This window comes from Plectropomus leopardus, chromosome 4 (assembly GCF_008729295.1).
Source record: "Plectropomus leopardus isolate mb chromosome 4, YSFRI_Pleo_2.0, whole genome shotgun sequence".
Taxonomy (NCBI): Eukaryota; Metazoa; Chordata; class Actinopteri; order Perciformes; family Serranidae; genus Plectropomus; species Plectropomus leopardus.
In genome coordinates this window covers 5880227-6002122 of record NC_056466.1, presented here as the reverse complement: position 1 = coordinate 6002122, position 121896 = coordinate 5880227, and the positions used below count along the sequence as shown (strand labels likewise).

The 121896-nt window shown below is 40.0% G+C and overlaps 4 protein-coding genes and 1 pseudogene across 4 annotated transcripts; 4 read left to right on the top strand and 1 right to left on the bottom strand.

Moving 5' to 3' along the window:
• Positions 1-742: 742 nt before the first annotated feature.
• On the bottom strand, positions 743-61611 carry grk4 (G protein-coupled receptor kinase 4). The gene is made up of 16 exons (XM_042484798.1): positions 61297-61611; positions 40052-40147; positions 31749-31861; positions 30590-30667; positions 29433-29533; positions 20332-20424; positions 18962-19025; positions 18536-18676; positions 12401-12591; positions 10161-10198; positions 9658-9747; positions 8308-8516; positions 5777-5914; positions 4060-4197; positions 3557-3688; positions 743-1966 (listed from the first exon to the last, which is right to left on the bottom strand). Exons 1-16 carry the CDS (start codon positions 61346-61348, stop codon positions 1910-1912), a joined length of 1731 nt encoding a protein of 576 aa, XP_042340732.1. The 5' UTR covers positions 61349-61611; the 3' UTR covers positions 743-1909.
• A 4363-nt stretch (positions 61612-65974) lies between these two features.
• On the top strand, positions 65975-77066 carry LOC121942332 (target of Myb protein 1-like). Its single transcript, XM_042485508.1, is given in 16 exon segments — positions 65975-66172; positions 68302-68386; positions 69369-69447; positions 69912-70061; positions 71665-71799; positions 71891-72040; positions 72573-72689; positions 73174-73307; positions 73411-73453; positions 74176-74230; positions 74233-74307; positions 75026-75092; positions 75889-75964; positions 76085-76144; positions 76249-76288; positions 76449-77066. Coding segments are annotated over 16 exon segments (1521 nt in total). The 5' UTR covers positions 65975-66099; the 3' UTR covers positions 76631-77066.
• Positions 77067-77296: 230 nt separating this feature from the next.
• On the top strand, positions 77297-79056 carry LOC121942331 (annotated as a pseudogene).
• A 621-nt stretch (positions 79057-79677) lies between these two features.
• Positions 79678-87400, top strand: get3 (guided entry of tail-anchored proteins factor 3, ATPase). The gene is made up of 8 exons (XM_042484429.1): positions 79678-79690; positions 80907-81111; positions 82708-82855; positions 83839-83987; positions 84067-84217; positions 84337-84444; positions 85567-85764; positions 85852-87400. The coding sequence occupies exons 1-8, from the start codon at positions 79678-79680 to the stop codon at positions 85978-85980; spliced, it is 1101 nt and encodes a 366-aa protein (XP_042340363.1). The 3' UTR covers positions 85981-87400.
• A 3237-nt stretch (positions 87401-90637) lies between these two features.
• best2 (bestrophin 2) lies at positions 90638-97024 on the top strand. The gene is made up of 9 exons (XM_042485743.1): positions 90638-90789; positions 90880-90974; positions 92248-92481; positions 93225-93379; positions 93582-93659; positions 94678-94830; positions 94932-95012; positions 95867-96021; positions 96238-97024. The coding sequence occupies exons 1-9, from the start codon at positions 90638-90640 to the stop codon at positions 97022-97024; spliced, it is 1890 nt and encodes a 629-aa protein (XP_042341677.1).
• The last annotated feature ends 24872 nt before the right edge of the window (positions 97025-121896 follow it).

The following is a 121896-nucleotide window of genomic DNA, read 5'->3' as shown; positions in this document are numbered from 1 at the left end:
CAGCGCCATCGTCATCTGTCTCTATGCTCATTCTCCGGTTGACCTGTCCTACGCTTTCAGGTAAACTAGAAATATGGGGGAAAATTAGCAGAATATTCACGGGAAAGGATTAGTTAAAAAAAACTAGAACGTGGAGGCTTATGCACATCATAAAAAAGCTGTAGACAGATGTGCAGGAGGACAATGTCCAAAGGTAAGAGAGGGGAATTCCCTTGGACTGTCCGGTTACTTGCAACAAAATTTGTTTCAGTACTTTTAACTTCTAAAATCTTTAAACTTTTAAAATCTAGTTTTCTTGTGCTGCATTCAGATTTAAAAATGTGTTTGATTTCTTTCAAAAACATGGGGGAAAAGGTAATGACCAACTTGACAATAAATGTCCCATAAAAATGGGGGGGGGGTTATAAGACTGTTACTAAAAAACTTGGAAAAAAATGTCAAAAAATGAAACCTTTAAGATTATTTTAAAGAAAAAAATGTAAACATATATTTTTAATTTTCTGCATTGTTGGGGTCATTTATTGTTTGTTTGTTTGCTTATTTTTTTAGGTCATTTTCTTGTAACATGTTACTAATAACATTAGTTCTAAAAAGGGGGGACAATTATTAGAAAATGATCAAAAAATTACGTTATGTTACAGAAAAAAATATATATATAATGTTAACATCTGAAAAAAATTCAAATTTTCTTATAACTGTAAAACTAATTTCCTGCTATTTTTTTTGGGACGTGAGCTGTTAAGTTGCTCATTGCCTTTCTCCCCATGACTTCGACACAAATCAAACCAAACTGCTCAGGTTTCAAAGGGTTAAAGTAGCTCTTAAAGGTTATTGTTAGTAACAGGACAGTGAAGAGGAAAGGATTTCTGCTCGGCACATCAAACAGGTTTATAATTACCGGACTAATGAAAGATAGGTGGAACAACAAAAGAAAGAGGAGTAAAGATAAAAAACAGTTTTGCCTGAGTGAAAAATGTAACAGACATTTACTTAACAGCTGTGCTCCCGAAGGAAACTCACTCTGGCGTCGCAAATAAAGGATCTGAGCCTTTCGCAGTTCAAGAGAGATTTCTGAAGAGGTCCAGGAATAATAATTATCAGGCTTTATTTTACCAAAAAAGCCTCCTTTAAATATACTAATTGTTGCACATGCTGATTGAAAAATTGTCAGAAATAATTTCATGTCATCTGTACTAGAATTGAGTCGATACAGGCACCTCGAACACGGTTTAAAACACGTTGTTTAGTCCAGAGCGACCTGCCTGACTGGGCTGGAGGAAGGATTATCACCTCCGAAAATTAAAACTAAAGGGGAAGGTGGAGATCTGGGAAACATTTGGGAAGGCTAAAGCAGCATAGCATCAACACAGCAACGTTAGACTGGATTTATTTTCCCCCATATCGTTCACATCTACCTGAACTTCGAGGGGTGCAGAGGGTTAATTTGGGAACCGGGTGGATCTGATGTGCTAACAACACGTCACCAAATCAATGACAAACATACAGCACATATAAAAACAAAAAAAGGCTTTATGCTACATTGAAAAAAAACAACAAACTACTGGTACTGTGCTTCTTAAAAAAAAAACCCTCCCCAATACACATTATCCATACTCACTCCAAAAGAAAATAAAAAGGAAATAAAAACGTAATGTATGCATTCAAGTGGTACTTTTATGGCTTTTTGTACAATACAACCTTTAGTGAAAATATACATCTAGACATAAATTCAAGTACAAATGTACAAAATCTTTAAACTCATACTTTTTTCTTTAATTATAATACACTTTTAATACAGCTCATAAATACAGGTCAACATTCACTGAGTTCCTAAGATTTGCGCTCGGTTGGAGTTTGTGGTGAAGTTCAGCGGCGAGGGGGGGGGAGGGGGGCAGGTGGAGGGAGTGGTTTAAAGTCGCGAGGGCTCTTCGATCTCGTCGTCACTGTAACCGCTCTTAAAACAGACCTGGGAGGAACCAGAAGTGAGGATGTGTCACTAAAATTAGCAACTTTCACCATCTCACATGTGCGAGATGATGTGACATTCTCCCGAAACACCGACCTTGACACCAACCGCATCCGAGGCTGGCGTACAGACGTTAAAAAATAACTTAAGACATGCAGCTGAAGCAAAGGTAGCAGTTAACAAACTGGGATTATAATGTGCCTCCTGTAAAACTGTACTTTAAACTGGAAGGCTTTATTTGGGTATTTTATAGAGTGTCTGTAACATTTCAACAGCTTATTCGTTAAGATTCAACAATTAAACTGTCGCTTTGTCTCTAAATGTTTCAGGGCAAGAAATGTCCACAAAGCACTAACTGCTTCCTTAAAACGTATTATTTAACTTGTCTTACATTTTCCCAGTAAGATGTCTCTATTCAGAGTGATTTTAAGAAGAAAATCAAACTGAAAGTATAAAAGTCGGGTCTTAAGAAGTGAGCGGGACATGTCATTTTTTTCATTGGTATACACCCTTGAAACCCAAATACTGAACAAAATTAAAAGTCTCTGCGATAAATGACAGCTGAAAGTTAGTGGAGACAACCTGTTGGCTGAGTAGCCCCCCTGCAACCAATTAAAGATGTGAGAATATTTTTTTCACTACTGACAAACATTATGTGATATTAAAGGTCAAGTGTGTAAAATTCAGGGTGATAAATTGGCAGAAATGGACTATAATATAATAATTGTGTTTTCTTTAGTATATAATCACTGGATCTGGATTGGGCCATTTGCATTTTCACATCAGCCACAGCACAGACACTAATGGACAGTAGTGCCTTTGCAACAAGCAGTAGAAAAACACATATTTCTTTAATGGTGAAACTGCTTTATTCTGTGTTTTTTACTGGTTTTAACCACTAGCTCAGAGACCTCTGCAGATATTTGGCTCCTGTTGAGAACCTCCTGAGCGTCTGGATCTTAGGTTATCAGAGAAAAAAGGTGAGCTCACATTATCAGGTGCTGGGCTAGCAGCCCATCTGCGACATGCCAAACAGCATTAGAGAAACACTGATTTTTAACTTGAAACTGCTTTATTCAGTGTTTCAAACCGTTTTAAACACCCGATCTGTTTGTTTTGGAAGCTAAGAGACCTCTTTGAATAATTCGGCTCCCAAAAAAAACAAAGGAAATCAAACTGGGAGGAGTTTCAACTGGTTGTAATCTGCAGCCCTCACTGCTGGATCCTACTAAATGCCCCCAAATTTTACACACTGGACATTTAAAAGCAAAGCTAAGCTTGATACCAATACCCCCCCAAAAAACCCTTCTGTTAGAACTTCTGAGACAAAGTAGCACAGCAACAAATACAGAAAAGAAGACGCAAAGGAAAAGAAAAGTAAAAAGAGAGGCCTTATCCTAACCAACTTCAACTAGGGCTGATTTAACTGTAAACAAATTGAACATTCAAATGTCATGGAGGTTCGGGGGTAACGTTTTTAAACGTTGAGTTTGAACAAGGCCTGGAAGGAAAAGAAAAAAGGAAAGAAGGAAGAGAAGAAGTACCTTAGCCCCCACCCCCTCGGACAGTTGCCGGAGCACTAGCACTTGCCTCTCTTCTGAACAGGCGGTAGAAGAAGCCTCTCTTTGGTGGAGGATTAGGCCGGTTCACGTCCAGATCTGAGCACAGCGTCCCGTCAGTCTCGTAGACGTTGATTTCTTTGAAGCACTCCATCTCGATCATCTACAAAGAACGAGAGGTCGAGTTATCAACCCCGCTAACAAAAAGGTCCGTGCGTCAGCGTCAGGGCGGGTGCCGATTATTTATAACGCGAGGCTCTCTACAGGTGGCTGTTTGAGTTTCCATCTGGTTTAGGCATTTGGGATGTAAATGAACACCTCCACACCTCGTCTCATACATATTCAGGAACTTGAGTCATTCACTGGCATTTTTTACATTTAAAAGCATCTCTGTTAACTGAGTCTTTACCGTAGTGAAAAAAGGCAGGTGTTCTTCATTAATACAGGTATTTCTATGTCACACTGCTGTACTGCGTTTGTATGTGCTGTGAGACTGAACGATGACATCATCTCAGCAGTCTGTGCCCGCAGTACCTCGTTCTGCCACGGGATGGAGACACTGCCTGTGACAAACTTGTGGTAGAAGTCGTCATCTGTGGGGTCAAGGTTCACGCCTTTTACAGTGGAGAACTGCTCGATGTCCAGGACGTCTTTACAGTACACGGCCCGCGGCTGAGACAGAGACAGAAAAGAGACAAGCGTGAAAAGTGAATTTGCTCTGGATCAAAGGGAGAATCCTAAAATACTTGAAGTCAGATGATTATTTTGCTGGAAGTCGTCACGCGCCTGAGGACTCTCTGCTGCTCTGTTTTCCTCAGCGAGGCTCTACTGACCCGAATAGCCCAAAATAGAAACACAGATAGCACTATCTACTTTCAACTATTGATTTAACCTCTCCGGTCAGTCACTCTCCCTTACCCGGGGATATTTATGACACTGAAAATGTACCGACTCTCTGTGTGAACAGCTTTGTTCTCGTAGGCAAAAATCTATGCATGCGGCAAACAATAAAAGCTAACAGTGTTTTTGACACATTTATTGAGGGAAGGTAGTGATCTGTGTTACACATACTCACACTTGAGAGTTTCCTAACATCACAACAGCCTTCTGCTGTTCACAAGCACTCTGGGGGTAGGGGAGACCGGGGCAAGTTGGCACACTTTTCATTCTCTGCCACCTTTCTCTGACAAAATTTATGTCAGACTGCTCTTTTTTTGGACAATTTATTTCTGATGTTTTTTTGCACAACAGTCAACATGTCATCTAAACTTACTTCACAACAGATCAAATACCCCCATCCCACCCTCACCTCCCAACATAAAAGAAAGAGAATAAATAAATAAAATGAGACAGAATGAAAGGTTTCAGGTATTAGCTATGAATAAATATTTTTATATACACAGATGTTTTCTAAAATTAGGAAATTGTGATTGAAGTCAAGTTGTAAAATCATGGCAACTAGCCCCATGACAGGGCAAATTCTATAAGCCCCTTTCACACTGCCTGTTCAAGGCGGGAAAATCGTGTCGTTATTCCATCATGCCGATCTGTTTTAAAGGTACGATTGCAGAATGGGGGACGAGAGTTGTCTGGCCTTTTAGCCATTCAGCTGATCGACAGAAAACTATGGCAACTATTTTTTTTCTTTTCTAATACATTTGGTGTTTTCTGCAATAGCTACCTTAATTTTTCATACTTTTAGTCCTCTTTCCTGTCTATGCTTACTTTTACATGAGTAACATTCTCAATGCCGGACTTCTACTTATAACAGAGTATTTATACAGTGTGGTTTTAGTACTTATATAAAGGAACTGAACACTTCCTCCACCATTGCAAAAAAGTTAGTTATTATCAGATGTTTCAACACAGTAGATGAGTGGTGAAGAAAGCAAATTTTTTGTGCGTTACATATTGTTTCTGTGACCTTCAAAGGATCGGAGCTGTGTGCCAGCCAACCCCAGTTTCCCACATTAGTGATGATAACCATAAGACGGGGAACCCCGTGTAAGTTGCTATAAGTTTTCCACTCCGTCAGTTTGGGAATTCAAACGACAACACTGAAATCACACGCCTGCCTCTCACCACCCCCACTAGCTAGCATGATAACTAGCTTATACTGGAAGTGTTTGTTTACTTGTGACAATGGTATTTCCTGTATGCTGATTTTCAGCTCGCAGAAGTTTCAGGCTGCAAGCTGTGAATCGAGCCTGTATGCACCGAGTGTGTGTGTGAGTGTGTGTGTTGTACGTACATCGGGGCTGAAGGGGGGGTCCAGCATGTTGGCCTCCAGCCGTTTGAAGTTGATGTTTCTGAAGATGGGGTGCTGCTTCACCTCGATGGCCCCTCGGCCCTGACAACCCAGCCGCTCCTTGGGGTCTTTAGCCAGGAGCTGACACGCAGCGGGAGGAAGAGGAAGAGAAGGAGATGATTAAACATTGCAACTCTCTTAAGATGTGTGTGTTTGTCAAAGTGGCTTTGGAAGATAAATTATAGCTTAATGTATTTTAAATTTCTCCCAAAAAACACAAACCAAGCTGCCTTTTAAGCCAGCTTCTTAATCATAAATCCCACAGAAGGGGAGGGAGGGCTCCTGTGATGTCGGCTCGACAGTTTGACTAATCCCTCTCGTGCAATATATACAAAACATGCACATGGTCGTAGTTTGCATATAATCCTCTTGCCTTTATGAATCTGACCCAATGTAATCTAATAAAGACCAACACAAATCCACGCACTCAGGGGTTAATGCAACACCATCATGGATAGAAATTAGAGAGCGCCATCGCCGTCTCTACGAGAGCTCCTGGATAATATTACCAGCACACCACCTACAGTACGGCAGGCTGATGAAGTGGATGAGTGCTGTTTAGTGTTTCGGCTACCAGTGGACACTTTCACTGGTCCTGTTGTCACCCAAAAGCTGGCAGATTTCACAATCAACACAATAGCTTCTCGCTTTCTCACCACTTTCACTCTAGTTCCTCATTGTTTCTCATTTTTGCGCAACTCTTGCCCAACATGCACCCGAGTTCAAAGCAGACTGTCACTTTTTGCTCCTGACGACTTGGATCGCTTGTCTATTTTGAGCTGCGGTAATAGACATCTCATGGCAGAGACTGTTCTCCCCTTTCCTTATTATCTTTCTCCCGTTTCTTGCTGAAACCTTTCTTCTCCCTGCCCCTCCTCTCCTCCTCTGCTCCCCGGGGATTCTTTGATTTTGCTGAACCTCGGGTCAGAATGTTCCACCGCGTCACACAAATAAACGTCCGGTCCCCTCCTGCTCAGAGGAAAAGCAGCTCACTGGCTCCCTCTTGCAAAACGGTGATATTGTGAAACACAGGAGGGGGAAGACAGATGGGAAGATTTCATATCCAGTTATAATAAAGATCTCATCTCCTTAAAGGGAAAGTTCACCACAGACAAAAATCTTTAGTCTTTCCTGTAGTGCTATTTATCAATCCAGATTGTCTTTGTGTGATTTTTCGAGTGTTGGAGATATCGGCTGTAGACATGTCTGAATAATGCTGAATGTGTAATTAACTGTTTGCCAACAACTTTGCTAACTTTAAAAGATTGTAGTTTGTCAGTTTGTTCCAGGTTTTTACTAAATGTGTTCAGAAATACGGTGTATTCTTCAACAAAACATCCAGTGGAGAGATAGTTAAATTTTTCTGCATTAACACTAACAACCAAAACAGAATAATGATGTCTACAGGTATCAGATACTTAAATTTAATGTTGTTTTGAAGGCCATTTTAAGATAATTTGACAGATTTTTGGACAAATTGTCTTTTTCTTATTCAACCATTTCAGCTAAGTATACAGGTAAGTAGCAGCGAGTTAGGTTCGTCTACATTTTGCCAACAGGTAAGTGCAAGTATAACATAAATATAAGAGTCAGTGTAGTTAAAAGATTTACGAAATCAGAAATGTGACTTTCACACAAAAGAGTTGACTCATTTTGATGCAAAGGAATGAAAAGATAGATAAATGAAACTAGATTAAATGGCAATTAACACCTAAAAAAATCAAATTTAGGAATGTTTAATGACTTTAAAGGCCTAATATTTCTATTTTAAGACAATTTAAGACTTTTTGAGGGCTTACAGACACCCTGAGAAAACGAGGCAATAACTAGGAATCTGCCGATATAAAATAATGGTATGTAGGGATTAACAACTCTGAACAGGACAAGAGGACATACTAAAAAAAAGATGGGTGGATCTTGAGCAAAATTATTATATAACATTAGAACATTTTGTTCTTCTGTGAAATTGCAAAACATGTCCAGTAAAAAATGTCTTATTCTAAAAATCTGCACTTTTCAGCAAGGTAAAAACTATGTATACATTTTTTTAATCATTATTCTTATTTTAAACGAACCTGAAACAGGAAATATATGTTTTTTCTAATATCTCACTGTGAAACTTCCTCTTTTCATGTGTCGCAGAGTCGACTCATTGAGTGGCAGATCATAAACAGTGCTCACCTATTAAGACAGCTACTTATTACACTAATAAAGGCTGTTATTGCAGTGATATTTAACCTCCTCATGTAATTTATGAAGACATCAGCTTTAAGTTTATGCTTATATTGACCTGAAATCATCACCAGGTGGTTTGACAGTGTGTACCTGAACACTCATTCCACCGTCTCCTCAGCCTCATCCGTCCATGTCCTCGTGTCACACGAGTCTCAAAGAATGTTGTTAATGTGCTCTCCTCCCTTTGTCCCTTTTTCTAATCCCAGCCATCTGTCACCTCTGTCTCCTCGCTCTCTCACCTGTCTGCAGATGTCCTTCGCCTCCTCCGCGAACTTATCAGAGTACTCCTCCTGGTCCTCGCGCACTCGTCTGTCCACCTCCTCCCGCTTGACACGCTCCTTGCGCTTGCGGAAGGGCGACTGGCCCTGAATCATCTCAAAGATCAGGCAGCCCAGTCCCCACCAGTCCGGGCTGAAGGTGTAGCTCTCGTTCTGGATCACCTCGGGAGCTGAGGGAGGAGAAAGGCGGCAGGGAGCAAAGAGGTCAGTTCAGGTGACAACACAGGAAATCTGAGAGCGAGGGTTACAATCTGAATCAAGTGGAATGGAGACGGTGAAAGGGACAGTTCACCCCAAAATAAGAAATACATATTTTTACTCTTAGCTGTAGTGCTATTTATCAGTCTACATTGTTTTGGTGTGAGTGGCCGAGTGTTGGAGAAATCAGCTGTAGAGATGTCTGCCTTCTCTCCAAAATAATGGCACTAGATGGCACTCGACTTTTGGTGCTCAAAGAACCAAAAAATATGTTAAAAAAAATCAACATTACTCAGTTACTCAAGATATTCTGCAGACCTTGTTGTGAGCAGTTTCATGCAGGAACTACTTTCTTTATACAGAACTACACCTGCCAACCACCACGAAGCTGCATCTACACATGGATGAGAGGCTCATGCTCAAAATTAGTTTTTGGCACTGTGAGCACCACAAGCAGTGTCCTTTTTACTCAATAAGTCATAAACAACAACAAAAAAAATGAGCCACACTGCTTGGCAAAAGCTAAAAAGCCTTTAATAGAAGTTGTTAGCGACCAGGCGTTTCGACTCTCAGTCTTGATCGGGGCAGTTTGAGCTGAACCGCACAGATGCTACTTCTGTCTATTAAAGGCTATTTAACCTCGCCATCCTTTTTTGGTCACGTATGTCCTCGAATCCAAAGAGCACCTGTTTACATTTATGAAGTAGCACTCCTCAGCCAACCCACTTTTTAGGGAAAAATATGTATCTTTGATTTGGGGGTCAGCTGTCCCTTAACTGAAGTTCATATGTGTAAATGTCTACATGGATGGAAGTGTGTGTATATATATATGTGTGTGTGTGTGTGTGTGTGTGTGTGTGTGTGTGTGTGTGTGTGTGTGTATGTATGCATATGTATATGTACATGTATATGTGTGTGTATATATTAGATTTTAAGTGCTGTGGGAATTACTTTTTTATAATAATATTATTATTATTATTATTATTATTATTATTATGATTATTATTATTATTAGAATAAGAAGGGTTGAGAGCTGATATTGTACAGATAAGATGAGGGAAAGGTTGCAGGACTGAAGGAGGAGGTAGAGATCAGAGTTAGCCAAACTCTTACCCATGTATCCAACAGTGCCCACTCTCCCTCGTATCGTCTCTCCTTCAGGGATTTGAACTGCAAGGCCCAGGTCTGAAATTCGGATGTGCCCTGAAAAAAAAACCCAAAAATAATAACTGAGATCATACTGAGTGGATATACTTGAATCAAATGTACGCAACATATATCAAAATCAATTGAAGTGCAAAGGTCAAAGGCATAGTGTCCTTACAATAGTCATGTTACACTAAAACGATCTCTTGTGAATACGAGCGTGAGAGAGAGACACGAAGGAGATTCCTCTATTTCAAGATAAGACTGTGTTACAGAGAAAAGATAATATGGGAGTCTGACTCAGAGGGAGAGGAGAGAGCGTGATGTGAAGAACTTTTAAGCCCGTGAAAGACTCGCAGACGTTCTGCTGCTTACGCATTATAAAGCAGACTAGTAACAAACTGTTAGTGTGTCTTGTACCCTGTGAAATATGGGTTATATCAGAAGAAGAAGAAAAACAAGGAACATACCACGATCATCCAGAAGGATGTTTTCAGGTTTCAAATCCCTGCAGAGGGAAAAAAAGAGAGTTGATACAGTGCTTTATAAAAATAGAACTTACATTTGAGGATATAATAATAAAATCCTGGATAAATATTTGTAGTCTTCATTAACTTGTCATTTTGTTGACATTTCATTGTCTTTTATTGCCCGTGTGCTTCTCCAATCTTTCATGTGGATTAATAAATGGCTTATCTGCACGGATATCTTTATTTGCTCTATTTGTAATCATGCCTCACAGTTCACTGAGCTGTATTCCTATTCTCTGAGTGACTGAGGATTTAAGGCTCCTAAATTCAGTGTCATACGTAGACCTCATCTCAAATTTAAAATTAATTTTTTTAAATTAACATACCACATCTTCATTTAACTTTATTTATTATCTTATCTAACTTTTGAAACGCAAAACAAAAAAAGTGGATTTTTTAAAATAGCTATAAAATAAAATTTTAAAAAACTGCGACGCTCTGCTAACCAATGCCAAGCTCAACCACGGTGCCATCTGTGAAGTTTACTGTAACACACGCAGAGATCAGGGAACACTGTGTGTTTATATGACTGCGTGGGCCATGTGCATGTGGGTGCGAGTGTCCACTAAGAACATCAGTGTTTATGTTAGCATTACTCCGAGGCTCCACTGAGTGTGACAGGTGCATGACACCTCAGTGAAGTCAGTACACCATTAATCCAGTGACACTTCATCATCCAGGACTTTCCATTTGCACTCATCCCAATCTTACTCTACTGCAAACACTCTCACTCCTCATAACGCCAGAGCTGGAATAAATAGTCTGACATGTACTTCTTTTATGGATTGTTTTGGACCTCTTACATTGTTGGGCTTTGTCTATTGTCTTTGGGCTAAAGGGGTATTTCACCGATTTACGAATGCACTTTCATAAAGTTTGAGCACTTGTGAGAGTTTTTTTTTTAAAGATAATGGTCAAAATCGAAGGCCGAGATATTCTGACTTTGAGTTTTGGGTCGAGCATCAAAATCTCCAATCCTACACTTCCCATGATGCAATTGAGTAGCATCTTTCATTTAATCCTCACATCACCTTTCCACAAGATCCGGGATGGACACTTGAAGACGTGCTGCTCCGCTCAACACTAAACTACTGTGAAGTACCAAAACACAAAATTATTAAATGAACTACAGTTATACATAAAGTAGCTCCTGCCGTCAAATAAAGTTACATGAATAACTGTTAGAATTACGTTGCATAAAATGCTGTTATAATGTTAAATTGAGTAAAGTATTAAGTCAAATAAAGTACTGTTATAGTAACGTTAAATACAGTATTGTTTTAATTAAATAAATCAAAGTAGAACCCATGTTTGGTGCTTTTGTTTTGAAGGACCTGGCTTTTGTTTTTGCTGCTGCTTTTTGTGTGTGTATGTTTGAGTGGCAAAGAAACTGTATGAGAGAGAGGGAGAAACTTAACGCTGAAGGAAGTCTCACGAACAGCAAGACAATTAATACTCGATGTTTACGATAAAGTCATTTTATATGACGCACGTGGAGCATGCCCTGATGCATTAAGTATTTTCCTATATTCACCGATTTTTAGTTGTGTCTGACTTTTCATACCCAAACCACATTCAAATGCAGAGGAAACCTCTCTTTTGGGTATGAGCTCCTCTGCGTTTTGAGTCGGTGTCAGTGTCTTGTGCTGAATCTCCACATTCAGTATCGCTTGTTTGTTTTGGTGCCACGCTTTGTGTAGACGCCCCCTCGGCCACGCAGACAGACGTGAAATGATAGACGTTTTTTATTCAGCAGACGATACATTTCGTCATATCGCACAGTCGCCTTTAGAGCCACAAAAAACATCATACAACTGTTTTAACTGGTTGAGCGGTGCTTCTTTGAATGTCCCGTGTGAAATCGGTGGAGCGTCCCTTTAAAGGCTGAACATCTAGCCAGTTGTAGGCAACGTCTTTTGTACAACAACAAGCTTATATAATGTTGTTCTGGGTCTGCAAACTCACGACACTGGTCCTCAGAGACAGAGATCCTTAAAAATATCACTGGAAATTTTCCTAAAGCCTCGATGCTTACTGTCGTCTTAATATGTGATGGCACCAGGGTTTCGGACAGGAAACATGACCCGCCCACGGTAATCTTATCATCTTCTAAACAGGAATACTATGATGAGAATAACTCTTATTTTTTGGCTTGATTACCCATCTACCCCAAAACTGACCTGTAGACTATCCTCTCACGGTGCAGGTCCTCAAGGCCACAGCAGATCTCAGCAGCGTAGAAGATGGCCCTCTGCTCGTCGAAGCCCGAGTTGCCCATGTTGTAGATGTGGAACTTTAAGTCGCCGCCATTCATTATGGTCAACACCAGACACAGCGCATCCTTGGTCTCATAGGCATATGCTAGACTAACCTGGAGAGGGAGGCAAATTTTGGGAGAACGAGGGAGATGAGGGAACAAGTGTAGAAGAGGGCATGAAGAGAGACAGAGGGGGGAGGAGGAAGAGGGAAGAGCAGTGGTAAGAGACGGGATGGCTAGAGGAACATGATTGTTTGATTTTAGTTTATTTAATGCCACAAATAATCATCCATTATCCCAGATGGAATGTCAGGAATGTACACAAAGAAAAACGAGAGATATATCACAGATACGGAAAAACAGAAACTTCTTTTCCACTTCTTACTCCACTGCCTCATGTCCTACCCCTCTAATCCCACCATCTATCTCTCTTCTCTCCCCTCATTCCCACCGGCCTCCCCCTTCCTCTCTCCCCTGTGGGTCAGTGACACGCAGGGTACAGTGTGTGTGCATGTTGTGTACAAGCAGGATGTTGCTGCCATCGGGAGGAATCCCATCTGCTGCGGAGTCCGTAGTCAGCGACTGACCACAAGAGGGGATGGGAAAAATTCTTATGGGCCAGCACACACACGTATATATGCTGTACCTAAACAAACACGCAAATATGAACTACAAGCCAAAGCAAACGGTCTTGTGCACACTTCCAAAAATCATGTTTATTCATTAGCAATGGACAAATGTATTGAACTTGGCACCGCGAAACAATGGTTCTCACACTGGGCTCAGAGTCAGATTAAAAAAAGACGATAAAAGGATCCAAAAAGCCTCCAAATAATGAAAGGAGCTCTATATGTTTTGACCGTGCAGTCAAAATTTCCACTAATCTAAGCTAGTGCAATAAAATCACAGAAATACTCAACTTTTCCAGGTGTATAATAATTATCGTATTTGTACGGTAAAAAAGTGTCATGATTTGACCATTTTCGGAAGCTTACAGTTGGTAGTTGGTTGTAATCTGTGATGGTCTTTTAAGGGTCCAGTGTGTAGTATTTAGGAGGATAAATTTAGAACACAGAGTATAATATATAATAAGTATGCTTTCTTTAGTGTATAATCACCTGAAATTAACAATCTTGGTGTTTTCACTACCTTAAAATGAGCCTTTATATCTACATGTTTGCCTGCATCATCTGCTGTTTGGATTTTACCCTCTCATGCTGTTAAATAGTGTTGTATATTCTTAACTTGTACATGTTAACCTATATCGTGTGCCCTTTTATCTAAATGTTGTTTATCTTAACGATTGTACATACTGTTATTTTTAGGATGCCTTTCAGCATCAGGCAAGGGACTATCGATGAAAGTTAGCTCCCAAGCTAACTCGGGTGCATTTAAATTTGTTTAAATGTGGATTAATGTCCCTTTTTTAAATGGATGAATTGCAAATTACCAATTACATAGGGAATGGATCGTCGTCCATGTTGCCCGCCGTCTTTCTACAGCAGCCGAGAACGGACGAACCAAAATAAGTGCTACGATACAGGTGCTACGCTAACGGCCCGTCTGCGACAAACTAACACTGTCGCAGAAACACTAATTTGTAACGTGAAACTGATTTATTAAGTGTTTTTAACGCTTTAAATCACCGTGTCTGTTTGTTTTGGAGGAGGAGACCTCAACACTGAAGGAGTTCAAACCGGGAGAAGTTTCAGCTGGTACCAATCTGCAACGCTCACCGCTAGATGCAACTAAATCCCCTTAAATCTTACACCCTGCTCCATTAAATCTGATTAAAAATCAAATTATGTGTTATTTGGTGATCAAATGTTAACATGTTTTCATTTTATATTTTAGGAAACATGTATGAAGAAAACATTAAAAAAGAAGCCTGACTTGTGTAGGAGAAAAAAGGGTTTCAGTTTTTTTAAACAATTTTTTCATATTTGCACCATCATCAATACATTTCAGATGATCGCATCAGTACGAAGCAGCGTTACTGACTTCAGAACAGGGTCACCCTGCCCTGTGTCTCACATACACATAATATACACACCCACACACTGAATATGTGGATGGGTTATTGGATAAAACATACAGTAAGCCAGCAGTATATATTGACTAATAGTATGATGCAGTGATCAAAAAGAGGTAAAGAAGAACAGCGCGAGCAAGAGAGAGAGAGAGAGAGAGAGAGAAATGAGGGGTTTGAGAGAGCACTTGACTCTTCTCCTTGCTACTGCTGTTTGGTCAGTGTTGCTAGGCAACAGAGCTGCTCTCGTAGGTAGAGAGGCACATGAAGAGTCATCAGTTCTGCCTGCAGCACAGAGAACGAACGAACGAACGAACGAACAAGCGCGCACACGCACGCGCATGCGCACACACACACACACACACACACACACACACACACACACACACACACACACACACACACACACACACACACACAGAGAGAGAGGCTGGAGTGGGCTTGTTACAGAACCTCAGACTTGCTGCTCTTGTCACCTGGGATTGGCACATGATTCTGTGTGTGTGTGTGTGTGTGTGTGTGTGTGTGTGTGTGTGTGTGTGTGTGTGTGTGTGTGTGTGTGTGTGTGTGTTCCCGTGCGTGCATGCCCATACACATGCTCCTACCATGACTCACTCAAAACAAGGACGTGCAACATAGCTCATGCTGCATCAGAAACCGACTAATCCAAAACGTAGTACAACTCAAACACAACCATGAGCTCTAAAAGGAGAACACGGAGAGACTCTGCTCCCCTCCAGTGCGGCTTACAGTACTACGGATCAATAACTGCGTTCTGTACAATCAAACAGTGGAACACCGTGTTCTACAGTAAGTACACACATGCAAAGTACACACAGACAAGAAATTAACATGCTCATCCCTTTAGCCGCTCCTGTGTCAAGAGTGTTGCACAAGCGCCGGCTGTAATTTTCTTGTCTTTGGAACAATAATTTTTTTTTTATAGAAACTCTGAGCCAAAACTAAGTTTTCTTTTCCCCCCGGAGCACCTGAGAGGTTTTTGTGAGTAAAGTTGGACGAAATGGAAAGAGAGGCACACATTACTAGTTTTCCAGCTGCGTTTGACTCCCGATGTCAACATGCATTAAAATTCAGATTAAAATTCAGGCACTTTCATATACGAGAAGTGGTGATGGCAGAATATAAAAAAAATAGACATACACATCATACACACAGTGAGACGTATAAGAGGTGAAGATATTTTAGAATTTGTAAGCTGACAAATTGCTTCTCCTCCTACTTGTATTACATTTAAGCAAATATCCGCTAATGAAGTCAACCTTTCTTATTACAGGCGTATTTTATGCACTGCCATCATAGATATTAAATAAAACTAACTCTTTTATATTCAATCTATCACCCATAGAAGTTACTGCCATCTCATTTCATAGGTCTTTAACTGTTCCTATAATGTATCGTCTTACATGTTAATGGACTGTCAGCTGTAAATTTCTGCCCTTCAGTGCTTTGGTGTAGCATGGAAGAAATGAAAAGCTAGGTGACTCCCTAAAAAGCGTCCAGGCTTGGCATTACAGCGCCAGCCAAAAACCACCGCTTACTCATGACTATGGCTCAATTTATAAAAATCCTCCATAGGAAAATCAGCCAAGAGCTACGCCACCATTAAGAGCTTGAGGCATGATGGTACAGTGGCAGGGTAATGATTTCTTTTTATTTTTTGTGCTGGCTCACACGCTCGGAGCAGGACACTGCACGGCTTTCTGGTTCTATTATGAAGCTAAAACAACAACAAAATTACACAAAACTCAACGCAGTTGGTCTGCAAGAGACAAGACAATGAGACATGTGTCTTTTAGAAAGTGTTGCCCCCCCGGACTTTTTCTGCATTTTGTGCTGTTTTAGCCATATGTAGTGATCGTAAAGACAAGCTTTGACGAAGCGAGTTTTTTTCATATTCTTTATCTGATTGGTGCTTCCTAAGAATTGTCTTTGAAATCTGAAACGTCCGTAAAGGTATGCTATGCAGGACTTTTAGTTACTGTTTATAAACACACTCCCTAGCCAAAGTGAAGGTAATAGCCAACCCCAGATTCACTCTGATTTGGCATTTTGCCTTATTTTATTTGCATTTTTGGGTGCTATGTTTCTTGGATACGTACTGCTTACAGTCTGGGTTCCGGTCACTACCTTTTTATAAAGCCCCGACATCACCTGTGCGCTCTGTGGGTACACGCCCGTAAATGTCCCAAGAGCAGAAGACAAAAAAAAACTACAGGCAGAGGTCAGTGTCTCTGCAGAAAAATATACCACCACACACCTCCAGTCAATGATGTTTGAGAGGGATTATATTTGTAATTCTGTTGAGACTCTATGCATTGTTTGGTGGAAAAACCTGCTTAGTATTGTTGTAAAGCTACAGTTGGTTACTTTTATAAAAAAATACTTTTTGTCATATTTGCTGAAATTGTCACTATATCCACACAGTATTATATGAGACAGATAGTATGAACAAAAAAAAACAGGTTCATCTGTTTTGCTTCCAACGTCATTTGCCAGAATCTACCGCTGCTTGCGAATTTCCAAAGGAAATGTAAAATGTAAAGGAAAACTGTAAAGGGAAAGTACAATAAGCAAATATCTACTATATATATGTATTTATATACATGTTGCTTCTGATTGGGTAACACCTCTGACATACCCATTAAAAGAAGAGAAAATGTATTTACAGCTCTTTGCACACGGTTCAATACAAACGTGTTGTTCACTCTGGAAACCGCAGCAAAACACTGATTTGAGATTGAACGTGTCCCTGGTCTTACAGCTAAACAGTACACTAAAATATGTTTCTGCAAACATTTGAGGTGAAAAAAAGGCAATGCAGTGACAGAATGCCTAATTTGACTGTTTGACTGCAGTGATTGAAAAGTGCGTTAGAGAATCAGTTGGGGTTATGCCGTTTTAATCACTACATGCAGACAAAGGAACATGAACAAGGGACATCTTGTGCACTATTGTGTAGATATAGTAACCAGTTTCAGCAAATATGACAAAAAACTAAGTTACCAACCAGAGTTTTAACAGTCAGGCTCGGGTTACTGCTTTGAAATGTACATTTCAGCTGATTAAAGATGTGTTTTGTTCTAAATCGTGTCTACTAATTGATTGAACTCAACCTGTTAGGATGTCTGGACATTTAAAGGAATTTAGATGAACTTTGACTCAGTTTCGAAGGTCACTGCAAATAACACTGATGGAGCGGACATCCTTAGCATGGCCTCAGTTGAGTTTCAGCTGAGTGTGTGTAGGGTCCATGATTGTATTTAGGCTTTAGCCCAAAGTTAAACTCATACAGTTAAAACATGTGTGACTAAAGTAAGAGCAGAGAAATGTGGGTTATTTTTTCTCAAAATCTATGCACATGTAAACAAATAGCTAACCATCACTCTGTATATCTGAGTCTCAAACACTGCATCAAGAACAAAAATAGAAACAGTTCAAAAATCACATTGCTGCAAAACAGATTTCAATCAAACCAGAATACATTCACAGGTGATAACAGGCTGACAGTAGGCTCCAAATGAAATCTAATTTGGCATGTTTGCACAGGCAAAATAACAGGTTTGCTACCAAAAAGAAATTTGCATTTGGTTTTGATTGTTTCTATTTAAGCTCTCTTATCTGCTCTTTACATCCTCGCAGTATGCAGTTACCTGCAACTGGTCAACAATCACAATATCATGTCATTCTTTTCTTCCCTCTTTTGTACTTTTAGCCAATCACGTCTCTCTCCTCAGAGACTCACGAGCTCGTCCACCTGGTGCAGACGTCATTAAACAAACAGAGCTGGAGTCACAGCGACTGTCTTTAACAGCTGATCGACAGCCTTTGCAAACAGACCATTCAATTTCATTTGCAGGATCCTGGAGCCACAACAAACAACGCTCTCACATACTGCACACACACACACATTCACTCACACATACACACTCACACACACACACACTCACTCACAGACAAAAACAAGTACAATTCTGTTGAAAGGTTGAATAAGAAAAAGGTAGTACTTACTACAAAACTACTGTTAACTTTTTCTAAAATGCGTTTTTCGTTTAGTGCCATTGCTTCACCTTTTCTTTTCTTCACTCTTTTCTTTTCCAGCTTTTTACAGGCGTACATCTTACCGGTGGCACGTACTTGGCAGGCACAAACCTGGAAAAGAAGCAGCGAGGAAACGTGATCACACACACATGCACATAAAAAAACCCCAAAAAACACACTTTAAAAAGTGTAACTAATGGAAGTTAATATGTCACAACATCCATTTCTCCACCCAACATGAAGAGAGTGGAGACATAAACAAACTATTAAAGGTTTCTTGTTGCAACTTTTCATTCCCAAACTTGCTATGCAAGGAACCATAACACTGGCTCAGTATCCATCACAGAAACTTTATTAACAAGTCATTTATTACTTCCTGATTGCAGTGACACTCACCTCGCCAAATCCACCTTTTCCTAGTACTCTGTAATGTCTGAAGGTATTTTTGGTTACTGGTTGCCTGCAGGGAGGAAAAGAAGAGAAAAGAGAGAAATGATAAAGAGAGAGAGGCATAAAGAGGCATAAAATAACTGATCGGTTTTGTCATTCTCTCAGACCATGTGATGTCGCAGACAGACTAATGCTCTAATATATTATTAATCCTCCCTGATGACTGCTGTTTCCACCCTGCTTCTGTTACCCAGCCATTATGCAAAGCATCATCAATTATTAACAAACTCAAACAGAAACGCTGATTGGCAGCACCACCTTTGTGTTTTAGTGCAAACATTGTCTAGTCTCTATATACAGTACATACAGTATACGGTAATATTTAACTTCTCTTTATTGTGAACATGTATTCTGCTATTTATTAAGATAAGGTTATCATCAGGGCTGCACAAAATGAGATATGCATGGCATGTTGAATACTGCGACAACAATATAAATTGCAATAAATAAACATATTAAAGTGAACTCAGTTCTTGACTCACATTTGCTTGTACCACATGGTCTCTCCTTCTTATCTAAAATATTGCCAAACAGCAGACGTGCTGACACTGGCACTATTGTCTCCACCCATCTCGTCACACTTTTTTCCTTCAACCATGCAGAGTGAAACAGCAGCACTAGTCTAATGGTGTGTTCACACCAAACATGAAGCAAGTGTTTTGCGCAATGAGATTACATACAAAGTCACTGCAAAGACAGATCTGCAGGATTGGAAACTCTTGCGCAATAAATTTGCATGACACTATCTTAGGAAAGCCTTTCAATGTTGAGATCTAGTTGAGTTTCTCCTGATGTCACCAACATTCAGATATGGATCTCAGTAACATCATTAACATTTACAGAATTTTTTAAAATAGGTTTTTTTTTTTTCATTTCACAAAAAGTTGTCCATTTTGTGTAGGTTCATGACAAAAAAATCCCAATAAAATCCATTTAAATTACAGGTTGTGATGCAACAAAACAGGAAAAACACTTTTGCCAGGCATTGTAATACAAACTGACTACATTAAAGGGCAACATCAGAGTCTTTTGCAACATGCTGATATGATACGATAAAAAAACATGCTGTGCAGCCCAGGTTATCGTCATTATTTTTATGATATTCATTAATAATTTGCTTAATGATCTGTAGTTTTTTCCACTATATGGTCAGTATGTGCTGAATGTTTCAATGAAACAACGTGCTGCTCTTACAAACAAACGAAGGGGGAATGGATGATGCAACTATCTGTTACATCAAAGGTGTCATTTTTATGTAGAAAAAGTAGCGCTTTGCATGTGTGCTTCTAAGTGCGTAATCTGCAGTGACTACCCACCTCTCCAACCATTTCCACTGCAGGAAGCGAGAGAAGTACATGGACTCCTGGTAGGAGGAAAATGGAGCTCCACTCAGATAATCACGAACTATTCTGTAGAGAGGGAGGGAGAGAGGGTTGGTGATCATTTAATAATAAAATAAAGATGCAACAATGTACATGTCAACAGCAAAAAAAAAAAAAAAAAAAAGAAAAGAAAAAAAAGCACATGTTAAATTTCTTGCCAAATCTTCCAGACAGATGAACAGACATCTGGTCTGCGTTCCCCAGAGAACGCCTTTTAACCTTTACAACGACTACGAGCACACACATCCTCTTTATCTGACTACCCCCTGAATCACATACGTGTGCATGTGTGTGTAGATCTGTGTGTGTGTGTGTGTGTGGCTGTATGACGGTTCAAAGCCGTTCTCAGTGGAAAGACTGAAAAAACTCAGGGCCGGTACACCACCGTGAAAAATGAAAAATGCCTTTGAACGGAGACATTCCACTCAACTCAAGCAGGAAACGGGGGATTTTGGGGATACCGGTTTTCACTGAGCGGAACATGTAATCTCACTTTCCCTCGCACGTGAATGCGGGTGTGAGTCTGTCTGAATCTATGCGATTATGTCATACATTCAGACAAAATCACCCCAAACCCACGTAACAGTCCTGCTATGACCCACCAGGACACAAAGTTAAAGTTCTTGGTGGAGAGAAGGGGTCATGAGAGGTCACGGCCTCTTCGTCTCCTGACCGTACGTCAAGCGTCACTCCCCTGAGAGTTGTTAGAACATGACTCTTTGACACGACCCTGCCAGCCTCTCATATTAGTGTCTTTTTTCACTGCTTTGACTACAGATGTTGTTTGACTTAAACACCACGTCCTCTTTGACACTGTTGTACCAAACAGACATGACCTGAACAGAACGACACAGTGACTTCAAGGCTTGTGGCGAGAAATAATTCGGGTCAGAAGCAATTTTTTCGTGACTACAGCGCATCAAATCTACTGTCCTTGCTGTCAGTGACATTGATAGATAACATATTTAAAGGGACAGTTCATCCCAAAAATCCAAAACACATATTTTTCCTCTTGCCTGAAGTGCTTTTTATCAGTCGAGATAGTTTCAGTTTGAGTTGCCAAGTGCCGGAGATATCGGCCCTCGAGATGTTTGCCTTCTGTCCAATAACATGCAACTAGATGGCACTCAGCTTATGGTGCTCAAAGCAGAAAAAAAACTGGGAAAAAAATGTGTGAAAAAAGAGAAAATTAAAAAAAAAGAAGAAACAATTAAAAATTCATAAATGACTATCATGGCAGATGAAAATGTAAGACTCACTTGAAAAGCTTTTGTAAACACAGAAGGGCTATTTTAGAGTGGGTTTTTTGTGTTTCTTTATATATATATACACAAGTTATTTGTAATTTGTACCCTAATTTACGATGGTGCAAGTGTGTACGTGTAACTGTTGTATTCTTACTATATAATATAATACAAAAAAACCCACAATAAATATATTTTGGGGGAAAAAAAATCTTTTAGAACTCAACAATAATGTGTCTTTCTGCCAAACTACAACCACACACTCTCGTGGACGAGGATCGTGCTCGTGACTGAGCAAGATGGAAACATTACCGGCGTCTTCTTTGGCTGAGCTGTGATGTTAGCGAGCTCAGTCGTGCAAGGTGAGCTAGCAGTAGATACACGCTTCAGTCTAGCTTCGAAGAAGGAAAGTCTTTCGTTCAGCAGCTAGAAATATTCCCATTACTTTGATTTTGTCGGGATAAAAGATGAAAAGAACATAATTGTTCCAGGTAATGACACCAAGACACTTTCCACAGTGAAAAAAACAACCTCAAACCTCCTCAAACACCTACTGAGACCAACAGGACAACAACATAAAGCTCGTGGAAATACAGCCGACCAAAGATGAGCCCTCTGTGGCTGCGGACGATGGCTGCAGCCCTACACTGGCTAAACAACCAAAACTGGGATTTTATTTGTGAGCAGCAGGCAACGAGTGATAAAGAACGAAAGAAAGAAGCTTGTGGCTCAATAAAGATCATTTGCAAACTATCTAACCTCATCTGCGATTACCGGAGATTACACTGACATTCAGTCTTAATTTTGAGGAGGAAGGACAATTACCGACTTTGTGGGATGAAACGGAAGATATAACAAAGAACCATTTAACGAATAACTGTTGGCTGGCAGTAATGGGTTAAGTAATACCGTTACTTTTGAGCCACAAGCCCAACACTATTCATGGCACAACTTATAGAGTTTCAAACAATTATATGTCTCATTTTTTCTGAAATATGGTCCCATGTGGGATTTCAACTCCCTATTGTATACCATTGTATTTTCACAATAAAAGCGAGTAATTCAGCCAATTTCATTATAATGGAAACATCTAGTAAAGAGGCATACAGTATCATGATGTTAAAAAAACCCCTCATAATTTCCCTTTTGTGGTTACCTTAGATTTAATATAGCCTTAAAAATGAAATTAATTCTTAAGAACCTAAAAATCTGGCCAAACAATTGTCTAATCGTTGGTATTAATGAACAATCCCTTCACATTCACACATACTTATTATAATACACCTATGGCTTGATTATATTTCTCTAAATGAAAAAAAAAAGATTTGAGACCTGAAATCAATATTATTGTTACATTGGGGTACTTCAAATATATAAAAAATTACCACCACAACAGTGTGGATATTCATCCACTACAGGACCACAGAAAGGTTTGGTGCAGCGTTTCGGAGGTGAGCTGTACTCCTCCTGAACCATAGTAGTTACATCAGCAGCACGTTCTCTCCTGCTGACCAGTGTGCTAAAATATCTCTCCTGCCAGCCTCCAACACATGACTGAAAACCAAAGTTACAGCAGATATCCGTCCTCTACCACCCAAATGCTGAAGAGATGCTCATATTTGGCAGGCATATTTTCCTTGACCATATTTTAAAATTACTTCATCACTAAGGAGGATGAGGAAAGCTGCCTGTGGTTACCAACAGCGCTGGGGTGGCTGTTCTTGGCAAAACGCTCGAGAGTAGAGAGTTTCCACAAGGGAAGCACCCTCTGCCGTGTAAAAGAAAACTGAATTATGTCATCATGGGACCAAACAGCTTTGTACATGAGATTCCAGGAAGAGTGCAGCTTCTACTGGATTTATCAGTCTTTCTTCTACTGTTCCTGTGCTCACACTGGTTTGTAATCAAAGCATGTACATCAAAGCTCAATTAAAAAGCATTAAAATCCCCTGCACAGTGCCGGTCTGCCCTGTAATCTCGACCGATACAATAACATGCTTTCAACAGAGTCTTAAAGGAGCAGCGTGCAGGATTTAGTGGCATCTTCCAGAGAGGATTGCAGATTGCAACCAGTTAAAACTTCTCCCATGTGCTAAATGTGAATTCCTGGTTAAAATTCCTACAGTGTTTATTGCCGAATTGACTGCAGAGGTTTCTTCCTCTCCAAAACAAATTAATCCAGTCATTTAAACCAGGGTTCCCACACATTTTTACCAATTACTTTCCAAAAAAGTTAAGTACATGTAACAATTCATCTTAATTTCTGTTTATTTTTATATCTAATTGTAACGTTTAGTTAGAATTTAGCTGTATTTACTTAATTTTGTGAAGTTGCTGCTAAGTAAATGTAACTAAATGTAACTAAATTTTAAGTACACTTAACAATTAGATGTGATTATAACCTAAGAGTAATAGTTATTATTTTCTTACATTTTTCAAGGCAATTGGTTTTCTAGATCTTTTTAAGTTAAATCAACTTGCCAGATTTTACAGTGTAGTATTTCAATAAAACAGACCCATGTATTTTTGGTTGGAAAAATGTTTGACTGTAAATCTAAAAAAATCAATAAATTAATTAAAATTAATATTTGTAAAAAAGACTCCCTTTAGACAATAGCCAAAATAAAGGCCAGTTGCTGTTTTTTCAATACTGCCAATAAGTCGTACCTTGAAACCAATATGTCGCTGCAACCCTAGTTTGGATGATAATTTTGACAAGTTTGTTTTTGTTAAACAAAAGTTTGTTTTAAGGACATTTCTAATGATTGTTCGGTCATGCAGCGCAGCACCAGATTTTAATTAGTAATACAATGAACATTTTTGGCACAGATATGTTTTGTTTTTTTAAGATCATATTTAAATTAATAGCCAAAATAATGTATATAACTTTATTACCATTTCCAAGTCTACAAAACATTTCATGACCGTGAGAACCATATAAAATGGTAAAAACACAGAATAAAGCAGCTTCATATTAAAAATTGGCGCTTTCTGATGCTGTTTGACTCATTGTGGAGGGGCTGCTAACTCAGGTGGCCAACGCAAAAATATAAAACTCTAATAGCTCTATAGAGCCAGTGTTGAATTGGCCATTCTGGGCCACTGTAGACAGATGGTGTTAGATGGTGGATGTAGTTATAAACAGCTCATTCTAAGGTAACAAAAACACAATCATTCTATTTTTTCAGGTGATTATACAGTAAAGAAAACATACTTATTATATGATATTCCACTGCTGCCATATAACCCCCTAAAACCTGAACACTGGACCCTTAAAGACAGGAAACATTTTTATTCCAGCATCAAGTTCTGTCTTAAATCTCAAACTACGGCCTGAAAAACTAAAGTTCCTCAGCTCAGACTCTCATTAATGTTCGCTTATCACGTCCACTGGCCTCACTCCGTCTTACAAGACAAAACCGGTCCCAGACACTTAAAGAAAGGGGCTCCAGAAAGGCAGGAGCCTAGCAGTGCCTGGCTTGGAGTCCAGCCTCAGACAGACACCACTGGGAGTAGAAATAAACACAGCTACAATATGGCTTTTGTTACTCGAAGAGACTGGCAGAAGAAAAGAAAAAGCGGAGAAACATCAGCACACAGAACTTTGTCAAGACCAGCGAAATACAAAACACCGAGATGCACATGTACTGAAGGGCCACACTTTACTCTCGGTATGACATAACCGTATGTTCCACTGCAGCAGAAGAAAATCCATGAGTGAGCTAATACATTTCTGCTAGTGGGTGTGTGGCTCTGCCAAAGTCACATTTCCACGTGCAGCACCATGCTTTCCTACAGGCTTTCCCTGTGAGAAAAAGACTGAATAAGCCCCGGGTCAGGATTACATATCGGAATAAGAAAATTAAAGAAAATAAGAATTCCACAACCGGGTACAAATAATAATGATAGTGGAAGGAGTGATGACCGAACTTGAACAGGAATCCCATTCAAAAACATCTGAACTGCTGCCGCCGCGAGGCTTTCGGCAACACAAACATGTGCCTGTGTTGTTCTGTGTTTGTACACGGTGCTGTTTTGCCCCGCTCTCCTTAACACTTTCTTTCCATTTCTCCTCAATTTTCCCAAGTTCTCCTTTTTGCTCTTCTGTCATAACTCTCTGTGGGACTTTCTAACTCTAGTCCCTCGTACTGCGCTCTCTGCCAAATAATCACTTCCTCGCTCGCTCAATCCGGTCAACAAGTTTAATGGAGTCGATGCTTCCCACAGCACAAAGTTTGAAACTTCAGTGTTTTAAATCTGTAGCTTATTCTTCCGTGCACCCTTTCTTTGCCCTCCCCGGTGCTTTTCCGATGAATAAAAACGGAGACGCATGCAGAAGGGAAGGAAACATGGCCAAAAGACTGTGACCTTAGATGCTAAAGAGAGAGGACAGGTGTGTTCATCTTCACTTTAAACAATGGCTACGGTTACATCCACACCAACATTCTTCCGAATATGACAATATTCTGAATTTGATGCTCGTCATATAAACGACATACTCCGTTTTAATATTCTAAATTAGGCTGTTTTCTAAATTTGGCATTTTCCAATTCTGACATGTTGATGCCAGTATTATTAAATACAGCCAATTCAGAATATGCGTCTTAAATGGGGTTTTCACTGCAGTTTGCGACACAAGGCCTCTCGTCTGTTTACGATCGGCTCTGTGCGTTGTCATGGATACACTGTACACAAACCACCTCGACAACAGTTTGCAAAGCTGTGGGGTAGACACGCATGCAAAAAAAAAAATCCCAAATTTCTGGTTGGATGAAGAAACACACACGCTTTTAAACTTTATGAACAACTTGGATATCAGCGTGTTTTTGCATTTGTGCATATATTGCAAAACCGACTTTTACGCTGCTAAAAATAAACCGTGAAAAAATACTATTTTGATGCAAAAAAGCAAAATGACAAGCAGCTCCAGCTGTTCTACTCCATATTTTGACACGATAAACAACATTTTAGGGCACGTTAACCAGAGTGTGCAGAGCTGTGTGTAAACGTGTCAGAGGAATAATCATTTTCATTGGAAATGTAAACAGCTTAGTAGAAATATTGTCTTTTTCAGAATAAAGACAGAAACTAGACAATTTTGAGCATGTAAACATTCTCACTGATGTTTTTATCTTCAGTCGCACACAAGCCACCACCTCGCTCAGCTCATTCACACAAACGCATTAAGATGTTGCTTTGTTTCTGTACCGCTCAATTTCTCACCATCCGAACTCTAAAAAAAAAACCAAACAAACAAAAACCAAAAGCCTTAGCAACAGATACAGTTGATTAAGTCAAAGACAAGACTGACAAATTGATATCACACTCACAAAGGACTCGGCACCAAACTTCCAGACCTTTAAGTCACAAACCGAATTGCTTTGATAATATCATGTATCCAAGAAAAAGCCTCGTCATTCAGTATCAAATCTTTAAACCTACGGGAACTGACAAAACCAACAGTTTGCTGTCAGTCAATGTCGGGTCATCGGTGAGCATCTGTCATCCTATTTTGTTGTGGTGTGTCCCATAAAGTCGGCCCTTGCCTTTTTTCAGTTAAAATGGATTTTGTGAAATTGGTACTGAAAAAGTATCGTTCAGACACCAGTATAAAAGTCAAGGTATAACAATACCCAGTAGATAAATCCACGCCAGAGAAAAAAATTAAATCCTTCCTTTGAGTCAGCGTGACCAGCTTCTGAACCTCATGAATATTGATTTTATGAATCTAACATCTCTCCACGAGAGTTTTGCCAGAACAGGAGAGCAGGCTGAGAACATAACTGAGTGTTTTCCCAATCACTTCTCCTAAATTCCTTCCAGCAGATTCCGGTATTCCCCAGGAAAGCTCAAGTGAATCAGAGGCTGGACGCAGCATTTCCAACCCGAGTCTGTCTGCTTGTGTGGCTCAGAGTTGTGACTTCACAGAAATTCAGCTTTTGCCAAGATAGAGGGAACATGGTCTGTTTTATTGAAGCCTACTGACACATGAGGGGTGGACCGCACTGTTCTGTACATCTAATTTATTGATGCGATGTATTTATGTATGTTTTTTTATACATGGTTTTATAAAACAAAATGTGTTGTACAGCAGAAAGCCGGAGTCACGTGTCTTTTTTTTTTGCCAAGTCACTGCTTAATTGTTTACCAACCAAGCATCATTTTGGTTTAAACTGGTCTATGAAAAGCACTTTTACGTTTCCCAGTTAGAGGTGGACAATAAACAAAATTTATTGTGTTCCCAGCATTAAGAACCTCTTACAAACCTCAGTTAACTCACATCAAAAGTCTCCATAAATTGTCTAAATTCCCTTTAACCAAACTAAGAAAAGCTATAAAGAACCACCAGAACTTCAACAAACCAACCAGCACACAGTTCAGCTTAGACGTCAACAATCATTAACTGCTCTTACTGCAATAATTTATCAATACAAACACATCAGAGGGGAGCCAAAACAAGAAAGATAATATGCTGACGTATAGAATGGTACACTGTTAAAAGAAACTAGTGGTTTTAACAAAAAAAAAAATTTGTATCCTGTCGGCCTTAGAAATTAAGGTATGTTTTATTTTTTAATCATTTCAAACAAATTAACTTTTTCAGTCAAATAAACTTGATCTCAAATCAGCAGTAATCCTTTAGTAAAGTCAATAAATGTATTTTTTTTTGTCACATTTTCTGTGAAATGCAGTCTGTCAGTTCCTCCAATAAATGTTTAAAACAATAATAACAACAATAAATATAACAAAATAAAATAATTATTATTATAAAATAATAAATAATTAATATATGTATATGGGGCAGGTCTTAGGCCGTGTCTTTCAATATTAATCACAAAAAGAACATAGGTTAGTATAAATTTTGCGGCTGACTGAGAGGCGTTTAGAGAGGTCAGTAAGTACAAATGAATTAAGAGCAAGTTTACTGGACTCGTAAAGGTTTTTCTTGTTTTGAATCATTCCAAAATTGCTTCAGATTTTCTTTTCAAATTCAGTCAACTTAAAATTTTGTGGCAGTCGGGACACCAACTTTTATTTAAGTTAAAAACAACTGCTTTCTTTTTACAGTGTAACTATTACATTTATTGCTAACAAAGTTAACTTGACAGCCTATGATGATATACATTTCACACAGTGTATCACTGAGCTGATGTCCCGGGCAATGAAACTGAGACAGAGTTAAATTATTGGGCTAATACAAAGTTACGTGTGTGTGAGTGTGTGAGTGTGTGAGTCTGTGCAATGAGAAGAAAATTCTTGGTAATAATCCCCGGTCTGTTTGCTTCTCCTGGCTCTCAGAGCAGGAAGCAGAAACACCTGCAAGAGTGTGTGTGTGTGTGTGTGTGTGTGTGTGTGAGCGTATGTGTTTGTAAATCTGTGTTTGTGTGTGAGAGAGTGTATGTGCATGTGTTGTGTGTGTGTGTGTGTGTGTTCGGGGAACACTGAGGTGGCTGTTGTTTTCATGCCAGCCATCCGGATGCTCTCTCTGCCCACTGCTCTTTTTCATTCGCCTCCACTGTGTGTGTGTTTGCAAGTCTGTGTGTGTGTGTGTGTGTGTGTGTGTGTGTGTGTGTGTGTGTGTGTGTGTGTGTGTGTGTGTAAAATACTGCACTCCAGGTGCCAGCTGCCTCATCATCACTAGTGACATGGTGAAATAGTCTGCACAGTCCACAAACACACACGCTCTCTGAAGGAACAGGACTCTATTGGTGCTGCTGCACTTTGATGGCCGGACTCAATCAGAATGAATAACACACGCACACTAAATCTATATGCTGGACGGAGACTTACTTGGTGCAGTCATTGAAGAGCTCCTTACATGGACTCTGCTCCAGCCTCTCTCGACACCCAGCGACCACATCCTGGGGTACGTCTGGCAGATGGGCTGCCGACTTGAGGGTCACAAAGAGAAGACAGAGGGTGAGGCAGCAGACACAAAGAGAGGTGATGGGGTGCAATTTGGCTGCAGAGGCTGAGAAAACGGATCAAAACATCATCAGTCGGCTCGTCCCTTTTTGTTTGTGAACCTGCACAGCCTGGCTAGCAGGGCGTGTGGTCACACCTCACCTGTTTGGTCCGATTTAAAACAAACTTCATTTGATTCATTTGTCTATTTGTTCTTGTTCTTTTAGGGTGGTGAGAGTGCTGTAAACCAGGGTTCACAAAGGTGTTATTCAAAGGTCCGAATGTGATTTCTATTCAAGGCCAATCCCGCTTTGTGTCATAGTGGTGTTTAACATTTTCACTCTTCACAACTCCAACTTGTGCAAATCAAACACATGGGCTTCGTGCTGTTTTGGGGCAAAATGAACGCATTCTCGGATTTCTCATGCCCGCAGGACAGAACGTGAACGCCCGTTAGCACTTAACTAACTTGCTTATATTGAACGGATGCCTGTTAGCCGACCCTTGAACTCTGACATGAAACACCATATGCTCACCAGCTGTCAGTGTTGCCATGAAAACAGTGTCAGACAGCAAAAAACGAGACTGACACTGAATCAACGTGCCAAATCGCAAAAAAGCCAACTGTGCGGGACACACCACAAAAACTAGGCTGACAGACGCGCACTGACATTTACCATCAGCCCAACGTCGACTTGGTGTGTCAAGGCCCTGACTGCTGCAGAGACAGCTTCCAGCATACGAAGTGCCAGCAGAGTCTGGCTTCACACACCTTGGATAAAGTCCAAACTTGATACTGTTGACCGTATATCATACGTGATACATCACTGGCAAATACATGTTTAGTCAGTATTAATTATAGATGTAATGTTGACATTTTTGCAGAAGGCAATAAATCATGAGAAAATCAAAAGTAAAGTGTTTTTCAGAATTTCTCTTCTAATTAATAAAATCATGTAGCTGAATGAGAACAGCTGGAAGATTTATTATCTTGTGTCCATATCGACCAGCTCTGTCATTAAGTGAGTGTGTGTGCAGCATACCCCATTATTAAAGTATGTGTCTAAAACATTCAGTCCACAGTCCCTCCTCTTCTCGTCAGGAGCTAGCTGGTACATGGCCTGTCAGAGAAGAACAGACGTGTGAGAAACCACAACAGCACAGGAAGCCGTACTCATTCAGCCATCTTTAATTTCTCTCCAAATAAGGTCAGAGGGAGACGGGAACCAGAAGGCAGAGAGGACGGGTGAGACGGGAAAGAAGAGAGAGAGGGGGATGGAGAGGGTTAATGAAGAACAAGAGAGGGGAAGAGATTAAGATCATCACCACTGCATCAGGAGAAAACAGAAATGAGTGTGAGACAGAGAGATGTTACTGGTGACAAAACATCTCATCCAAGTCAAGACGACAAAACTGGCAACCGCATTCACGCTTTGCCCCTTACGTCTGTCACCGACCAGGACGAGGCCTCGGCTCTCACCCCATCGCACCCTCACAGATTGTGTTTTTGGTCAAATATGGCTGTAGGCAGGGAGATGGTGTGGATTTTGACTGCATGAGTCGTGTGTTTTGTTTGAAAAACAAATCGGCGGAGAGGAATGGGACAGAGTAAAACGACTTGGCATCACAGCCAAGACATGACGTCCTCAGTGGGACTGACGGTTAACCACTAAATGCTTCATTTCTTGCAGTTTTTGTCAATCTGAGTGAGTGTGTGTGTCTCCCAGCGCAGGTACACACGCGCCTGTCTACCTACCTTTAAAAAGACTAATGTAGGTTCTTATTAAATAAGCATGATTCCCCCTGTTTTCCTTTCTCGCATACCTCCAGGGGCCGAGACACAAGCTCGGGCCTGTGTTTGCCTGCTCACCCAGGGGACCTGCCTCTGACGTGGGCTTGACCTCATGGAGGAGTGCATGGAGGAAGAGGAGGGGTCTGCTCTCTGACAGCCTGTCTGAAACGCTAATCACCCCCTACGCCCACCCCACCCACCACCCTGCGCTACTGCCAAGAGCAGGCAAAGACCCAAGCCCTGACTTTCCTCTCCTTTTTGTTGCTCTGTGGGGCCCGATTCAGGCAGGTCTCGTGGGAGAAATCAAAGACAGACAAAGAAGATAAGACAAGTCGAGACAGAGAAACAAGAGACGGGAGGGAGAAAAGGGACAAGCAGAGTGATGGTATAAAGGTTATTCAAAGTCTTACCACAGCATCCATAAACTCGATGCAGCGCTTCAGCTCGGGCCTGGTGTCACAGTACTGACGGAATAACAGCCGACCAATGGGCTGCTTCTCACATAGACTGGTGTAGTCCCTCTCTGAGGGGAGGAGAAAAGGGGGAGACAGATGGAGAAACATCATTACATCTGAAAAATACACCCAAACAGTCGCTCCAAAGCTTGGGGTTGGGACCCTACGAGCAGCTCAGCAAATGTACTTGCTCCCATCTGTGCGCCGGTAGGTCTTAACATGAGGTGAGGTCAGGCGCATTATTGGCACATTGCTATTTTAAGGTAAAAGCAAGCAATTATGCTACTGACCAACAAAATCTTGGTGTAAAGACAGAATGGTGGAGTATTTTCCAGCAATTTCTTTCTTTCCTAGCTTAACATCACCTTGCGCTAAATTGGGCCTTGAGTAGGAAATACTAAAAAAACATATTCTTCTACCTTTACTCTTTTTTTTTTTTTAAAAACTGTATATTTTTAACCATTCACGCCTCAAAATAAACAATAGAACAACACATTATCCCAGGAGTTAGCCAACATAAACTAGGTTAAAACAAATATTTTATGTTTGCAAAACAGATAAGAGACTCAACTTTTATGACTCAGGAAAATAGAAAATTTCCTTGTAACTTAAACTATGTATGAGAAACTGAGAAATTACTATTCCAGATTTCCAGAGAGACTGAAAGATGAAATTCTGGCAAAATTATCAACTTTATAAACATGTACATGATTTTACAATGTGTATTTGAGATAGAGTGGACTTTATAGATATGTTCCACACCCACGAAAGGACCTATTGCATCATGCACATCTGTTAACTTGGCTAAAATAGGCTAATGTCATTGATAAACATGCTGTCAAACTGCACATATAGCCTTCTATTAGGGTGAGAGAGAAATAAGAAATGTAAAATTCACCCGCAAACAAAGCTACCCCTTACAGGTGCAGTTAATGCGTAATATTTAGGGGGATTTAGTGGCATCTAGTGGCGAGAATTGCAGATTGCAACCAGCTGAAACTTCTCCTGTGTGCCAAGCGTGTACTCCCATTTAGGACTCCTTCAGTGTTCATTGTTCAGGACATTTTTACCATCAGCTAAATTATTTGCAGGTAATTAAAACCAGTAAAAACACACACAAAAAAATCACGTAAAATAAATAAATAATAATAACAATAATGAGTGTTTTTCCGACACTGTTCAGCTCACTGCAGACTACTAGCAGACTGATAACTACAATGGCCAACACTAGAACATGAATGGGCCTTTCTAGAGCCAGTGTTTGGTCTCTTCATTCTGGCTGCTGTAGAAACATGGTGGACAAGGACTCGCTCTCTATGTAGATATAAATGCCTCTAAACGCCTCTTTATCTAAGGCGATAAAAACAGCACCATTATAAATTGAAGAAAACATACTTATTATATCATATTCCATTTCTGCCAATATATCCTCCCCCCTCCTCACCCTAAATTGGGAGTATCCAAACTTTTTGAGTGGATGCAAGATTAGAAAATGTGAAAGCACTCTAGCTGCTTTACACATTATTAAGATTATTTTAAAAAATAATCACAAAACAAATAAAATAAACACAATTGTTTCTTGTTCAAGTGAAAAGCTTGTCACTGTCAACCTCACACTTCTCTGCTGTGGACATGTCTGCTACCTTGTAGAAAAAATCTGCTGCTAGGTCCATTAGTTTGCTTTATTGTCTGCTTATGAAAACACATTATAAAACACATTACTCACGCCTGCACAGTTCCAACTTAGTGCATGTGTACAAACTGTATGATAGTCCTGTCATCGCAACGTGATCGAAAAAAAATCGCTCACAGACTTTAGAAACGCCTGCTCTAAATCCCACACACTGGACCTTTAATTAGTACATTTGCTTATGCTATAAAATGCTAAAAACAAAACACACTGCATGTCTGTGTTTTCTGTACGTGTGTTTACTATGTGTGTGTGTGTGTGTGTGTGTGTGTGTGTCTTCTGTGCAGCTGGCCCTAGCCTATTAGGACTAATGGCGTCCATTTGAGTCATATTTCCTCTGGCACCAAATGAGGAAGAAGACCCAGGACGTTTTCCATCACTGGTTGACACTGAGGACACACATACACACATACACAAGATAAACATACAAACAAAAATAGGCCACACACATTCACATACACATGTGCACTTGTGAATCGAGCAGGAGGAGGAGGGATGCATGGGATGAACATTTCTGAGTGGTGACAGCTACAGGACAACCTCCAGCAGTAAATCAAATCTTCTCAGCGGCCCTCCCAGCTGCACTGTTTATTACACAGCATTCCCTCCGCTCTGCAGCTCTGAGCTTCTCATTCAAACTCACCACTTATACGACCGCAAAACCCGAGTTATCGCTCTGGCGAGCAAACAGTAGAGTTTAGAGATATCATATTTTTTTTATTGCTTCCCCTTCCACTGTATGGCCGCTGTGTTTTAAATCTTAGGAACAAAAGCTCTTTCAGAAAAAATCTCACTGAGAGATCTTTAGCTGGATTGCGTTGCACTTGCAGTCAGACGTTGCCTTTCATCTTTGATCACCAAGTTTTTGGAGGCTTGCTTTAGTGTTTCCCTATCAGCTGTGTTCAGCTGCAGCTGGAGCCGGGAAAGCCCCTCACACTCATGCTTAATCAGAGCAATTTTAGGGCATCTGTGCAGCAATAATGTTTGGAGCAGTTTATTTTATCTTTGGAGTGTTTACTCCTTAGTTTGATTCATCTGCTCAGGTGAGAACAATGTCCTGAATACCCTCCCTGTGTCGACTTCCAACACAATCCTGTACCCTGACAATCACTGGACAGGTTGTCAATACTCTGTCCAATAAAGAAGCTTCTTGTAAGCGCACTTGACTTCTGTTTGTGAGCTGGTTTGTTTGCAAACGGGCAGTGTGAACCTAAACAGACCAAATTCAACAACGTCGACTCCGGTTCAGAAGAAAATGAACATTGAACGCTCCCTTAGTTTGAATCGTTAGCGTCTACTCTTCAACAACCGAAAAGCTAGAGATTACAGATCTTTTATTTTAGTTTCGATTTTGTCATTGGAATGGTGTTTATCCCTCTGTGTGTATCAAAACACCAAAGCTCCACTTTACAATGAGCCTCCTGATAAGGTTTCAGCGTGTTGCTCCAGAACAGGTTTTGCTGTGAGGGTTTCAGGGTGGTGTCAGTGTTTTCTGCTGAATAGCAGCACAACTGGTCACTATTTAAGATGCCGTTCTCCAATTTGCGTAACAACAAAATCACAGAAACTGTTGTGCAATGTTCTTGAAAGGATTTCCATTTTTTTAAGTAACTGCCCCATTGAGCAACGTATGTGGCGCCAATGATCCATGTGTCACTAAGTGGCAACCACTATAATCTAAACTGAAAAAGTGCACTCAGAAGAGTGCTGATCTCTGTCACACTGCTGCATCTCGCTGGTCACAACCACTCAAGACAATCCCAGCAGACGCATTGCAGCACTTTTCAAACGTGTCCCAAAAAACATGAGACTTGAGATTGTGTTATCCTAACAGGCACTGTATGTGTGATATAGATACAACATAATTATAGCAATTAATGTATTTTTAATAACTACAACACAGCCACAAATCATTAATCTGTCATTCATAACTAAACTTGTAGGTGTATTAACTTTGTCTACAGGCTACAGCACAACAAAGTAGGAAATAACAATAAACACAACTAAAATAGAAAAAAAAGAAACTGTTAAACTACAGTCTACTTATTTACTTATGGCAGAAGCACAAAAGTCAAGGAAATATGACAAAATCAATCAAATCCGCTTCAAATTGGGACAGGCGTAATGCTCCCAGTGTGGTATGACAGCAAACACACAACAAAGCTGCACACCATGAATGTATAAAGAGACCTGGATACATCATCAGAGGTAGCGGCCATTCATTTTCATGAAAGTTTCTCGGTGGCACACCAAGCCAAAAAAGTTGGACTTCCCAGGTGTAAATTGGGATCACCAGCGTTTGTTGGCCAAAAAAAGCAAGCGCAGTAGAAACTTCAGCAAACAGCTGCAAGCCAAGATGGCGCAGCTACCTGCTGTTCAGTCCTCCGCTGATTTGAATCAGGAGTTATTAATAATGTGTCTCCTCTAGAAAAAGTCCAGTAGCATCACATGACGGACCCGTAGGTTGTAGTTACATTGATCGGCCACTATGTCAAATTGGCTTCAAAGTCCAGCACACTGCCCCGGGACCAAAGCTGCACCTCACAGAATTGTCCCTCCCAGCTCCCTTACAGACAAAATGATTGGAAATATAACGAAAAATGTGGATTTATTCATCTTGTATTTTGCTAAAGTTTAGTGAGTCATAACATGACAGGTAAGAAATTTATCTGCTTATGCTCCAGTTAAAAATGAGACCAAACTTTTCTATGTATGACAGTTTTGAGCCATGACGAAGGCCAAAATGTGGCCTGCAACAGACAGTAAGGCTTATTATTATCAAGCAAGATTTCCAGAAAACATGCAGTCCCTACCGCCTGGTTAAGAAGAATGAGGAAACAGCAGTCAATGATGACATAAAACCGTCAATAAAACAGGTTTGTCAAGTATTTGAGATTCCCTCTAGACTTACACCTGGTGGAGATAATGACGAAAAGTGATGGTTTAGTGATGATAATTTTTTTATTATACAGGTTAATATAATTTAACTCTAACTCAAATTTTGACTACATTTATTTACAGGCTTACAGCAGCATCACTTACAAGCAATGAATGCCATATATTGTTATTTTCTGAATATCAATTTCAAATTATTTTAGTGTTTTACCAATTTATCAACAGGTTTCCAACATACCAAGTGTGTATATGAATACATAGAGAAATGCGTCTGTAGTCCAGAGATAAACACTTATAAATCCTGTGGATGGGACACTGAGCCTGGTGACAAAAATACACTGATTGTGTAAAGCGTCTCCTGTCTCTCCTGTCACACCACCTTTACGTGCCACTTTAAGGGGAGTAGTCTCAGCAGTTCTGTACATACTGTTTTATTTTCTGTCATAATCTGTTTGCATTTTACGGTACACAGAGAACTGGGACTTGGCAACAATCTACACCCAGGGACACAGGAACAATTTTAGTATCTATGTTTTTATAAGTTACCGGTAAACAAGTCTATTTTTCTGAAAAACATGGCACATTTCTGTTAGAGCAACAACCACTGCAGATGTATTTTATGTCAGACTAAATAGAAAAAAATGAATAAATAAATTATATAAACTATTAAGTCATGAGATGCTTGTAGTTTTTGCAGCTTTAGTGGGTTGGACAACATTGAAAGTGTCAAAACAATAATAAATCACGTGTTCGCACATTCTTTCTCCTTATATTGTCAGTTTCTTAGATGGATTTTTACAGATCGTTCACCTGCAAAACTAAAGATTTGTTACAAAATGTAGACTGTGAACATAAAAGGCCTGAAAAGAAACAGTTTCTTTGGCCTGCCTCTGGGTTGGTGTGCATGTTTGTATATCTGTGTCCAAGCTGATTCCAGGGTCTAAATCATCTGAATATGAGGATACATGCCAGCATTCCTCTGATGAAAAATGTCCTCTTTGCGTTAAGCAAACCTTGTCCTGCGTCCTGAGGTAAAACAACTATGAACTGTGGGTCCTACAATGCAACATTACATCTCGAGTCGAGCCACGTCATTTAAATCCAGTCACTGGTCCACATAAATCGATTGTCCAATAAAGTTTTTTTAATGCAGTGGAAATGCCAGCCAACAGGTATTAAACCAAGCGAAGAAGAAATCTGGTGGTTAGTTGCTTGTGAGGACGGCTGAACGTGCGAGGAGGTCTAACGTTTGGCTAAATTTTACCAAAACAAAAGGAGGAAGCCAAATGCAATTTATGCAGAATAATTTCTTACAAGAGGGAAACAAAACCTCCACGGCCAAACACATTAGGCAAAGGTAAATAAAACGTCTTCACGATGTGTGATCATCTTATAATACGTGATAAAAACTACTTTCCAGCAAATAATAGAAACATATAGATAGCGGTATCCATAAAGACTCGGATCGTTAGTCTCGATAATGGTATCAATATCAGTAAAAACCCAGGTTCCCAAAGTGTCTGCGGTCTCCTGGCCATCACCTGCAAAACGTCACTCAACTGACACAAACTGACCAGGAAGAGACTCAAAATGACCACAAAGAGATGCAAAGGAACCGAAAAGAGACACAAAATGGCTTCTAAGACACTCAAAATGACTGAAAAGAGATGAAAAACAACAACAACTACAACAAAAAAAGCCAAAATCACCACCAAACTCTGTGTCTTGCTCCTGTGTAGGAGAGGTGTTGGGGCCGTTAGCATATCTGAGCCCGGGGGCCCATTCTCTTGTTATCCGCCAATGTACCTAAGTGCAACTTTTTGGCTGAGAAGCAGGCGACAAAACAGTCGACACTAGTTCTTTGATGTCGGTTTGGCGTGTCTGAGCCTTGAGGACATACAAGACAACAAGATGTCAAAAAAAAAAAAATGAGCCAGGACAACAAAAGGACTGAAAAGGATGACACGAGAGTTGCAAAGCTTAAACTAGTCTGGACTAGTAACTGTCTGAGCCGGTGAAGAATGCTGCAATTACAACTTAATTACAACTCCAATTTAGGCCAAGACTGAGTAAGTTAGTGAGACAGTGAACATCCAGCCAAATGTGCACAAGTGCAAGTATGTGGTGTGGGCGTGCACGGTTTTACGGGAGATCAAAAGCGATAGGTGCAGGTGTACTGTATGCATTGGATAAATACCAGAAGAGAGAAAAAAAGGGAAGGGGAGCTAGAAGGAGAGGAGGAGAGAGAGGGAGAGTGGCCTCAGGCTGGCAGACAAAGTGGCTGCAGCCCACATAATGTAATCTAGGCTTCCTAGAAGTACTGCACACTTGTCAAGGCTAAGGTCAAATGCCTGACATTATCAAGACACAACAAAGACACTGCTATCAGTCGCTTTGCTGTATCCTATCCACTGTGCCCACACTGTGTGCGGGCATGCGTGAGCGTCTCTGCACACCGGTGTGTGTGTGTGTGTGAGTGCATGCCTACACGTCTGTGTGTTTAAGTAGGCAAAAGGGATTATTTTGATCCTGCGCTCGCTGTGATAGGGAAATTACGCAATGGCATCTATGTAATAGTGACGTATGTAACCCTCAACAGCTGCAGCGTGCACAAGCGTGCGCACTGACACACACACACACACACACACACACACACGTAGGCGCATAAAGCCCATTTTTAGAACGCTCTGCAAAGTTATGATCCAAATGGCAGTAAGTATGTAAAATATGACGAGCACAATGCTTCCTCACACTTTAGGTGACATTTATGTGGCAGGTTATCTATCGCGGCTGATGACGGATACGTTCAAGTTTATGATAATTAGATCTGTGAGGGATGATTTCTGATTTGAAGAGATATCGCCGTAAAGAGTGTGTTCAGCTACATCTCTTTCACTCTTTCTTGTCATTGTTTCTCTCACTCTCTCCTGTCCTTAAGAGATCTTTCCAACTGTTAGTGAAAGCCTCTCTCTCTCTCTCTGTTTCAGTTTTTCACTCGCTCTCGCCGTAACTCTCCCGTTCTACCACTCTTATGTTGCTCTGAAGTGGTGGAAAGAGGGAGGGAGAGATGCAGATAGTGGGAGGGGGAGGCATGGAGACAGAAAAGAGGGAGGGAGAGTATGTGGGGGAGGGTAGCACTGCAATCTCTGGCAGAGATAGCTGTGACGCACTATTACACACACACACACAGGCACCTACACACACACACACACACACACACACACACACACACACACACACATACATAGTGCTGTGGCATTCAGAGGACCAGAGTGGGTGCGGGGGGTGAGGAGATAATGTAGCCCAGGAGTGGAGCACTTGTCTGGGCCACAAAGAGAGAATCCTGCCCCTGGATGTGGGGAGCAGGAAGGAAGCAGGGGTGAAGACGTTTTGATTTGGTGTGTGAGCAGACAGATAGTGAGACACATATAACGTAAGGAGAGACTTTGAGATTAAGAAACAACTGTGCAAAAGGATTCCCTGAGTCACACACACTTATACACTCACTGTTTCCTGTCCCCTGCCTGTAACTGCGGGTGGAGACGGGTAGAAACAGGAAGGAAGTCCAATCTGAACTTCCTCCTGCAGTCAGACCCACCCCAACGACACAGCATGGCACGTTATCTTTCTGCCTCACACCAACACGTAGACACACACACTTCAGGTTTCTTACCGATAGTGCGGCGGAGCTCCTCACACTGACTGATGTGGGGGAGTTTTAGCATCTCCTTCCATTTCTTACTGCGACCGTTCCTCTTCCCTCCTCCACCTGAGGGACGCAGAAAGACATTTGAATCAGTCAAATCACTGTTTAAAGTTACACTTGGAGTCTTTAACCACATCCAGTGGTTGGCATTCAAAACACAAGAGAAGGAGGACATCCGGGCCTACTGTGTGCGTGTGCGTGTGTGTGTGTGTGTGTGTGTGTGTGTGTGTGGGCGCGCGCACGCGTGTGCGTGTGCATGCACAACCATGTTGACCTTGCAGCGACCAGAGGCAGGGACAGCTGGCTCATCTCACCAGTCGCCTCTATGCATCATGACAGAGCATGTGGTGAAGAATGTTGACAGCTTCAAAGATCATGAGGCAGGCACACATCTCGTCACACACACACACACACACACACACACACACACACACACACACACACACACACACACACACACAAAGTGGACTCTTTGCCTGAAGCAAACATTAGCAAAACAAAATGTTAACATTTTGCGGTGATCTCGTACACACAGTGGCGCTGGAGAGTCTTCTCGGCAGATGTAATGACCCCAGTGTTCGGGGTGAATGACCTCTAGGCACAACAACACTCTTCTGAGAATTTGGGTCACTCCATATATTTGACTGAAACACTCATTCCAACACCAGCAGGGGTGTGTGTGTGTGTGTGTGTGTGTGTGTGTATGTGTGTGTGTGCAGGGTGAAATGAGGTATTTACTTCTTGAGGTCAGACAGAGTACTGAAGATAAAGAAGTCAATAGAGTAATCCGATGAGTTGCTGCTTTGATTTGTAAACCAGCTGATTTACACCAAGTATCGGATATTTAAAGACACAAGAGGAGAGCTCATACAGCCGCGTCAACATGCATCTATGATCCAAACTGGTTTTCAGCATTTTTCTGGGTGGAAACCAAAGGAAACATAATGCTGGTTAGGGTTAATAAATAACTTCTCATTATAAGAATTTGCTTACTTTGGTGTTTTAAATTTTTTGACTTTGGTCAGGCGAAATTAGCTTTAAAGACATCAGCTTAGGCTCTGATAATGAAGGTTAGGCCTATCCCTAACCCTGGAATTTGACTTTTTTCACCTGTTTAAAAAAAATAAGAATTTCTAGTTTTAAGTCACAAATCACAGTTTGCCTCAGAGGGCTTTACAGCTTATGACATCTCTCTATCGTTGGACCCTCACAGCAACTAAGGTCAAAGTTTTACAGTTTAATAAATGTGCTAGCCTGAATAAATCAGCTGTGCAAAAAATTGCCTGAATTCTTAGAATCTGAATCAGAAATATTTTATTTCACAGTTAAATACAGTGTAAAGCTGGAAAAACTATTATACAAATTATATTATATATTTTGACAGATTATGTGATTGCAATACAATGTTAGTGATAATGCTAATTTTTGCATATCATATTTGATGAAAAAAAATGATGATGTGATTTTTAAGTATTAGCTAAACAAGCATGTTCCTTTATGTCTTGAATCACAGTACTTCGCTTATAATGGTATGAAACATCTTACCTTCATCAAAAAAAAGGAACTTCTTTGATTTGGATACTGTACTTGCAATACCATATTGCGATTTTGCTAATATTTCATTTAATTTAAAAATTAATTTATTTCAATTTTTTTAAAATGAAGATCAGAATCAAAAAACAGTGTAATTTTTTTTATAAGGTAGAAATAAGTTAGTGAAGCAGATTAAGGACAGAGAAACCTTAATGCAGAGACATCTGGTTTCAGAGTCAGCAGACTTCAACCCTTGAATATCTTTGGGCACACTTTGCTGTTTTTCCCATCGCTTTAATCCCATGTTTTAAAACACTGAGTAAATAAACTATCCCGGAGCTCGAGTTAACCACGTAGACTGTGACGGTTTGAGGATGACAGAGAGGGAAATCCTCTGCCCCGAGGTTCACCAGACAGCAGCTGGTCCGGCAGTAACACGTGTCAGCTTCAACACAAATACATACAGGGGGTCACTGTGGTCAAACACCTGCAAAACAACACCTTCCCAACACACACAGGCAAACTGCATGTACAATGTTCATGCTCTCACCTCTACAAAAACATCCCCATATCGCTTCCACGACAACAAATCACTTTTTTAAAAACACAATCTGAATTTTTAGGCATGTCCTAGTGAACAGAAGGGGGCAATAACATACTGACAAGCCTGATTTCAGCAATACAAGCCATCAAAGTCACACGTTGAACAGAGTGGTGCCGAAAAAGTCCTAAAGGCCTTAAACGATTGAGCATTTCTGCGCTTCCAGTTCCCTTTTTCAGCAGTCTGTAGGTTTTTTGAATTGGTTTCTTGTTAGATGCCTAAAATAAGGTCTGTGTTAGCACAGGATTTAGAGACTTTCAGGTTTTATTCTATGGCATAAATATGTCAGTAAATTTTAGAGATGTCCTGATCTGATCTCAAATGTTGGCTCAGGGGCTGATAGAGGCATTTTTTTTAACTGATCGGGAATATCTAGCTTCTAGAGCATCCAATACGTTATTTCATGCAGAGCAACACGGAGTGCAGCCTTTATCACCGCTGCTCTACATAGCTGTTCTTTGTAACATCTTTTCTTTAAAACTACAAAACCAATCAACTCTTTGTCTTCTTTGTGCATCGAGCACTGTGATTTGCTGTTAAACACTATGGTGTCACCGCTAAAATAAAATGTTACTCTCTCTGTCGCAGCTACACATATAAATAAAACAAACACAATAAAAACTTGCAATTTGCTTTTTGTGGTGTTTCTCCGCCCTGCTCTGAGGAGAAATGGACAGCTGTGCTATGTTTACTACAACCTCACCCTCCATTCACCACTGCAAGTGCACGAGCTTCACAAGCACAAAACCAAAATGCCTTATTCATTACTGAAGTATAATCCACCCAAAAGATGTACAAATGATGAAAATAAACAGTCAACAGAAACGGATCATTCAGGTCACTGAGACACAGGCTGCACAGCAGCAACAAACACTGGACTCTCAAAGGGCCAGAGACATTCCCTTGAGACACAGAAAAGGCCAACAAAAAAAGGAAGTTTGTCATTTTATACATTATTTTAGAAAATAAATGAATAATAATAAGCTAAAAAAACATCAAGGCACAGCTTGGATGCAGATACTTTTTACTAACTTTGAAGAAACATTCTTAAGGGCTGATCACACTGAGACGTGTCGCTAGAAAAGCATTGCCAGCAAAACCATGCGATGTGATGTATTAAGTTTTTTCAGCTCAAAGTGTGGAATTGCATCACTCATCAATATCACTTTTGGCCACGCACACGCAGTATACACAGCCCCGGTCCGTAGGCGCTCACAGCTATTTTTCCAGATGCACTTCCAAGACGTTTTTGGAGTGGTTGCGCCCTGTGCAATGCGACTGGTTGGGATTGGCCCCTTAAAGTGTGCACTACGCAGCTGTATTATCTAGTAAAATCAAAGTATTGAATGGGGACTCAGTATCAGCAGATACACAATAATAAATTACTCTGATCGGGATCAGGGGCAAAAATACATAATTGGGACAAGTAATTGTGCTTTTATTCTGACAGACTGCTAGAACACAACTCATAGATTCAACAATGCCTCCACTGAAGTAGGTCCTTGTAATATGCTTATGCTTGTAATATACTTATACAGCAATGGTTGCAATCTCCAGATAAAAGTGGATATCACATTTGAGATATAGCTACTTTTTCAGAAAGCTGAGGCTGTTTGCCTTAATTATTATTAGATAAGTTAGAGTTGCTATTGAGTCCTGCGAAACTGCAGAAGTTGAATCTTCCTGGGCCTGGATTTGATCTTTGTAGGTTTAGATGATGATCTTGCTCGCTGATACGATTAAATAGTAATAAATATCAAAGTATTTGACTTCTGGCCATTAATTATTTCTGCAGGATAATCAATAAAAGGAGAAGAGGACACAGAGGCAGACCAAAATTAATGACTTTGTCTGTATAACATTTCTTTTCTAGTGCTAAAATAATCTTTTGACATGCTGAAATCTAATGTTTTTAGCTAGCTACAGGTATTTTTAAATTTTATACTGTGCTGTGGTGCAGACTCTTTACCCCTCCAGTGGTTGTGGTTTGCAGAGTGTGACGCGTCAGCTCTGTCTCTATAGCGAGACAGGAGCGTTATGAGCAGCTACTTGTTGATTTTTTTGTTAACAGATCTTATAAGATCCCGTTGGTGTCAGGTTGTACCCGATGACAGGCATGCTGACAGACCAGTTGTGAGGCTGCAGGGCATTCACACAAACACACTAACAGATGTAGACGTATAAGCACACGCACATAAACGAACCCCCTTTGTTGCAGAAAAACAGGAAACAACATTTTGAAAGGGAAGCGCAGCAGAGATTAATGTTGGTGTTCAATGTTGGATTACACTCTCTGTCTGATGATAGCCAGTTGCACCTGGCTGGTTATTTTGCAGGAGAAATTCTCGCACACACTTGAGCCAAAAACACAGGATGATTGATGAATACAGTCAAACCGTCTAAACAAAAAGTAACAAATTGTCAAAGAATAACCTCTTCCCCGTGAGAAGCTGCTTGTTGTTAGGAGTTAAAGGTTGTTGTGCCAATAAAAGGTTGAAAGTGAACGCTTGTAAACTGTACAACAGACTCAAGGGTGAGAAATGTCACCTGAACTTGCGCTCGGATCAAAGAAAAGAGACGGAAAGTCATTGAGGAAAATGATAAAAAAAAAACAAAGATCCTGAAAAGAAAAGAAAGACGGTGATTTTAATTGCAAGCTATGGAAGAGTGTGTGTGTGTGAGTGTGTGTGTAAGTGTGCGTGTACGAGTGCGCGTGCCTGTCGGAGCTGGCTGGGCCACCCCACCCTGTTTAATGTCACTCTGACGTCAAAGCCATGTGTGCAGGCCCTTAATGCAGACAGGATGGAGCAAGTATTTATTTAACTTTGGTTCTCCCCTCGGAGAGAACGGGGCCCTCCATAAACACCGACTTCAGAGCAGTTTCGCTCATTCATGGCCGAGCTACAGCCAGCGCTGAGGTCATCACGCGGGATCTCAGGACAGGTCTGCGCATGAGCGGCAGTGACGACTTTCAGAAGTTGGAAGATGTATAGAAAGGCCGATGTCAAATCCGGAGACATGCCGCTCGACTGCGAGGATGCACATTCCTTTCCTTAAAAGATTTACAGACGGCGAGGTCATCCTGGTCGCACAGCAGTCTGAGACGAGTAACATGGTACAAACGAGTGGCCTCACATCGTCCCCCCTCTCTTTATTTCCCCATGTTTCCTGTCGCTCTCTGCTGTCAAGTTTCCAACAAAAACAAAACGCCATAAAAAATGCCATAAACAGCTCTGGCCGCAGATGAATGGATGACCCAACATCACACTCAGCTCGTTTTAAACAACTCCAGGTAACCAAAGACCTTTTCTCCCTTTTTAATAAAATCCAACAGTCGCTTATTCCTTAGAGGGGACACAAAGCGCCAAGTGGCTTTGATGCAAATCATCTGATGATGAATTTCTGAGTGTCCGGGGCAATCACTATTCATCACTTTGATCTAACTTGCAGCTAGCGTCGGGCGATATATCAAATATACTCGATGCATCACGGCTTGCTCCATGTTTTCATGTCGGATGTTTAAAATGACCGTATTGGAAACATTAAGTATAAATTGTCCCGTCGTTTTTTAAAGCCACTGGCATGAGACCTACTTCCACTTGTCGACCCTCTTGCTCTCACAGATACGAAAAGGATAAAAAACCTCAAGATCATGACCATCACATGCACGCCCCTGCACATCCAGACCACAGCAGAGCGTGTGTTTGTGATCTCCAGGGCTCCACATCGCAACTATTTAGTCACATTTTGCGACCATGGAGCACCAGTGTGACTTGCAAATATAATTAATATATGAACTGGAGAGCTGTTTGTTTGTTTCCCATCACAGTGAATAAATCCTTTAACTTTCTGCCAACTCCTAACATCTAACTGTTGACCAGAAGCTCCAAGTTTACAGTAAAAACATCATCACTTCCTGTCTGATAAACGCCAAATGCTTCAGAATAAAAGCACCGGGGTTTTGGCTTTGATTTATTTCATTATAAGAATGTCTAAGTTTAAATTTTGAGAATAGGTTACTTTATGTAACTTAAATATAACAGTACTTTCCTTAACTTTATTATAAAAGTACTTCATTTAACTTGATCATAACAATACTTTATATACTTTATTGTAACAGTACATTATTTATCTTTATGTAAATAGTAGGTTACTTTATGTAATTTTATTATAAAAGTACTTTTATGAACTTTATTACAATAGTACCTTATTTACCTTTATATTCACAGAAGGATACTTTGCTATTTTTTTCCAATTACAGTGCTTTATTTAACTTTATTATAACAGTAGGCTACTTTATTTAACTTAATTCTAACAGTTTCTAATGTATTACATCAGTATTTTATTTGACTTAACCATAACAATACTTTATTTAACTTTATCATAACTGTACTTAATTTAATTGTTTTATAACAGTACTTTATTTAACTTAATGATGAAAATACTATTAACTAACTTTACAGCACTTTATAGTTTACTATAACAGTACTTTGTTTAACTTTATTAACAGAAAGCTACTTTATTTAACTATATCTCAACAGTAACAATTTTATTTTATTTCAATATTACTTTATTTACTTTATTATAACTTTATAATAACAGTACTTTTTTGTACATTTGCTACTTTAGTTAACTTTATTGTAACTGTTATTTATTTAGCAGTTTAGTATTTTATAAGTCTACAGTAGTTTAGATGAGATCTGAAAATAACGAGCTATTTCGTATCACGATATAACCAAAAACACTGCAATATTACAGGCCACATTGCGTTGCCCTACTTTCAGCACTTTTCAGAGCAGAAATGGATACATCAATAGCAGTGTCTGATACTTTGTGTCTGAGGTTTATTTTGGTGCGTTTCCTCCATTTTGAAGTCTGACCGGTTCAATGTAATTTGGGAGTATGGGAAACAGAGAGAAATACACAAAGAGGGAGGCCGAGAGAGAGGGAGTCGAACAAGAGTGTTGTCATGCAGCTTTTGTTTGTATGTCTGTCTGTCTGGACCATTAATGAATGTTACATTCATTCTGTCTCGGCTCTTTCTCCTCCCCACTGATCAGTCGCTGTTTTCACATGCTCTTAATGCGCGCGAAGGCCAAATGCAGTCCAACACCATCCCAAATATGCTCCTCTCCCGGTCCTCCCTTTCCTCTCTCTTTCATCTCAAGTGGGAGAAGGAGCCAGACTGGAGGTCACACAGTAGACTGTGGAAGTATCATCTCAGGGCAAGCCCCCCCTCCACCCGCCCGCCGCACCATTTCAGTTCCTGCAGCTTTCACGAATTCAGAGTTGAGATTTATTTTTTTAAAGCCAGTTCAAATAGAGTTCACACAACTTATTTCATCCAAATGTTAAAAAAATAAAACAGAACTTAAAGAAGAAATTCCTGCGTGACCGATGGGTTTATGACTCGGTCGTTTCTACACTTAAACAGCATTTAAAAGCTTTCCATCTGGTGAATTTATGTGGAGAAACAGGTGAAACAAGACCGATAAATACGCCAACATCCTATCCTATCAGCAACAGGCTGATAAGTCAGAAAGAGACGCAACACATAAGTGAGAAATATGTTTGTGGTGATATAGAAACAGCGCTTTCATCACATAGTTTCACAAGTTTATATTTTAACTGTAAAATCTTCCTCTTATGCATATCTTAAAAAAAAAAACACCTTGTGAAATATGTTGTGTGTTTACCGTTATTCAGTTAACCACAGGGAATATTTCTGCACGTCTACACATGACAGGTCGAGTTAATTTCGCTTCTCTTTAGTTGACTGTACTGAGCACCACCCAGGTCTGCTGGAGCTAAACAGCAAGCAACGTGAATGTGAGAAAGATCCTCAGTTATGAGCTGCAAACCGCCTTTCGCATTGTAAAAATATGTTATCACTGTTAGCTTTGTTTGCACCATTAGCAGTGTCAGTACAGCTAGTGGTGCTGACATAGTTAATAATCTGAAAGGGCTTTCATGACTCAAAATAAAGCTGCCTGCTCACTGCAGCTACCTGAGGAGAGACTGGAGGGTAACCACCATGTTTCTGGCACAACGCTGTCCTGCAACCAGCAACTGCCGAATGAGCGGCGCCACTAGCTCGTTCCCACCAAACCCAGATGGTGTGCCATCCAGAGCAGCGACGGCGAACGTTATTTAACCAGCAGGGACCAGAGGAGACCAGTGGACAGTGTCCACTGTGCATGTTAACCCGGCCAGTCAGCTCACTGGCAGCAAAGCCAACAAAAAATACAAAAATCAATACATTTACATCGAAACATTAAAATTTTAACAATTTCACCAACTCTACACGGATGACGATTTGCAATTCAGCGTAAAAGCTCACTGAGACAATAGACTGCCGGACTGAAAGGAAAGGCGTCTTGTGTAACACGTCATTTGACATTTTTCCCCCTAAAAATTAGCCAGTTAGTTAACAGTTAATGGGTGTTTGGGTATCATAAGCAAAATAGCTTAATGTTATGTGTTAATGTGAATAATATATTGGCCAATATGTCATAATCTCCAACATCAACATTAGTGTTGGCTCAAAATGATCTTGTATGATAATAAACTGAGTATCTTTGAGTTTTGGACTGCTCCCTAGACAAAATAAAACATTTTTAAAAAGCCATTATGAGCTCTGAGAACTTTTGAGAGACATTCTTCACTCCCATTCTTTCAATTTGTGTATATATTTAAATAACAAACAACTAATTAACACATCTAGAAAATATCAGAAACTTGCATCAGTAAATTATACTTTAGTTATTCAGTGAAATGAAAAAATAAAATCTGCTCAGTATTCCCTGAAAAAAAGCCAAGTGTTATCATATGGCACATATACAAACACATGAAGCATTTATTTGCATCCATAATCGGAGAATAAATGTTGATTCTGTGAAAATTAATGATGTGATCAAATAAAAACACTTGGAAGGGGAAACAGCATCACTGGCAACTTCTTCAGCTGTGATTCCCAGCTTTTTCAGATGTTACCGTGAAGCCGTGCGGCGCTGCTGTCTTCACAACCCGTCTTTATTTTGCATCGCCATATGGGAGATGCCGCTCACCCATCTGATGAACACATGTCACATGCTGACACTCAGAATAACAGCCACAAGGCCAGAAAATCCAGCTCGTCTGTGACAGGGACAGATCGACCACGGCAACAAGCAGCCAGCATTTACATCTCAGCACGACCCACTTCGGTCAGTTCAGCTACAAATTTACACACTTAGTGACTTTTAATGAGTGCAAGAAGGTTTAATTCCTTTTAATTCCACAAGAAATGGTCTCAAAATTTGCAAAAAAATTTGTCCAAATTTCAAGAAAATTACCTGACAAACATGCAGAAAGAAAAAAAGTTAACAAAAACAAGCAAGAAAATGTCATTTAAATATATAATCATAAGAATTATTATGTAGTTTTCTGGTCATTTTCACTTTTTTTGGATAATATCTGATAACCTGTCCAAGCTAATTGTTAGGTCATTTACTTGTCACCTTTTACTATTTTTTTTGCAATTTATGGGGCATTTTTTGCCCAAGTTTTCCCCAGTGTTTTCAAAATAAATCAAACAATATTGGGGGGGGTCAGAGGTTTAAATGCTTGTGAAAGGCGTCTGAACGCAGCACAGGAAAACTGATTTCGATCCAGGTCTTAAAGGGTTAACAATCAGAGTCGTGTGCACTTAAAAAAATTCCTCTGAGCATAAAACCGAAGGAAAAGTAAACGAAAAGTAAAAAGCCAAACATGCTGCTACTACATTTTGGCACCAACGACATTTTTCTACCTTTAAAAACACAGATAACACTGTTTACCAAGATATTTTTGGCCAATGTAATCGTGCCCTGAATATTTGGTAGCAGCCCAAACACCTCGTCAGATCTGACCCCCACCCTGCCGAAGTCAAATAGGTGGAGGTTCGGATCGGGACGGCTGCAGCGCTCTCCCAAAAACATGGCTTAAATGGTAGGAAATGAGAGAGGGTCATGCATAGTTTAGGCCCATTGTAATATGAGCATGCACACGCACATGGGCACAATGGAGCCTGGCCATGATAAATGAATGGCCTGTTGCTTTCCCAGTCCTTCTCCCATACAGTGTGTGATTGGCCGGAGTAGCCCCTGATAAGGAAAACATTAGCTGCGAGTATCTGTGTTGCCTATTCAAAGCAAAGGCCCAGTGTTTGCATAAGGTAATCCGTCTGTATATTCGCACTGAAAGACACACATCAGCTGGGGGACAGAGGAAAAGAGAAACATGTGAATATCAGGCAGCACTGCTCTCCTCTAATCCTCACCTCTCTCACGTGCCCCCTTCCCTTTTCGCCTCCCCTCTCTCTCTCTGAGTTCTCGCTCCCCTCCCCCGTATAAACAGTTTTCCTCTCCTTCATTAATTCTTTATGGCCGGACTTCCCTCTCCCTGGGTCAAAAATGTGAACATTACAACATCAGGGTAAATTCCAGGACATGACAACAAAACACCAGAAAGCCTCGTGTGTGAGAGGTTGGACATGCAGTTTTTCACATGAGCGGACGCTTCACGTAAACACGCGCTCCTGCTCGCTCCGGCAGCGTGCTGCGGTGTTTTGTAAGACCTTTCGTTTCCTCTGCCCCATCTCTCCGAGATATTCCATTAAAACGAGCCGAGGCGTGCTTGAAAACTGACCCTTGTTTTCACAGCGTCTTGAGGGAGAAGGGGGAGGGAAGGACGGCGAGGGAACATGGTGAGACTAAAACTTGAGCAAGACGTGCAGCGTTGGAGTGAGTGAGAGGACAGACTGAAAGGTTAATCATCTATACGTTATCTACAGCTGTCTCTCACATGAAGGGTCCACTGGTTAATTTCACGGCCACGCCGAAAGAGCGAGAGCACACAACAGCAGCCTCTCCAGCGCAGAGCCCTTGGGTGGGGAACACACAGCACATATTAACACCTTGAAGATTATCTTTGATAAGACAACACTTTCAAGTCACACTTGAAGGCAGGGCTGACATCAAATTTAACCAAGGGCAGACGGCAAAACTGTGACTCCAGGAATGTTTCAAAAAGGCAAACTGATAAAGCACGAAGGACCTTTGATATTTAATACACTTGCTACTAGACTGAGACTCTGCCAGACCTCTAAAAACTCTTTTTAGAGAAACTAAATCTTTATTTGAACCAGAGGAACTTGTAAATACACTTAGCTGTACACATTGTTAAAATCGGGCTGACAGCTGGGTTCTCATAGGAAGAACGGCCATTTAACATTTAACAAGGCAGCCAGACAACGTCCCTATGATGTTCACAAAAAGTGCCTCTTCATGCTCAGTCCGCTTGCCAAGAAATTGTGCAAATGAACATCCCAGCTAAGTGTCGCTGCTAGTGCCATGCGGCATAGCTGCGTACGCAACACACTGCGTCTCGTTCTCCGCACAGCCCATTTGTGGGTGTAATGACTGTAAAATGAGTCCCACATCAAGGGACAGTCACAAAGCAATGTGTTTTACGAGCCTCAGCTGGAGGAAACACCCCAGAGTGATGACAACAAGTGTTAGCCCAGCTATGACCACAAAACTAATAAAGCTACGCTGGCTAACGTCACAGGAAAACCCTCACAAGTGGTCTGACAGGACCTGCGAGCCTACAGTCTGAAGGGTGGTGGACAGAGAGCAGAGAGAGGTGAGACACACCGGCAGCAGAGGTGTCCCTTCATCCATCTCTGATGTTCTACAGTAACAAAAAAAAAAAAATCAATGCTTCCAACCTGTAAGGTGGAAATAAGTTATATAAGCAGGATTAGTTTCAACAGTTTGTCAGAGGAATGTGAGCACTGGACTGTCCACATTCCTCCTTTTTCATGAAGACAGTAAGAATAGTGAGAGGAACGACGCAGAAAAAGGATCTGGTGAAATTTGATTCCAGTAAGAGGGGTGAAATGCCCTTTATCTCCTTTCACGCACTACATTTGACGACGTAAGTATGCGTGGCATTGTATTACAGGGTCCCTGCAGCCTGAGGAACGGTAGATTTAAGGCTTTTTAAGACTTTTTTAATGCCACTCAGAATCAAGTTTAAGACCAATTTTCTAATATCCAAAATTGAAGGACAATTTTATACAATTTACAATTTTAGGACAAATGTTGAAAAGAAAAAACCTTTTTTAGAGTGTCCTACAGTGGCAGACAGTGAACAAATCATAGTATCATAAAAGTATTCATTTGGTTTATCAACAGAAGTGAGAAATATCCAGCATTTATGGCCAGTTTTCTGGGTGATTTGCGTCAAAACGCTCAATCCACAGAGAAATTCATAATGCCCCTGATGACAATCATTTGCCTTTAAACAAGCCATCAGGATATACACGATAATATCAGCATGACATTGGTATTGGCGGATATTGGCTTTAAAATGAAATATCGGAATCGGCTAATGGCTGAAGTGAACATGTACAAAACATCTACCCAAAGTTGAAGTATTTTTCTTATTTTGCACAATGAATACATATTACAGACATAAATAAGCAGTGTAGTTCATGTCTCCATGATAAAGGCCATCATGATAAGAATATGTACGATACTGATTCCACAGCAGAAGAGACTTGGTGATAGTTAAAATTAGGTCATATCAATATCAGTATGTGTCATCAGCCAATATTGTGCATCCCTAATAAAGGTAGAAAATGCTGCTACGGTGCCATTACAGTCATTCTGCAGCTGCAGTGATGCACAGAGACACAGAGAGGGCATACGGGGAAGTCACATAAAGACTGAAAATGCAGCATCTCAGACAGAACGTAAATATGAGTATATTCAGGCAGACATTATGTTTTTTGAACACTAAAGTATGTAAACGTCCTGACCCAAAATAGAAGTAAAAACCTTAGAATGGGCATAATATGGGACCTATATAGTGGCATCAATACATTACCAGTGCAGCTTTATAAAAGCTTCCTTACAGTATTTTTTTAAGCCGTCAACACCTCAAATTTGCCTTTTTAGCAACTATGAGCAGAAACAAGGTTCTAAAATGACAAAGCTCATCAGACCAATATGCACTGCATTTGGTCATCCAAGTTATGGGTGCAAGAAAAAATATAAAGACACTTGTGTAACAGGATATTATGTTTTGTGACAAAGAATTGATTATCAAAAACACTATGCTGATTTCTTCCACTCCAAAGAGCAAAGGCCGGACAACAAGCAGAAGAAAAAGAGCACACCATTAGCATTGACAGTTTTCCAAAAATTAGCTAAAAAAAAAAAGCTACATATCGCTTTGCTTACAGTATTGCAATACATCACAGTATATTGAATTGTAACTCCTGTAGTGGTACACACTGCCCTAATTCCAGCATGCGTTTTGATTATCAGGTGCAACTAACTTTTCTAAACTTGAGAAGGTCTTTCTGTCCTGCTCCAACCATGCACCCTCCACTGCTCTCTACATATTTATAACTCCAACGAAATTTATAGCTCACAGCTGAACAAGTAAACATCGACACCCAGATGGAACTCTGGGAAATATAGTCACTCTCTAACTGAAGTAGAAGCAGTGGCAACTTATCCCAAATTTGCAGCTTTCCATGTTAGGGTCACCAAGCGATCTGATTTAGTCTGTACTTCCAACAGAGCTGTAACAATTAGTTGATTAATTAATTAGTCAGGAAACTTTTCTTTGTCATTTATTATAATAAATAAAGAGTCTTTGGGTTTTGGACTGTTGGTTGGACAAAAGAAGCAAAGTGAAGATATGGGAGATTGTAATGAGCAGTTTTTAGACATTTTACAGGCTAAATGATTAGTCAGCTAATTGTGAAAATAATCAGATTAATTGATAATGAAAATAATCACTAGCTGCAGCCCTTACATCCAAATTAAACATCTTCAATTGAAAACAAAGCAGTGTACAATATAATGAGCGCTAACGCTTTGACAGTTTACGACATTATCTTTCAGTAGATCCTTTAAAGAAGAAATGTTGTACAAAAGACTGAAATGTTAAGATTAAAAATAGATCATTTCTATGTTTTAAATCTTTCTCAAATTTAGTATCGACTTTAATATCGTAGCTGTCATCTGTCAAGCCCAATCAGACAGAAAAACTGCAACAAAATAACTCCTGTTATGTGCTGATATCTAAAGAAATGTCAAACTTCTGCAATGTTTTAATTATTTACAGCATCATGATTGAGATTAAGGTGAGCATCCGCAAACTTTTTAGGTCTGATAAAGTAAAATGTGTATGTTATAAATTTTCCAGTGGCCATTCAGCACAGCTTCCTTACTGAGATACATCTGTATGTTCAGCTACAAGAACACATCAGTTAGTATCAACAACTGCCTCCCCTCTTATATAAATCATCTTTTTATGTGGTATTGATCCAAAGGACCCTTTAGTTTGGTTGTTAAAGAGACCTGACAAATAAATGTAATGGATGCAGGATATTTTACAGCTGAAGAGTAAACATAATTGTTCTCTGCAGACTTCACACCACCATCTGCCCGCTATGATAGGGTGCTCTGCCAACTCAGGTGCTGCAAAGTATTGTAAACAGTGGAGTCTGCGGGACAAAGTATGATAACACTGTTTCTGAATTTACATCAAGTGCTTTTAACTGCGTTGTTTACCAAAAGTTCTCTGTGAACATCAGCCAATATATGCACTGATACGTCTGTGATAAAAAAAAAAACATTAGCCAGCAAAACAGGCCCTTCGGTGTTTCAGTCAGATTCTACAATTTATAGAAAAATACTTAATATGGGAGCTACTCAGCAAAGTGAAAACAGTTTAGACTGTCAAACTGTGGGCTGCCTCACTGCTAAAAGTTATCCTCGGTATTTTCACAAACACCATTTCCAAAACTTTGTAATATATTCTCAGGGGAGCTATCGCAATAACTTCCTCTGGCTGTACAAGACTGTCGCCCCGTGCAGCTGTCACCTCTTGCAGCATGAGCGGCGAAAATCTAAATGCAGTAAAATGTGTTGGATTTCCTTTCCACAGTCAGTACCAGATGTATGTATACGTTTCACAGAGGCGGGGGTGGGGAGTGGTGGGAGCAGTGTCATCTCTACAAACCACTTCCCTTGACGCATCATCTCAACTGTGGCAGACTGGACACACCCTGTCATAACACTTCTCACTCTGGCCACCCAGTTTCACATCAACAGGTGTGTAAAAGTGACTAAAAAGGAAAAGTTAGTTCCTTATAGGCACCAACAGACATGTGGGAGGGTGTCATTAATCGAGCATTTAATAAGTATGTCACTGGCAGCCGATGCAAAAAGATGCATATACTTTTGAAACCGGTGCCATGTGGCAAGAAAAAACAAATGGCTGTGGTTTTCTCTGTCACTCAAGAGGCAGAAAACCTTCAACTACCAGAATGCACTGCACCGCAAAGGATCAATAAAAGCGCCCGCTGGTAGGTGACATAACCTGGCTGTTTTGACGCAGGAAACAATATGGCAGCTGGCTGGTAACAAACAATCTTGAATTACAATTCAATAATAAGTTGAAATATGTTTCTGAAACATTTGACAGGAAAAAAGGGCAACACAGCAACAGAAGTTTTGATTTATACATTATCGGCTTAGTTTTACTGTTTTTTCAGCCGCTGTTTTTGCAATAACACAGTAAAGCGCCCACTTCCTGTTCACAAATGTTTGTATTACGGCTAAGTAGTGCATTAAAATATGTTTCTGAAGACATTTTTGGTGAGAAATAGGCAATACAGAGCAGAATCTTGGTTAATATTTTAATAGCATCGCCTAGTATTAACATTTGATCCGAGTTTGGTCTGTGAGAGAGAGAGAGAAAGAGAGAGGGGCATCTGTCTCTCTCTGCTCCTTTTACACCGACCGTACGAGTTGGGAGTTTCGTGCCGTTAATCCACATCGCCATTCTTTAGAAAAGGTACGACTGCAGAATGGGATAACAGAGATGTCTCGCCTAAGCTGGAGGCAGAAGTAGTAACAACGACAAACTGATTTCTGCGTACAAGGCACAGTTGGCAGGACAGGACCGTAGATGGGACGGGTGTGTCGTTTTAATGTGTTGTGTGCGACCCACTGCTGGGAGATTTAAAAAGCATTTAGCTTTATATGGGTAGATTTAGTTTTGCCTGGTTGACACGTGTGTATCACTATGATGTCTGTGTTCTTGAGAGAAAACCTAATACAAATAGTAAATAAAAAACAGCCAACAGTTATCAGCTATCTCAAAGAGGGAAAAAAACAGCAACTTAAAATGAAAAAACAAAAATTGCAAAAACAATGAGGTCCAGGAGTCCCTGACCCTCTGAACAGGGGACAAGATCAACTGCCAAAAAACAGAGATGGTAAATGATTGTTGTTGACATGTTGTGCGATTGTTATTGTTTAGAAAGCGCTGCCGACACGTGATAAATGTCACACTAGAAGAAGAAGAGTTTGGCTTCCGCGATGCCGGCCTGCTGCCTTAAATCACACACTGGAGCAAAAACGGCATAAATAAAGGCCTCCATGTCAGTCCTTTAGTGCGATCTCTGTGTAAAATGAGCTTCTCTCTCATCTCGATGTGCTTCTATACTTGTTGTTTCCGGGATGGCAGGAATACAAAAATGTGAAAGAGCAATCTGTATTTCAGGAACAGCCCTAGAGCCAAAAAATTTGATCAGGTAGATCTGGCGCTGGTTAGATGGAAGGAAGTTCACCACAGTTCATTTACACACACTACCTACATTGTTGTGATACAAAGCTGGTTAAAATTCGGCGAAGTATCCCATTAAATCTGTGATGGAAAACGCCACATATCATTAAACAAACAAAATCTAAGATTGTTTATGCTTTGTGAATACTTAATATTGTGCTGGGAAACTGTTTGCAATTTCCTGTCTCCACAGCGAGGTCAGAGCGTTACCGAACCACTGATTTAATGTCTTGCTCAAGGACACATCAGCAGGGCAAACTCTTGCTGACTCAGTAGCTTGTACGGCCTCCCTGCACCCCTCAGCTGCTCGCGGAGGCCTTGATGCCATGTAGCATGAAGGTGAGCGCGGAGACGCTGTTGAATTTTATAAAAGTCGGCTGACCTCTGATCCACAGGAGCGGTTTTCTGTCTGGATTTGTGCGTTTGAAGGTGGGGTTCACTCCACAGCTTGTGACACTGCATGTGATGACAACGGTGACATACTGAAACACTCTGACAGCTGCAAACACCCACCTCTGGAAAGCCTAATTAAAATCAAATTAGTCTCCTGTGCAACTTAAGGGGATAAATTGGGAGGCATTAGCTGTTTTAATCTGAGTGCTAATTAACACAGTGAATGGTATAGCAGGGAGAGATATTAAAAAAACAACAACACTGACTGTTTACCCAACATTTTTGATGAGGCAATGGAGAGTCCATGCTACACTGCACCAACTACATCCAAAATGCTTATTTAGGCTGCAAGTAGGACTGTTTTCTTAACTGATAAATCTTCTTAAAATAATAAGAATGTCGATTTTACGTCACTAGTTATGAGAACAAACATGGATGTATTACTGAACGGGCCTAGCAGGCACAGGCCCCGCGACCCAAAGTGCCAAGACTCTCTTTTATAGGAAAGCATTTATGAATATTTAATACGGTGCTGATGCCAGATTTTATCATCCCTCCACATCCATTGTATGCTACTTTTAATACTTAAAAAAAAAAAAACATTCTCCAGTATTAATATATGATCATTGTGTTTGCATTTTATTTCACTTTTGTTTTATTGCTGCCTTGTTTTATCTGTTGCTTTTCTGAAAAGCACTCTGTAAACTTGTTCAGAAAAGTGCTATATAAATAAAGTTTTTTATTCTTATTATTATAAGAGCCCTCCTGACCTTCACCTGCAAACTGTCACTCAAGTTAACACTTACTGACCAAGAAGAGACTCTAAAAGACCACAAATACATTGAATGAAAAGCAACTACAAAAATGGCCAAAATAGCCACAAACACCCCTTTTCCACCAAATTAGCTCTGGTTCCATTCAGGATTTTTTGGAACCTCTGTGCTATATAACCAGCCCACTTTTCCACCAGTTTTGCATGGAAGCATTGTGATAAAGGATGCGTAATCAACAAAGGCGATATTCACTGCCCAACAGAAGTAAACAGTTGTAGCAAAATTGTGGGTTACACTGATTACCTGCAAACTTTTCTTCTGTTATTACAGATATTTGTTCTAAACCCCCAAACAACCACAAACTAACTATAAATGAGACCACTGCATGCTCTTGTTTTCCAACGAACCTGTAGAATATGACGCGTCCACTGATGTCGTCACACTTCAGCGTTCTGGTAAAGAAAAAAACTGCTATTTTTTCTTCCAGCTGGGATTCAACTTTTCAGGTTCTGAATCAATTTATTTTTGGTCGAAATGCTCTACACAGCTCAATATTCGATGTAGGAAATGGAGCAGAACCAGTTCAATGTGTGCGGAAAGATTTTTTTCTTTGTTAATCATAAAATACACAGAAAACTGCTTCACCTGAAGACAGTTATCACATATTTCTACAACTGTCAGGGTAATAGACACACAAAATAACTTCAAATATACCTTTTCAACCAAATTAGCTCAGGTTCTTGAACCAGTAATGTTTAGGACTTTTGGAACATTAGTGCAATCTAGCAAACCAGCCCACTTTCCACCAGGTTTGAGCAGAACCACTGTTAATCAATAAAGTGTCATCAATGGAGGGCGTTGCAAATGCATAAGAGAAATAACTGCAGTAGCAACATGGTGGATCACACTGATAATCGGCAAGCTTTTATCACAGATATTTGTTTTGATCCAGAAACAAGCACAGGCCGACTATTGCTGAAACCACTGCACATTCTTTCTTGTCTGACGCTTTCTCACTTCACACCTCTCCATCTTCTCTTTGCAACGTGTAGAGTATGACAAGCCCACTACCGTCATCAGGGTTCACACTTCAGGTTAAAAAAAAACAAACTTACATTTTTTGTTTCCAGCTGAGAACCAACTTTTCAGGTTCTGAATCAATTTATTTTTAGTTGAAATGGACCTGGTTCCATGTTGGTGTAAAAAGAGTAATAGAGAAACAAAATGACCTTAAATACCCCTTTTCCACCAAATTAGCGCTGGTTCTTAGAACCAGTTCTGATCAGGATTCTTGGAGCTTTGATGCGATTTCGTGAACCAGCACATGTATCCACCAGTTCAACGTGGCACCATCGTAATCAACAATGTGTCAGATTACATGGATTATCTGCAAACTTTTGTGCCATTATTATTACAGATTTTTGTTTTTATCCCAGAAAACAAGCATGAAGCAATTATTAATGAGACCACCGCTCGCTCTTGTGTCCCAAAGATTTCTCATTTGACTTCTCCGTCCTCGCTTTCCAACATGTAGAGTATGACACGCCCACTGATGTTGACACGGTTTGCACTTAACGTCACCAAAAACATGCCATTATTTTGTTCCAGAGAGTCAACTTTTTGGGTTCTGAACCACGTTATTTTTGGTCAAAATGCTCCGATCGGTTCAACATTAGCCAAGGAGAACGGCAATGATTCCATGCTGATGGAATAGGAGTAACAGAGACCCAAAATGACCTTGAAGAGACACAAAACCACAAAAAGATGCATTATGACTACGAGATGCAAGAAAGAGGCAAAACAAAGTCAGTGTGTCTTGCTCCTTCGTAAGAGAGGTGGCGGGGTCTTTTTGCATACCTTGGCTCAGGGACTCATAATCCGCCCGTAAGAGCAAATAGCTGTTTGGTATTTTACTTGATAAACAAGTCAAATAATTACTGAAAATCACAATGACTTTGATATATCACCAAATGTTTCAGCACCATTGGAACTAAATAAAATATATTGAACTTGGGCCACATACAGAGACATGCTGGGCTCCTTCTACACTCTGCATGGTTTATCATCACTGAGGGCCTTTAGCCTCTGGCTGAGGACACTGACAGGTATGGAGCCTGTAGATCCGACCCCCTCGTGACAATGTCAAGCACCATTTAATAGCAGGTAAAGGGAAGCCTGGTGCCTCGTCAGGAGCAGCTGCTGCTATGAAATGGATTCACTGCTGCTGCGAATAATCCATTTCACAGCAGTGTTGGCGTTTAGTCTTGAACTGAATATAATGTGAACCAGGAGGCCTCTGCGTGCGCACACTGAACCGCGACCCCCGAGCCATGTACGCACTGTGGGCGAATAAAATGGATCAGCTTGGACAATATCCTCCGCGGCCATACACCCTTATGCTGGTGTCCAAATCCGATTGGAAGAGAGAGAGAGAGAGAGAGAGAGAGAAAGTGGAAATCGTTGAGCAGTGATAACACCTTTTCCCCTCCTCTGGCAGCTGATACAGTGTTGTACACCCACACTGCGCCCACTCACAGTAGCCTCTCTGCTCTGCCATCTCCTGGAAAACAGATGCCTCTTTTCCACCTCCAGGTGAGCTGCTGCGGGATCACCGGCCCACTGAGCAGCGTGCACACCCGGGGCTACAGCGGGTACATGCTGGGCCTTCTGAAACATCCACTATAACATCATTTCTTTCTCCCAGCAGCAGCCAAACGGCAATGCAGTGGCACATTTCTGCGTCAAATAATACCACACGTTCACTTTACATCCCTAATTGGGCTTTAAACCCACAATGACAGGTAAGAAGAGGATGTTCTCGGGCACAGAGCCACATTGCGCAGCTATATTTTGGTCCACACTCAACACTATGTAATGCGAATACCATTAAATATCCGTTATGTCATCGTGAAATTGTAAATATCCCCAAAACCACTGTGTGAAAAAATTTTGCTCGACAGCCCCTCTAATGCAAGCGCGATGCTGCAAACACTCCCTGCGTTGTTCATCTCCAGCCTGCTGCTGGGCCTTATGTTAACCTGCCCGGTAAATCTGTGTTGTTGGTGTACAAACAGCTGATTTAAACGGAATATGTTTGCCCGGAGACAAAGGATGGGAGACACAGAAAACATAAATCCCAAGGAGGACAGCCGAAAGCTCAGGCTCGTCCGCGGTCAATGCTGAGGAGAAGAAAAATACATATATTTGAATTTTTCTGTGTGACATTCAGCTGTTCTTACCTTCCCTCGCCTTCAGGAGAACCGTGTTGGCCACGATATTTTCAATCTCCATTGTCAGAATGTGAATCCCGAGCAGTCGCGATACATTTCACTCAGCGGAAAAAGACGGTTTTTCGGATCAAACGTGCCGACGACGGTGAGGCTGCTGCACGCGCACAGGGTGAACGCGGCACTGGCGCATAGTAGGTGTTTAATAGTGGTCGTCGCTGCTCTCCATTGCAAGACGTTTTTTTACAATATCAAACCCTACCTACGGAGCTGTATGATTACGACGGGGCTTGTTGGCATTCACAGCCTGCCTCCCTTCCCTCTCTGCCTGCCTTCCTTCCTGCTTCGGCTCCCTCCCTCCTCCTCCTCTTCCTCCTCCTCCCCCTCCTCCTCCTCCTTGCCCCTCCTCTGCACAACGAACCAGCGAGAGTAGGAGGGATCAATTTACAACCACACACACATCCACACACAAGTGCATTCATACATACATGCATGCAATTTCCAAGGCTTAGTTTCCTGAAATTATGGATGCTATTCTGCTATTCAGCGGTGAAAGAAGTATTCAGATCCTTTACTTAAGTGAAAGTACTAATACCGCACTTTGAAAATACTCTGTTACAAGCAAAAGACCTGCATTGTTACTTAAGTAAATAAGTATAAACAGGAGCATATATTTAAAGTACCCCTAATGTCCTCCCGATTGCCACACACGTTTTGTCCTCTGGGGTCATCCTGACCCCGCCCTGTTTTGAGTCTTATTTAAAGCATATTGTATAAAATGTCAATCAATTCTGTGTTACACCTTTAGTCTTACTTCAGTCCAGCCCATTACCACACAATTTCCCTTCGTTTTGGAAGCTAGGGCCACTAAATCTTGGTTACATAAATATGAAAAACATATTTTGATGGCAAAAGATTTCATTTGGGGTCAGATTGACCCCAAGGACAACATAAGGGTTAAAATTAAAAGTACCCAATACAGAAAAACACACACAAAACACTCTATATATATATATATATATATATATTATATATATAATATATATAATAATATATATATACACATACACAATATACTATATATATATATATATATATATATATATATATATATATATATATATATATATATATATATTATATATTTATATACCCCCAAAACCTTAGTTATTAAAAAAACAACAAAAATATGTATATATGTGTGTATATATATGTGTGTGTGTGTGTGTGTGTGTGTATATATATATATAATCACCCAAAAAACTCAGTTTTTTTGACATAAAGAACAACAAAAAAAAAAACAAATACCTGTAAATTATAAAAGGGGGAAGAAAATGACTTGTTTATCAAAATAGTTGGCACTTAATCTTCTGTGAATCATGCAAAAATCTTAATTTGTAAAGTAACTAAAGCTATCAGATACATGTAGTGAAGTAGATGTAAATGTAGTGGAGTAAAAGTATAAAATAACTGGAAAAGTAGAACCTTAAATTCATACTTAAGTACAGTTCTTGAGTTAATGTACTTAGTTGATGCCATTTATTGTGTGGCACTTTTGGATTACAACGTGCTTATGTGTGTGGTTTTCTACAAGTTTCCCTCAGGCATAATAGTCTCCTCAACCACAGCCTACTGGAAACATCTAGAAAAAAAGAGATGTTTCTTTTTTATCCAAACATGAATTAACAAACTAATAAGTAAACTTTTCCTTTCCACAATTTCCCCCAATAAAACTGTTACTGGCTAATTAGGAAACATGAATGTGTTTGGCCGCAGCGGCCTGATACAGACCTCTCATTGTGTGAACAATGGTGTGAGGGTTTTAAGTTTATGCTGGGTCATACAGCCTGGAGAAAAGAGATAACACGCTGGTTTTCTCCTGCTGATGGCCACACTGTGACCCAGCATCCCTCTGGGCTTTCTAATCTGACTTTTGCATCAACTGAGCGCCCTAACGCCCTGAGAAGAGCCACGTGTCTGCAAAAAGAGAGAAATCATGAGTGTTAAGTATCAAAAACTGTGCTCGAATGGGTTTAAAGATCCATAAATCTAAAATGTATCAGTAATAATGAGCAGTTTCATTGTTATTTTAAAACAAGGGCCGTAAACGCAGTACGCAGAGGCCTGAGGGTATCTGTGAAGCAAGGAATTGAGTGACTGAAAGGTCAAAGGTCACGGACATTCATCTTCACAATCTGTGCTGATTTTATGACCACAGGATGTGTTGAGTTACTGGATCAATCAAAACACCTATCTCTCTGTACGTTTGGCTGTTGGACATGTATTTTTAAAGCAGGGGGATTGAATTAAATCTAAAGAATGACAGAGCTTTTTGTGTGAGCTCAGACATGAAATCAATAATTGTAGTTTGTTCTCACAAACGACCCTTTTTACCCTTTTTTAGTAGTATTTATCAAGCAATTTAACTTTTTAAATGAGGCACTTGACTGCACTTTATACGTATTGCACTTTATTATCCATTGCACTTGTGTCTTTTTAACTGCTGCTCAGTGTCCTTTAACTGTCTCTGTTTTTATCTTTATTTTTAATTTTGCGCACTGGTTCAGAGAAACGTTATTTTGCTGTATGTGTTCTTACAGATATGGATCGAATGATAATTGACAAACTTGAACTTAAACACTACTTTGTAGATATTAGCAACATTATCAGCTCCCAGGGAAACAGGATTTTGGTTATGGGACAGAAACAAAAGGTGCCCATTGGCATGGTTCTTGATTATTTCACGGGATGGGCAAAAACACCTGATCTTAGGTTAGTGAGCCATTTAGGGCATAGTACCACAGCTTTGGCTCAGAGGGGGTATTATGTCACACTAAACTCCTCAGGTTATTCATACTTTGTATTTAAGGTATTTTCATCATCAGAATTGCGAGTTATGAATGTAACTTAAACACTAAAGTAATAGTCAGTCAGTGCAATGGCCGTTATTATAATCCCTCAGTCGGGATTGCATCAGTGAGAACTGCCGGAGAAAGAGATGGTCTGCATATCAACTTGTAATTATTTCATCATATTTTGTTATACGACACTGTCCATGGTCACTATATGGGACAATCACACTACTGACAGATCGTAACAAAGATGGTCCATATAGATTCAATGCTGCCACCTAGTGGTTATAATGCATAAATACAAAAGGACATTACATGCAGTAGGTGTGCAGAATGCCTTGAAATTCTGATGTATAAATTGTTTTAAAAGTTTTAAAAAGTAATTTAGCATAAAGAATAAATTAATAAAATAAATGAAAATTCATTTTAAAAAAATAATAACTCTCCAGACTGTCATTCCTGGCAACACAGAACTGAATTAAACAATAATAAACATTTCAAAATGGAAAAATAAAATGCCAAATTAATTAATAGTGAAATAATTTGTCTTTTACTACATCTCAGAAAGGACAATTAAAAGGACACTTTCAATTAAGTGTGGAGAATAATAAATAAACAATACAATTTTAAATAATTTAAATGTTAAAATAATACAAATTTACTTCAAAAATATGAAAAAATAAGGGAGTTAGTATTTTGAAAAATATATTAAATGAAATTAAAGGGTTTTGTTTGTATTTTGCTAAATACAAATATAATGAAATCATAAAATTAGAGGAAAAAAAACATGTATATGTATGTTTTAATTTGTTTGTATCTGCTTGTAGTTCAAACTAAAGTTCACTAGAGAACGCTGTTACACCATAAACCAGCAGCTGACAGGTGAAACTTACTCACTTTTGAAGCATTTTTAAAAAGTTTTATGTTATTAAATACTAAAACATTTTGTCCTTTACCACACCTCAGAGGGGAACATTATAACCTACTTTTACTAGATTAAGTGCATTTAAACTGATCTGTTAAAAGAGGAATAGATTAAATAAAAGTGTGGAGAATAGTTTAAATTTGGAAACACGTTGAGAGGAACACGTGACACAAAATTACTACAAAGAGACACAAACCTTCCACAAGGAGACTCAAAATGACTACAGAGACACAAAATGACTACAGAGAGACACAAACCTTCCACAAGGAGACTCAAAATGACTACAGAGACACAAAATTACCTCAAAGGAGGAATAAAATGACTACACAAAGGCACAAAACATCAACAAGGAGACACAAAATTACTACAATGAGACACAAAACTTCCACAAGAAGACAAAATGACCACAGAGAGACAAACCTTCCACAAGGAGACACAAAATGACAAAGAGACACAAAACATCCACAATGAGACACAACATGACTACAAAGAGACACAAAACCTCTGCAAGAAAACCAAAAGATTACAGAGAGACAAACCTTCCAGAAGGAGACACAAAATTACCACAAAGAGACAAAAAACAAACAAACAAAAACACAGTCTGTGTGTCTTGCTCCTGTATAGGTGAGGTGGTGGGGCCTTTTGCAAATCTGTGCCCAGGGGCCCACTGTCTAGTAGTACGCCCATGCTTCCACCACTGAATGGTTGTGGTCCCGGATTTGCACTGAGCTACCTTTATAGGCCTACATTAAAAAAAAAAATTGTCTCTCAAGCCCTCAGAGTTTACCAGTCAACGGACCGGGGAAATTTTCAGACAGCACTGTTAGAAAGTGTGATGCACCGGTCTGATGTCCGGCTCTGTGTTGATGTCTGCTGCTGTTTCCTGGCTGTGTGTGTTTTCACGTGACCTCTCGGAGAGCCCTTGCACCTCTGAAGCTGCTGCAGACACCGAAAGCTAAAGGAAACGCCGCCGTTTGCAGCTCAGGAGTTACCGAAAGTCTTTGACATAGTTGGAGGGGACGCTTGTAATTTTCCAGGATGTTTTCACTCGGGGAGACGATGGAGTTTCTGATAGGAAACCCGTTTTCAACGCCTGTCGGTCAGAGGATCGGTAAGTCGCTGTTGAAAGTAACGTTATTGGGGTTTATGCGAGGAGCCGGATTTAATTTGACATCGTTTAATTAACGCAGTCAATAACATGTTTAGGGATTTCCATAACCGCACTCACAGGTCTGTAAAACAACGTAATAACACTTTTCATTTTAGTTTCCTGCTCTAAAATGTTCATTAATAATCTCCAAATTTGACAGAAACATGAAAAGAAGTCTGAGCCAATGACGCAAAGGGGCGGGGTTAAATTCCCTCTATCTTTCGTGTGATTGGTCTTTTTCAGTTAAGTGACAACTAATTTGGCGAATCAGGGAGGCGCTTTGCGTTTCCTCTCACTTCCTCAATGACTGATGTGTTTCGTCTAAATTTCAGTTTCACAACTTTTGCACAACTGTGACTGATATTCGTCCACAAGTCACGAAACCCTTTAAAACGGCAGGATTTCCTCAAAAAGGCAACAGGCGTCTTCTTTTTCTCAGACCACTGGAAAACCAAAAGTATTCATAACAGAGCTGCAGATGCCAGGAAAGATGTGTAATCAGGACAGTTATGACGTTAGTGAGAAACTGCTGCACACTCATCTCAAGCCTTCCTTCCTCTTATCTCATCCACTCACTTTCTCACACATAAATGTCATAGACGGCTTCAGCTCCTTCTGAGGCCAATGAGCACAGAAGCAGCTGACAGTCACATGAAGTGGAGGGAGGGAGTGGATGCAAGCAGGGACGGGAGTAAAAAGGGATTGAGAAAGGTTTGAAGAAGTGTGTGGGGTTGGTGGAAAGGAATGAAGGAGATTTAGAGACTTATGAGGAGCCTGTGAGGGGTGGAGTGCAAAGAGAGCTGGCTTTGATTGCTAAATAGTTTGGTAGAAAATACGTTAGAGAAAACCAGTTTTCTAAATCAGCTTGTTAGAGTAAAATAAATCTCATTTAAACAGATACTACTAACTTCTCATCAGAGATTGCAGTTTTTGATTGTTTTGTCTGTGCTCCTCTTTATAGGGCGGTTGCAGGTATTTCCTCCAACCAATCAGAATCATTATATGATGACAGTTTTGGGTTTGTTTGCTTATGCTGTCAGTCATGAATTACTGAACAGGCCTACTGGATTCAGGGCTAGGGGCCCAAAAGCATAAAAGAAAATGACTACAGAGAGATAAAATAACCTCAAAGAGGCACAAAATGAGCCCAGAGGGACTTAAAACTCCTGCAAAGAGACATGAAATTACTACAAAAAGACAAAAAAAAATCCCTATCAGGAGACAAAAACGACCTCACAGACACACAAAATGACCACAAAATGATCTCAAAGGGACCAAAAATGACTTTAAGAGTCCCCAACAAGCAGATTTTATAAACCCAATTTTACACATGCAGATTATGGTTTACCAGTCGAAAGTATTACTCAGTCTGTGAAAAGAAAACTGTTAATGTCTTATGTGGCTCCAGAGCGAGTCTGAAAAACAACCCTGATGATTTCATCAGGCTTGGTCATGCATGCATGCGACACAACAGCCTGTTTAAAACCTATAAATAATGGATCACATGACTGTGTCTCTTGTAGTGATGAACCCACAGAGAATTATCACCAGACTCCACAACTCCCCGCAGCCCTACACAGCATTTTAGGTTATTGTTTTCTGGCCCACAACTTTAACAATTTGGTTCACTGCTTTCATAACTTCATTTTTGATGTCAGCAGACAGCTGTTTTCAGCGAAAAAAGAAGTTTTAAAATCCAACTGCACACTGTCTGCTCAGCACCAAGCAACAGACAGACACAGTCATTACAGTATCCAAGAGTGGGCACATATAATATTTATTGTATGACAATTTTATCATTTCACATCATATTTTATTAATGTAGATCATGCCACACATTTTATCCCAAGGAATACATTTCCGAAATAAAGCTCAAAAGACCGGCTCAATACGACCTGCATCACGTTTTATTATCTTGCACTAGTTGTGATATAAGATAAGATAAGATAATCCATTATTAGCCCCACGGTGGGGAAATTCACAATGTTACAGCAGCTATGAGGTACAAAGAAGTATACGCAGTGAAAGAACGTATTCTCCTGGTATTACTGTAAAACTGCAGCTTCACCTGATTCCCTCCCTGTTGACAGAGCGAGCGACCAGCGGCTCTCTGCAGTCGGAGGACTGGGGACTTAACATGGAGATATGTGACATCATCAACGAGACAGACGAGGGGTAAAGTTGTCACAAAAGTAACACGGTTTCATCAGGAAGCTACAAACTGTCTCTATCTGGTGCACATTGTCTAAGCTGTCTAATATGTGCACTGTCTCATGTGTAGGACTCCAGGTTTTATTTTTGTATGGCTTTTACGGTGTCACTTCCTGTATGGTTTTGTTGTTTATTTTGTATTTCAGTGCAACTGCTTGTGACTGTATGACCTACTTATGTTTGAGGCCAGTCTCAGAGTTTGTCATGCAGTGAGTTTGTAATGTTATGAGGAATGTTACTGTAATGTGTTTGTAGAATTTAGATATTTACACTAAATGCATGAAAGTTTTTAGATTTTGTGCCTCAGAGTGACTTTATTTCTCTCTTTATAGAGGTGAGCCTCAAACAAAACTACCTTTAATGTCTACCTTTAAGATTTAGGGGGATATATAAGCAAAATATGTTTTCTTCAGTGAATAATCACCTAAAAATGAGAATTGTTGTGTTTTTGTGACCTTAGAATGAGCTGTTTATATCTACATAGTGATCGGGTATTTGTCCCTATGTTGCACTGCCATATTTCTACAGTAGCCCAGGATGGACAAACCAAACACTGGCTCTAGATGAAGCAATTCGTTTTTTGGACTACAGCTAGCAGCCCTCTGCAACGAACAGCATTAGAAAACACACATTTTTAACATGAACCTGTGTTAGACAGTGTTTCTACCAGCTTAAATCACTAAATCCGTTTGTTTTGGAGAGGAAGAGACCTCTTTGGGTATTTCAGCTCCTGGTAAAAACCTGAACAATAAACACTGAAGGACCTGGAGAAGTTTCAGCTGGTTGCAGTCTGTAATCCTCACTGCTAGATGCCATGAAATACTCCTAAATCTTACACACTGTTCCTCTAATAAACTGTGTGTTTATGCAATGGCAATGCTTCATTTTGTTTGTGAACCTTTTTCTCTTATTTTCATTCATATATATCCATTTTTTTTTCTCTCAGGCCCAAAGATGCAGTCAAAGCTATAAAGAAAAGAATTGTTGGAACCAAGAACTTCAGAGAGGTCATGTTGGCGCTCACTGTGAGTAATCGTGATCGTATGTGAAAGTTTGATTCATTGTTTTATGAGCTGGGGATTGAAAGGTGCGAGAGTGTAATTTTAAGGCCAGAATGACCCTTATCCTGGTTGGCTGGTGGCCTAGATGTAATGGTGTCAGTTTCTTTGTTTACACAGGAGGTTAAATCATCACTGAAGTCTTAGTGTGCGCACTGAGAAAATGTCAGTAAAAGTTTTAATTTGCGGGACACCAGGAGGTTATGAGTCCTTGTGGCAGCAGTCCCAGGGTCGAGTCCAGCCGGCCGCCCTTTGCTGCATGTCATCCTCACTCTCTCCCACCCCCATTTCCTGTCATCCCTCATGCTGTCCGATTAAATAAAGGCCATAAAAGCCCCCCAAAAACTAAAAAAGTTTTCATTTGGAGAAACTTGACTTTTATAGATTTAATGCCATTTACTCTGTTTCCTGTATTGTCCTCTTTCACGCAGGTTCTCGAGGCCTGTGTGAAGAACTGTGGCCAGCGCTTCCACATCCTGGTGGCGTCACAGGAGTTTGTTGAAGGAGTTTTGGTCCGCTCCATTCTGCCTAAATACAACCCTCCCACCGCCCTCCACGACAGGGTGCTCAGCCTCATACAGGTAACATGATGCTCCCACAGAGGGCATTCACTTCCCTCCCGATGCAAATTTAAAAACTGCACTACTGTTTTTGTTGTTTTTTTCGAGCATAAAGGGACTGAAGCTGTGTTTCATTGTGTAACTACATGACAATGACAGTAAATTAACCTTGAACCCTGAGGAGAGTATTTCCCTTATCGCTTAATCTGCTGGTTATTTTCCTAAATAATTGATTAATGGTGTTTGGTACTGGGAGGGTTACTTTTAAATCATATTCCACTACAGATGAATAGATGCATGCCTTAAAATACTTTTGGGAATACTCCAAAATCATCTTGCCCAGCGTGCTTGTCTTAGTATTATGTTTCCATGCCAAAAAACACACAGCAGTGTGCTGGCTGTGCATCTGCTCTGCCATTGTCATTTGGCAGCTGTACGGCACCTAACCTGCGGCCCACTTAAAAGACGGACGAATACTTGCTATCTTTCCACATATGTACAGGTTTATATTGTGATGTTTACTGGGAATGACATACAATATAGCCAACAACAAGTAGGTTGTTATTAGCGATGATCATTTACCAGAAACGCTCTGCTCCCTGATCTACCTCCAGCCAGCTGCCACCTTATAAAGGATTTTGTTGTGAAAAGAGGATTTTTTTGTATATTTAACTAATTTCAACTTCATGAATCAACTGTTCTTAAATAATTGCAGAGGCGACAGGCACAAAACGGCAGCGGAGCACTGCTTACGGCCAGTTAAAACATTCTTATAGAAAATAATGCAATCAAAGTGACGCTCATTCACACCACATTCAGTTAAGACACGGTGTTAGAGTAAATCAAACATATAACGTTATCCCTTCAAGTACTCTATTTTTAAAGACGTTAACTATATTCAGAATATCACTGATGTTAAACTTTAGCAGACTACAGTTACTCATATTTCTTTTTTTAAATGCATAACGCTGTTACTTGTATTCCACTGACCATGTTTATAAAAATCAGAAAATAGTAAAAAAAAATGTCCCCAACACATTTAGGTTTTGCCTGACTAGCAGTTCTAAACCCAAAGGTATCCAATATTCTGCCAAAGCAGGAACAAATATTTACATTTGTCTGAAACCAAAGAATTTATAACATTAAAAATGCAACCAATTAATTGGTGATTAAAACTGTCGCACATCAGTTTTTCATCAATCTCTTTAGCTCCAATCTGCACTGACCTTTATGCTGTTTTTGGAATTCTTTTTTAGCTTTCTGTGTTTTTTTCCCTCACCAGAATTGAGAGATATTTCAGTGGTGTGTTGACATCCCGCAGCTTTTAAAGTTTACTAAAGTTGGATCATATTATGGCTACAGACGTGTTCAGTAACGTTATCTTTAGTGTTCTTTGTGATTTAAATATCTCCACACATTCCTGTGCTTCTTCGTTTTGTGTCATAGAGACCAGCAGGAACAACAACATCAGATAACGTCTGGCTTGTAAATGGTGAAGGACAAATCCTTTTCTGTTGTTTCCTTGTCTCCTCGTATTAGGCCAGTAGACTGCGGTATGAAGCACTTATGTTGCAGTCAGTGATTCTGATTATATTTCAGCATACGCTCTCCCTCCCATCCACAGTCATGGGCTGATGCGTTTCGTAGCAATCCCTCTCTAGCGGGGGTGGTGTATGTCTACGATGACCTGAGGAGACGTGGTCTGGAGTTCCCCATGACAGATCTGGATGCTCTGTCCCCCATCCACACTCCAAACAGGGTGAGACTGCCTACAGAGTTTAAATACCTCACTGAGTCAAACGCATGTAAAGAAATGTGACTGTGACCTGTAACCTCTGTTCATCGAGCAGAGTATTCCAGAAAACGGGACCTCTGAGACGACCCCTGCCTCTGCTCCCACGCAGCAGTCACAACCACAAGCACCCTCCAGTGTTCCCACTCAGAATACCTCACCTCCAGTCCAGTCCAGTGAGGGATCAGCCTCCCTCTCTGCAGAACAGGTACTCCATAAACATAGACTTAAATTTAGTAACTGCATTCAAAATCAGGTGTGTACTGAGCCTTCCAGGGCACATAATAATAATAATAATAATAATAACTTCAGTTCAGTCCTATTAAACACAAGTGAGAAGATACTGGGGTAGAGTTAGGATAAAATTGAAATCAGAGGACAAATAAGGCAAGATGCTGGACATGTAATGTTGGGCAAGAAGAGACTGAGGGGAGAGAGAGGAAGAGAGGAGAGCGCTGTCGGAGGAAGGTGTGCTCTCAAGTTGTGTTTTTTTGTACGTTTTTTTTCCAGATTTGAGCCTACCTCACCTTTACAACTGTTAATCCACATGCTTTTCCTGCTATGATGTCAAATTACACCTAACAAAAGATAACTTTATTAGAGGAGTTACAGGCTTTTTCTATTGCCAAATTTGCCTCCATACAGTATAACAGCAATTTGTCGCACTAATCTTAGCACAAAAATACTATAGAATAAATGTTGTATTATTGTTGACTTTGTAAAAATTGTTTCTCATCCAGGAACAAAAGCTGCGCAGTGAGCTGGCGCTGGTGAAGGGAAATCTCACTGTGATGTCAGAAATGCTGAATGAGTTAATACCTGGACAGAGCCAGCAGGATGACACAGAACTGCTACAGGTGTGTGTGTGTGTGTGTGTGTGTGTGTGTGTGTGTGTGTGTGTGTGAATTTTCTACAGCATTGTTTACACTGCATCAAAGTCCTCCCCCCTATTCGCCTCATCATTTCAACATTATTTAGGAATTACTTGTGAGATGACATATATATTGAGAGTATTAATGGTGCTGCATTCTTCTATGATCATACTTGCTACAAAGCATGAGAAATTTTGCGAGACGTGCTTCATATTCCACATCTCTGTATTTTGTTGATCAGATTTAAAAGCACGCCGTGGTGTGTCTTACGTTCATTTATCTTACATGGAAAGTATTTGTAGAACATGGAGAAATACTGATTTACAATTTGTTTTACTTCACTTTATAACCCTTTTCCTCTTTGGTCTAATTTGCTGAAGTTGCTCGTACAACTGCGCTGCATTTCTGTGACTCCATGGCATTAGTGATGATAATGAATTAATGTCTCTCTCGTGCTCTGTCCAAGCAGCAGCTGTACTCGATGTGTAAGAGCATGCAGACTCGAGTGGTGGAGCTCATCCCCCAGCTGATGGATGAAGGCTTTATTGAGGAGCTGCTAGTGGTCAACGATGACCTCAACAACGCCTTCATCCGCTATGAGAGGTGTGCTACTGGATTATGTCTTTAGGAAATGTAGTTTTAAGGGTGCTGTATGTATCTTTTTTATGGCTAATTTCATACTTTTTCTACTTTAACTGTGTTTTAGGTTTGACAGACTGAACAAGGCACAAATTCCAAATACTCAACAGGTAAGAAAATGAATTGCTCCTCCTCATTTTTGCTATAAAAATGTACTTGAAATCTAAACCACTGTAAAGCTGCACCAGTGTCATTTTTTTACCCTCAAATCTTCTATTGAGGTTTTTGGACTAAACTTTGCCAGCCTGCTGTCATATGACATCATCACTCAAAAAACAAAAAAATCCTTGTAAACAACTCAATAAAGTGATATATTATTATGAAGTGAGTAAGTCCTGTTTCATCATGTTAACTTTTTAATAAATATATGTGATTTCTGGTTTTAATATACTAGGTGCATGCCTCCCTTTGTGTGCAGCAAGCGGAGAGCAAATGGCTAACGGCGTCAACAAATATGGATTGAAGCAGAATATTTCAGGAGATAAAAACATGTTGAGAACTTTTGAAATGATTAAATGTATCATTTTTTCAATGAATTTTGACTTTTGGACGTTTCAACACTCTGGAGTTATTGAAAATATTTTTGATCATACAAGTTGGAAACCATGGTTTGCAGCCACCACTGGAATCTAATTTTACAAATAGGAAAATGCTAATAATATTAAAATCTTTATTTACAACTATGCAGAAGAACTGAATTTAAACAGAAAGAAAGAACTTGGAAAAAAGGTGCACAGCAATTTGAAAGTTGATTTAAGAATCAAATGTCAACATTATAAATGAATCTTTAAACTATTTGGCACCGCCCTAACTCACTGTGTTGTGCCCTCAGAGCTCTACCACGAGCCCGAGCCTCATTGACCTCAGCCCCGAGTCTTCAACGCTCAACCACCTGCCGTCATCACAACAACCAGCCAACCAGCAGTCAGCACTCAAGCCAATCAGCAACAATCAGCCAACCGCAGTAAGTAAACTTTGTGTATCTTTTGCTCCATGTATGCATTCTTTTGTAGCACCAAATCCATACATATGACTGAAACTTATGACTGACGGCAAAGTCATGCTTTTGCAATTTGGTGTTTTTTTGGTAGAAAACAGGATGTTGTGGCTGGCATCACATGAGGAGGGACTAGCACAATAACATCGCCATGGCTATTATGTCAACTTAGGAAACGGGAGGAAATCAAATATAAAGGAGCATATGATGTTTGTGAAAGTTACTATAGGTGTAAATTCAGAATTCACAAATAATCATGCTATTTTATAAATGACAAATAACATTTTGGTATAAAAACAGAAAAATGTATTGTATTAGCATTAATGGTTTTTATATCACAAATATATTGTGGTTGTCGGGCGCAAACCTCTTATCTCCACATTTCACTATTTTATTTTTTTTTCCTAAAATAATTCTATTGGTCCCCCTCTACATCTATCAGTGGATTTTACCATTTCTAAACCAGTAATGTATTTAAAAAAGCTTGTTACTAAACCTCCCATCTCCACTGGATCCTTTAAAAAACAGCATTTTTTTTCTAATTCCCCCAAAAAATAGCAATTTTGGAGACAGAAGGTTTGCGCCCGACAGCAGCGATATATTGCTGCAGGAATTTCGATACCAAGCTGAAGGACATTGTTTTGTATTCAGTTGTGAGTTCATGAGTTAACCGTCTGTGTTGCAGAAGAGGAGGAAGAGTTTGACATGTTTGCCCAGACGAGAGGCAGCTCCCTGGCTGAGCAGAGGAAAAGGTGAGTGGTGCTAACAGAGAGACTCGCACCGCATCGCGACAGGTGTTCTCACTGCATGTGTTGTGTGCAGCCGTGACTGTGAGTGATGAAAGTGCCTCATCACCTGTGGAAGTCTTAACTGGATCTACCTTCCAGATATCTGCGATCTGTAACTACGTTTAAATATTAATGCGGGCTATAACTGAATTAAAAATGTTTGAGTTTACTTTGGTTAAATTACAATCTGAGTTATAAGCCTGAAGCCATACTTTTGCCACTAAGCCTCTCATGAAATGATCTACAATTAAATTTTGTGCTCACAGTACATGATGCCACAAAAGGAACACAGATTTGCAATTTTCTATTCCTTTTTAAAACATTTTTTAACTGCATCACAAACAAAATGCTCTTTTCCCAACAAGAAGTAAAAGACAGACAATGCTGTGCCATTCAGGACACATTTACAAAAAAAAATCTAATAGTATGTATTGAATGTATGCTTGACAAAAAACTGGTTTGCCGTTGTGCATATAATGATTTATGTAATGAATAAATGCCTTTTGGGAGGTGAAACTGTTCAACACAGAAGCAGTAGAATAGATTTTGATCAACGTGATAAATAGCAGAAAATAATGTACACAGTCATTTCATCGATGCGTGAAAGCATTTGTACAAAAGAATGAGAAACTGCTTTCATAATGTGACTAGACACTTTGGAGAAGGAGCAAATAGTTTTTCGATTTTCCATTCTGTTTTAAGAAAAGTGCGACTGATTATCTACATTGCATCACAGCATCATGATACATCCTGTCTCTAGTGTCAGGTACGAGGACCCTGGAGCTGTAGAGGGCCTTGCTGGAGCTCTGGATACCAGGTTGCAGGTCACAGGAGGGGTATGTATACCACTGTGACACTGAAATTAATTTGAACAAAATAGTTTCCTCTGAAATAAAAGCACTGGGTATAGTGTTAATTGTGCAGATAGAGCTAAAACACGCTGATTTTCCTCTCAGATGCCTACAACGAAAAACTCTCAGCAGAATGATGTTGACAAGTGGTTATCGTGTGATATGGTAAGAGAACGAATGCCTTTTTATAAGGAGTGTTCTTTTAAAATGAAAATATTAGAAGTGATATAGGATGATCTGATGTTTACTCTTTGTGTTTGGAAATGCAGCAAGACCAGTCTTCAGTTAGCGAGGGAGTGTCCAGTGAAGGTATGTTTTAACTCTGATCCATTGCTGCCACTTTAACGTATGTATGTTTATGTGTTTCATGCGTACACACACACACACACACACACACACACACACACACACACACACACACACACACCACACACACACACACACCTCTAACTACAACTGTGCATTTCAGATTTTGATAAGTTTCTGGAAGATCGGGCGAAGGCGTCAGACCAAAGCAGCCAGGCAGTTCGCAGCGTGCCGCCCTCCACGTCCAGACCGCCGCCACAATCTACCCGGCAACAGGACAGATCACATGACCAACCTTTTTTCACTTTGAGTTTGTGGACAAACGAGAGACGTGGGTGGATGTAAAAGTCGACATATACACGCCAGCATATTAAAATCTACCTACAATCACACACATACTGTGTTGAAGGGAGACTTTGTTGGGTTTTTTTTTTAACCTGGACCCTATTTTTTCATGTTTTTGTGTCTAAGTGACTGATAGAAACAACAATTTTTGAAACTGGTAATAACCGCCACGGGCAGTTTTGCACAATCAATTAACATCAATTAAAAGTCCTATTTTAAGTAACTTCCATATTCGAGTTCTTGCAATAAATTCTAGATTACTTGAGTATTTGCAAAGAAATAAAAATCTATAAAGAGTAGGGATGTAAATTGGCTAAAATTCAGAACCTAACAAGAAAAATCAGCAAACTGTCGCTGCCACACAAGTTAAACGCAGCACTGAAGGACTGTCTCTGAGCCGCTCTCCTCTCTGTAGGTATTATATTGCAGCCAGATATGCTCCCTAAAGCTGCAGCGCTCTCTCTCAATACTGGACGAACATCAAAAATTGCTGTCTTCATTTGTCACTAAGACACAAAAACATAACATTATAGCATCCAGGTTCAAAAATACTGAAGTTTCCGTTTAAGTCAGGTTTTTTTCTGAAATCACACACACAATACAACCTGACACTACAGAGCTGCTGCCTAATCAACTCATTGCATAACTGCAGTAATTCCTTCAATAATTCCTGCTGTTTGTAATCTTTATGTAAGTATAAATAACTTTATGCGACTGTATTTATGTAATGTATTCTTATAATGTTCATGTAAACAAAAATATATTAGAGCAAGTGTTTACAGTTAAGTACAAAGTAAAAAAAAATATATTTGATATAACGCCATCATGTGCCTTTGACCCAGACAGCTGATTTTGTGTAGAGGAGAATAAAAAGGGGTAATTGTCCTGCAAACATGTTGCATCTGTCCTCTTTTTAAACAGTTTCTACTGTGTCATTATCTAAGCTGCCATGAGGGGGATTTACCCTGAGGCTCATTTTATAACTGATCTAAGAGCAAGTCTTTGTGTGGGAGAGTTGTTATTTTTCAAGAAGTCTGAGGTGGCTGACACAGATCCACTGAATCGAGGTCAAATGATTCTTCTATTTTCTGTAACATGCTTGCTGTGAATATGTATTGTGGAACTGCTTTTTGATCTCATACAAATGTCTCTTTGATGACGGATCATTTACTTGAATTTATCACACACGGGAGTCTGTTACACATGTAGTATTTCTGGTAATTAATGCATGAAACCAAATTTCTCACGTGTCCTGTATGTTTGCATTGAAGTTAGCCAAAACATCAGAGCTTATTTAAGATGTGGCAGCACTCAATAATGTTTTGTTTGTCTTTTAAGGCACTGATTTCAGTATGTTATTGTTCAAGCTCAAGGACGTCTGGTGTAGGTACACAGAGTCCCTGAAGCACTCAGAGGAGAGCCAATGACTGAACAGGTGCACAGAAAACAAGGAACAATTTCTCATTCCTCTCTTGTACCATCCACACCTACAACCATGCCCAGACCGTTCAACTGGGGCGTCCATCTCTGCTGGATTTCTCTCTCTGTCATTCTATGTGGATCTGCATCTTTTCCTTCAAACATTTTCAAGCCAGATCCAGCTTCCGAATGTGACTCAAGGCGAGGAGGACACAGGCTGGGATTTACCGTTTCTTCAGCTGAGAGCCAGTCTACCGTCCTACTCGCAGCCAGTCCGCCCGTACACCCTGCTGACAAACGCTGAGGACTACCACTACCTGCCTAAACCAAACATTGCCGCCCGTCTCGCCTCTGCGTCTTCTGGGATCCTCCTTTGACCCATTTTGGATGTCCATAGAGCAGCCGTCTGAAGCCTCTCAGGGTCACGGTGATGGTCAACCTTTGCCTGTAAAATTAGCCAACTACACCAGGAAAGAAGTTCGACCTGAGTGCTTCTCCTGAGCTGAGAGATGCTGCAGCGAACCATCGCCAGAAGCTGGTAAAGGAAGCTGCAGATCTGGACCTTGCTTCTTTGCCCTCACATGTTGCCAGTTCAGTCAGAGACAGGTTAGTGCGCTCTGCCACTTGTGGATTAAGCTACCGGTGGGTGGATCTGGGTCCTGCTTTCTGGCCACGTTGGCTGCGGCAGACGGATTGTGAAAGATCAGACGGAGGGCGAAGCTGTTCCTTTCCTGATGGGATGGAGTGTGTGCGAGCTCAGACAAGTCAGATTAAGATTCTGGCGTGGCACTGTCAGGAAGTCGGAGAGGGAAGTGATGGGTCTAAAAGGATTAAAGCTGATGGCAGCACTGAGATGGGGACAGGTGAAGTGACGAAAAGGTGTTTGTGGAGACAAGTGCCTTATCCTGTGGTCACAGCATGCACATGTTCATGTAAATGAATGATTCTCCTCATCCTCAGAAGGGTTTTTATATGCAAATGTATTTCTGTCATTGATTTGTTTATTGACTGAATCAAATTGTGTTAACCCAATTTTCCTAATCTTAGCTGCTTTAATCACCCAGTAGCAGATGTGTGTACTGGCTTGAAGCAGAATTGAATAAAAAATTTTCTCCTGATGGATTGTTGACTTATTTAACTGTCAGTTTATTCAGCGACAGTACTTCATTGTTAAATGTACTTGTATTTGCACAGCGCCATTCCAGTTGTCAACTCAAGGGGCTTTTGCACTACATGCCACATTCACACATTTACACACACGCTCATACACTGGTGACCGAGGAGATATCAAACTGTACAAAGTACCATCTGCTTCTCAGTTAAACATTCACACACCTACAGCAGTAGGTAGTATCAGGTTCATTATCTTGCTGCAGAGTACTTCAACAGGCGGACACTGTACTGTGGGAGCCAGGGATCGAACCACAGATCTAAATCCTACTGGACAACCTGCTTTATCTTGTGAGGCACAGCTGCCACACCAAAGTCCCGTTTGTTGCTTTATGACAGCAAACTGCAAAGTTAAACTTCTAAATCACAATAAAGTACTGTTTACGCTCTCCATCCAATCAGGATTTTAAAATGTGCATTTTTTTGGTCACAAGCTTGCCTCTTCCAAAGTCGGCTACATGTCTAGTGTCAGTAACTGCATTTTTTCACAACGATTTTACAATTACCTTTGCTTTACATAGACTGCGACATAACAATTATTCCTGTTTTAATCAAAGAAACTAAAAAATGTCAACCCAAAAAGAATATCCATCCTGTCCTCATGGGTTACTAAATGAGCCTACCAGGCACAAGCCCAAGGGCCCAAAGTGTTAGGGGGTCTCCCTTCACCTCAAATGCAAAATGAACAACATACCAACCACGAAGACAGTCAAGATGACCACAAAGAGATGCAAAGGAACTGTAACAAAATAACTACAAAAAGGAGACAAACAATCACAAAGACAAAATCACCAAAAAATAAACAAAATTACAACAAAGACAAAAAAAACTCACAAAACACCACCACAAAGTCCATGTCTTGCTTCTGTATAGGAGATGTGGTGGGGCTAGGGATGCACGATGTTGGCTATCTGAAATGCCGATATATAACAACTCATTTGGCCAATAACCAATATCGATATATCAACTTTTATCCTCATCTAATTTTAGTGCTCTTAAAGTCTCTTCAGTAGTTTAATGAAATTGATATCATGCAAACTCTTATGGTGACGGTCCACCAGCAGATGGAGACATAAAATACATTGCTTTGCGCATTTATTCTGCAAGAATAGAAACATACTTCAACTTAAGGTTGATGTTTTGTACATTTACTTGTCAATTTAAAAAAAAATATCTCGGTTTGCGATACAGTATTGGCAAAAATAAGCATGCTGGTCAATATCTGCTGATATTATCATGCATTCCTAGGTGAGGTCTTTTGCATGTCTTTTGGGCCAGTCTGAGAGTGTGATAAAAAAATATTTTTTTGAAACAGAAATGGTTGTCTTTTATCTTTATGATAATAGGATACACTCAAATAAAGATGGAAAATTGGATGCTAAAGGGTCGCTTGGTTTAATACATGGGAAGCTGGTGTAATAGAAGTAAATTTTTCAAAACATAAAAAATCGTAAAAAGTGTTTGACATGAAAGAAAATCATGAAATTACTTATTTAAATAATATAATAATAATAATAATAATAATAATAATAATAATAAGAAGAAGAAGAAGAAGAAGAAGAAGAAGAAGAAGAAGAAGAAGAAGAAGAAATATATTTATTTTTTATTTTTTTAAAATATTTTATGTAATATTTCTATATTTATACAACTTGCACAGACATAACGTGGCTGCGTTTTGTCCGTGCAGCAGTGAAGGCAGCAGCGTGGGTTCATCCCCCCGGAGCTGACCGTTACAGTGTACACAGACAAGATGGCAGCTTCTTGGAAGACGAGTTTGAAGATGCGCCTGATGTGGAGCCGTTAGAACCGACACTGAAGAACATCATCGAGCAGAAATCTCTGAAGTGGATATTTGTGGGTGGAAAAGGTGGTGTTGGCAAAACCACATGTAGGTAAGCTGGAGGGAAACGCTCGCTAGCTTCCTCATAATGACTCACGCTACGGCTCGAGCTAACACAGCTAACGTTAGCTTAGATTAGCCACCGCGATATCTTGACGTGGATCATTTTTCATTTACGATTCAGCTGTTTTTCCACAACGCGAGTCCAATTAGCGATAGTTTACAAGCTCAAGACGCGATGGAGTTGAAACATCATGACCGTAACAGTTAAAGTCACTCAGGCTAACGTGACGCTAGCTGTCAAATCGCCGGGTTGTTGAATGCTGTCAAGCACTGTCACCAGCTAATGTTAGCCAGCTGACACGTTAACGTTTTTATTTTTTAGAAACTTTTGACAGTCACAGTGCAGGATCACACCGACAGCCTGCTTGTTTACATCCGCTTTGCATTTTTTACAGCGGGTAACTTTGTGTTTATGTTAGCTCCCAATTAAACCAATGGATAACTAGCTACTCTTTGGTAATGATTACACTCGAGCTAGCTAGCTTTAGCTGTCAGGTCTGCACAAATGCTGCTGCCTCTTTTAGGGACTGTTCGTTATTTATGAGAGTGGCGGCACTAAAGATATTTTTTAAGCACTAAAGCGGGAGTTGTGTTTTTGATTTGGCTTAGAGGAGGGAGATTCACCTGTAAATGGTTGAATTTGTATTCATTTAAATACCCTCAGTATCCCAGAACCTTTATTTAAAAAATCTCCAAAATGACACCATTTTTCATAGGGGGTGTAGAAAAAATATTGCTACAGCTTAGTGTAACAATATTTTGTGTATTAATAGTATACTAATACACAAATGGCAAATATTGATTTTTTAAAATTATATAAATACTTACTATTGCATTACAAATGAAATATTTGATTGCCCACTAAACAAAAATAAACTGAACTGCATTTTCATTCCACTAGATACATTTTGCTGCAATAACTGATATGAGAAACTTTAAACTTTAAAACTTTAGCTTATTAAATATAACAGATGTCGACAAAGTTGTCATTTACGGACATAATTTACAGTTTTAAAAAACATAATGAATGAATGTTGTCTCAATGCTCAGCCAATGGCAATAATATCATATTGTGACCAAAGCATATGATAAAACCGTATCGTGGAGCCCATCTGGTTATTCCCACCTCTAATTTATCATCACCAAAAACTGAGAAATGTTGTTATTTATGGCAGAGAGTCGTGCATTTACCCCAGTCACTCAGGGAGACTTAAGGAACAATATTTGTTGCTCCACGGAGGGTCATGATATCGAATAATAATAATAACAATGTCAGTGATAATAATAAACACCCCAGCCACTTCCCTACTCTAATAAATAAAGCACAGTCCCTAAGCTAACGTTGAAGCCATTGAGTAATGCCCACAATATTAAAAGACATGATATCAAATGCAGAAAGAAGCAACATCTAAGAAGTAAGTGCTAGGTAATGCCCACAAACCCAAATAATATGATAGTTTTGTCTGGTTGATAATGTTGGTTTGCCGTTTTTTTGACAGCTGATGTAGTGTTTTCAGATAATTACACACATTAAGCAACCGAAGCCCTGTGAAACTGATCCCTTTGCTTACTCTCATTTTTCTAGCTGCAGTTTGGCTGTCCAGCTGGCTGCCGTCAGGGAGAGTGTCCTCATCATCTCCACTGACCCCGCTCATAACATCTCTGATGCTTTTGACCAGAAGTTCTCAAAGGTGCCTACTAAGGTCAAGGGCTATGACAACCTCTTTGCAATGGTAAGTCGCACTGCAAAAAGAAGACCGAGAGCACCTGTGCACAAGAAGATGCTGCAGGCAGAGTTTGAAGTAAAAAAGTGCCTGTTGGTTTTTTTTTTTTTATTTTAACATAAAATAGTTGAGCTGAGATTGCTTTCACAAGTTCAAAAGGCATTTCTCACATCAGGCATTTTGACTTGTCGTGGCAGAAAAAAGCACAGGTATAAATAACATCAATAGGTGTCTCTGCACCATTTAATTGTATTAGTAAGTGTGCCAACATGCACACTTATGGACATTCACCTCTCGGATATTTACAGTTTTTCACATTTGTTTCGGCTCAATTCCGATGTGAGAATTTCTTTCTTTTTTTTTTTTTTTTCAAAAAAACAGTGAGCCAGAATCTCTTAACAGTTAACTTAATTTTCACAGCAGATTTTCATTTTTCAATCAGTCAAGCAGATCCAAGTCCAAGTGTTTTGGCACATGTATGCAAAAGAGTAAGTTAAATCGTCTACAGTTTGCATAATAATCACTCGCTCACGTTAGTAGTATTAATGAGGGCTCTGATCTGGTTAAGCGTGATGGTAAGTCATGGCAGTGTGCATAATTCCAGAGCCCTGAAACTGACGCAGCTAAATACTATTCAGTGATTATAAATGATGATGTTTGCACCTGTACTTTTCCTACTGTAATACGTAAAAATGTGAATTCACGTTTAACTTTTTGAAGCATTTCAAAAGTCTCTTGAAAATAGTCTGACAAGAAACATAGCTGCATTTGTGAACAAAGAGGTCTATTTATGCTGTTAATGGAAAATTAAATTTAGTTCATCTTAGGTCACTATCTCATCAGCGTCATGAGATTTTCAGTTTTATGTCTCATCTTGAGCATAAACCATCGTTGTGTAACCAAATAAATTGCTGGAGGCCCCAAAACCATTTTCACTTACGCCAGGCTCTCGGTTTGTAATGTGCTAATTATTTGTGTTTGTGTGAGTGAAGGAGATCGACCCGAGCCTGGGTGTGGCCGAGCTGCCCGATGAGTTCTTCGAGGAGGACAACATGCTCAGTATGGGTAAGAAGATGATGCAGGAGGCCATGAGCGCCTTCCCTGGCATTGACGAGGCCATGAGCTACGCCGAGGTCATGAGGTAAGACGACGTGGCGCATGACTGAGTGAATAAAAAAACAGAGCCAGTGTTTTACTAACTCAGCACTCCCGTCTACCAGGTTAGTCAAAGGAATGAACTTCTCAGTGGTGGTCTTTGACACGGCCCCCACTGGTCACACGCTGCGGCTGCTCAACTTCCCCACCATCGTGGAGCGTGGTCTGGGCCGCCTCATGCAGATAAAGAACCAGATCAGCCCTTTCATCTCCCAGGTGAGGAGGGACGAGCACATCCATTCACTCACAGACTGTAAGTTTAGATGTCAATAAAAACTCCAAACATAGCCAAGCATGCATCTATATCTTCTCTATTTCTCTCTCACTGTTTGCAGATGTGCAACATGCTCGGTCTGGGCGACATGAACGCAGACCAGCTGGCTTCTAAGCTCGAGGAGACCCTGCCAGTCATCCGCTCAGTCAGTGAGCAGTTCAAAGATCCTGTAAGTTCAATATTTGACAAAATCAGCAAACTGTACGTCTCACCAGCTGGCCAGGGCTCGACACTAACTGCACCCCCATCTCACAGGACAGAGTTAGCTGTTAGCAACCTGCAGCTAACGGATAACGGCTAACGGAGATAACAGCAACATTAAGTGTTGAAAAGTGAACTGCAGTTTAATATGTCAACACAATTTTACAGTAAATAAATGCAATGTTACTGAAGTACTTCGGCTGAATGCAGTTAGTAGCTGTTGTTGACACAAAGTTTTCCCTTTAGAGTGGCTGTTTGAGTTTTTGCTTTATGCAATCCTGGCTTTTCAAACTGTGCTTTTTCATTGTGTTACTGTATCTGCATGCAGAGGCTCAGTGACTTTTTGGGTGAAAGAAATTATGCATTTTCAGTATTGCCAGATAAATGTAGTATTTTGGGATTTAGCAGAGACACTGAAAACTTTCTCCTTGGTTATGGCCGTTGCTGTGTATCACTGTGGACATACAGACATCTCTTCACTGTGCGCATCCATACAATGTGACTGTGTTGCATGTGTACGTATGTGTGCTGTTGTGACCTCTGAACCTCTTCCACTACTCTACAGTGGGTGAGGGAGACAATGACAAGAGTATTGACGACACAGTTTGAAATGTCAGTGCGCTGTTAAATGTTTAGATTTTTCATTGAAAAAAAATAAGGTCACAGCTTTTCTCATATAATAGACTGAGTAGACTGCTTCAGGCATTATGCAGACAGCCTTCTTCTAATGCATCTTGTACTCTGATTGCAGCTTCATTGTGCTGTTTGTTTCCATATTGATTTTACAAAGATATTCTGTCGGTAATGAAATTTAAACACTAGTTGAGCGTTTCCAGGGCTCAGCTGATATTACATTACATTTGTTGACATTAAACAGGCAGACAGTAACTTGAAGCTTGCGCTCCCCCACCTGGTCCAAATTGTCTCTCTTAATTACTTTGACTTCCCCTTCAAATTAACACAGGCTGGACACCTAGGTAAGCCCAACCCACCGAGCCTGACAGCCAATAGGGACAGTGTGCCACGACGATATTTAATGCTTTCTGTAAATGTGTAGTAACGCTTCTTTTTTGTCCCTCACATCCATCAGGAACAAACCACCTTCATCTGTGTGTGTATCGCCGAGTTCCTCTCCCTCTATGAGACGGAGCGGCTGATCCAGGAGCTAGCCAAGTGCCGCATCGACACGCACAACATCATCGTCAACCAACTTGTTTTCCCTGACTCAGAGAGGCCGTGCAAAATGTGTGAAGCCCGCCATAAAATTCAGTCCAAGTATTTAGACCAGGTACGAGTCTGTTTTTTCTTTTCTTTTTAAAATTGTGACAGTGAATACAGCAGTAGAGTCGTCCTCATTGTAGTTTTCTCCCCATAGATGGAGGACCTTTACGAAGATTTCCACATAGTCAAGCTACCACTGCTGCCCCATGAAGTTCGAGGTGCCGACAAGGTGAACACGTTCTCTAAGCAACTTCTGGAACCCTACAAACCCCCAAATAAGTGATCTCCCACCCCTGCAGGACGTCCCCTCTCCCTCCTACAGACCACACCTTTACAATCTGAACTCACCTCCTCTGAGCTCCCCCTGAACCAGCCTCAAACCCTGCAGCAACGGCCTCATGTCGATCCACCCAGTCCTCAGTCCGTCATCCAAAGCAGAGCACTGCGACAGCAAGACACGCCCCTGTTGAAGGGGAGCTGATGAAATCACACACACACACACATAATCTGCTATATTGTTAGAGAGGTACAGATTTCTGCTGCCTCGTTCTAAGTCCATCTTCTCGTTCCTTCATATCCTCTGTGTGACAGTTGTAGTATTCCTACTCAAAGCATTTAACTTTTTCTCTACAAGAAACACCCCCCCCCCCCTTTCCTCCTCGTCCTCCTCCTCCTCCTCCTCCTCCTCCATCCTGTGCAGTGTCCAGCCTCAGATGTAAAAACCAGTGATCCCAGTAAAGGTGCTGTGTATTCCAGGATAAAACAGCTTTCAGACGGTTGATGTTTATGCCTTGTTTATTCTGTGTGGTTTGGTGGCTGTGTCTCTTCTCCAGTTTGACTAAAACTTCATGCAAATTCATCCCTAACACATCTGGAAACATCAAAATGTCTACAGATTCAGGGCGTTATGGCAGGGCAATAAAAAATAATACTTAGAAACAAAAACAAATGGCCTGTGGTCTTAGTAGTTTTTGTTCTTGGCCAAGACCATCCTTGTTACTGCAATAAAGACAACCAGAGCAGTCAGTCTTTTATCGTCTGTCAAATCATTAGGCCTCACTTTACCACGCAGTAAGCTAATGTCAATGAGATTTTGATTCAAGTGAAGTTTATGACTTTGTCTTTGTTTGAACTGGACAGTCTTAATGGCCTCTGTTTAATATTTTAGGCCACTGTTTTTGCTTCAGCCGGTACATGATTGGAGACAGAACAGTTTTATGAGATTAACAAGAAAAATGTGTGTTAAGAGTCGATGCTTGAGAAGCTGGAAGCTAGAAGTCGCATCTGAAATCCCAGCACGAGGTTCCCATGCAGTGCTCAAAAAAACCCAACTCATCAAACACCGTCAAACTTTTTTTGCCCATCCTGTTTACTGAGAACTCTATGGGAACACTATTGAAATACATTAGTAGCCTTATTTAGTGCATTGTTCATAAAATATATTGAATGTTGCTTGATCAAATGTGGAACAAATGAATGGCGAGTTGTATATCTTACGTTTGCCCCAGTGAGCAAATACTGGACTTTGATTATCTCGCCTGATGAGCAGGAAGATACAGATGACAGGTTAATACACCGTCAAGGAGAAGCATAATCATCCCCTTTCTTTCTGTCGCTGAATGCTTTTGAGTCAATAATCTGTTTTCTATAGATTTTCTTTAAATTATGTTGCGAGTGTTAATTAAAACAAACTTGCCTCAGAAGAGCCTTTTGTCATTTCTTTGATCTGCACACTTCTTATTTAATGCGCTCAGAACCTAATTTTTAAAGAACTAAATATTGTAATGATGGATTTCTAAATGCACTTATTTATAATTAGCATTCTTTAATTAAAATAATATATTATGTGTTATTTTTTTATATTCATTTGAAGGGACAGATTTCAACCCAATTACCAGAAAAACACTTGCATGTTATTTTGAGGCAAATAAGTTGAAAGATAAGGTTTCTCAACAAACCTGTGGTGTAAGTGTGGTTCGGGTTAAACAGAAAAAAAACAGGATTCCAGTTGGGAAAAGGGTATTTTTGGTTTGAAATATCGACAATTAGTGGCACAAAAAATGCTGGAAAAGCAGATGGTTCCAGGAAGGACACCTAGGTGGCCTGGCTCAAATGCTGCAATACGATGTGCTGCTAAAAAATGTTTTATGTTATGTTATGTTTATGTTTTATAGTTTTGCTTTTTTCTGCTGTTTGAATATGAAGTGACTTATGTAAGTTCCTGTTACCTGCAGTCTCCTGCGTTAGGGTCCACCTGCTCCTCCACACAGACTCATGTAGTCCAGGACCTCCTGAAGACAAAGTCAAATCAAATACCATGTCAGTTAAAAAACACTCACATACTACATATGAAACATACAAATGTAATGCTTGGTTTACAGAGACGCTTACATTTTCTTCTAAAGACGAGGCTGCAGCCTTTTTGGGGAAAAAATCCTAAATAAAAGTTATAAATCTTTCATATGAAAGATATATTGACATATATAAACAATATAAAGTCTCATTTTTACTTTATAAACAATTCAAACATAAAATAAGAACTTAATCTATCAGAATCCACCTTGCATGGGTCTTGCTTGTTGACAAAAAGTGTGATTTTACTGAAGTTCACTTTAGATGATGTGGAACACTGTGATTGGCTTACAGACACCCAAGCAAATATGTTTTAGCATTTGGGTGAAGTCAGATGACAGTAATCATGAATGTAGACATCCTAGATTAGTTATTTCCTTTGAAATGTCATAGAGATCTGAAGGGGTCAATGCACCTGGTTTTTCTTAAAGCACACAGACTTAAATCAGACTGCAGTTTTTCCTTTGACAGCACAAAACCTGCACTGACCTTCAACACCTCCGTTCAGGAGAGACTTTAATGAAAAGAACAAAAATGGTAAGAGAATGTGTCACAGCAAAACAAAAACAAGCTAAATATAACCTCCAGGGTTGGCACAGAAAGGCCAGCTCTAATTCGAGGATTTTTAAGTACTTTTTCACTCATTTTAATTTTCAAGGGTGACATTGTTTTCTTCACAACCATATGTTGCAGGAAAATAATAGTGCACATTCATAAAGGGAGCGAGTATGCTGTCAGGGCCTCAAATCAAATTATTATTGATTAACTGCTGAGTTATAACTCCAAACTCGTGCTAACAGCTGACGCTTCTCTGGTGAGAGTGCTTTTCATGTGAGGAAGACATCCTGGTCCCGACTATTTACTGGTGTTTACTGACAGACTGGCATTTAGCATGAGCAAATCAATGTAACCAAGGCTGTTTTTATTTCCTGGTTCAAAAAATATATATCATACTTTTCACAAAATAATTTATTTTATTGAACAATTTATTCAAGTACATTTTAAAGGACCAGGTTAAAAAAGTGTCTGATTTTTAAGACATTCCAGGACTTACATTTCTGAGTGTCCAATTCAAGTACTTCAAGACCCTCAAGCAGACTGCATAAACCCTGTACTAAGAATATTAGGCCTCGCTGACATTACAGGCACAGCTAGTGTCACTGCTTTAAATATCCAAGTCATTAAAGGTTATTGTTGAATCTTAATAAATTATTTCCTTTTGAAAAAATATTTCCTGGTGAGTCACTGAATAGGGAACAAGTGGGATAATTACACCCAACTGGGATTTCTTTTTTCTTGAGGAATTAAAAAAGTTTTAAAAGATGGAAGCAGGAAGACGTATTTTTTAAAAAAAACAAAAAACAATGGTATACTGCTTTAAATATACTTTTTGCACTTCAACAAGCATAATTGTAAACCTGTAACCGCTGAAATTGATTGTTTACATATCACTTAACACGACAGTTCACTATGGTTCACTTGCTCGTGTTTCATAATGCGCTGCTGTACTGTACGGTCCTGTGCGCTCCTTGTGCCCCGGCGCTGCGGCCTGTCGCTTGCGGTCCATCAGCGAGCCGCGCTCTCCCGGTCGGGGGCCGCGCTAACGAGCTCCTCCTCCTCGTTTTGGGGATTTACCCCGGGGCGCACTGACCACTGGCCGCACCGAGGAGGCTCCGAGGATTACTGCCATGCAGCCGACCGAGCCGCGAGTTAACCGAGCTTACGCCAGGGGATATCTGGGTTATGAGCTCTTTGAAGAAACACCGCTGGCGAGCACAGAGAGGACTACAGGGTTAAGTGAAAATGTGAATGCGCCTCTCCAGTGGTGCCAATTACGCACAGAGATGCGCTGAGGCACATTCATCTCGAAAAACACTACTAAAGGTAAGAAGATATTTTTTTCTACCAAAAAGATACACCAGAAATAACTTATTAGTTAGTTAATTGACCCTTTAAAACCTGTATTGACGTAACTTTCTCGTGCTGCGTTCAGACGCCTTTCACGAGCGTCTAAACCTGGACTAATTAAGCTAATTGGTTTCATTTTTCCCCTGGATAACATGGGGAAAAGGCAGTGAGCATGCAAATTACAGGAAAACAGTAGATTTAGATTTTTTTTAAAGCTAGGGAAATGTGTACAGAAAACTATATTTCTACTTATAATTATATATTTAAAATTATTTCACAGAATTATTATAACTTTTTGTTTGTTTTTGTTTATTACTTAAATTTTCAGTTAATTTTCTAGTACTTTAGTAATTTCTTGCTAATTTTGGGGTCCTTTTCTTCTGATGTTGTTCATCTCCCTAATGAAAGAAATCAAGCACTTTGCCTAAATTTCAGTGGGTTTATTCCCTGAAGCTAATGGGAATATATTTTATTTTGGGGAAGTAAATAAATCACCAGAGGTTTTTTTGTTGTTGGTTTTTGGATTCTTAGGTGAACGATTTTCTCAGATAAACAGCATAAGTATGATCTCTTTTTGTCTTCTGATCCACCTAAACTTGTTACGTCACCACTGCATGTGCATTCACAGACGTGGCTGTTTGCATTGCATTTTTTGAGGACCTAAAATCCGGCTGTCACCAATGACTGTCACCTACACAGCCAGAGTTGCAAATGCCCGTTTCTGTGGCTTCTCCAAACTGCTTCTGGCCTGGAAAGGCAGCATCTACAAGGTGTTGTATAAAGAGTTCCTGGCTTTCTTTGCCATGTACACCGCCATCAGCATCACTTACAGGTAAGACAGAGGACGGCGTCAGGAAACACTGCTGACACTTTGATCTGTGCTTTGACTTACAGTCACTGTGTGCCGCTGTTTCTCTTTTAGATTTTTCCTGTATGATGATCAGAAGAGGTATTTTGAGAAGCTGGCAATTTACTGCAACCACTACGCTAGTCTCATCCCCATGTCCTTTGTTCTGGGTAAGCACTAATCTTGTTCTTGTCAATTTTTGGATAACAGAAGAAGCGCCAGACTTTGAGCTACAGTACGTCCCAGATGTGTTTAAGTGTCACGTCTCTTATTTTGGGATTGTAGATGGGAATGATTTGCTAAATAACAGAAGTGAGCAGACAGAAATGAACACAACTTTTGGTAAGTTTCCATGTGAAGGAAACACCTCTGTTTGATAGATTTATAGTTTTGGGACACATATGCATGACCAATGTTGCATTGGATATATAAATATAATCATTGTAGGTAATAAAGAGAACGGTAATATATATCTGATTTAAAGGTCTAGTGCGCAGGATTTAGTGGCATGTAGCAGAGAGTTTGCAGATCTGAAATTTCTTCTGTGTGCCAAGCATGTAGGAGAAAGATGATGGCAGTCACAAAAAGCACAGCCAGTGTTTGATTTGTCCGTTCTGGGCTACTGTAGAACAACATGGCGGACTCTGAGGAAGAGGACTTGCTAAATATCAGGCTCCCAGACAGTGTGCAAGCCTGTGAAGTCCATTTTTTAGTTGTAAAACAGCATAATGACATTTGTCAGGTAATACCATGCCGCCCAAAAAGACTTTTTTCCCATTGACTTACATGTCAAAGCAGACATTTGTAAATCAGTGGACTTTTTTTCAGCATCACAACCCCTGCGAGATGACTCCGATAACATTTGTAAAAACTAGAAGAACCACACAGCTGAATAACTGTATCCCTGTACAAGTTAGCGGAGCGCTAAAATAGATGAATTCAGCTCAGCTGGTGGAAGTCTCTGCAGCTCCTGCTCTAACTGCACTGCTTTCACATTTCACAAAATGTGAAAGCAGTGCTGATCATCCGAATATTTTTATATGTGGCAGCTGAACTTTTTTGGCTTCATGTGCCATTTCGTAACTTCCATAGAAACGAATGGGCCCCGCCTCCACAGCTGTATCCAGCTCTCTTTATAAATCCATGCTGCATATGTAGATGGACACAGCTCATTCTGAGGAAGGAAAACACAATTCTTCTTTTCAGGTGATTATAAACTAATGAAAATATCGTAATGGATCTTATATACAATTTATGCCAATAGGTGCCCCTAAATCCTTCACACTGGACCTTTAATAATTACAATATTGATTATCTGACAAATTATGGATATAAATGATTGTGACTGTGGTTCATTGCAACACTGGTATTTTGGAGAAAGAGAAAAAGAAGGTCTGGTCTGTAGAATAATCACCTGCGTCTCTCCTCCTCTGCTGTCTGCAGGTTTCTATGTGACCCTGGTGGTGAACCGCTGGTGGAGCCAGTACACCAGCATCCCGCTCCCTGACAGGCTCATGTGCGTCCTGTCGGGGGGCCTCCAGGGGAGCGATGAGAGAGGGCGCCTGCTGAGACGAACCATGATGCGTTATGCCAGTCTGTCTGCCCTGCTCATCCTCCGCTCTGTCAGCACGGCGGTGTTCAAACGTTTCCCCACCATGGACCACGTGGTGGAGGCTGGTGAGTAGGCACAAGAACGCGGGTGGGGATGGGGGCATCATTAGCCAACAGCGCTCACTGCAGTGACTCATGATCTTAAACAGTTAAACAAACAAGTTTTAAATGAACTTCAAATAAATAGTGAAAAATGCACTCGATACAAATGCACAATACAAACACTAGTTTTGCCGGTGCACCTCTCAGCAATTATTTACATTAAGTTTTATATGTCACATTAACTTTTTCACACCATACTCATAAAGAGACAGGAAGTGCTGTAGATGGATTGATGCGATCTAATACACACTTACGTCATCAGTCCGCGTTGTTTCCTCTCCTGTACGCTCTCTGCAGCAGCGAGCAGAGAAATCACAAGGACAGGCACATCTTGAAATACACTGCTGATAAAAGAAAAAAGAGTTTATCATACGTCAGTTACAAGATCACAAGACACCTCGCTGTTTTCTAAATGTACTGTGATACAACTTTTAGTGGCGTCAAAGTTTGATTTAACACCGTGACTTAATGTGTTTGTAACAAGATTTCAACAGTAACAGAATGTTTTTAACAAGCTGTTTTCTAACTGATAGAGCTGAAGTGTCTTTTCTTGACTCATGAAATTAGTTCTCACTCACTTATATAATAACTGATTTGGAAATCAGACAGCATACAGAGTATTGATCCCTTATTCCTCCCTGTCTGTGAGGCAGTTTTTTCGTAGGGGTTGAATGAATTGGAGGTGTTTTGGTCTGCTGTTTATGCAGGATTCATGTCAAGAGAGGAACGAAAGAAGTTCGAGGGTCTCCACTCTCCCTATAACAAATACTGGATCCCCTGCGTTTGGTTCACCAACCTGGCAGCTGTGGCCCGCTGCGAGGGCAGGATCAAAGACGATCACACACTCAAACTACTGCTGGAGGTGCAGCACTACACACACACACACACACACACACACACAAACCATTACACAGGCCAACTAATTATGAGGAACTACAGTCCTTCTGTTTTGACTGAGATTCAGTTTGTGATGTAAATGCGCACAGACATTAATACAGAAGAATTAGGATAAATGCTGTAAAGGGACCTTAGTGAGTCTCCGTGCTGCTTTTGTGTGTGTGCAGGAGCTGAACGCGTTCAGAGGGAAGTGCAGCATGCTGTTTCATTATGACATGATCAGCGTTCCTCTCGTCTACACTCAGGTAAGCGCTCTGCTGCTGAGGATGCAGCATGATTTCCTCACTGCTGTTTTCATACAATAAAAGAAAAGGAAACATGCGTTCAGTCGTGGACAAGAGGCTCGTGCTTGTGACATTAATGGGACATAAACATTAATATCATCCTCCTCGGCTGAACTGTCATGTGACCTAGCTGCAGATTTTTTTTTGGGTAGAAAGACAATAGTTTCTACATGAACTTGCTCACAACAAGGTCTGTGGATTGTCTTGAGTAACCAGGTCATGATTTATGGAGAGAGACATTGCTATTCAGTTTTTTTCTTTTTTTTTTTTGGTGCTTTGAGCAATATTATATTTCCATTATATTGGAGAGAAGGCACACATCTCTAAAGCCAATACTTCCAACACTTGAACAAGTTGCTCAATTTTTGCATGGTTCTTTAAACAAAACACTTCCTCCCTTTTTTAATAATCTCTTTATGGCTAACAACCAATTTCATAATAACTTATGTGCCTGTCCCCTTCTTTATTAATTCATTTTTTTAAATGATAGTTAATGTTAGGAGATTGTATGTACTGATAGTTTCGTAGGGAACCCCACCGCATGTCTCCTTTTCTTAAAATGTATAATATTGTTGTGTTTAATATGTGCTAAATAAATCAAATCAAGCCATACAGGTAAGAATAAAAATACGTAAGACCCGGGTGCTGACTGGCAAACCTAAGTGTAATTTGTCTTTCGTTAAGGTCATCTGTTGTACCTGTGTTTGGCAGGACAAAAGTGGGAACGTTTTTATTGCTTGAGAACTGTTATGATGTGTTTTCTTCAACTGTTAAAAGATAAAGAAACCCTAAATAATTATCCTTTACTCAAATAAGCAATGAGCTAAATTACAGTCATTCTTTGCCGACTTTTTGCATTACATTTTTATCACATCATAAAAACTATTATGGGATTTTCAATGTTGTGTGTTTTGCGGGACAGATGAATAGAAGCATGGATGAAAAATCAGGTGATAAAGTACCTCCATCTTCCCCACAGGTGGTGACTCTGGCAGTGTACAGTTTCTTCCTGGTGTGTTTGATCGGTCGCCAGTTCCTGGACCCCAATCAAGGCTATCCAGGTCATGACCTCGACCTCTACGTTCCCATCTTCACCCTGCTGCAGTTCTTCTTTTACGCCGGGTGGCTCAAGGTCAGGGAGAGAGAGATACCTGAGCAGAATACAAAGATTAAAAAAAAAAACATCAATGATTCATGTATTCAGCTTGTTACTCTTTCTGTTACGTCCTGAAGGTTGCGGAGCAGCTGATAAACCCTTTTGGAGAAGATGATGACGACTTTGAGACCAACTGGCTGATAGACAGAAATTTCCAGGTTTCCCACTTCAACAATATGTTTTGGCTGACATTTTGCAGTCCCTCATGAAAAATCAGAGGCTATAATACTTCATTTAAGTGCAATATAACTATAATAGGATTTGTATACCACTAGTTTCCAACCTAGGGGTCCTCCTGACCCACACTAGAGGTCACTAAAGCTTCACGGAGATTGCAAGGCCTACTAGATTTAAAAGGGAGTAAGACAACTTTTTTTTTTTTTTTAAAAATGTATGGACAATTAGCCTTTATATCAGCACTTCATTCATTCCTGTAAAAAAAACTGAATGAAATTGATGTTTCTAATGTTTAGATTATTATCCAAAATATAAACTTGAAAGAAAAACTCACAGGACACAGGGATAATGAAGATCTGAACACAGTTATAGTTACAGAGACTTCACTCTTTGTAAAACAGCCTTGTTTGAAATTAGAAAAGAATGCACTTGAAAGTGTTCAAGCATCGCAAAGAAGAAAACACTGAATAAGTTAAAAAGTGAAACTAATTAAGTATGCATATTTGAAAACACATCCTTCAGAGAATTGGATTTAAAAAAAGAAAAACTCATCTGATGCAAGAGTTACAAGAAATAATCTGCTCAAAATGCATCCAAACTGCTTGTTTTACACAAACTTCCAGCAGTTATTGCATCCATTATTCAGTTTAACTGCAGTTAATAAATTGTACCGCAATGTTATTGCTATGTGTTGATTATAATATGAAATACCTGTAAAATATGTCACTTTGTCTCACTTTGATAGAAAGGGGTCCTGTGCTCGCTGTTGTCCATACTTAATCAGTGCGTGTGTGTGCGTGTGTGTATGTGTGTGTGTGTGTGTTTTGCTCTGTAGGTGTCCATGATGGCGGTGGATGAGATGTACGGTGATCTGCCGATGATGGAGAGAGATCGTTACTGGAACGACTCCAACCCAAGACCCCCCTACACTGCTGCCACTCTCTTTGTCCTCCGCAAACCCTCCTTTCAGGGGTCCACTTTTGACATGGCGTGAGTCTCCGGGTTTTACCTTTTTGTTCTTTATATGATCAACTTATGACTGTGACACTTTCAGTTTGAATCCCCCCAGCTGGGTGGGAAAATTTGGTTGATGAAACTGAAAGCATTTGACCTTGATTTAAGAAGTAAAGACATCCACCATAACAACTGTAAAGTATGATATTTTGGGGAAAATTACAGGTCAATTACTTTGACATCTCTTGACAGGATCCCTAAAGAGGAGATGCACTTTCAGCCTCTGGAGGACATTGCTGAGAACCTGGAGGAGTCGGTTAGTCGTCACCCCAACATGGCCCTCTTCAACCGCCTATTAAACGCCGCCCCCTCCCCCACTGGCTTCATGGGAGGGGCTCTTCGCCGCACCTCAGCACAGCTCCAGAGGCTGCGCCACTCCCCCAGCATTGACCAGTGCACGAGCGATGATGACGATGATGAAAGTGGTAAAATAGGTAAAGGCGGGTCTCTGCCATCAGGGCTGGGGCAGGAAACTCAGAGCACAGTGTGCAGCTTCAGGGAGGAGAAGAGCATCAGAACGCCTCTGCTGGAGGTCCAGTTTGGGGCAGAGCAGGACAGGCGAGGAGGGCACCCTGTCGTCAATGAGAAGAAGGAGGTGAGTGGATTGGAGGGGAAGAGTGACAAAGAGGGGCAGATGAGGGAGGAAAGAGTTAAAGCAGACAGTCCCGAGGAGGAGAACCAAGCTCCCGCGTCCCTGCTGCCTCCTCCTCCCCAGTTCTCAAGAGAGACGTCCACTCAATCGGCCTCCGCCATTCCTTTCGCCTCCCGTCACCCCTCTGCCTTCCTGTTTAACCCGGCTGCCCACTCCAGTCTGGAGCACTGCAGCTCCCAGCCGGTAATCAACCACAACAGAGCTGCGCCCTCCATCCCCAAACCTCCCTTTGGTGGACACAAAATGTCCTTCCTCACTGTGCCCTCCTACGATGAACCGCAGCGTTTTCGCAGTGTGAGCATGGGATCAGAGCTCACCGGGTCTTAGGTGGACGTCAGTTTGTGATGTTCCCGTGAACTTTTGAGTCTATGAAACCATAATGCTCGATTCAATGCACGTTTTCACAAGTGAAATTAGTCATAGATACTCTATGTCTGCACTTTCGGGGCAGAGAAAATAAGTTTAATAATGTTTCGCTTAGTTTAACACAGAGACTGGACGCAGGGGATATCCATCAAAAAAAAAAAGGAAGAAACAACTTTAAAAGTGTCCTTACATGTTTTATCTGAGTAACCAGCAAATTACTCACCGGTGCATTCAAGAGTCACTGGTCAAAGTGAAACAACTTCACCATGAGACAGGTTTGTCTTAGTAATCAGGCCAGCTGCTTCTAAACCATAATGTTTTAAGTATTGTTGTTCACAAAAAATACAAGATGAGACTGCTTTGGACTCGTGAGGACATTTGTTTACCCAATTGCCACAATTGTTTACCCCTACTTTCAGTCTTTGTGCTAATCTAGGCTAACAAGGTCAAAGCTACATGAACAAAAGAAATGAAACTAAAACCAAATCCTCAAAAAAGAAAAAAAAAACATATTTCTGGTTTTCCACCTATATGCACAGTATATTGTATATCAATATATTGCCTGTTACTACCGAATTATGCACTTGTATTTTAGCATTAATCAACATTTGGCCAGGAAAGAAATAGTGCAGAAATGAAGAGACATAATGGGTGGCAGTTTTATTTTTCCCAATTTATTTTCTTTGTTTACTAAAATGTTCATGTAAATAGAATGATTTCTAATGCATTTAATTTAAACAGCTATCGAATTAAATGAATAACACAACTGCTTTACATTAATGACAAAATGAGTATGTTTTTGCATTGTTTCTAAAGGAAATGATATCTTACCAACAAAAATAAATGTATAAATATTATACAATGAGGAATGGAGCAGAAAACTTGGTCATTATTGACAAGAACACATATCTCGATATAAAACAGATAAAGACTGTAATTTATGACACTTTCTGCTTAGTTTTTGCATCAAATCCCAAAATACTCTCCAGTTTCAACTTTAACCAGCAGGGGGTGCTACCAGTAAACCAAACAGAGCAGAGACACTAACTCAATGAAAAAAAAAGAAAAGAAAAGAAATTCACACCCTCTTCCACAATCTTGTTTTCCATCATGAGTGGGCTGCACGCCTCCATTTGTCCCTGCAGATGGAGGCTCCTACCTGGGCTGCAGCCGGGGGGAGAGCGTCCTCCTGGCCTGGGTGGACTGCCTCTGCTTGGCCAGGAATGACTGAGCCGGGCCTGGAGGTCTGGAGTCCTTACAAACACTGTGCTGCTGCAGAGCTGAGGACTGCAAGAGGCAAAATAAATGTCAGCTGATAGTGGAAACACTACAATACTAAAATCTAGACCTTTAGACCACCTAGTATCACTTACAGTAATAATAATAACAATGAATAGACTAACACTGGTATTGCTATTGCTCTTTTATACCGTCATAACTTGGGATGAGGATTGTTAATTTTATTGATATTGATATAATTATCGAGACTCCTTGACGATCTGAGCTTTCAGTAAACATAACTGATGTGACAGGGCCCCTTCATTATAACATTAAATACACCAGCAGCATTAAATTTTAAATTACTGGGAAAACAAATTTCTCACCCAAACAAGTGAATTATTCAAGTTTCTCTCCTAAAACTATTTTTTTTCTTGATGTTACATTTGAACACATCATGATATTTACCTATGCCTAGTCATTTTACTGAGCTGACCTTGAACACATCACAATAAAACCTTATGCAACCTTGTTTATTTAGCTAACTAGTTCTCATCCTGCCAATTTCAAATTGGATTTCATAACATCCACACAGTGTTAAAAACTTGCTTTAGTGCTTTATCAGCAAACAAATAATAACATTTTCAAACACCTAATAAAATTTCACTGTAAGCACAGGGATAAATAAGACCAAAGCTTGTGATAAACAGCACTTAAGTAGCTTTTCCGTGTGTATAATTTTTTGTGTTTTTGTTACTTCAGAATGAGTCTTTATGTCTATATAGGGAGTGGATCCTTGTTTACAGAAATCACCATGTTGAACCACCATGTTTCCACACCAAGTTTGAATGGACAAAACAAACACTGTCTCTATATAGGACTATTGTATTTTAATGTCAGTCACTACAGTTAACAGCAACACAGTAGATTTTATTTTATTTTTTACATGAAACTGCTTTCCTGAGTATTTTTACTGGTTTGAATCAGCAGATCTTGTCCGTTGTCCGAGAAAAAAAGGTGAGCACACATAAGTGTTGAGCTAGTGGCCCGTCTCAGACGAGCCAAAGAGCGTCATACAAACACTGACTTGTCACGTTAAACTGTTTTTACCAGTTCGAATAAACTTGTCCGTTTGCTTCGGAAAAAAACAGACCTCTGCGGATAATTCGGCTCCCTGTTAAAACCTCCTGAACACGGAACATTAAAAAAGAAGTTCCAGCTGGTTGCACTCTGCAGATATTACTGTTAGATGCCACTAAATCTTACACACTGCTTCTTTAATTTAAACTGATCACATTTTAGTAGATACGGTTTAGAGGATTTTCCTTCCTCGTGTACTCACCATGCTCTGCCAGGCTGTCAGGATCAGTTTCTCCTCTCGTTCCTGTCTGGACCTTCTATCATCCCCCTGAGTGTTTTGTGGCAAACACATCTGAAAAGTTATTTTACCAAATCACTTTAACAGAATGAAACAAAATGCACAACAAAACAAAAAAGTTCAGAGAAGTTACAGAGCGTGGATGGACTATAACTCACCTCTAGGGCAGCTGTTGTCATGGTATCAAATGGTCTGGCCTCCTCGTTGCTGGTCATTATTCGACCAACACCAACAAATCAAAACGGAATATGAGCAAAGAAATGTTTGCGCGACTTGTGCACCAGCAGCCCCCTGACCTGCCTCGTCTGTCTGCAGCTCAGTGCTGCTCTTGGCTGTATTTTGCAGTGGAGGCCCTGGTTTTGTTGCGTGGCAGACAGAACAATATGTAGAGGTGCTGCGGGCTTAAACGCTCTGGCTGCTCGCCACAGTCAAAGATGCCATCCTGCTGACTCCGGCACATTCGCTGTCAGACATTCATTCACCGGACCAGGAATTAGTAACTACCAAAACACACCGCAATTAGCTTCACTATAATTATGACATTTTGTATGTTAAGTTGAATCAGAATTATATTAGAACAGAAGTCATGGCTTGATAATGCATTAAAAGTGCATTTATGGTGTTAAGAAAATAACAAATTCTGTTAGTTCTTCTGTGTCATATCACACTTTTATGTCTCTACAAAGATCCATAAGTTAGTGTGCATGTTTGAGTGTCTGCGTCATTACTAGTTTCAGTGACCCAGAAATACTGTATTTCCCCTAATTATCACTTGACCAGCATCAAAGGCTAACAGAATCAGCTTATCAGGCAGCATAATGCACCAGAGAAAACGCCTGGCCAGTGGTGACTAGACTGGCTATTGGTCGTCAGGTTTTACAAAGGTCAGCCCATTCTAGTCTTTGTGCTGGCTTCAGGGGAAATGTGGTTCATATTTTTGTCATTAAGTGTGAAAACACAAGTGTGGGGGAGGACTTCAAAGATGTTTGTGTTTCTCTGGAACCAGGAGCAGGCAGGCTTACTGAAACTGTCTAATTTAAGACTGAGGTCTACTCTGCAGCTCCTCATAAATGATCTGGCCGTATTTACCACATCCTAATGTGTGCCTGCGCATATCGCTTATCTAACAGTCTGTGTTTGCCACAATAAACTTTCAGTTTGAGAGGTTCAGTGGAAAAGAACATGTGTCCCTGAAACGGAAGAAAAGTAAATAAAAAAACCCACAAGACAAGTTACTTGGAATCAGCCCCATAAGAAATCTGCGAATGTTGACTCTGTTTTGACAGATCATGAGGCCATGAGAGGCACACAAAGCACCGCAGATTCCTGTTAGCTGCCAGGATCTAAACATCTGTTGTGAAAGCTTCCTCCTACTGCTACACTTTCTGAGCTACGGTCTCGCAGACTTTCCTTAAGATTTCTGCATCATCACAATCAGTTTCCTCGCATCAGCATATGACGCTCTGGAAGCTAGCATTTTAAAACAGGCAGCTTGTACCCATGAATATCTTACAACATGTGCAAGTGACAAGCAAGTCTTAACCTTAAAGTCTCAAACAAGACCCAGTTCGAGTCCCTGCTATAAGTCTACAGCAAGCCCTTTAACATTTTATCAATAGGGCTGCAACTAATCGAATTGCAATGCCGGCTCCCAACAATTACAAAAACAATGTAATTGTGCCCTGAATGCCACGTGCATGTGCATTTTCGCCCCTCCTTCCCTCAGCCAAGCTCAACACCTGTAGCCAATAATACCAGTAAGGCAAGTTGTATCAGCGTGAGGAAAGGTGATAGGAGAAGAGTAACAGCGTTTGGTGAGCAAGTTAGGCAAAACAAATTACGTTGCGTCCAACATGGAGCAAAAAAAAGAATAAAGTGTGATTTTCTACATGGTGGTGTCTGCACCACATGGCAACGCCTCAAATCTTTTTAATCATCTGAAGTTTAAACACAAAGTGATCTACAACCAAATAATGAAAAAACAAAAGGAGAAAAGGACAACCCCATCGACATGCACCGCACGCAGTATTATCAATATCAATACTGACAAAAATGATTGTGATTTTTGCCATAATCGAGCAGCCCTCGGCTAACTGCTAGTCATTTACTTTTTATGAGTAGAAATTACATTTTAACATGTCAAAAACTGCTTGTTTAACATGTCTGTTAAATAACTTGACATGTTATAGATATATTTACAAATGTAAACATTATATTTGGACTAGTCACAGCTGATTCATAGATGTCTTTAATTTAATTATAGAGATAAGTAATTTCTCTTTCACTGGTAAGAATAATGATTACAGATATCTACAACTAAATGTCCACATATTCAAAAAGGATTGTAACTAGTAGAAATGTCATTACCGATTTCAGATATTAAATAAATGTTTTGTTATTGACTGATATGTCTCACATATCAACAAATCATTTCAGATATGCAGGCATGGGTGTCATATCAATAAATAAAACAGAACCACTGGACTTGCAAATTACCACAAAGTTAGATATGAATCCAATATTACCATTATGATTTCAGATAAGCGTGTATGTCAATGAAGACATTTAAAATGACATTTTTGACTGCTGGAATGGCCTTTTTGATATCTAAAAATCAATACTTCATTATGATAGGAATGGTAAAACTCTCAAATATAGTTGCTACTCATATGAATATAGCCCAGTTTCCACTGCTTACAACTGCAATTCTAGATGTAATCTTAAATTAGATTTTACTAATTGCAATTCCACACTGACATATCAATGATTTATTTTTGACTAATCAGAACTGAAATTTTATATCTACATTGCACTGGCAATTGTAGATAACTACATTTTCACTAGAAAGAATTGAATTGTTGATATCAATAATAAACATTTTGACTAGGGAAAACGAAGTTTTTATCATCATTAACTTGAACTGCAACTCAAGTCAAAATTACAAATGTACATCATGGATATGTTGACTTTGATTGGTAACACATCAAAACTGAATTATAGATATCTAGGACTGAGTTTAAATAGAGGTCAATAGTGAAATCTGACTAGTTTAAAATTGAGTTGCAGCTGTATATTGCTTTCAAGGTACAAGGTATATTTTTTAAATGCAGTTTAAAAATGAAAAATGTAAAATAAAATGTGTCTATAAATCCTGCTTCATCTTCTCAGACATCAAACGTATACCATGGTATAAAAATTGATGGTTATAGTACTGCGTAGGCTACATTTGCTTGTTTTTGGTAATGTAAAAAAATCGACGAGATAGAGAATCTCACCCTAATTTTAGTTAAATTTCAAAACAGATTTTTTTACACATACTTTTAATTAAAAAACATCACGTTTAAGTTAAAAATAAAAATGTTTAACTAAAAAAGGCCTTTATATTTTGATTCGTTTAAGGGTGACTGTAATGATAATGATTCTGTAATACAGTGGCACTGCAATATTTAACATTTTCTGAGATGGTTTTCACATTGTGAAACACTCATACCACAACCCTAGTTGAAATTAAGTTACAAATATCTAAAATTAACATGCTCTCTAGTAAGAGCCGAAATTGTTTATATCGAAAATAAACAACTTGACTATTGAGCAATACAATGTAGACTAGATACCTTTACTTAGAATTGCTACTAGTCAAAATTACATTATGGATATATGACTTCATATTCTAACAAGTCAGAATGTTTATAGGTATATTTGACTGTTATTTAACTACTTATTAAGTGTAAAAACGTCAAGCAAGAGGTCATTACTACAATCAAACATGTCAGTCATGTCAAAAGAAACCATAGATTCTTAATGAAATCTGGATACCGGTTACCAAGATGGCGTCTTCTTATTCTAATGGAGCTGCTCGGGTGAAAAGTTAGCTTTCTAGCTAACGGTTAACCAGCCGTTGAGCTAACAAGTTAGCTAAAAGACACATTTACATACCTTTCTTTGAGGGTTTTGTCGTGACGGTTTTAGTGGGATGTTATGGTGAACTTGCAGACAGCTTCTTCTCGCTACCGCCATCGACAAAAGGACGTTTTATCCTAATTTTATTATTTTTGGATGAGGGTTTGCTCCGTCTGTGCTACGTGCCTCCGCCGGTCTGCCGTGTCCTGCTGGGTTGCCAGGTTTGCGCGCATTGCACTTGAAATCACCCGATCGCGTTTCAAACACTTAACTTTTCAATACATAGAAAAAAATGCAAATATTTAATTTAAAAAATCATTTAGAGTTATCTTTCTCAAGTCTAATTCAAGACTCAAGTCATGAATACTAGGTCAAAATAAAATCTTTTATCCATGTTAGTCAAACAAGTCTCACTACTCTAGTCTGACACATTAAGTCACAACAGGTCCCCACCTCTGCCCACAACTAAAGAAAAATAACTATTTATTACAATTTAGGCCTTGTTTTTTGTAGTTTTAACCATTCTTTTTATCTATTATGTCATTGTGGGCCTACCTACAAAATTGAGCTAACTGCTGAGATCTGGCAACGCAGCAACATCACTATAACAAAAGGGTATGATAGCCTACATGATCCAACAAGGTGCAAATAACCCAAAAAGTTCAGCAAGATAATCTAAGGGACTGTTCGTTATTTACGACAAGGAAGGGAATGATGCACAACAATGGAGGCATGTCTATTAACTTGGTTTCTTAACTTAAATTAGTGATATTTTGTCAAAACCATTCCACACATCTCATTTGAATTTGAATTTTCAATCAATTCTTGTAAAAAAAATAAATCAATTAATTCTGTGCTGTGGCTGCATGTCAATTGTGAATTTTTTTTTTGACTTAAGGATTTTTCAACTTCGAAATATAAAAAATATATATGGTTATTTATTTTAGAGGGAGGGTCATGCATTTTCCTACATGCAAGTCACGTCCCAGCCACCCCACCCCTGTGATAAATAAACTACAGTCTCTAAACAATTTATTTTGGTGTAAAACTGAAAGTGAGGTCACCTGAACAACCTTTTATTACACACATAAATGTGTGTGTGTGTGTGTGTGTGCATGCACGTGCGTGCGTATAAATTTACAGTAAAAGAAAAAGGTGAATCAGGAAGTTGGACTTTAAACTGTGGTGGATAAAAACAGGTAGTTCTGATAATAATTCTACTGTTCGTCTTTTGTTTAACTTATTGAGGAGATTTGTTTGAAACGTCTGATCATCTGACTGTTTATCATCACTTACTTTTTCGTGATGTCACCATAATATCAGAAACCACTGAGAGAGTACATTGTTATCTTTATAAATGGGAAGGAAACTGTAGAAATACAACAAAATTGTGTGATACAGGATTTCCCCTAAAATAGGCCTGGTGACATTTTGTGAGTGTGACGTCAAGGCAACACTGATGTATGATAGGGAGTACAGCGTCCAGTGTAGAGTGTGAAACATTACTCAAGTTCGGGCCTGGCTCGGGCCCTTCGCTGCATGTCATCCCCTCTCTCCACCCTGCTTTTCCTGTCTGTCTCTGTCAATATCTCAAAGAAGCAGAAATGCCTAATAACATAGAACCGCGCTACATTTAAAGTCAGTTTGTGAAATACAGCAGAATTTCAACACTCAGTAAATACACTAGAAAAGATTTTGACATGTTTTCTCCATGACGATGTAGGCGTTGACAAACACAAACACTGTAGACAAACACTGGTTGGCCAGATTACACAAAAACATTCAAAGTCTTTAAAGGTCCAGTGTGAGGGGTTTAGGGGGAAATACTGGCAGAAATGAAGTATAATAAGTATGTTTTCTTTAGTGTACAATCACATGAAAATAAGAATCGTGTTTTTGTTACCTTAGAACGAGGCATTCATATCTGCATAGGGAGCAGGTCCTCATCCACGTAGATATCCATCTTTCTATGGTAGCCCAGAACGGACAAACACTGGCTCTGAGACAAGAAAAGATGCCCTTATGTGGGGGGTTTGTTCTCATTTTGCTGCTGCTCTCCCTGCCTCAGGCTTTCTTTGTATGCACAGGAAGGGCAGGAACGTGTGTTGTTCCTATTTAACGCTTTCCACATAAGCACGTGGAAGGGCAGGGGGGGCCCAGAAAAGATAAGGCCAAATACCAATAACTGCAATAAAGCTTAATTTAAAAGCTGCTAAGAAGATAAGATAAAGGTTAAAGGTTAAATAGAATGACATACGATATATAAGAATAACATATAATAGATAAAGATCAATATACTGTACAAATATTAATATACTGTACAAAAAATACAAATGGAATAAAAGTAGAGCTACAAATAAAAAATGGAGGTACAAAATAAATATTAAAGTGCAGGAGTCTGTATTGCTAGTGTTTGGATTGAAGAAGTGTTTTTTCTTGACTGGTCCTGACTGAGTGATATTTATATCAGTTTGTTTGTTGAGTGAAATACACACTTACACACACTGTTAACAACATCAACATAAGGCAATAACAGTACACTCTTTCAACTGAGTAAACACACGTGACTCCACACAATGTTTACTGTACCAGTTCAAAGCTTGTACTTTCACATTTGTTTTTGTCTTTGTCTTCGTCTGTGTGTGTTTCGGGCACTCCCTGTCTTACACAACCTGCTTCACGGAGATGTACTCTCTGTGAATAAGGACCTGTCTGTCTGGTTCTCCTCAGTCGTGTGTGTGTGTGTGTGTGTGTCTATCAGCGCTGTCTGTTACAAGTTGGTTCTCTCTCTACGTCACACAAACACATACAGTATCTTTTTGGCTGTCTGTACTGACTTTGTTTAAACAAGACCACTTTATCAGTATTGTCTGCGCCAGAATGAAAGAATGAATCAGCTGTTTGTTAACTGTCTGTCTGAAAGTGTAACGTTATCAAGATGTATGGCAGCAAAGAAAGACTTGTTTGTTAAATGTGTGTGGGTGTCTACAGTGATCATTGTGTGTTTAAAGCACCCTGAAGATAACATATTTACAATGTGTTTTATTCATATTTGTCTAAAGGAAGTTATGCTAAACTTGATGATTAGATGAGTGACTGCTGTCATATGGTAAATATGAACAATCAGCCTATCCCAGCTGTCATCGGGTGGAAGGTGGGGTACACCCTGGACAGGTCACCAGACTATTGCAGGGCTGTTACATATAGACAGACAACTGTACACGCTCACAGTCACACCTGAGGTGTGATTTAGAGTCACCAATCACCCTGAGCTGCATGTCTTTGGACTGTGGGAGGAAGCTGGAGCCTGGAGCCCACACAGACACAGGGAGAACATGCAAACTCCACACAGAAGAGCCCCCGCCCACGGACCCTTCTCCAACCGGGTTTTGAACCAAGGACCCTCTTGCTGTAAGGCAACAGTGCTAACCACGATGCCACCGTGCTGCCCTTAGCATAATGGCTGGAAATGAGTAATCAGCTGTATTTCAGGTCTCTGTGCAAATATACAAGCATTAACTGTCTTTATCCACACAGTCACAATCATATTTATCCGCAGTAGTTGTCAAAGTGAGCTCCAGGACCTCCAAAAGGTTTAAATACCGGGGATCCAGATTAAAGTGTGTTTTACTCATCATCAGCACAATGTGTACATATAAGGAGTATTCAGTTCATAGGTTTTGCTCCTCACTCTGCTGGCATTAAGTCACAGTTATATAATTCTGAACCGAGTTATATTTAACAACTGTCTTCTCTTCTCAGATGTGGATCCAAAGGATCATATTTTAAATCTAATTAAACGGGGTTCATGGTCTAACGTGGAGATATCTTTTTTGGCAGCGGAGTAAGCTGGGGGTGGAGGTGAAGAGTCTTTGATGTGAAAAGGCTTGAAGCCCCCTACACACACACACACACACACACACACACACACACACACAAACAGAGTGCTAATTGTAGATTCAGTCCCAAAGTTCCCAAGTTCGCTCAAATAAACGCTAGATCCCCAAAAGGTTTTCCCTGTTTTCCCTGTGTTGCAAAGCCTCACAGTGTTTACATCTCAGTGTCAGTGTCGACGTGTCGGACGCCGTCTGTTTCGCTGCCAGCTGCCACCTGCGGCACCGGCCTCTCAGCTTACTCTGCCCGGCCACACCACTGTTTATGTCTAGGCTGCAGCCCTCAGCAGCGGCCAGCAGCAGCAAAACATGTTTTTGCCTCAGGGATCTGAAAACTGGGCAGACGACGTCTCCAGAGTGAGACTGCAGATTATTATCTCAGTCAACCTAAGGATGTTATTATTTCTGAGGGTGAGGTGTTGCTGACTTCAGACTGCTGCCACACTGCGAACAAGCTGGATTTTGAGGATAACTTCATTGTGACATTAAGATCAGTATTAAAGTACTGTAACTGCTGACTGCTTTTCTTTGTCTACTACGTCCAGACCTCTGAATCATCACAGACACCTCTAATTTATTTAACGATTCAAGTGAAGTGAAATAAAAATGGGAGTTCAAGCTGATAATCAGGCTTCTTATATAAATAAAGTCTGTGTTAGATTTAAAAGATGCCTTGACTCATGAGATTTTAGAGCCTTGAGTTTATAACCTATGCTGTCTGGAAACAACAATGACTAACAGTTTAGCCAAAAGTCAAATATCGAGCTAACAGGCTTCTGGCTCCAGCTGCATTTTTACTTTACAGACAGGGGAAAGGCATGTATTATGTCTTTAAAGTCACAGCATGAAAGTAAATGAAAATTTTAAACTATTATTTTAATTTACCAACAGAAAATGTCTTATTTTTGCTGTTATCAAAATATTCAGTGACCTCTCGTGCTTCAGTCCAATCATCAGCAGAGAGTTGGCATTGTACATTACTACAAAACCACAAATACAGTTGTATGTTTTGTACATATCATATTAATGTTTTTAAGTGACCGTCTTTGTAATTGAAAGGTAAAGGGGATGATGCATGGCGTGTCACCTGGGTGAGACGCCTGCCAAGCTGCAGAGTACTGTTTGAGACAACAACAAAACCAGTTGGGTTTTAGCAATACATTTCTGTTTCCAGCAGCTTTTCAGGCACCAAACATGAGTGTTTTGTAGCAACCCGTAGCTGTTTTCTAGCAATGAAAGCAGCACAAAAAACATCTGTTTATACCAAAACATCACTGTGTTTCCTGATGAGATAATGAGACAAAAAACTGATGTTTTCACTAAGACATGGCTGCTTTACTGCCAAGATAGTGGCATAGAAAGATGCTGTTTTTCAACAAGGCATTGCCGCATTTCCTGCTGGAATAGTGGCATGAAAATCAGCCATTTTTCAATGAGACATTGTTTGATTATCTGCTGGGTTAGTGGCACTAAAAGTGGTTGAGACATTACTGAGTTTCCTGCATGGAAAGATGTTGATTCTTACAGAAACACTGCTGCTTTTTCAGTGGGTACTGCGCCTCTAAACCGTGTATTTTAAGCCAAATCATGATCTTTTCCTGACCACAACTAAGTGGTTTCTATGCCTAACCGTAAACACACGCTAACCAAAACATTGCTGAAGTGAAATTTCAATCATGTATCCACTGCATAAAAATGTGCAAATGAATCTGTGGTTTGCAGAAATGTATAATGCAAACATTTTATCTGAGGATTGCATGCCCTGTGTGAAAACGTCATTGTGCATTTATTTTGTTTCGCCACTCATTTCTTACATTCATTCTCCTCCCGTCTGTCCATGTTATGTTTAATATGTCAAGTAGTCCTGTGAGGACGAACATGTTAAGAAATCTAACAGCTGCAGGGTTACACATCTGCATGGAGAACAGATGGAGAGAGGAGGGAGGAGGAGGTGCGGGACAGCTAAAAAGTGTACTTGAGGGCTGAGCGGTGACTAGTTAAGGGCCGAGTCCCCACCCTGACCTCCTCCTTCTCCTCCTCCTGTCTTGCCTGCTCCCATGTCACCCCTGGGCTCCCTGATGGATGCTGACAGTAACGGCTGGCCTCCGTCCCCTCACCCATCACCCCCACCCATCCACACCCCACCTCCTCCACCCCCTCTCCTCTTCTCTTCTTCGCTTTGCCCCCGTGCTCTTGCCCGCTCAGTGCTGACCATGGTGACCTCGCTTTGAAAGTTGTCGTCTTGCGGCTCGCCTTGCAGCTTCTTGGGGGGCGAAACGTCTGAGCTCGGCTGTCAAAAGCACATCCGGGACGTGATCCGCCACCCATCCATGACTATTACTCTCTGGTGGACGGCTGTGTCTCTCAGCGCTGCAGGCAAATCGCTGCGTGTCTTTGAAAAAGACAAGATGGAGTTTTACTGCATGTATCAATACTTGTCTTGTGACTCCACTGACGTGATAGATGTTTTGAGCTGAGTCAGTTTTACACCTGTGTTAAAACAACGATTACACAATCTATCACCACATGTCAATCACGTCTCTTGAACTAAGGTGTGGCACTGTCAGTGAAACACATAAGCACGTACAAACGCATACACTCCTTCCCACTTCCGGTTGCGCAATTTCATAAACTACCGATGTGAAGGCTGAACTCGTTGAACTGGATGGAAGATGTCAGGTAATCAGCGCGACGTGGAAACAAAACTGGGACAAACTCACAAACACACACGCTCCACGCTGACATGGGTCAGTAATGATGAAGTAAACTTTATGAAATAGCAGATGAGCGAGGAGAAAGTGGAGGAAGTCATCTTTCGGTGGGGACATGTATTATTCATGCTGTCAGTGGAGACATTGGTGAAGTCACAGGAGTGTAAGTAATAGCATGTGTCACATAAATCAACAGCAATGATGACCTCATTTTTACCACATAACTCCCTCCACCCACACACACTCTTTATGGAGCTCCAGATGCATGAGGACACACACACACACACACACACACCTTAGAAACATATGTGCGCTCATGCTGGTCCTCTACTTTTTTTTTCTCTGTGTATAATCACAATAAATAGGTAAAATAATACTACAGATGAATTATTTTAAAGGGTCAGTACACTCCAAAATTAAAAAATTAAATTTTTCTGTTGCATTATTTTGGTGTTAGTTGCAGAGAGTTGGAGATATCGGCTGTAGAGACGTCTGCCTCCAATATAATAGAACTCAATGCACAAAACACAAAAAAGTACACTTGAAAATTTTAATAAAGCAACATCTCTTTCTAGAATCCATGACCCTGTTACTCAAGATAATCGGCAAACCTTGTAAACAGTTTCAAGTTATTTCTTTTCTATCAAACTACGACCGGAAACTGTATCACCGTGCAGCAAGAAGCGCTCACCAGCACGGCTGAGCTAACTAATGTTACAGCACAGCCGAGAAGGACGCCATTAACGTTTATGCGCTGTCATGAGGGCCTCTCATGTGCGAATCAATGTACGATTCCTTTAATAGTAATACAGTTGCCAGTTGTAGTTCAGTAAAAAGAAAATAGTTCCTACATGAAACTGTTCACAATAAGATCTGTGGATTTATCTTGAGCGACCAGGTCATGATTTCTGGAAAGAGTTTGTGAGTTTTCTGAATATATTTTTTTTGGCACTGTGAGCACCACAAGCCGAGTGCTATCTAGCTCCATTATATTCAAAAGGAGGCAGACATCTCTACAACCGATATCTTCAACACTCACAAACTCACACTGAAACAATATAGACAAATAATTAGCACAACAGGTAAGAGGAAAAATATTAATTTTTTTATTTTGGGGTGAACTGTTCCTTTAATTAAAAAAAGGAGCAGCCTTTTTAACTTCAGATCAGTTTCGGCCTCTCCCTTACTTAACAGAAGAGTTTGGCAGTTTGGGAAATACACTTTTTTTTTGGTTTCCTGACATGTCTTAGATAACAAGGTTAATACCCGTCTCGTGTCTGTACAGTAATTATGAAACTACCACAAGTACCTGGTTAGCTTAGCATCTTTTGGCTTAGCATAAAGACTGAAAACAGGTTACTTAAAAAAACTAAAAAAACAAACTGCCCACCAACACCTTTAAAGTTCACAGATTATAAGGTAATATCTTGTCTGTTATAACTATAACAGGGGCGAATCTTTTGACAGTTTCTTAGTAACAAATATGCAAATGCAAATATGAGACATTTGCATTTAATACTTAGCATCACTAAAAAATAATGTACAAATGTAACGTATCTGTGGTGTGCAGTAATGTACAATGCCAATATTAATTCTGGTGATTGTGCTGTTTTGTGATTCATTCATTTGTGAACACTGGTTCAACCCGTCACAACAATAAATTGGTTTATTTAATGCTATCATGTAAATTCTTCACCTGAGGCAGTAACAAGTACCTACAATATATCTTTCAGGTGTATAAAAAAGTAAAATACTGCACTGTAATGTATAGTGGAATAGAAATATAAAGCAACAAAAACTGCAAATATTCAAGTAAAGTACACATATAATATTGAGTACAGCCTACTTAATTACTCTCCATTACTACACACAGTCACGCACACACACACAATTTGGGATGTTGTTGTCTGAGAGCTCATGCAGGTGTTGCATTTGGCAGTGAAGCTAAACACCAGTCCGACTCCCAGCACACCTGGCTGGAACCGCAGACAACTGCATGGCAATAAACTCTCTTTTCTCACACACACAAACAGACATGAGTGTACATGGCAACACACACCCACACACCACCACACACTCACTGGTAGCCACTGATCAGAGGATAACCGCAATACAACTCATTCCCATCCTGCCTCACTGTCTGTCTGTCAAAACACAGACAGACAGTGATGCAGCAAGAAAGACACACACTCTCACCATGAAAATATGAAATCTGCTGTAGCGAGCTCATAACCCAAAGTTATGAGCTTCATTTTTCCATGGCCTCACAGCCACATACAAACAAATCTAATCATATAACATTAACCCCTTGAAACCTGGAGCGACATCACTTTTCTTGTGTTGCTTTAAGACGTCTTTCACAAGTATTTTATCCTCTGAACTCCGAGCACACTGGTTTTGATTTCTTTCAAAAACATGGCAAAAAGCCAATGAGCCGCTTACTAAGAAATGTCCCATGTCTCATGTGTTGTCAAGGTGATAAATAATATGGGGACTCGTACCTGCCATACGGGGTGGTGCTCCTGAGACTTTGCTGCAGGTTTTTTCACGGCATGATAATTCTACATGAATATGTATTTATTGTCAGTTATATTTGCTCGAATGTGTGTCACTGAGACGTATTTTTATACTATTTTCTGCTTTTTATTTTATGTCTTTATGTTCGTAGGGTATTTTTGTAGGTATTTTATAGTGAAACTGAAAGCAAATTTTTACATTTGTGGACAATAAAGTTTTCATAATCGTAAATGTTATGCAAGAAATTAATGGATTTAGGAAAAATATATTTTTTTAAAAGGCTAAAGGGCTACAGAAAATGTCAAGAGAAACAATAAAAAAGCTACGGAATAATTATATTTATAATTATCATAATAAGATATTTAAAATTATGTGACAGAATTATTATAATTTTTTAAAGCACTTTTTCCAAGTCTTGTTTGCGTTGTCTGTTTTCTTTTTTTTTTTTCTTCTAATTTTCAGGTTTTTATTTATGACAAGTTTTTGAGTCATTTTTTCTTTCCCTGCTCATTTCCTTCTTCCCTTGTTTTTTTTTTTTAAAGAAATCAAGCAGATTTTCTCAGGCTTCAAAGGGTTAACCTACATATCTGGTGTGTAGTGAAGACCTTAAAATACACTCTGCAGCTATTAGACATGTTTCCTTTCATTCAGCTGCACAAAGCAACATGTCTAATGATCACAAATATTTCTCCGCTGACTTAAAAAAAAAGTTCCATATTTCTCTGCCCATGTTTCAGAGAGACAGGGGGACAGGTTCTCTCTCGAATCCTTGCCTCGGGGGCCAACCTGAATCCAGGACGGGATGTCAATAATTTCCAAGCCTTTATTTTCCGCCTCCGTTCGTGGCGGTTCTTGTCTTGTCTTGCTGCCTTTTGTTTTGCAGCTCAGGAGCCTTGAGAGGTGATCTCATCTGCGCCTCGCTCTTCAACCCCCGCTCCCAAAACAACATTGTATTTATCTGACCAAAATAGCCACCTCAGGCTGGAAAAACCCTAGTCAAGACAAACAGAAATAGGCCAAGAGTTTCCAAGGAAGCCGGTCTGGGCCGGAGGTGACGCTTTTGACTGACAACAGCCACGGGGCAACAGAACAAGACTCTGCATTTACTTCTGAGAGGTGATGGTTAGAGGCTGATAATAAAAGCTCCTCTTATTATGGAGCTACTGAAACAACAATACAAGAACAGGGCGGGGGTGGACACAATAACGCCAACACCTGTACAGTGTGTTACAGGGAAGAAAAACAGAACAATTTGAGCTTCAGAAGAGTAGTGTTTGATGCAGCGCTGATGTATTTGATTGACACTAAATATATGGATGTTTTTGATAGTGAGGCTTATTAGAGATGATAGATGCTTTGTAAAGACCAGTAATCCATACCATAAATTACAAGTACTGCCAATAATATGGTAGCGGTTGCAGAGGAAGTAGGTCAAGTTCAGTCAATTCGTTTTTATTCATTTGCCAAAATTTCAGACATTGGAATGTGATGACGGCTTCGCTGCACGCTCATGTTTAGACCTTTGATTCAGTTCACATTCATGAACACATCCTCTGTATTTCATATTTGTTTTCTGTTGTTTGTATTTGTTGTTTCATGTGAGTGTCTTTCAGTATTTTGCATTCTTTATTTTTTATTTGTATTTTTTTCTTTTTGCATTTCATATAAAGCGTCTTTGAGAACTTAGAGAAGCACTATGCAAGTCCTATCAATTATTATTATTATTATTACAGGCGTTGACTTTTAACTATCCGGAAGGTTAGTGACATGGGTTGACTTGAGAGGAAATTACTTCAACTAAATGTTGCATGTTGCAATGTGCATTTTGTTAATGCTTGTTTGATTGTTTTTTTTTTTTATAAATTATCAGGTTGTTGTAAGACTATTGATTAGACTGAATCACAATATTTGATCACAATAACTTCCAGGTAGCAAACCTGCACGTTAAGTGCATAAAATCAAACGGCACTGAGCAAACGCTGTGTAGATTTATTAGTTTTTAGCCGCTTAGAAAAGTAAGTGTGTGCTATATTTAGAAAACTTTCACCACTACATCTTGCTGTCAGGCAGCCCTTTTCGACAGGGAACTGAAAATGTGCTCTCAGAGCCACCAGACTCCATTTACAAAACAAACAAAACAAAAAAAAGAACTGCTGTACTTTTTTTTCTGTACTAGTTTTTTCCCCCATATGCAGTCGTGTATAAAAAGACCCAAAATAAACACATTAAGCAGACTACGTGATGACTGTAAGCAAATTATTTAAACAGCATTTGTAAATGAATGATTCTGTTACAGTGATTAATCACTGTAATCGTCATCACTGTAAGAGGTTTTTGTCTGTTTTAATTTAAAGATGGTGGTTAAACTGGTGTTTTGAACAGACTCACATTTTCAGAGCCTTTGCTAACTCTCTCCAGACACCAGAGAAATAATTTGGGCTATCTGCCCTCAAGTGTAGACTTGAGACACACGCATGAACAAACAGACACACCACAACATTCACACAGACAGACAAACATGAACCCACGGTCTGACCGTCCTCTCCGCCGAAGAGAGAGAGAGAGGAGGGGTGGAAGAAAAAAAACGGAGGAATTAAAAACACATTCCACTTCCCGTAAAGCTGGGAGAAGGAGCAGTGAGTCACTGGAGCAGTTTGAAACGAGCCCTTTTTAGTTTCAGACACGACGTCTTTGAACGTCTACACGTGGAGCTTTTAACCTCCATGGGTCCTCCTCAAATGTTGTTGGTGGTGTCGCTCTCCTTACCCCCCCCCGAAAACTCCTGCTATGTGTTCAGTCGCTACTAAAACAACTCATTCACTGATTCGCCTGAAAGTGATCGTCACTCTCATTACTCAGTTCAGCTGCGGGTCGTATAGGTGCCGCTTGTTGTGGATACGTCTTATTGCTGTTTGCCAAACATCTTTTTCACTGTTTTGTGGCCAGAAGAACATTTCAACATTTTACACACACATGCAACCACAAAATGACACACATAATCACATATAAAGTATACTCCCATCAAAAAAGCCACATGTTTAACCCTTTGAAACCTGGGTAAATTGGCTGGATTTCTATTATAAGCATGGGAAGAAGACAAAAAGCAACTTATGCAGAAATGACAGAAATTAGCAAGAAATTAGTGATAAAAAAAGAAGAAAATTACCTAAAACAACACAAACAACAGCAAACAAAAAAACAGTAAATAGAAAAAAATAAGGAAGTTGGCTGAAAAACTGCTTAAAAATTATACTTCTATTAAATGACTTTAAATATGTAATTATTCTAATTATAAATATAGTTCTCTAGACATTTTCCCCCAGCTTTCTTAAAAAATAATTCTCTGAATCTACTAATTTCTTGCAATTTGTGGGACATTTCTTGCCAGTTTGCTCAGCTTCCAACAGTTTAAAGACTTGTGAAGGGGATCTGAATGCAGCACAAGAGAAGTGAGGTCGATCCAGGTTTCAAAGGGTTAACCACAGTGTTTGTAATAGACCTCTATCGTGCGCCAGGAAAAGTTTTTACTGTAAAATTGCAAAACATTATTGTGGGAATAAGCCCTCCTTTTTCTCTCTCTTTTCATCTTTTTGCCTCGGTCCAGACAGAGGCCCCCCAAAATACAGACTGAAACCCTGACATGATGTTGTTTTTCCGTTTGATTCACAGGCAGCGTCCTGAGTCACAGCCATCGGGTCCCGCTCCAATCACACACACGCTGACAGCTTAATTGACTCCGCTGAGGAGAAGCCCGTGATATCTGTTCTCTATCAACTCCCCTGCTGGCAGACTGACTCACACGCTGAAGTTCAGGTGGACCAATGATCGTTCGGATCTGTTCACACTCAACAGGCGGCCTGATTAATGGAACATGATTTAGACCAGCTGGCTTAAGGCCTCTCGTTCTTGTTGTTAAGTCATCTTCTCGTTCTTTATTTTCTTCAACTTCTAGCTCTTGTCTTGTCTAATCTGAAGGCATCTAAACCTGAGAGCTGGGTGAAATTACATTCGATCATTGCCTTGAAGGGTAAGGCTGGGATTATATGTTTAGTCTATCATGTTTGTATCGTCCACACATCCAAAGCCAATTTGTTCTTACTAAAGACATCTTTAACTTTTTGAAAGTTGAGCAAATTTGCTTGATTTCTTTCAAAAACATGGGGAGAAGGCAATGAGCAATGTAGAAGGAAATGACCCAAAAATCAGCAAAAACTAAATAAATAAATGTAAAAAGTATATGAAAAATACCTAAAATTGAAAAAAAACCAACCAAACAAAATAATACATTTTTCGAGGTCATTACCTTATTTTGTTTGGTTGGTTTTTTTTCAATTTTAGTATAATAATAATAATAATAATAATAATAAATAATAATATAAAATATTTAACATATAATTAAGATATTTGTAGATATAGCTTCTTTGACATTTTCCCCTAGCTTTGAAAAATCATTTTCTAAATTTACTTATTTCTTGCATTTTTCAGAACATTTCTCACCAAGTTGCTCACTGCCATTTTCCTATGTTTTTAAAAGAAAACAAGCCACTTTACTCAGGGTTTGAAAGTTTAAATACTTGCGAAGGCATCTGAATGCAGCACAAGTTGATTCAGATTTCAAAGGGTTAAAAACAGGTCACAAATGTATATTTTCAAAAAAGGCTAAGAAATATATATATACAACTGTGTTTTCTGGCAAATGTTACTAAAAAGGGCGGAGATAGTGCATATTTAAAGCAACATTATGCAGCTTTTAGTTGTTGTTGAGTATCATTCCCAAATCGTCAAATACAGACGTTTTTGGTTGGTGCTCAACCAAATGCGACGGTGTTTGATGACTTGAAAATGAGATGCAACAAGCAATTAAAAGTTGCATATTGTTGCTTTAAGAACTTTTCAGAAGCAAAGTGATACAAATTTGCTGCTCTAGAGAGTAATTTTGGCAGCAGGGCTATGCACGTGGCGAGGGAACGTACATGCTAATTAAGGAGCGCGTCACACAGTGCAACAATGTGGCTCCCTGATGCTGCTTAAATAGTTTTTGGACAACAATGAAGATCTTTGGCACAAAGAATTAAGCTACAGCAGGCTTATAATCAATTAATTGTTATTTTTGCTCTTTTTGTGGGATTTGTTGACGATTATAAAAATATTACCAGACTTCTCCTTTGAAAGAAGGTTAGTCTTGTCTGTAATGTTTGTATTACCGCCAAATCTTAAGCCAATTTATGCCAAAAAAGGCTCAGAAATATCTTAAAACAGCTATGTTTTCTGGCAAATGTTAATCAAACAGGCAGAAATAGTGCCTATTTAGGAACTTTTTCAGCAGTGATGCACATTTGCCACTCCAAGGAGTATTTTTGGCAGCAGGGTTGTGCGTGTGGGATAAATTCAAAATAAACATGCTAATGAGGGAATGTGTCACACAGTGAAACAATGTGGCTCCCTGGTGCGGTTTTAATAGTTTTTGGACAATTGACGTCTATGGCACAGAGACATAAGCTGTATCAGGCTTCGCTGTTAGTAGGATCAGTTAATAGTTGTTTAGCTCTTCCTGTCGGATTTGTTGACCATATAAAAGTATTAACAGATTTCTCCTTTGAAAGGACGGTAGTCTTTTTATGTTTATGTTTTATTTGTATCATCTTTTAAAAAAAAAAACCTTCACAGGAAATGTACAGTTTCTGCTTGTAAAATGCATGCATGCATGCTTTTCAAAATAAACTTAGAATGTAGATAAAAAAAACTTTTTTTAGGTTTCCTTCCTTTGGTTTAGGTAATAAAAGCACATGGATGTTAAAAACATCATGCTTTGGTGCCAAAAACGTTTGTTTGCTACTTATATAATGTAAGATCACATGACATACGTCATTAGCATAGCATGCTGCACTTACTAACACACTATTTTGTCATCAAAATAACTTTATCGACTTCCACCCATGACATGACAGGCTGATCTCATAAACTGTTTACGTTTTCCTACCAAAGTGATGCACCAAAACTGGTATATCCTACATAATCGTTAACCAGTTATTGGTTCTGGAAAGCTGCGATTGTGTGATCAATGTGCTGACAGGAATAAAAGAGGAAGCGGTTCCAAGCGGACGATAAGGAGGCTTTTGGGGTGGTGGATCTGTCCCCAAACACAGGACTTTCCCCTTGAGACGGGTGTTCGGAAGTGCGTGACTTTGAGTCATAAGGTGCGTCCTGACCACATCTAAAAAAGAAACTTTTGGTTTCAATTTAAAAAGTTAGTGTTCTGGCTGCCTTAAAATTTTACTGAATTTAAGGGGACAAGTTGAATCATTACAAATTTACCTCAACATGTATTCTCAAATTCAGTCAACTTAAAATTTCAAGGCAGCTAACTTTTTTCCAGTTAAGTAAATACTTTCTTTTTACAGTGTATGTTTCTCTTCCCTGAACCTAACCACAGAAACTTTATTTGTCTTAACTTATCCTCCGTAACTTTACATTAATTACGTAACTGTATGTTAAGGACGTAATGTCATTTGTGGGGCCCTAATTCATCGGATATCATATGAACAGGTCTATGAGGATACGCCGGACACAAACAGCGAGCTCCTGGGTGAAAGTCCGTCGCACGTTTGACCCGTACACCTCCCCCTCTGCCCACAAAATGTGGACTTTTTCCTTCTTTATACTATGATCCTCCGAGCATCGAAAATGCCACTGTCTGGTGCATCTCATACCGCCACTAAAGAGTGCATCAGCGTCTGACAAGTTGGGAGGGATTCTGGGTTTCATCCTGTCTCTCTCTCTCTCTCTCCACTTTTCTATCTACCTGTACTATCAAATAAAAGCAAAAAAGCTAGACACATACTCTTAAAAAAAAAATAAAATGAAAAAGACAAACGCATTTGTAAGACATGGATGACTCAAAACAAATAAAAAAAAGATTTAAATGCAGTCAGGGATTCGAGTCATCAAAAGAGGTTGTTCATGTTTGGGCAGCACCAGGGGGACGTATAAACACACACATACACAAATGTATGCATGTTAATATGCACACACATGCCATAAAGACACTCTCTCTCAAACACACACTCACACATAAACCCATCCTCGCTGCCCTGGCTGTGCACCCAGGGGGACAGCAGTGACTCAGAGCGAGTCATGCGCACACACACATCACAAACTCTCACATACACGCAAACACTTGCCAAAATGCCAAACTACAGGAAACTTTATTGGTTGCAGTCCTCTGTAAATGTGACTTGATCACATTGAGGGCTGTTCTATTTGAGGTGAGGGTTGAACGAGCTTAACTCACACAAGAGGAACATTTTTGACCTTCATACAGAAAGATGTTGACATGTGACCTTGTAATCTGTTATCACGTGTGGTCAGATATCTCTCTTTTTGTCATCTGCATTTTTTTCCCCCTCGTGTGGCTAAAACTGAATCAATCGCATGTAACAAGTATTACGATCAGGAGCCATAAAAGTGACAAAATGAAGATAAATGAAATGAAGCTAAAGTTTATATTTATCAGAACTGAAGGGTACCAGGGCTAAATCTTCTTTGATGCTGGATTAGGGATTAGTATTTAAATGCAGCTATTGTCTTCATGTCAACATGAGTCTATATTAGGAGGCGCTGCTGCCAAAAACACGCCAAGTGTCAGACAATATTTCAAGCAACTGACATCATTACTCGTTTGTTGGGATAATTAAAAGGTCAACATTAGTGAGATCTGTGTCACATGTAGAGCGGCAGGTGGACAACCTTTCACTCAACAGCCAGATATAAAAATAATATATACATTTGCCACCGGAGCATTGTGTAAATGTAGGTTGTAGATGCCTTGAGGGGACGGAGGATTTTGGCTGAGTTTTCACCCCCCACCCCCCCAGCCTCATGTAGAACGATTAATCAGAGACAATATGAAGTCATCGCTCCCTCGTGGGACTTTACTGCCTGTAAAAATAAACCTTACATGGCTCATAAGCAGAGTTGCTAACACTGATATCACGAACTAACAAGCCGTGGCAGTGTGATCCTCTTTTCTGGGTGTTATTTTGATTTAAAAAATAACATTTTTAAAAAATTAAATCAGCTCAAGATCGGCGGGATTGATTGTTTCCTGTGTTGGTGCCGTTTGAAGGAAATGAAATGTGATGATCGGAAATAACAGGAATCAGTCGGTTGGGTTAGAGGAAGTATTTGATCTCAGGGGAGATTCGTATTTTCTGGAAGAGGAGGAATGAACCGCAAAACTCTGAGTACATGGAGGAGAGGAGAAAAGTGGAGAGGGGTGGTGGACGAGGAGGAGTGATGAGAAGAGAAAAAGTGGAGGAGAGGGGAGAGAGAAGAGAGGAGAAAAGTGGAGAGAGGTGATGCTGGAGGGGGAGGAGCAGAAGGAGGAGGAGTAGGAGGAGAAGAGAGAAAAGAAGAGAAGAGAAAAAGTGGAGGAGAAAGGAGAGGAGAAAAGTGGATGAGAGGAGAAAAGTAGAGAGGTGGTGGTGGAGGGGGAGGCGGAGGAGATTAAAGAAAAAGAGGAGAACAGAGAAAGAGGAGAGAGAAGAATGGAGAGAGGATAGGAGAAAAGTGGAGGAGTGGGAGGAGAAGAAAGAAGAGAAAACATGTAGAAGAGGGGGAGAGAAGTGGGGTAAATGAGAAGAGAAGAGAAGAGAAGAGAAGAGAAGAGAAGAGAAGAGAAGAGAAGAGAAGAGAAGAGAACAGAAGAGAAGAGAACAGAAGAGAACAGAAGAGGAAAAGGGAGAAGAATTAAATGGAAGAAAAGAGGAGAAAGAGGAGAAGCTGGGAGGACAGATGGATGTATGGTGTAACACAGAATGGGGAGGTGAAAGAGGGCGGTTAGCTGGCTGGTGTTTGTGAGCAAATGTATGCGTCACTGAAGCTATTCCAAGATGCACAAATGCACTCTCGCTTTTTCTCTCTCCCTCACTCACACGCACGAACGCAGGCGCACACACACACACACACACACACACACACACACACACACACACACACACACACCTCTTGATAGGCTTTGGCTGTTTCCTTGACAACAGTATAGTATTTTCAGAGATCAGAGGGGGCAGTTGTGTGAACATGTGTGCGTGATTCATCTGTGTGTTTGTGTTTGTGTGTTTGTGTGTGTGTGTGTGTGTGTGTGTGTGTTGGGGAGGTTCGACACTGCTGTTAAAAGCTTGTTAGTCGAGAGGGGTGTGGCCAAAATTGCAAACCAAG

What these genes read in the sequence shown, in the direction of transcription:
- grk4 (XM_042484798.1), bottom strand. Translation starts at nt 61,348, where the DNA reads ATGGAGATTGAAAATATCGTGGCCAACACGGTTCTCCTGAAGGCGAGG. An exon ending in CTCTTCAATGACTGCACCAA is followed by an intron (nt 20,425 to 29,432) that starts GTAAGTCTCCGT and finishes CCCTCTCTACAG; the next exon opens with AATAGTTCGTGATTATCTGA. An exon ending in GAAAAGGTGGATTTGGCGAG is followed by an intron (nt 18,677 to 18,961) that starts GTGAGTGTCACT and finishes CTTCTTTTCCAG; the next exon opens with GTTTGTGCCTGCCAAGTACG.
- get3 (XM_042484429.1), top strand. An exon ending in TCAGCCCTTTCATCTCCCAG is followed by an intron (nt 84,218 to 84,336) that starts GTGAGGAGGGAC and finishes CACTGTTTGCAG; the next exon opens with ATGTGCAACATGCTCGGTCT. An exon ending in GTGAGCAGTTCAAAGATCCT is followed by an intron (nt 84,445 to 85,566) that starts GTAAGTTCAATA and finishes CACATCCATCAG; the next exon opens with GAACAAACCACCTTCATCTG.
- best2 (XM_042485743.1), top strand. Translation starts at nt 90,638, where the DNA reads ATGACTGTCACCTACACAGCCAGAGTTGCAAATGCCCGTTTCTGTGGC. An exon ending in CCCCATGTCCTTTGTTCTGG is followed by an intron (nt 90,975 to 92,247) that starts GTAAGCACTAAT and finishes TGCTGTCTGCAG; the next exon opens with GTTTCTATGTGACCCTGGTG. An exon ending in GGGTCCACTTTTGACATGGC is followed by an intron (nt 96,022 to 96,237) that starts GTGAGTCTCCGG and finishes ATCTCTTGACAG; the next exon opens with GATCCCTAAAGAGGAGATGC.